Source organism: Mobula birostris, chromosome 8 (assembly GCF_030028105.1).
Source record: "Mobula birostris isolate sMobBir1 chromosome 8, sMobBir1.hap1, whole genome shotgun sequence".
Lineage (NCBI taxonomy): Eukaryota > Metazoa > Chordata > Chondrichthyes > Myliobatiformes > Myliobatidae > Mobula > Mobula birostris.
In genome coordinates this window covers 11,911,751-12,055,929 of record NC_092377.1, presented here as the reverse complement: position 1 = coordinate 12,055,929, position 144,179 = coordinate 11,911,751, and the positions used below count along the sequence as shown (strand labels likewise).

At 43.5% G+C, this 144,179-nt stretch overlaps 1 protein-coding gene across 1 annotated transcript; it reads right to left on the bottom strand.

The window, feature by feature from the left end:
* Positions 1-60,783: 60,783 nt before the first annotated feature.
* Positions 60,784-123,766, bottom strand: nmbr (neuromedin B receptor). The gene is made up of 3 exons (XM_072266851.1): positions 123,468-123,766; positions 94,746-95,094; positions 60,784-61,170 (listed from the first exon to the last, which is right to left on the bottom strand). The coding sequence occupies exons 1-3, from the start codon at positions 123,764-123,766 to the stop codon at positions 60,784-60,786; spliced, it is 1,035 nt and encodes a 344-aa protein (XP_072122952.1).
* Between the last annotated feature and the right edge of the window lie 20,413 nt (positions 123,767-144,179).

Here is a 144,179-nt window from a genome sequence, read left to right as displayed (position 1 = left end):
ATTTACTGATTTACCAAATGGCGTGAGGCAGTCAGCAAAATCTCAGTGGGCCAAACGATTTGTTTCCAAGCTGTAGGCCCCTCTAAATGAGAAAATGTTCCTATTTTAACTTTGCATTTCAAAAACAGATAGACTCAATGGCCACTATATTTGTTACCTCCTGTCCCTCATAAAGTGGCCAGTGAGTGTATATTCATAGTCTTCTGTTGCTACAGCCCATCTACTTAAAGATTCGACATGTTGTGCATTCAGAGATGCTCTTCTGCACACCACTGTTTTAACAGGTGGTTGTTTTAGTTACTGTCATCTTCCTGTCAGCTTGTACCAGTCTGGCTATTCTCCTCTGACCTCTCTCATTAGCAAGTTGTTTTTGCCCACAGAACTGATGCTCACTGGATAGCTTTTTTTAGTGTTTCTTCTTCTCTGTAAACTCGAGAGACTGTGGTGTGAAAATCCCAGGAGATCAGCAGTTTCAGAGACACTCAAACCACCCCATCTGGCACCAACAATCATTCACAGCTAAAGTCACTTGGATCAAATTCCTTCCCCATTCTGATGTATGGTCTAAACCACAAATGAACCACTTGACCATGTCTGTGTGTTTTTATGCATTGACTTCATGCATATTTGCATTAGTGAGTAGCTGTCCAGGTGTACCTAATAAAGTGGCCACTGAGTCCATGTTGTAAGCTTGCAGCTGTGTAAAACCAACCCTGTCACCCCACCCCCTGGGGAATTTCTCCTTCTCTTGTGACATTTTCTTTGGAGTTTTGTGACTTCTGCTCTGATGTAAGTTCCCATTTAAAATGCAAGCTACCAGTGAGTATCTGTGATACTTCACTGAGTGAGATGATGGAGCAGTACTGCTTGTGAAGCATCCTTCAACTCACCAAGGGTTACGACAAGCAAAATTTTGTAAATAGAAAAGGCTGCGAGAACACGTACCTACCAATTCCAAATCAGATTCAGGTTTTTAATCACTGACACACGGTACGTCATGAAATTTGTTTTATGGCTGTAGTACAGTGCAATACATTTAAGAAACAATTTACAGTAATAAGTAAATATATGATAAAAGAGCAGAATAGTGAAGTAGTGCTCATGGGCCATTCAGACACCTGATGGTGGAGGGGAAGAAGCTGTTCCTAATTGTGTTCCCTTGGGATAAAATCTATTAATTTATATATTTATTGAAATACAGTGCAGAATAAGCCCTTCTAGCCCTCGCTGCCCAGCAACCTCCAATTTAGCCGTAGCCTAATCACAGGGCAATTTATAATGTCCAACTAACTTACTATTCAAGGATATTTTCAACCTCTCATGCTACAATTGGAAGTTCCCACCTGCTTCAAAAAGGCATCAATTATACCAGTGCCCAAGAAGAGCAGTGTGAGCTGCTTTAATAATTATCATCCAGTCAAATTCACATCTATGCTGATGAAATGCTTTGAGAGGTTGGTCATGGCCAGAATCAACTCCTGCCTCAGCAAAGACCTGGATCCACTGCAAATTACCTATCAGCACAATAGGCAGACACTCTTCACATGACCTTAGATCACCTGGACAATACAAACATTTATGTCAGGATGCTGTTTGTTGACTATAGCTCAGTGTTCAGCAGCATCATTCCCACAGTTCCTGATTGATAAGCTACGGAACCTGGGCCTCTGTACCTCCCTCTGCAATTGGGTCCTCGACTTCCTAATCGGACGACCACAATCGGAGCATGGCGATGCCTGTGAGCTGCCTCCAACCTATTCTCAGACTGCATTGGTCATTGATGCAAAATGATGCATTTCACTGTCTGTTTTGATGTACAGTATATATGACAAGTAAAGCTAATCTTTATCTTTGTGGGTGGCAGGGTGGAGATATGTCTCTACCACAGGAGGTGTAAGGCACTCCTTCCCTCCGCTAGCCTGCAGGTAACTCTTCAGCGAGACGTAGTGCCTGCTTAGATCCCTGATCAGGGTCATATGAAGCCATGGGAGGAGGTGGTAGATGGTTGTATGAGCAACTGGGTCATATCACAAATCCAGGGTATGCGGCACTGATGCTAGGCAGACAATCTCTAAAGGTTATTGATAGTGGCTGGGGTCAACCATCTTGTAAAGACACTGCCCAGAAGAAGGTAATGGCAAATCACTTCTGGCGGAAAATTTGCCAAGAGCAATCAAGGATAGACCACGATCACCTACATCATACGACATGGCACATAATGAACTAATTGACTAAACAACCTACACTAGTACATGATTGAAAGGATTTGACTACACTGGAGAGGACGGACAGGAAATTCACCAGGTATATTGGTAAATTGGGTTATTATTGTCACATGTACTAAGATACGGTGAAGAACTGTTTGCATGCCACCCAGGCAGATCATTTCATAACAAGTGCATTGAGTTAGTACATAGGAAAACAAGTGTTCACATTACAGAGGAAGTGCACTGCAAGGGAGGCAATACAGCACAAGGTCTTAAATGAGGTCATAACACAGCCTCAAAACTGTTCTTTTTAGAACAGAAATGAGGAAGAATTTCTTTAGCCAGAGAGTGATGAATCTATGGAATTCATTGCCACAAGTGTCAGTGGGTATATTTAATCAGAGATTGATAGATTCTTAATTAGTCGGGGCATGAAGGGATACAGGGAGAAGGTAGGAGATAGGGGCTGAGAGGGAAAATGGATAGTCCATGGCAAAGCGGTGGAGCAAACTTGATGGGCCAAATAGCCCAATTCTTCTCCTATACTTTATTGTCTTATAACAAGGTAGATTGTGAAGTCCAGATTCCAGTTTTTTGCATCAGTGGATCACCTGGATACCTGTCCATGAGCCAAATGTGATGTGCTTTCAGGCTTTTGTACCTTCTGCACAAGTGCGTATGGGATGTCCAGAGATCTGGTGAATGGGCTTGTTTGCCCTGTCTGGGGCAGCTCACTTATCTTTGGGCTCCACCTATCACTCAGCTCTCACCTGTGGCTCCAAGTAGCTGTTTGCATGTGACAGCGGCCAACCCCAGTACAATGCTTTGACGGGCGGGTTAACCAAGCTGAGGGTGGCTGATGAGCCTCATACCCCAGTGACTTAGGGACAAGCCTGTCCGAGCATGTAAAGTCAGCTCTGGCAAACTGGGTGGATGAGATCAGCAGTGGGATCCAATGGTCAGGAAGGCAGTTCTGCAATGATTTTGTAAAGAGCATGGAAAGTCATCTACTTCAACCAAGGAAAACCCCAGATGTGATGACTACTCCTACCATTGGACCCAGACTTCCAAGATCAAGAATGTGGAACTGCCCCAATGGGTTGTCCACTTTAAAAACTCACTCACACAGGTGTCCTGCTATTGTTGGACACCACGGATAATTTTCCATGTTGATTGGTGCATTCATAAGACCATACGACATGGGAGAAGACTTAATTGGCCATTTGGCACATCGAGTCTTCTCCAACATTCCATCATGGCTCACTTATTGTCATTCTCAAACCCATTCTTCTGCCTACTCAATATAACCATTAACACCCTGACTAATCAGGAACCCATCAAACTCCACTGTAATTATACCCAATGACTTGGCCTCCATAGCTGTCTGTGGTCGTGAATTCCACAGATCAACCATCCTTTGGCTAAAGGGAAGTCTTCCTGTTCTGAGCCTGTGCCCTCTGGTCCTAGACTCTCCCAATACAGGTTTCCCCTGCCATCCGAAGGTAGAGCATTCCTATGAAATGGTTCGTAAGCCGAAATGTCGCAAAGCAAAGAAGCAATTACCATTTACTTATATGGGAAAATTTTATGAGCATTCGCAGACCCAAAAATAACCTACCAAATCATGCCAAATAACACATAAAACCTAAAATAATAGTAACATATAGTAAAAGCAGGAATGATATGATAAATACACAGCCTATATAAAGTAGAAATACTTTTCCACAATCATTGCCGGCACAGATCTCCATAGCAAAAACCTCACACAAGCGCCGTCGGCAGAAAATCTCACGCAAGTGCTGTTGGCAAGAACATGGCGCAAGCGCTCTCCAGTAACCTTTAAACTATGAAGCTGCCAAATCATACCAAATAATATGTAAAAATACACAGCCGATATAAAGTAGAAATAATGTATCTACAGTGTAGTATCACTTACTGGAATCGGGACAGCGCAGAGCACACTGATGATGGTGTGTTAGGCTGAGTCGTCGCAGGCTGGGTGGTGCAGTGGCCCCCACCCTTGGGGCCACCAACTGATACATTGCCGCGAAGCACACAGGGGTCCAGCAGTAGCTGGGACGCACCCAGCACATCTTTAAGAAAAAAGCCGAAATAAACATGCTAATAATTATGTGTGGGGCGGCACCTAATTAATTAGCAGGTTTATTTCGGCTTCTTTCTTAAAGATGTGCTGTGTGCCTCCCGGCTACTGCTGCATTCTCCGTGAAATGGTACGGTATCTGGGTGTTGGGGTGGTGGGACACTGGAGTGTCATCGTCGTCTGTTTCCATTAGAGAAGGCAGCTCATCTTCTCCTATGACTGCCCGCCTCAATGTCAAAGGTCGAGGTTCATCGTCTGTTGTGGTTGATGTGGAAGGCTTGCTTGACTGCTGAGCTTCACGCATTTTTCCATCATACAGTTCTTTGTAAGGACTCAAAGAATCTTGCTAATATCCCGTAAACCTATGTACCCTTTCAAAATTAAAGCCGTACTTTATCATTACTCATTTGGTTTCGATTGTTATCCTTTTTTCTTCCAATTGCATCAGCTCTTCATCTATCAGTTCTTGGTGATGGGATGCCAAAACCTCTTCAACATCATCTTCGCCAGCTTCCACAAGCCAAACTCACTTTGTCCTTGCTTCATTCACCACGATCAAAACGCTTAATTACGTCTAGTTTTACGCTAAGTGTAACACCCTTACGAGCTCTTTCAGGCTTTTCCGAGACCATAGAACTCATCTTGCAAATGACTGCTCACAGGCTCGTGTTAAAGCAATGCCATTCCGAATCCGGGGAGAGTGGCTGCTCGGGGCATGCGCTGCTTTTGATCGCACGATGATTTTTTTCGCGCGCTGAATTTTTTTCTTAACAGTGAAAACACCTTCTGAAAGCAAAAACAGGGTACTAATGTAGGTCTTCCATAACAGTGAGGTTTCATAAAGCGAACGTTGGAAAAGCGGGGGACACCTGTATGGGAAACTTCCTCTGCATGTCCACTCTATCTAGGTCTTCCAATATTTGATATGTTTAAAAGAGATTCTCCCCTGCTGGTTCATGATTCATGGTCATGGATAATTGTGGCAATTAACAATGGAAGTGTTTATAGATTTATACTTCCAACCATTTTTGCTCTGTGCAAACTTGAGTCAATTGATCTAAATGAGCATGTACAAGAAAATATTTATTTATTAATATTATTACTATTTGGATACTGTACATGAACATTGCAAAAATATTAATATTTACAGCCCATCTCAAAATGCCTTTGAGAAGATGGTGGTGGGTTGTCTTCTTGAGACATAGACATACACGTGGCACAGTAGCGTCACACTAATACTGCACAGCAATCCAGCCACTGTCTGTAAGGAGTTTATACGTTCCCTCTGTGACTGTGCATCTTTTCTCCAGATGCTTCCACATTCCATGGACGTACAGGATGGGAGGTTAATTTGTCACATGGGTGTAATTGGGTAGTGCGGGCTCGTTGGGCCAGAAGGACCTGGTAGCATGCTGTATCTCTAAATGAAGTACAGGTTGACCGTCACTAATCCGGCACCATTGGGACCTGAGGAGTGCCGGATTAGTGAAAGTGCCAAATTACAGAAGGATCACATTAAGCATAATCAGTGCCGGATTATCGAAGGAATGGGATTACAGGTAGTCGGATTAGTGAAGGTTGACTGTACCACTGTTGCGGGAGTGAGTTCCACGACTTAAACCCAAAGGACTAGCAAGTTATTTCCACATCTGGATGGTGAATCATAATCAGTATTGGTACTGGTTTTGGTTTACTATTGTCATAAGTACCCAGACATGGTTCATACAGATCAAATCATTACACAGTCTATTGAAGTAGAGTAAGGTAAAACAAAAACAATGTACAATAAAGTGTAGAAGCTACAGAGAAGTTGCAGCACACACAAAGTGCTGAAGGTACTCAGCAGATCATGCAGCATCCATGGAGACGAATAAAGAATCAGTCTTTTGTGCTGAGAACCTTTATCGGGACTGGAAAGGAAGGGAGCAGAAGCCAGAATGAGCAGGTGGAAAAGGGGAGGGAGTACAAACTGGCAGGTGATAGGTGAGATCGGGTGATAGGTGAGATCGGGTGATAGGGAATGATTAGGAGGGGAAGTTTGGTAGTTGGTGAGAGGGGATGAAGTGAGAAAGTGGGAAGTGATAAGTTGAAAAGGTATGAGGAAAAAGGAATCTGATAGGAGAGGAGAGTAGACCATGGAGGAAAGAAGAAGGGGGGAGGACCAGAGGGAGGTGATGGGTAAGTGAGGAGAAGAAAAGGGTTGATGAGGAGTTGGAATGGAAAGTGAAAATGAGCGGTACAGGAATTCAATAGGTCCATGGCCATGACAGGGAGATTGTGAGGTGAAGACTCCATTCTATCGTAGAAATGAGAGGCATTGATCGTATGGGTAGTCAGAGGCTTTTTCCCAGGGCTGAAATGGCTAGCACGAGAGGGCATAGTTTTAAGGTGCTTGGAAGTAGGTACAGAGGAGATGTCAGGGGTAAGATTTTTACGCAGAGAGTGGTGAGGGCGTGGAATGGGCTGCCGGCAGCGGTGGTGGAGGCGGAAACGATAGGGTCTTTTAAGAGACTCCTGGATGGGTACATGGGGCTCTGAAAAATAGAGGGCAATGGGTAAAGCCTAGGTAGCTCCAAGGTAAGGATATGTTTGGCACAGCTTTGTGGGCCTAAGGGCCTGAATTGTGCTGTAGGTTTTCTATGTTTCTATGTTTCTAAAGGGACTGTTTGATAGTCTGATAATAGTGAGGTAGAAGGCATTCCTCATCCTGGTGGTACATTCTTTCAGGCATTTGTATCTTTTGCCCAAAGGATTATTGTCCAGATGTCATCTTACAGAGCAACTCTTCATTTCCCCAAGAACTTGACAGCCTAAATTTCATGGATTATGGTGAAAAAGTTCAAACTACAGGAACTAATGGGTCAATTTAATGGCCGTATACATTTTTAACTAAGGAGCATTGGTGTTAGCCTTACATGTCAGAATATGACAGAATTCTCTCCCTTTACTTCCATTATTCATTTTAATATCTTTGAAATGGAGCCAGAACAACTTAAAGATTGATTTCAGTTCTTTATACACTCAGTGGCCACTTTATAAGATATATTGGTGGCACCCATTAGTCTCATGAGACCATGGATCTGTGCCCGGAAAGTCTTCCGTGTTGTGCCATCGCAGTGAGGCAACGCTGGGGTATCCTCTCCAGGGCAAGGTTGTATGAAAGACTGGCAGTTGCCCATGCAGTAAGTCTCCCTCTCCACAACACCGATGTTGTCCAAGGGAAGGGCAAGGGCCGATACAGCTTGGCACCAGTGTCATCGCAGGAGTTGCCAGAGTGAGGTTGAAAACAACGTCGGGCTGCCTTAGAGACTCCAGCTCCGGATTTGTCCTCAGGGTTTACTCCCGAAGCCTTTCCCATGAGTGGGTATGGCCGCAGGGCAGCGGAGGTTTGAAATCAGATAAGACAACAAGGTATATGGAAGGAGTAGAATTAGGCCATTTGGCCCATCAAGTCTGCTCTGCTATTTCATCATGGCTGATCCAATTTTCTTCTCAACCCCAATCTCCTGCCTTCTCTCTGTATCCTTCTATGCCCTGACCAGTCAAGAATCTATCAACCTCTGCCTCAACTATAGATAAAAATTTGGCCTCTACGGCTGCTGTGGCACTGAATTCCACAGATTCACCACTCTCTGGCTAAAGAAATCCCTCATCTCCATTCTAAATAGGATGTTCCTCTATTCTGAGGCTGTGTCTTCTGGTCTTAGACCCTCCCACCTTAGGAACCATCCTCTGCACATCCACTCTATCAAGGCCTTTCACCACTCGATAGGTTTCAATGAGGTCACCTCTTATTCTTCTGAATTCTAGTGAATACAGGCCCAGAGCCATCAAATACTCCTCATATGACAAGCTGTTCAAACCTGGAATTGTTTTCATGAACCCCTTTTAAACGGTCTCCAGTTTCAGCACATCCTTTCTAAGATAAGGTGCCCAAAACAGCACACAACACTCCAAGTGAGGCCTCACCAGTTCTTTATAAAGTCTCAACATTATGTCCTTGGCTTTTATATTCCAGTCCTGTTGAAATGAATGCTAACATCACGTTTCCCTTCCTCACCACAGATCCAACATGCAAATTAACCTTTAGGGAATCCTGCACAAGGACTTCCAAGTCTAATTGTGCCTCAGTTTTTTTGTATTTTCTCTTCATTTAGAAAATAGTTAACCCTTTCATTTCCTCTACCAAACTGCATGACCATACACTTCCTGACCCTGTATTCCATCTGCCATTTCTTTGCCCATCCTCCTAACCTGTCTAAGTCTTTCTATAGCCTCTCTACTTCCACAAGATTACCTGCCCGTCAACCTATCTTTATATCGTCTGAAAACCTTGCATTAAAGTCATCGATTCCATCATATAAATCATTGACATATAACGTAAAAAGAAGTGGTCCCAACCAACAGCCAACCTGAAAAGGCTCCCTTCGCTCCGATTCTTTGCCTCCTGCCAATCAGCCACTGCTTTATCCATGCTAGAATGTTTCCTGCAATATCATGGGCTCATAGCTCGTTGAGTAGCTTCATGTGTCGCATGTTGTCAAAGGCCTTCTGAAAATCCAAGCACACAATATCCGCTGATTCTCCTTTGTCTATGTTTGTTATTTCTTCAAAGAATTCCAACAGATTTGTCAGGCAAGAGTTTTCCTTGAGGAAACCATGCTGACTATGGCTTATCTTATCATGCGCCTCCAAGTATCCTGCGACCTCAACCTTAACAATCAACTCCAACATCTTCCCAACCAGAGATCAGCCTTTAGTTTTTCCTCTGCCCCTTTCCCTTTTTGAAGAGTGGAGTGGCATTTGCAATTTTCCAGTCTTCCGGAACCATTCCAGAATCAAGTGATTCTTGAAAGATTATTACTAATGCCTCCTCAATCTCTTCAGCCACATCTATTAGAACCCTGGGGTGTACACCATCTCGTCCAGCTGACCTATCTACCTTCAGACCTTTCAGCTTCCCAGGAACCTTCTCTCTAGTTATGGGAACTTCACACACATCGTGACCCCTATCACCTGGAGCTTCCACCATACTGACCATGTCTTCTACAGTAAAGGCTGTTGCAAAGTACTCATTCAGTTCATCCACCATTTTCTTGTACCCCGTTACTACCCGTCCAGCATCATTTCCAGGTGGACCGATATCCAGTCTTTAACATTGTACGTATCTGAAGAGATTTTTGGTATCCTCTTTAATATTATTGGCTAGCTTACTTTTGTATTCCATCTTTACTCTCCTAATGAGTTTTTTAGTTGTCTTCTGTTGGTTCTTAAAAGCTTTCCAATCCTCTAACTCCCCATTAATTTTTTGTCTATTATATGCCCTCCTCTCTCTTTGTTGGCTTTGACTTCTCTTGTCAGCCGTTGTTGTGTCATATTGCCTTTAGAATACTACTTCTTATGAGGTAACCTATATACCTACTTGTTAACGCAAATACCTGATCAGTCAAACATGTGGCAGCAACTCAGTGCATAAAAGCATCCAGAGAAGATCAGGAGGTTCAGTGATTATTCAGAGCAAACATCAGAATGGGAAAGAAATGTGATCTAAGTGACTTTGACCGTGGAATGATTGTTGGTGCCAGACAGAGTGGTTAGAGTATCTCAGAAACCACTGATTTCTTGGATTTTCACACACAACAATTTCTAGTGCAGGAGTTCTTAACCTGGGGTCCATGGACTCCTTACTTAATGCTATTGGTCCATGGCATAAAAATGCTGTGAACCCCTGTTCTAGAGTTCACAGAGAATAGCATCAAAAACAAAAACAAAAAATCCAGTGAGCAGCAATTCCTTGGTTAATGAAAGAGGTCAGAGGAGAATGGCTGGACTGGGTCAAGCTGACAGGAAGGCAACAGTAACTCAAATAGCAACACACAAAATTTTGGAGGAATTCAGCAGGTCAGGCAGCAGCTGTGAAAATGAATAGCAAACCATCTGCAGATGCTGGAAATCCAGAGTAACAATCAAATAACCATGTATTACAACAATGGTGTGGTGAAAAGCATCTCCAAACATGCAATTCAATTCAAGTTTAATTGTTGTTCAACCATACATGAATACCTGTGAACATAGTCAAACGAAACAGCCTTACTCCAGGGCCAAAGGTGCAAAACACAGCACCAACAGTCACACACTGTACAAAGTACCCACAGCAAAGTCCAGCTCTTTCAGTTTCTCTGTCAATGAACAACTCGCTGATGGTGTAGACCTGCTGTGCTTTAAGTTCTTTATGTCTAGCAGGAGCTTGCGATCTTAAAAAAGTACATTCAAAAAGAACAGTAGCACCCTTTGTTGACCCCGTAGAAGCCACTGCGATCAAACATGCCACTATCTTACCAGAACACGTCGAACCTTGGTGGATGGGCTACAACAGCAGAAGACCTCAAACCTGATAAAGTGGCCACTTACTGCATACACCCTACTGGTCACCCCACTATAGGAAGGATGTTGAGGCTTTGGAGATGGTGCAGAAGAGGTTTACCAGGATTCTGTCTTGTTTAGAGGGACTGTGCTATCACAAGAGGTTTGATAAACTTGGGTTGTTTTTTCTGGAGTGCCGGAGGCTGAGAGGAGATCTGATAGAGGGTTACAAGGTTATGAGAGGCGTAGACAGAGTGGACAAAGAGTATCTGTTTCGCAGAGTTGAAATGTTTAATACCAGAGGGCATGCATTGAAGGTGAGATGTGAGGGGTAAGTTTTTTTTTTACTCAGAAAGTCTTGAATGCCCGGAATGTGCTGCCTGGTGTGGTGGCAGAGGCAAATACATTGGAGGTTTTGTGTAGGTAGGAGGGATTCGTATTTGGGTGTTTTTTTGATTTGTTTTTAGCTGCTTCAGCATAACATTGTGGGCCGAAGGGCTGTAGTCTTCTATGTTCTATTTGAGTGTACATAGAATGACTGCTTCTATGTAAAGTAGTCAAAATTTAACTAAAATACAAATTATTTACAAGCTCCCAAAACATTAGATATCCCATAACATTACATGGCATCCTCTTACACCCTCGCTCCATAACAAGGGAGCAAGTGAACTTGTGGTAAACCATGTATATATGTTGTAACTGGGTTACCTGTCTGGACACACCCCTCTGCTGACTGCCCCTGTGGCTCCTCCCACACAGTCCTGTATAAAGGTGTTTGCCTTGCCCCTCCCCCTCAGTCCGGGGGCAGACACTCACTGTGGAGGTCGTATTGTACAGCGAATAAAAGCCTTTCAGTATTATACCCAACCTCAGTCTTTTGGAGTAATTGAAGGTGCTTCATGAACAGAATAGCTCAGAACTTAACACATTCAATATCTGTAAGTGCCTTGGTTACCTGACAAATTCTAACAAGTTCTTTATTCTATTTGTCTTTATGATGGTCGTTTCATCTGTGGGAGCGGTGAGACACTTTTCAATGTTTCTGCACATCTGGGGGTCTGCGCATTCATAGAAGAAACTGGAGGAGCTGAGGATGGCTCTGTTGCACTTGCTATCATCAATGGTTGCTACCACCGTGAGTGATCTTGCCTCAGCTTCCTGCTTCATTGAAGAGATTTTGATAACACTATTCACAGAATCAAATGGCCTGATATATTGTTGCTTGAACTAAGTAGTTGAATTTTACGATAGAGGGCGTTTAGCCTAACTCATCAAGATAGTCATAGTCATAGTCATACTTTACTGATCCCGAGGGAAATTGGGTTTCGTTACAGTTGCACCAACCAAGAATAGAGTATAGATATAGCAATATAAAACTATAAATAATTAAATAATGATATGTAAACTATGCCAGGAAATAAATCCAGGACCAGCCTATTGGCTCAGGGTGTCTGACCCTCCAAGGGAGGAGTTGTAAAGTTTGGTGGCCACAGGCAGGAATGACTTCCTATGACGCTCTGTGTTGCATCTCAGTGGAATGAGTCTATGGATGCCTACCTGAGCACCCTGTCTTATGATAATAAGTAGAGTAGGAAGGGTTTTTCTCTTTGGAGTGAAGGATGATAAAGGTGATTTGATAGAGATGTGCAAGATGATAGGAAGCATAGGTCAAGTGGACAGCTAGTGACTTCAAAGTTCAAGGAACCCTTTATTACCAAAGTATTTGTACTACATACAACCTTGAGATTTGTTTCCTTACAAGTAGCCACAAAACAAAGATACCCAATAGAACGCATTTTAAAAAACCCTCAAACACCTAATGTGCTAAAAAAGAACATATTGTGCAGTGACATGGTAGACAGTGGTTAGCACAATGCTTCGAAGTGCAGGCGACCCAGGTTCAATTCCCACCACTCTCTGTAAGGAGTCTGTACGTGACCGCGTGGGGTTCCTCCAGGTGCTTCAGTTGCCTCCCACGCTCCAAAGGTGTACTGATTGGTAGGTTAATTGGTCATTGTAAATTGTCCTGTGATTAGGCTAGGGTTAAATTGGGGATTGCTGGATGGCGCTGCTCGAAGGGCCCATTCCATGCTATATCTTAATAAACAAGTAAATACAGTGAAAAGTAAGCAACTAACGTTCAGTACTGAAGTTTATGAAAGTGAGCTCGCAGCTGCAGGTCCAAGAGCCCGCTAGTTGCAGGCCACAGCCTCAGTTCAACACCCGAATGAGTAAACCTTGCCAAACAACGAGCTGAACATCAGTCTCTCCCTTAACTTCGTCCCCAACATCCTAATATTTTCAATCTGGCCTAGCACTTAAATCGGCCAAACATCGGATCGTTCCTTGTTCTCTGATCCGTGCCCTTCCACTTGATACGCTCTCAGGCCTGAGCCCTGCTGCCTCGATTCAGCTTGTACCCAACTTTTCCAATCTGGCCCAGCACTTAAATCAGTCAAACATCGGCTTGTTCCTCGCCCTCAGGCCAGGGCCTTGCCATATTAACTTGCCTTGGCTCAGTTTGCATTGGTTCCGCCATTTCAAATTGCCTCCATGACTGCTCCAGTAATGGCAAGATATTGGGTCATTCCTTGCTCTTCCCACCACCTCCATTCATTCTGTGCGAGTCATGTCACAACCATCCTGCACTTTCAGAACTTCAGTTCACATCACGATAATGCCAGGCTGTACAGACATTTCAGAAGCTCAGGTCTGAAAGGAAGTTACAGGCTATTGATTGCAGTGACCCTTTCCCAGAAAGAACTGTGATAAATAGAATAGTGAGTAGTCTCGTTTGCTGCCAACAAGTCATCGCTGTGTTTCACCAGGACCATCTTAAACCAGAAGACTCCTCCACCCCCACCCCCAAGGTGGAACTGGTTAATATTAGGGCACATAATGTTAATGTGATTTGAGGAAAATATAGTGGAGGGTGTTGTCAGAGGTAAGTTTTTTTTAATAAGCACAGAACTGAGAATGTGGTGTACACCTACTAGGAGTGGCGGTGAAGGCATACACATTGGGGGCATTAAAGAACCTATATGTGAAATGGGACAATCAGGAATCAAACTCAGGTTGCTGACTTGAAGGTCCAGCACTCAACCACTGTACCCCCGAGGACTGTGGGGCAACCCAGTTGCAGAAACCACGATGCAGACAGGAGTTGATGTGCAGATTCAAAACCAAGTTTTACTTTCTTTTTGCCAAGGCAGGCAAAGAGCGGTCCAACTCAGAGGTACAGTAATCCAAACACAAGCTCAGTAATCCAAGATCTTGATACACAAATAAGATCCAGAAATGGCGGTCAGTAAGCAGACATCAAAAAAATACAGGACAGACTTTAAAATATGTATATATATCAGAGGCATTGGTTACCTTGAGGACTTTCTTTACTCTCCCATTTTAGCCAGTTTTCAGGATATAAATTGAATCTACATAAGAGTGAATTGTTTCCTTTAAATATTTGGTATCAATTAATACTAATCTTCCTCTTAAAATTGTAAGGAATCAATTTACTTATTTGGGTGTAACAATCACTAAGAATTAAAAATACCTGTTCAAAGAAAACTTTCTTACTTTATTGAACTATGTAAAAAAGATATTATTAAATTGGTCACCTCTTTCAATATTGTTGATCGGACGAATTAATTCTATTAAAATGAATATTCTACCTAAATTTATATATCTTTTTCAGGCTTTACCTGTTTTTATTCCTAAATCCTTTTTTGACTCTCTTGAATCTATTTTATCCTCCTATATATGGAAAAATAAATGTCCTTGTTTAAGTAAACTTCATCTTCAAAAACCTAAAAAGTCTGGAGGTTTAGCCTTACCTAATTTTAGGTTTTATTACTGGGCAGTTAATATATGATATCTTATGTTTTCGATATATTTTATTAATCGTGTAGACTGTCCGGTATGGGTTTCTTTAGAAGCTAATTCTGTGAATAAATTTTCTATTATTTCTCTTCTTGGATCCTCACTTCCTTTAGTTGTAAGTAAACTAACTGATAATTTAATAGTTAATCATACTCTGAGGATCTGGATGCAATTTAGAAAACATTTTGGTTTATTGAAATTTTCCCTTTCTAGTCCCATTTATTCTAATTTTTTTTAAACCCTCCATGATTGATTTAGTTTTGAAAGAATGGGATAGGTTGGGTATTAAATGTTTTTGGGATCTGTTTTTAGGAGGAAATCTTTTTTCATTTGAGCAATTGTCAGCTAAATATAGCCTACCCAAATCTCACTTTTTTAGATATCTACAAATTAGAGACTTTCTAAGATCTCAATTATGTATATTTCCTATAAACTTAGATAAGAATTTACTAGATGTAATTTTTAATCTGACACCTTTTTATAATGGTTCAATATCTAATATTTATGGTATGGATGTTACTGGAGACTAGGGATGTTCCTTTAGACAAAACTAAGAATCTCTGGGAATAAGACTTACAGACATCAATATCTGAGGAAACTTGGAATGAAATTTTTAAACTGGTTAATACGTCATCGCTATGTGCTCACCATTCCTTCATACAATTTAAGGTGGTACACAGGGTCCATATGACTAAAGATAATCTATCTCATTTTTATTTGGATATATCTCCCTACTGTGACAGATGCAATAATGGAGAAGCTTCATTAATTCATATGTTTTGGACTTGTCCATGTCTTGAAAAATATTGGAAGGAAGTTTTTCAAACTTTTTCTTTACTTTTCAAAGTCAATTTTAAGCCTAATCCTCTGACAGCCCTATTTGGTATTGTTGCTGGACAAGATATCAAGTTGAAGACATTAGACTTATATATTTTGGCCTTTAGCTCTCTTATAGCTAGGAGGGCGCTTTTGTTTAAATGGAAAGATGTTTCTCCTCCTACTCATGCTCAATGGTTATGCGACGTTATGTCATGCTTAGATTTAGAGAAGATTCGTTGTTCAATTTCTGAATCTCGTCAAGACTTTCAAACATTGTGGGGACCCTTTCTGAATTATTTTCAAAACTTACAAGGCCCTTAATTTGTTGTTTAAATTTAGATGTTGGCTATTATTAATTTTTATTATACGAGAAGGTATTTTACCTTTTTTTTTCCTTAGTAAACAGCTTCGGTCTTGGTAGGGGTTAGATTTTTTTTGAAACAAATTAGAATAATTCAATATAATTTTGAATAACCTACATGAATACAGGGTAATGAGATTGTTATTATGAATAGATATAATGTCTGGTAGTTGTTTTGTTCGACCTTTATATAAACTTCCTTGTACTCTGTATTCTTTTATGTAGAAACTAATGAAATAATATTGCAAAAAAGAAAGGAGGGAAGGATTAGATTGACCTTAGTAAGATAAAAGGTCTGCAGAAATATGGGCCGAAGGGCCTGTACTGTGCTGAGACGTTCTATGTTCTATATTTTAAACCAGACCCATTTGACTGTGTTTGGCCCACTTCCTTTTAAACCTATCCTTCCATATCAAAGTTCAAAGTTCAGAGTGAATTCTTTATTAAAGTACATATATATCACCATATACAGCCCTGAGATTCATTTTCTTGCAGGCATACTCAATAAACCCATGATGGAATAATAACCATAATAGAATTGATGAAAGACTGCACAGACTTGGGTGTTCAACCAGTGCACAGAAGACAACAAATTATGCAAAGACAAAAAGGAAGAATTAATAGATGAAGAGCCCTTGAAATTGAGTGAAGATGAGTGAAGTTATCCCCTTTGGTTCAAGAGCTGTCTAAATGTTTTTTAAATCTAATAATACCCACCTCTACCACATCTTCCAGCAGCTCATTCTATATGCCACCACCCTCTGTGTGAAAAACTTGCCCCCCAGTTCTCCTTCAAACCTTTGCCCTCTCACCTTAAACCCATGTCTTCTAGACCTTAAGGTATTGGACTATGCTGTTAGGGAGGGAGTTTTGACCCATCGACAGTGAAGGAGCAGTGATATATTTCTAAGTCAGGCGGTGTGTGGCTTGGAGAATACCTTCTAGTTGGTGGTGTTCCCCATGCATATGTTGCCCTTCCAGCTGGTAGAGGAGAGGGTTTGGAAGTTGCTCTCTAAGGAGTCTTGGGTGCTCTGCATCAGATGGTACAAACTGCAGCCACTCTGTGTCGGAGGTGGAGTGAGCGACTGGTTCTGGGCAGGATATTGAGGTTAAGAGAGCTGAAAGCTTCAAATTCCTGGGTGTGAGCATCACCAAAGGCCTGTTCTGGTACACTCATGTTGATGTCAGGAGCCTAAAGAAATTTGGCATGCTCTTGTCAACAATTACAATACTAACTGCAGCACCACAGACAGCATTCTGTCCGGATGCATGATGGCTCGGTATGGCAACTCTTCTGCACCTGACCACAATAAACTGCAGAGAGTTGTGGAGCCAGCATAATCAAAGACCCCACCCACGCCGGACGTTCTCTCTTCCCCTCCTCCCATTGAACAGAAGGAACAAAGGCCTGAAAGCATGTACCACCAGACCCAAACTCATCAAACTCTAGAACGGATCTCTTGCATAATAAAATGGACTCATGGCCTCGCAGTCTACCTCATTATGGGGTGGCATGGTGGCTTACGGGGTGCGACAACACCAGTGCCAAGCTGTATTGGCCCTAGTGACCTTCCCTTGGACAACATCAGTGTCATGGAGAGGGGAGACTTGCAGCATGGGCAACTGCCGGTCTTCCATACAACCTTGCCCAGGCCTGCGCCCTGGAAACTTTCCAAGGCGCAAACCCATGGTCTCATGAGACTAATGGATGCCTATATAAAAAAAATGGTAGCTTAGTGGTTAGCACAACTCTTTACAGTACCAGTGACCTGAATTCAATTCCCTCCGCTGTCCATAAGGAACTTGTGCGTTCTCCTGCGACTGCGCGGGTTTCCTCCAGGTGCTCCAGTTTCCTCCCGCAGTTGGTAGGTTAATTGCTCATTGTAAATTGTCCTGTGATTAGGCTAGGATTAAGCAGGGGGTTTGCTGGGTGGTACAGCTCAAAAGGCTGGAAGGACCTATTTCGTGGTGCAGCTCAATAAGTAAAGAAATATAAATAATGATCTTTCCCTTTATTATTTATCTGCAGTGAACTTAAATCAGTAGCTCTTACACTTCATTCTGCATTGTTATTCTTTTACCTTATTCTACCTCAATGCGCTGTGTAATGATCTGACCTGTATAAACAGTATGTAAGATGAGCTTTTCGCTGTATCTCGGTACATGTGACAATAATAAACCAATACCAATGCCAATGCCAATACCAAATCAGCTACTGTGCCCTGCATGGTGCTCAGCTTCTTGAGAGTTGTTGAAACTGCACTCACCCAGGCAAGTGGAGAGCAATCTGTCTCACTGCTGACTTGCCTCTGAATATAATGACGATTGAGTTTTTTTTTGGCCTGCTTATTTCTTCCTTCAGGCTAGGAAGCAGATGACGAACAATTCTCAGCTCAATCAGACACAATCCTCTTCCCAGCAGCACAGGTCCCGGGCTATGGTGACTGTGAGTTATACCTCAAATAGGCTCCAAACTGAAGTATAAAGAGTTCAAGAGCCAGCAAATTACTCTCGACATCCAGGCTTCTGAGCCTTTAAATTTTCATAAGAGATCTTAAATCGAGTAATTTTAGTGTGAAATGCAATTTTTTTAACCAGTTAACCTTTTCAAGAGGGCAGCTAATAGAGAGACTGCAAATGCTGGAATCTGGAGTAATGCACAAGCCGCTGGGCGAGCTCAGCAGGTCAGGTGGAGCATCGATGCAAGAAAATACACATCATTTGTAGAATGGAGAGAAAGGTACAAGGTCCCTTAAGAAAGCATGAGATTCTACAGATGCTGGAAATCCAGAGTTACACATATAAAGTGCAGGAGGAACAAGTCAGACAGGATCTATGGAGAGAAGTGAAGTGTTATTGCTGAGGCTGAAACCTTTCATCAGGAGTACAAGAGTTGGGACATTATGTTACGAATGTACAAATCATTGTTAAAGTCATATTTGAAAAAGGGTAGAAAAAGTCATTTTTTTTTAAGCACTGCTCGGGGAGAAGGGTCTGCACTGCGCAGGTGTGTGACGTAGCGCGCCAAGGTTTAAAAAGAGAATATATTCAACGGTTCTTGTTTCAGTCAAAGCAAGCAGCTGAGAAGGGAGTGAAGAACTCGGGGAGAAAACTCAGGTAGAAAAAGTTGTTTTTTTTTAAGCACTGCTCAGGAAGAAGGGTCTGCACTGCACAGGCGCGTGACATAGCGCGCCAAGGTTTAAAAACAGACCGCCATATACAACGACCATCTTCGGAGCGGACTGAGTCAGAGTGGGACGGCTTTGGCTCAACAGGCTTCGGCGAGAACAGGCAGAGGCCAGGGTAGGTTCCAGTAAGTTTTTTTATTCAGATTCTCTAGCGTAGAAAGAATGCCAGGCAGGATGTTGGAATGCTCCTCTTGCAGGATGTGGGAAGTCAGGGAGCCCTCCGGTGTCCCTGACAACGACACCTGCAAGAAGTGCATCCAGCTGCAGCTCCTGACAAACCGCGTTAGGGAACTGGAGCAGGAGCTGGATGATCTGCGGATCATTCGGGAGAATGAGGAGATTATAGATCGTAGCTACAGGGAGGTAGTTACGCCAAAGGAGCAGAGGACAGGAAATTGGGTCACTGTCAGGCGAGGGAAGAGGAAAGGGCAGGCAGAGCAGGGTTCCCCTGTGGCCATTCCCCTCAACAACAAGTATACCGCATTGGATACTGTTGGGGGGGATGACTTACCTGGGACAAGCTGCAGTAGCCGGATCTCTGGCACTGAGTCTGGCTCTGCAGTGCAGAAGGGAGGGTGGAAAAAGAGGAGAGCAGTAGTGATAGGGGACTCGATAGTTAGGGGTGCAGATAGGAGGTTCTGTGGTCGTGATAGAGAATCCAGGATGGTTTGTTGCCTCCTGGGTGCCAGGGTCAAGGATGTCTCTGATCGATTGCATGACATTCCGAAGTGGGAGGGTGATCAGCCAGATGTCGTGGTGCACATCGTTACCGATGACATAGCAAGGAAGAGTGAGGAGGTCCTGGAGAGTGAGTATAGAGAGCTTGGTAGGAAGTTGAAAAGCAGGACCTCCAGGGTGGTAATCTCAGGATTGCTACCTGTGTTACGTGCCAGTGAGGGTAGGAATAGGATGCTCTGGAGGATGAACAAGTGGCTGAGGAACTGGTGTAGGGGGCAGGGTTTCAGATTTCAGGATCATTGGGACCTCTTCTGGGGCAGGTGGGACCGGTACAAGAGAGACGGGTTACACTTGAACTACAGGGGGACCAATATCCTTTCAGGGAGGTTTGTTAGTGCTATTGGGGAGGCTTTAAACTAGATTTGCAGGGGGATGGGAACCAGAGTGCCAGAGCTGACAGTGTGGCTGGGGTGAAAATAAATGATGTTAAAAGTTCAAGCAAATCCGCTAATAGAAAGGTTGTGAGTGGTGGTAAAAATCTTCTGAGGTGTATATATTTCAATGCTAGGAGTATTGCGGGGAAGGCGGATGAGTTGAGGGCGTGGATTGACACGTGGAATTATGACGTTATAGCAATTAGTGAAACTTGGCTACAGGAGGGGCAGGACTGGCAGCTTAATATTCCAGGGTTCCGATATTTCAGATGTGATCGAGGCAGAGGAATGAAAGGTGGGGGAGTAGCATTGCTTGTTAGGGAAAATATTACAGCAGTGCTCAGGCAGGACAGATTAGAGGGCTTGTCTACTGAGTCCTTATGGGTGGAGCTGGGAAACAGGAAAGGTATGGCCACATTAGTGGGATTGTATTACAGACCACCCAATAGTCAACGAGACTTGGAAGAGCAAATCTGCAGAGAGATAGCAGGCAACTGCAGGAAACATAAAGTTGTGGTGGTAGGGGATTTTAATTTTCCATATATTGATTGGGACTCCCATACTGTTAGGGGTCTAGATGGTTTAGAGTTTGTAAAATGTGTTCAGGAAAGTTTTCTAAATCAATATGTAGAGGGACCAACTAGAGGGGTTGCAATATTGGATCTCCTGTTAGGAAACGAGTTAGGACAAGCGATGGAAGTCTGTGTAGGGGAGCACTTTGGTTCCAGTGATCATAACACCATTAGTTTCAACTTGATCATAGACAAGGATAGATCTGGTCCTAGGGTAGAGGTTCTGAACTGGAAGAAGGCCAAATTTGAAGAAATGAGAAAGGATCTAAAAAGCGTGGATTGGGACAAGTTGTTCTCTGGCAAAGGTGTGATCGGTAGGTGGGAAGCCTTCAAAGGAGAAATTTTGAGAGTGCAGAGTTTGTATGTTCCTGTCAGGATTAAAGGCAAAGTGAATAGGAATAAGGAACCTTGGTTCTCAAGAGATATTGCAACTCTGATAAAGAAGAAGAGGGATTTGTATGACATGTATAGGAAACAGGGAGTAAATAAAGTGCTTGAGGAGTATAAGAAGTGCAAGAAAATACTTAAGAAAGAAATCAGGAGGGCTAAAAGAAGACATGAGGTTGCCTTGGCAGTCAAAGTGAAGGATAATCCAAAGAGCTTTTACAGGTATATTAAGAGCAAAAGGATTGTAAGGGATAAAATTGGTCCTCTTGAAGATCAGAGTGGTCGGCTATTTGCGGAACCAAAGGAAATGGGGGAGATCTTAAATAGGTTTTTTGCGTCTGTATTTACTAAGGAAACTGACATGAAGTCTATGGAGTTAAGAGAAACAAGTAGTGAGATCATGGAAACTGTACAGATTGAAAAGGAGGAGGAAAATTAAAGTGGATAAATCCCCAGGACCTGACAGGGTGTTCCCTCGGACCTTGAAGGAGACTAGAGTTGAAATTGCAGGGGCCCTGGCAGAAATATTTCAAATGTTGCTGTCTACAGGTGAAGTGCCGGAGGATTGGAGTGTGGCTCCCGTTGTTTAAAAAAGGATCGAAAAGTAATCCGGGAAATTATAGGCTGGTAAATTTAACGTTGGTAGTAGGTAAGTTATTGGCGGGAGTACTAAGAGACAGAATCTACAAGCATTTGGATAGACAGGGACTTATTAGGGAGAGTCAACATGGCTTTGTGCATGGTAGGTCATGTTTGACCAATCTCTTGGAGTTTTTCGAGGAGGTTACCAGGAAAATGGATGAAGGGAAGGCAGTGGATATTGTCTACATGGACTTCAGTAAGGCCTTTGACAAGGTCCCGCATGGGAGGTTAGTTAGGAAAATTCGGTTGCTAGGTATACATGGAGAGGTGGTAAATTGGATTAGACATTGGCTCAATGGAAGAAGCCAAAGAGTGGTAGTATAGAATTGCTTCTCCGAGTGGAGGCCTGTGACTAGTGGTGTGCCACAGGGATCAGTGCTGGGTCCATTGTTATTTGTCATCTATATCAATGATCTGGATGATAATGTGGTAAATTGGATCAGCAAATTTGCTGATGATACAAAGATTGGAGGTGTAGTAGACAGTGAGGAAGGTTTTCAAAGCCTGCAGAGGGACTTGGACCAGCTGGAAAAATGGGCTGAAAAATGGCAGATGGAGATTAATACAGACAAGTGTGAGGTATTGCACGTTGGAAGGACAAACCAAGGTAGAACATACAGGGTTAATGGTAAGGCACTGAGGAGTGCAGTAGAACAGAGGGATCTGGGAATACAGATACAAAATTCCCTAAAAGTGGCGTCACAGGTAGATAGGGTCGTAAAGAGAGCTTTTGGTACATTGGCCTTTATTAATCAAAGTATTGAGTATAATAGCTGGAATGTTATGCTGAGGTCGTATAAGGCATTGGGGAGGCCGAATCTGGAGTATCGTGTTCAGTTTTGGTCACCAAATTACAGGAAGGATATAAATAAGGTTGAAAGAGTGCAGAGAAGGTTTACAAGGATGTTGCCGGGACTTGAGAAACTCAGTTACAGAGAAAGGTTGATTCCCAGGAGCGTAGAAAAATGAGGGGAGATTTGATAGAGGTATATAAAATTATGATGGGTATAGATAGAGTGAATGCAAGCAGGCTTTTTCCACTGAAGCAAGGGGAGAAAAAAAACCAGAGGACATGGGTTAAGGGTGAGGGGGGAAAAGTTTAAAGGGAACATTAGGTGGGGCTTCTTTACACAGAGAGTGGTGGGAGTATGGAATGAGCTGCCAGATGAGGTGGTAAATGCAGGTTCTTTTTTAACATTTAAGAATAAATTGGACAGGTACATGGATGGGAGGTGTATAGAAGGATATGGTCCATGTGCAGGTCAGTGGGACTAGGCAGAAAATGGTTTGGCACAGCCAAGAAGGGCCAAAAGGCCTGTTTCTGTGCTGTAGTTTTTCTATGGTTTTCTATGAAGCAATGCGTACAGTTCAGTATTCAACACCATACAACTCCAGGCTCGACAAGAAGCTCAGAGACCTCGACCTCCACCCTGCCTTGTGCAGCTGGATCCTGGACTTCCTGTCATATTGCCGGCAGGTGGTAAGAGTGGGCTCCCTCACCTCTGACCCTCAACACAGGTGCCCCAGGGCTGTGTCCTAAGCCCCCTCTTTTACTCTCTGTATACCCAATGACTGTGTCGCCACCCACAGCTCCAATCTACTAATTAAATTTGCTGACCATACTACATTGATTGGTTGAATCTCAAATAATAACGAGGTAGCCTACAAAGAAGAAGTCATCACCCCGACACAGTGGTGTCAAGAAAACAACCTCTCCCTCAATGTCGCAAAAGCAAAGGAGCTGGTTGTGGACGACAGGAGGAATGGAGGCAGGCTAATCCCTATTGACATCAATGGATCTGGGGTTGAGAGGGAGAACAGCTTTAAGTTCCTCAGCATACACTTCACTGAGGATCTCATGTGGTCTGTACATACCGGCTCTGTGGTGAAAAAAAGCACAATAGCACCTCTTTCACTTCAGACACTTGAAGAAGTTTAGTATGGGCCCCTAAATCCTAAGAACTTTCTATAGGGTCACAGTTGAGAGCATCCTGACTGGCTGCATTACTGCCTGGTATGGGAACTGTAGTTGCAGGTCTCTGCAGAGTGTGGTGTGGAGAGCCCAGCGCATCTGTAAATATGAACTTCCCACTATTCAGAACATTTACAAGGACAAGTGTGTAAAAAGGGCCCAAAGGATCATTGGGGACCCGAGTCACCCCAACCACAAACTGTTCCAGCTGCTACCATCCAGAAAGCTGTACCACAGCATAAAAGCCAGGACCAACAGGCTCCAGGACAGCTTCTTCCACCAGGCCATCAGACTGATTAATTCATGCTGACACAACTGTATTTCTATGCTATATTGACTGTCCTGTTGTACATACTATTTATTATAAATTACTATAAATTGCACATTGCACATTTAGAAGGAGACATAACGTAAAGATTTTTACTCCTCGTGCACCTGAAGGATGAAAGTAATAAAGTCAATTCAATTCAATTTCTGGTCACCCTGCAATACAAAGGATGTCATTAAGACCATAAGATATATAAACAGGATAAAAGCTATTCAGCCATTGAGTCTGCTCTGCCATTCCATAATGGTTGTTTATTATCCTTCTCAACTCCATTCTCCTGCCTTCTCCCTGTAATCTTTGGCGCCCTTTCTGAATGAAGGTAATTTTTGAGAACCTCCTCTGGACCCGCTTCAGTAAACTGGAAAGATTCTCCAGGATGTTACCAGGACTGGAGGACTTGGACTATTTTTTGGTTCTTGTTTCCTGATCCTCCAAAATATTCCGCATGGAATTTAAACTGGAGGTGGCGGAGGGTGGGCTTAAGAAGGAGATTTTTGAAGAAGAAAAGCTGCCTTAAGTTTAATTGGGTTTGATTGTGTGACTGATTGGGTTTGATTGTCCCACTGATTCTGGACAGCCCCCACACCCTCCATGGCACTCCACCCTCTTTATTCCCAATATCCTTTGCTCCCGCCACATTTGCAAACTTGTTCTTTGCTCTATGTTGACAAATACGGTACTGTGCAAAGGTTTTAGGCACCATAGCTAGATACATGTGCCTAAGGTGGTTGGGTGCGGATAGGTCTCTACCAAAGAAGGTGTAAGGCACTCATTCCCTCCCCTAGCTTGCAGGTCACTATTGGGTAATGTGTAGCACCTGCTTAGCACCACTTCCACGCCCCCCCCCGCCCCCACCCCGATCAGGGTCACGTGAAGCCATGGGAGCAGGCAGTGGATGGTCGTATGAGCAGCTGGTGCTCATCACAAGTCCTGGTTATGTGACCACTGACACCAGGCAGACAATCTCTGAGGAGATTTGATAATGGCTGGGGTCACCCCTCTTGTCAAGACACGGCCCAGAAGAAGGCAATGGCAAACCACTTCTGTGGAAAAATTTGCCAAGAACAATCATGGTCATGGATAGACCACTTTCGCCCACGTCTTATGACACGGCACATAATGAACGGTCAAAGACCTTTGCACAGTACTGTATATATAGACTGATTGTACCTATACGAAGTGTCACTGAGTGCAGGAGTACCTGTACATAAAGTGACTCTGACAGGAAATGATAGCGAGAAAGTGACTCTTGACAAGAGTGACTCTTCTAGGTACCAGCAGGACACACGCAAGCACAGTAGGACAGGAACAGTCAGTGTAGGGATGAGGTGTGGAGTATAAGTGTAAAGTGGCAGTGCATAAGGGGGGTATGAAGTGTGCTGAGGGGCTGTGGGCAAACGTCTATAGATGTGTGGTAGAAAGTGTGCTGACTGGCTGCATTATGGCCTGGTATGGGAACACTAATGCCCTTGAGCGGAAAATCCCACGAAAGGTAGCAGATTTGGCCTACTGTAGCATGAAACATTGCTGTAGAAAAGCAGCCTCCATCATCAAAGATCCTCACCACTCAGGCCATGCTCTTTTCTCGCTGCTGTCATCAGACTCACCACCAGGTTCCAAAACTCTGTTGTATTGTTAATTCATGTTTGCTATTTATTTATATCTGCATTTGCAGTTTCTTTACAGTTAACATTTCCTGATGTTTACAGTTACTGTTCTATAGATTTGCTAAGTATGTCTGCAGAAAAGAATCTCGGAGCTGTATGTGGCGACATGTATGTACTCTGATAATAAGTTTTACTTTGGACTTTGAACTTTGGAGATGAGTGGCTGATGTGGAAGTAGTGGTGGTGGGATCAGCCTGAAGGCTCGAATAGCCAGATCATAATTCCAGTGAGGCAAGAATGAGTATTGTTGCCTTTCTGAGGATTTGCGTTTTTGACTGATGTACAAACACAATCAATGCTTCCACAGAATCTCTCTAAAGAGTGGGAGACTGGTCAAGTTTATCAAGATCGTCAGTAATCCGCTAATGCAAAATCTCCAGTGAAGAACTTATCTCCGGCAATTGAAAGGTTATTAGTGATCTGTCATGGATGCTTGAACGTACTTTGATGGAGAGACTTCAGTAGCAATGAAGAATGGAAGTGCTTATATGTTCTTCCAGCCAAGGTACTAAGGAAATATAAAGTTACTGATATTTAATAAAGTGACGGAAATATTAAAAAAAGACCAGAAGGCCATGAAACATAGGAGCAAAATTAGGCCGTTCAGCCCATTGAATCTTCTTCACCATTCTATCATGACTGATTTATTATCCCTGTCAATGCTGTTCTCCTGCCTTTTCCCCATTACCTTCAACACCCTTACGAATCAAGAAACTATCAACCTCCACTTTAAAGTATACCCAATGACTTGGCCTCCACGGCAATTTCTGGTAATGAATTTCACAGACTCACCACCCTCTGGCTAAAGAAATTTCTTCCCATTTCTGTTCTGAAGGGATGTCCCTTTATTCTGAGGCTGTCCGCTCTGGTCCTCAGGAAAGGTGAAAGCGTGAAAGTATATACCACTAGCCTCAAGGGCAGCTTTTATTCTGTTGTTATCAGACTCTTGTATAATAAGATTAACTCTTGCCCTCACGATCTATATCAAAATGATCTTACACCTTATCATTTTCCTGCACCGCATTTCCTCTGTAGTTTTTACACTTTATTCCTGATTTCCGGCATCTGCAGTATCTCTTATGTTTACCAATACCAAGGCATTATCTCTGTTGGAGCTGACGGTAGAGTGGGGAAACAGGAATCGAGAGACAGGGAAAGCAACACAGGGGGAAATTAAGGAGCAGAGAAACAGAGATGGAGAGATGGGGAAATTAAGAGATAGATAAATGAAAAAATTCAATCAGTCCCAGATTACAAACGGTTCCATTCACAAACAGTTTTATTTATTTATTGAGATGCAGTGCAGAACAGGCCTTCTGGCCCTTTGAGCCACGATGCCCAGTAACCCTCTGATTTAACCTTAGCCTAATCACTGGACAATTATCCTAACAACTGGTACATATTTCGACCATGGTAGGAAACCGGCGTACCTTGAGGAAACCCAAAGCATCACAGGGAAAATTTACAAACAATGCAGGAATTGAACCCATGTCACTGGTACTGTAAAGTGTTGTGCTAAGCACTATGCTACCTTGCTGCCCTAGTCTGTTCAATTTTTATGTTTAAATCAAAACTAAACAGGAATAGCTGAGGGCGGGAGAGTGATAGAAAACAGAAAATCTTGAACCTCCAAGCAACACACACAAAATGCTGAAGGAATTCAGCAGGCCAGGCAGCATCATTGGAAAAAAAAGTACAGACGATGTTTCGGGAAGAGTCTCGGCCTGAGACGCCAACTGTACTTTTTTCCCATAGATGCTGCCTGGCCTGCTGAGTTCCTCCAGCATTTTGTGTGTGTTGCTTGGATTTCCAGCATCTGCAGATTTTCTCTTGTTAGTGAGCTTGAATCTCCATATCAGCAGGCACAAGGACAGCTTCTAAGTAGTGTTCACGGTTCAATGGCCATTCAGAAATCTGACGGCAGAGGGGAAGAAGCTGTTCCTGTGTCGCTAAGTATGTGTCTTCAGAACGGTAACTGAACCTCTTGACAATGTCCACATGCTTTTATGCATTGAGCTGAGGCCACATGATTGGCTGAGTAGATATTTGCATAAATAAGCAGGTGTACAGGTGTACCTAATAAAGTGGCTACTGAGGGTATATTAGTGTAAAAAGTGAAATCGTTTTCATATATATGGGTTTTATGGCCTGTTCAGAAATCCGATGGTGGAAGGGAAGAAGCTGTTCCTAAAGTGAGGTAGAACAAATTAAAGCAAGAACAATGCAGAATAATGTCAATGTCCCTTCTGTCGACAGAGGAAGGTTCTGCCAACGTGTCCCAGTGCAGATATTCACGGTACAGGCATGAAGCCCCACAAACAGCTGCTGTTCACATGGCGGCATTGTCCCTGACGGTGATTACAGTGCGTGACACTATATGTAAATAGAGCTTATTAAAATAGTCACATTTAAATCGATTAACAAGAATAAAATAGCAATGTGTTAATGAGATTTTAAAAATAATCAGAGGAGGAAGTTGCACTTTGAAGTTGAGCTTGCAGATATTTGTGACGATGGGTCTCAGCTCTATTAACCTCTCTAAAGTGCTGTTGTATCTTTAAATGCAAACTCAGTCATCACTTCTTTCACTCACCTGTACAAGATATGGGTTGCTATATTTAAGCTTGCAGAATAAGGCATTAATTAAAAGGATTACAGAGATCCAAGACAGAGCTGCAACTGTGCCCTTCAGAGTCCGATTTATTATCAACACAGGGGACTCTGTTGAAAATCTTGGGCAGCACACAGAAGATGCTGCAGGAACTCTGTGGGTCAGACTGAGAAACGAACATGAGGGCTGCAAGGAGCCAGAATGTGAAGGTGGGGGAAAGGGAAGGAGTACGAGCTGCCAGGTGATAGGTGAGCAATACACACACAAAATGCTGGAGGAACTCAGCAGGTCAGGCAGCAACTATGGAAAAGAGTACAGTCAATGTTTCGAGCCAAGACTCCTTCATCAGGACTGGAAAGGAAGGGGGGAAGACGTTAGAATAAAATGGTGGGGGGAGGGGAAGGAGGATAGCGAGAAGGTGATACTCGAAGCCAGCTGAGTAAGAAAGATAAAGGGCTGGAGGGGAAGGAATCAGACCAGATAAGGTAAGGAGGGTAGGTGGCTGGTGTAGAGGGGAGGGGGTGACGTGAAAAGCTGGGTGGTGATAGACGGAAAAGGTAAAGTGCTGAAGAAGAAGGAATCTGATCAGAGAGGAGAATGGGCCATGGGAGAAAGGGAAATGGATGGGCATCAGAGGGAGGTGACGGGCAGATGATGAGAAGAGGTAAGCAGGTAACCAGAATGGGGAATGGAAAAAGAGAGAAGGGGGAAGGGAACAAATAACCAGAAGTTTGGGAGCTTGATGTTAAATTTATGCTGTCAGGCTGGAGGCTACCCAGGGGCAATAGGAGATGTTTCTCCTCCAACCTGAGAGTGACCACATTGTAGCAGTAGATTAGATCCTGGACTGACATGTCGGAATGGGAATGTGAAGTAGATTTAACACGGTGGCACTGGGAAATCACGTCTGCCGTGGGATTGATTTATATGATGTGAAATGTGTTCTTTCAAAGCAGTAGCAGAGTGACAAAAACATTTACTGTAAATTACAAAAACACAAAATCAAGGTAGTTTTGTGTATGCTTCATGGCCCTTTCTCAAATCTGCTAGCTGAGGGGAGGATGCTGTTCATGAATCACTGAGTGTGGGTTGTCAGGCTACCGTACCTCCTCCGCAATGGTAATGCCGCACACACGCAGGCAACTTTACCCAGAGGCTCTGGAATGTCTTAGAACACACGTCAAACATTGTATAGCACAATACAGGCCCTTCAGCCCATGATGTTATACTGATCTTTTGGCCTAATCTAAGATCAATCTAACCCTGAAGAGTTTTAAAGTTGTTGTGAGTTATTTGTGGAGTGCAGTTAGTCAGATGGCACAATATTGCATGTTTTCTATCCCTCTAATATCAAAAAGAAATGAAAATCATGTTAAAATATACTCAGTGGCCACTTTGTTAGGTGCACCTGTGCTTCAGCCTGTTAATGCCAATATCAAATCAGCCAATCATGTGGCAGCAACTCAATGCATAAAAGCATGCAGACATGGTCAAGAGGCTCTGTTATTGATCAGATCAAATATCAGAATGGGAAAGAAATGTGATCTAAGTGACTTTGACCGTGGCATGGTTGCTGGTGTCAGAGAGGTAGTTTAAGTATCTCAGAAACTGCTTATCTTCTGGGTGTTTCATGTACAACAGTCTCTAGAGCAGGGCTTCCCAACAACTTATATACAATGGACCAATGCCAGTAAGCAAGGGGCTTGTGGATCCTAAGTGGGGAACCCCTGCTCTAGAGTTTACAGAGAAAAGTGCAAAAAATAGAAAACATCCAGTGAATGGCAGTTCTGTAGGCAAAAAACACCTTGTCAATGAGAGAGGCTGGAAGATAACGGCCAAGCTGGTTTAAGTTGATGGGAGGTTGACAGTACTTCGGATTACTATGTGTTACAACAGTGGTGTGCAGAAGGACATCTCTGAATGCACGTTGAACTTTGAACTGGATGGGCTACACCAGCAGAAGACTATGAGCATACAGTCAGTGACAACTTTGTTAGACCATAAGACCATAAGACAAAGGAGTAGAAGTCAGCCATTCAGCCCATCGAGTCTGCTCCACCATTTTATCATGAGCTGATCCATTCTCCCACTTAGTCCCACTCCCCCGCCTTCTCACCATAACCTTTGATGCCCTGGCTACTCAGATACCTATCAATCTCTGCCTTAAATACACCCAATGACTTGGCCTCCACTGCTGCCTGTGGCAACAAATTCCATAGATTCACCACCCTCTGGCTAAAAAAATGTCTTCGCATTTCTGTTCCGAATGGGCGCCCTTCAGTCCTTAAGTCATGTCCTCTCGTACTAGACTCCCCCATCATGGGAAACAACTTTGCCACATCCACTCTGTCCATGCCTTTCAACATTCGAAATGTTTCTATGAGGTCTCCCCTCGTTCTTCTAAACTCCAAGGAATACAGTCCAAGAGCGGACAAACGTTCCTCATATGTTAACCCTCTCATTCCCAAAATCATTCTAGTGCGTCTTCTCTGTACCCTCTCCAACGTCAGCACATCCTTTCTTAAATAAGGAGACCAAAACTGCTCACAGTACTCTAAGTGAGGTCTCACCAGAGCCTTATAGAGCCTCAACATCACATCCCTGCTCCTATACTCTATTCCTCTAGAAATGAATGCCAACATTGCATTCGCCTTCTTCACCACCGACTCAACCTGGAGGTTAACCTTAAGGGTATCCTGCATGAGGACTCCCAAGTCCCATTGCATCTCAGAACTTTGAATTCTCTCCCCACTTAAATAATAGTCTGCCCATTTATTTCTTCTGCCAAAGTGCATAACCATACACTTTCCAACATTGTATTTCATTTGCCACTTCTTTGCCCATTCTTCCATTCATAGGTACAAGATGCACTTGATGAAGAGACTGCTGAAGGTAACTAGTGTAATGAAAATCAGATATTGTAAGTCCAAATTCAAGCTGGTGGGGTTGTTAAGAGGGCATATGGTGTGGTGCTCCTTTATTAGTCAGGAGATTGATTTGAAGAGTTGCGCAGTAATGTTACAGCTCTATAAAACCCTGGTTAGACCTCAGTTGGAATATTGTTCTGTCTGGTTGCCTCATTATAGGAAAGATGTGGAAGATTTAGAGAGTGTGTAGAGGAGATTTACCAGGATGTTTCCCAGATTAGAGAACGTGTCTTATGAGTTTGAGTGAGCTGGAGCTTTTCTCTTTGGAGCAAAGGAGGATGAGACGTGACTTGATAGAGGTGTACAGCATGGTAAGAGGTATAGATAGGGTGGATGGCCGGTGGCTTTTTCCCACAGTAGAAATAGCTAATACTTAATTTTAAGATGATGAGAGTAAAGTATCGGGTTATGCCAGACATAAGATTTTTTACACACTGTAGTGGGTGTGCAGAAAATGCTACTCAGGGTAGTGTTAGGGGCAGATGCTTTGGGGACACTTAAGAAACTTTTAGATAACACATAGATGATAAAATAGGAGATATAGGAGGAAAGAATTAAATTGATCTTAGAGTAGGTTAATAGGTTTCCACAACATCATGCCGCCCCATCTGACACCGCATTGCTTTCATTTTCCGATGTTTCTTCAAAACAACAGCTGAACCTCATCATTATGTCTGCATACTATTATGCATGAGTTGCTGTCAAATAATTGGCTGATTAGAAATTTCTATTAATGAGCAGGTGTACAGGTGTACCTAATAAAATGGCCACTGAGTGGATATTCTGTGTTCAAAATGGAAGCAGAAAATGCCAGGAAAACCTCAGTAGGCCAGCCAGCATCTATGGAGAGAACTCTTAGATTAGATCGGAGATTCATGATTGGAATTGAGAAAGAGAGAAAACAGTTGAGGAAGATGATGTTGAGACCGTACCTGGAAGATCTGGACATCACAGAGTAGGAGGGTGTAGAAAACATTCCCAAAAATGTTACTGAGGTGGAGGGCTTGAGTTATAAGGAGAGACTGGATAGGCCGGTGCTGTGTTCTCTGGAGCTAAGGAGTCTGAGGGAGTCACCATCCAAGACATCTTCAAAAGTCAGTCCCTCAAAACGTGGCATCCTACAGAAACAGGCCATGCAGCCAGCCCTAATAACTTTCCTGCGATACGTTAATCCCAGAGAAGAATAAGGGGTCAAGAGATGAAATATTTAATAACCACACAATGTGTGGTGAATATTTGAACTAGCTATTACGAAAAATATATAAAGCTGACATTATCACTTATTTTGATTTGACTATGTTGCAGATCTTTATTTGAATATCAAGATACAGGGAGGTGATCATTCAGTCTAGAAAACTTGAGTCAAAGTTCAAAGTAAATTTATTATCAAAGCGTGAATATTCCACCACATACTGCCTTGAAATTCATTTTCTTCCGAGCATTTACAGGAAAATATGGAAATACAATAGAATTTCTGAAAAGCTCTAAACAATAAAGGCTGACAAACAATTAACATACAAGCGAAGACAAATCATGCAAGTAATTTTTTAAAAAATAAATTGTCCTGAGTTTTAGAGTTCTTGAAAATCCTTGAGTAGCAACTAACGGGTCCCTTTCGGAATGGCAGGCAGTGACCAGTGGGGTGCCGCAGGGCTCAGTGCTGGGACCGCAGCTGTTTACAATATATATTAATGATTTAGATGAGGGAATTAAAAGTAACATTAGCAAATTTGTCGATGACACAAAGCTGGGTGGCAGTGTGAAATGTGAGGAGGATGTTATGAGAATGCAGGGTGACTTGGACAGGCTGGGTGAGTGGGCAGGTGCATGGCAGATGCAGTTTAATGCGGATAAATGTGAGGCTATCCACTTTGGTGGTAAGAACAGGAAGGCAGATTATTATCTAAATGGAGTCAAGTTAGGAAAAGGGGAAGCACAACGAGACCTAGGTGTTCTTGTACGTCAGTCACTGAAAGCAAGCATGCAAGTACAGCAGGCAGTGAAGAAAGCTAATGGCATGCTGGCCTTCATAACAAGAGGAATTGAGTATAGGAGCAAAGAGGTCCTTCTGCAGCTCTACAGGGCCCTGGTGAGACCACACCTGGAGTACTGTGTGCAGTTCTGATCTCCAAATTTGAGGAAGGACATTCTTGCTATTGAGGGAGTGCAGTGTAGGTTCACAAGGTTAATTCCCGGGATGACGGGACTGTCATATGTCGAAAGATTGGAGTGAATGGGCTTGTATACTCTGGAATTTAGAAGGATGAGAGGGGATCTTATTGAAACATATAAGATTATTAAGGGATTGAACACGCTGGAGGCAGGAAGCAGGTTCCTGCTGATGGGTGAGTCCAGAACCAGAGGCCACAGTTTAAGAATAAGGGGTAGGCCATTTAGAACGGAGTTGAGGAAAAACTTTTTCACCCAGAGAGTGGTGGATGTATGGAATGCTCTGCCCCAGAAGGCTGTGGAGGCCAAGTCTCTGGATGCTTTCAAGAAAGAGATGGATAGAGCTCTTAAAGATAGCGGAATCAAAGGTTATGGGGATAAGGCAGGAACTGGATACTGATTGTGGATGATCAGCCACGATCACAATGATTGGCGGTGCTGGCTCGAAGGGCTGAATGGCCTACTCCTGCACCTATTGTCTATTGTCTATTGTCAATTGTCTATTGACTCTGTAGGTTGTGGAGTCAGTTCAGGGTCGCAGTGAGCGAGTAAGGAGTTTGTAGGTTCTGTCTGTGACCATGTGGGTTTCCTCTGGGTGCTCCGGTTTCCTCCCACGGTCCAAAGATGTAATAATTGATGGGTTAATTGGTAAATTGTCCCATGATTAAGCTAGGATTAAACTGGGGGAATTGCTGGGCAGTGCGGTTTTAAGGGTTGAAAGGGCCTATTTTGTGCTGTATCTCAATAATAAGTTATCCAGCACCAAGAACCCTCCCCATCCGAGACTTGACCCTCTTCTCATGACTTCCATGAGGGAGGAGCTTCACTCCAAGTGAGTAAAATCAGCTCCTTCCTCTCTCTCAGCAGCTATCTGAGTGGCCCATCATCTCATTAAAACCACATTGATATTCCATCTTTATGTATTATTTATTTATTTTGTAAGTTATTTTTAAATTAATTAACTTTGTAATTTTATGCCTCTGCCCTATACTGCTGCTCAACAAAAAAAAATCAGGGATGATAGATCTGATTCTGACCATTTTGATTTAACAGAGGTTTATTAAATCCTGAACACAAGAGATTCTACAGATGCTGAAAGTCCAGAGCAACACACACTAAATGCTGGAGGAACTCAGCAGGCCCAGCAGTATCAATGGAGAGGAATAAATAGTTTATGCTTTAGACCGAGACCTTTCATCGGCATCGGAAAGGAAGTGGGCAGAAGCCCAGAATAATAAGAAGAAGGAATACAATCTGGCAGGAGATAAGGGAAAGCAGGTGAGAGAGAAGGTGAGTAGGCGTGGGTAGGTGGTACAGAAATAAGAAGCTGGCAGGTGATAGGTGGAAGAAGCAAGGAGCTGAAGAAAAAGAATCTCAGAGTAGACATTGAGGTCGTGAGAGCGTGGGACGAGCTGCCAGAGTGAGTAGTGCATGCAAGCTCGACTTCAATGTTTAGGAGAAATTTGGAGAGGTTAGGGATGAGTCCTGATAAAGAGTCTCAGCTGGAAACGTCGACTGTACGCTTTTCCACAGATGCTGCCTAGCCTGCTGAGTTTCTCCAGCATTTTGTATGTGTTGCGTGGATATTCATACCATCAGGTTGGAGGCTACCTAGATGGAATATGAGATGTTGCTCCTCCAACATGAGAGTGGCCTCATTGTGGCTGTAGAGGAAGCCATAAACTTCCAGTAATTTCTCCCCTTTCCACTTCTCTCTTTTTCCCTTCACCATTCAGGCACACCTTCCCCCTCACCTTTTTATTTTTTTTGTTCTCCTCGCCCTAATATAGAACACAGAACATAGAAATCGACAGCACATTACAGGCCCTTCGGCCCACAATGTTGTGCCGACCATGTAACCTACTCTACAAACTGCCTAGAATTTCCCTACCGCGTAGCCCTCTATTTTTCTAAGCTCCATGTACCTTTCTAAGAGTATCTTAAAAGACCCTATTGTATCCACCTCTACCATTGTCACTGGCAGTGCATTCCACATACCTACCACTCTCTGTGTGAAATACTTACCTCTGACATCCCCCTTGTACCTACTGTACTTCTAAGCATCTTAAAACTATGCCCCCTCGAGTTAGCCATTTCAGACCTGCGAAAAAGTCTCTGACTATCCACACGATCAATGCCTCTCGTCATCTTATACAACTCCACCAGGTCACCTCTCATCCTTCGTTGCTCCAAGGAGAAAAGGCCAAGTTCTCTCAATCTATTCTCAGAAGGCATGCTCCACAATCCATGCAACATCCTTGTAAATCTCCTCTGCACTCTCTCTATAGTATCCACATTCTTCCTGCAGTGAGGTATCCAGAACTGAGCACAATACTCCAAGTGGGGTTTGACCAAGGTCTCATATAGCTGTAACATTACCTCACAGCTCTTGAACATAATGCCAACACACCACACGCCTTCTTAACAACACTGTCACCCTGCGCGGAAGCTTTGAGTATCCTATGGACATGGTCTCCAAGGTCCCTCTGATCCTCCTTACTCCTAAGAGTCGTACCATTAATATTATATTCTGTCTTCATACTTGACCTACCAAAATGAACTACTTCACACTTACCTATGTTGAGCTCCATCTGCCACTTCTCAGCCCAGTTCTGCATCCTATCAATGTCCTGCTGTAACCTCTGACAGTCCTCCAGACTATCCACAACACCCCCAACCTTTGTGTCATCAGCAAATTTACTAACCCATCCCTCCACTTCCTCATCCAGGTCATTTATAAAAATCACAAAGAGATGGGGTCCCAGCACAGATCCCTAAGGCACAGAACAGGTCACTGACCTCCATGCAGAACATGGCCTGTCTGCAGCCACATTTGCCTTCTTTGAACAAGCCAATTTTGGATCCACAAAGCAAGGTCCCCATGGGTCCAATGTCTACTTACTTGCTGCATGAGCCTTGCATGGGGAACCTTATCAAACGCCTTACTGAAATCCATATACACTACATCCACTGCTCTACCTTAATCAGTGTGTTTTGTTATATGCTCAATGAATTCAATTGGGCTCATAAGGCGTGGCCTGCCTTTAACAAAGCCCTTCTAACTATCCCGAATCAGATTCCGTCTCTCCAAATGCTCATAAATCCTACCTCTCGGGATCTTCCTATGAACTTCCTCTGATGCCTCTCCTCCTACTGGAGTCTACTGTCCCCTTCTATCAGATTCCTTCTTCTTCAGCCCTTTACCTCTTCCTCCTCAGGTGAGACTGACTGAGGAGGAGGATAATTAGGTGGGGAGTAGGGGTGAATGAAATAAGAAGCCTTTCACCTCTGAACTTTTTATTTCGTCCACCACTCCCTCACCTACTTATCCACCTCCTCAGTCCATCACCTGCCAGCTTGTACTCCTTCTCCTCCTCCCACTTTCTTGTTGTGGCTTCTGTCCCCTTCCTTTCCAATCCTGATGAAGGGTGTTGGCCCAAAATGTCATCTCTATTCCTCTGCCTGGATGTTGCCTGACCTGCTCATTTCCTCCGGCATTTTAAGTGTGTTATTAAATCCTGCATAGCTAAGGTATATAATCACAGTCTATTTTTTGAAGATGAAATCTGAAACAGAAGCGTATGTGTTTAAGGTGAGAAGGGACAGATTTAAAGGGGACCTGAGTGGCCATCTTTTTCACACAGAAGATGTGAGGTATGGGAACAACTGCCAGAAGAAGTGATAGTGTTGGGTATAATTGTAATATTTAAATGACATTTGGACAGCTACATGGATAGGAGAGTTTTAGAGGGTTACGGGACAAACATAGGCAAATGGGAATAGCTCAGAGAGGTATAGACAAGTTCAGTTATCATGTGTCTCAAAAAAGGCCAAATATCAAGCACTCATTTTTACACTAATCCCCCCCCCCCCCCCATTTTATTGGCCTACATTATCGAATATAGGAGACGTGATGTTATGTTAAAGTTGTTTAAGACTTTAGTGAGTCCTAATTTGAAGCAGTGTCTGCAGTTTTGGTTACCTACCTTCAGGAAAGATGTAAATCAGGTTGAAAGGCTAAGAAAAAAAAAATTCAAGGATGTCTCTGGATCTGGAGGACCTGAGTTACAAGGAAAGATCTAAAGGTTTACGACTTTATTCCTTAGAATTTAGAAGATTGAGAGGAGATTTGATAGAAGTATACAAAATTATGAGGGGTGTAGATAGGGTAAATACAAGCAGGCTTTTTCTACTGAGATTGGGTGAGACTACAACCAGAGGTTATGGGTTAAGGGTGAAAGGTGAAAAGTTTAAGCGGAACAAGAGGGGAAGCTTCTCCAGTCAGAGGGTTGTGAGAGTGTGGGATGAGCTGGCAGCACAAGTGGTGCATGCGAGCTCGATTTCAACATTTAAGAGAAGTTTGGATATGTTTGGGATAAGTCCTGATGAGGAATCTCAGCTGGAAAAGTTGACTATACTCTTTTCCATATGTGCTGCCTGGCCTACTGAATTCCTCCAGCATTTTGTATGTGTTGCTTGGATAAGTACATGAACGATCGAGGTATGGAGGGCTATGATCCTGGCGCAGATCGATAGGAGTAGGCAGTTCAAATGGTTTAGCACGGACTAGATGAACTGATGGGCCTGAAGGGGCTGTCCATTGGTGGGTCTTCAGTGGTCGTAGAGGCCGATCCAAGATCCACAGGATTCCCTTAACGGAGAATGCCTGTGCGTGACTTGGTTTAACGCAGGAAGGCTGATGCGTGGGCAGCCACCTCACGCTCCTTGTCAGATTGGGGTTGGATTCCAGTGGCATGGAATGCAAGGTGACTGGGAACTCTTCCCTGTTGCAGTCTACCTCAATTTTCACTGCCATTGTCATGTATCATCATCTTCTGCTAGCTCCACAGTTGAGGTCTTGGTTGGATCACTCTTCGTCTGGGACCTCTCTCTTGACTTACTGCCATGGGTGGCCCTAGCAGGTGCTAAGTGCCAGATGGCTAAACTCCAGACGGCATTGCCTTTGGGGTCTCAGGAACTCACAAGCCTTTCCACTATGACCAGGTGCTGATCCTCACCAATCGCCAATTAACACTCACATCTATTGGATGTGGGACGAAGCCAGACCTCCTGGTGGGGGAGGCCCACCCAGACACAGGGAGGATGTGCATACTCCCCACAGGTAGGGCCAGAGCTGGAGATTGAACTCACATCACAGGAACTGTGAGTCAGCAGCTCCATTAGCTGGGCCACTGTGCTGTCTGTCTACCTAGGCCTTTCTGTACATGAATAGATGGGGAAAGGAGTGATATGGATCGTGCAAAAAGAAGGGCCTGGGCCTGTGCTCACTGCAGATTCGAAGAATCCGGGGGATCTCATTGAAACCCATCAGAATTGAAAGGCCAAGATAGAGTAAACATGGACAGGATGTTTCCATTAGTGGGGGAGTCTATGACAAGAGGGCACAGCCTCAGAATAATGTCCCTTTAGAACAGAAATGAGGAGGAATTTCTTTAGCCAGAGGCTGGTGAATCTGAGAAATCCATTGCACAGTCAACCATGGAGGCCAAATCATTGGATATATTTAAAGCAGAGTTGATAGGTTTTTAATTAGTAAGCACATCAAAGGTTATGGGGAGAAGGAAAAGATCAAAACAAGCCCCTTTTCCCAGCCTCCCACCTACTTATCCATTCACACAACCCCAGAACAGGCTGCCTCCAGAGGTCTTGCCCCCAGACTCTCTGTCTTGCCTACTGTACATCAGGTCTCCATCCTTGAATCGTTGGCGTGCATTCGCAGACTCGCAAACACTGGGCCTCTGATTTCTAGACACTCTGACTTCAGTCTGCGACCTCTGGATTGAACCCCAAGGCTCGCTGATCACAGGACTTTAAACTCTGAACCTTGACCTTCAGTCTCACACGGGCCTCCAACTCTTAAAGACCATTATGGTATGTACTTTCACCACCGCCCCTTGTAGTGTGTTCCGGATACTTACCTCTATGTAAGAAAATTGCCCTGTATATCTCCTTTACCTATACTCCCTCACCTTAAGTGCAAGGGCAATGAGAGATGGGGAATTTTCATCTTCCTGTCAGCTTGATCCAGTCTGAACCTCTCTGATAACAAGGCACTTTGGCCAACAGAACTGCCACTCACTGGATTTTTTTTTGTTTTTCACACTGTTCTCTGGAAACTCTAGAAACTGTTGTGTGTGAAAATCCCTGGAGATCAGCAGTTTCTCAGATACTCAAACCACCCAGCCATCATAGCCTGGTGAAAATTACTTGGACCACACTTCTTCCCCATTCTGATGTTCGGTCTGAAAAATAGCTGAACCTCTGCACTATGCAACAGATGCAAAATGCTGGAGAAATTCAGCAGGCCAAGCAGTACCTATGGGAAAGAGTAAACGTTTTGGGACGAGACCCTTCTTTACAACTGGAAAGGAAGGGGAGAAGTTAGAGTAAGAAGGTGGGGGATAGGGGAGGAAGAAGTACAAGGTGGCAGGTGACAGGTGAAACAGGGAGAGGGGACGGGGTGAAGTAAAGAGCTGGGAAGTTGATTGGTGAAGGAGGTAAAAGGCTGGAGGGGAGGAATCTGATAGGAGCGGATAGAAGACAATGGGAAAAAGGAAAGGGGAAGGAGCATCAGACGGAGGTGATGGGCAGTTAATGAGATAAGGCATAAGAGATAAGATGAGAGAGGCAAACAGAAATGGAGAAGGAGGGGGGCAATTACTGGAAGTTTGAGAAATCAATGTTCATACCATCAGGTTGAAGGCTACCCAGACAGAATAAAAAGTGTTGCGCTTTCAATCTGAGTGTAGCCTTATCGTGGCCGTAGAGGAGGCCATGGACTGACATGTCAGAAAGGGAATGGGAAGTGGAATTAAAGGAGGAAGATCCCCCTTTTTCTGGTGGGCGGAGTATTGGTCTTCCAATCTACGTCGGGTCACACCGATACACAGAGACCACACCAGGAGCACTGGATACTGTAGGTGACCCAAACAGACTCGCAGGTGAAATGTCGCCTCACCTGGAAGGACTGTTTGGGGCCCTGAATGGTAGTCAGGGAGGAAGTGTAGGGACACGTGTAGTGCTTGTTCCACTTGCAAAGATAAATAGCAAGAGGGAGATTAGTAGGGAGGAACGAGTAGACAAGGACGTTGTTTAGAGAGTGATCCTCGCTGAAAGCAGAAAATGCGGGGAGAGAAAGATGTGTTTGGTGGTAGGATAAACCCCATGGCTTTATGCCTTTATGCATTGAGCTCCTGCAACATAATTGGCTGATTAGATAGTTGCATTAGTAAGCAGGTGTACAGTTGAACTCACTAGAGAGGCCACTAACTGTAAATAAAAGCCAGGAAGTTAGGTGACAACCTTATAGTTCGGGCATACCTGGAGAATTGCATGCATTTCTGGTTTCCCCATTACAGGAAGGATGTTGAGAATTTGGAGAGGGTGCAGAAGAGTTTTACGAGGGTATTGCCTGGATTTGAGGGCATGTACTATAAAGAAAAGTTAGATAAACTTTTTTTTCTCTGGAACGGCGAAAGTTGATAGTGGGTTATAAGACTATGAGAGGCATAGATTTAGTAGACAGAGTATCTTTTTTCCCAGGGCTGGAATGTCTAATACCAGAGGACATGCATTTAAGGTGATAGGGGGTAAATTCAAAGGAGATGTAAGGGGCAAGTTTTGAAACAGAGAGTGGTGCGTGCCTGGAATACCGCGATGGTAGAGGCAGATACGTTATGGACTTCTAAGAGGCATTTAGATAGGCACATGAATGTGACGAAAATGGAAGGATATGGACTTGCTGTAGGCAGAAGACTTTAGTTAGCCATTTGATTCCTAATTTAACTGCTTCAGCACAACATTGTGGGCTGAAGGGCCTGTTCTTGTTCTGTACTGTTCTACATTCTTTGTTCTGAATGCCATATTTCAAGATTGTTTTTAAACATGTGAATTTAGAGCTGAATATTCCAATTGTTTTAATGTATGGTGCTTTATAAAAATGTGCTTTATAAAGCATACAAATTAGCCAGAGAAAGTGGCTCACCTGAGGACTGGGAGAAATTCAGAGTTCAGCAGAGGAGGACAAAGGGCTTAATTAGGAAGGGGAAAAAAGATTATGAGAGAAAACTAGAAGGGAACATAAAAACGGACTGTAAAAGCTTTTATAGATATAGCTGCTAACAGTAGTAGTGAGGTCGGAGATGGTATTAAACAGGAAATTAGAAATGTGTGCAATAAAGGAACAGCAGTTATAATGGGTGACTTCGATCTACATGTAGATTGGGTGAACCAAATTGGTAAGGGTGCTGAGGAAGAGGATTTCTTGGAATGTATGCGGGATGGTTTTTTGAACCAACATGTCGAGGAACCCACTAGAGAGCAGGCTATTCTGGACTGGGTTTTGAGCAATGAGGAAGGGTTAATTAGCAATCTTGACGTGAGAGGCCCCTTGGGTAAGAGTGACCATAATACGGTGGAATTCTTCATTAAGATGGAGAGTGACATAGTTAATTCAGAAACAAAGGTTCTGAACTTAAAGAGGGGTAACTTTGAAGGTATGAGACGTGAATTAGCTAATATAGACTGGCAAATGACACTTAAAGGATTGACGGTGGATATGCAATGGCAAGCATTTAAAGGTTGCATGGATGAACTGCAACAAATGTTCATCCCTGTTTGGCAAAAGAATAAATCAAGGAAGGTAGTGCACCCGTGGCTGACAAGAGAAATTAGGGATAGTATCAATTCCAAAGAAGCAGCATACAAATTAGCCAGAGAAAGTGGCTCAGCTGAGGACTGGGAGAAATTCAGAGTTCAGCAGAGGAGGACAAAGGGCTTAATTAGGAAGGGGAAAAAAGATTATGAGAGAAAACTGGCAGGCAACATAAAAACAGACTGTAAAAGCTTTTATAGATATGTAAAAAGGAAAAGACTGGTAAAGACAAATGTAGGTCCCCTGCAGGCAGAAACAGGTGAGTTGATTATGGGGAGCAAGGACATGGCAGACCAATTGAATTATTACTTTGGTTCTGTCTTCACTAAGGAGGACATAAATAATCTTCCAGAAATAGTAGGGGACAGAGGGTCCGGTGAGATGGAGGAACTGAGCGAAATACATGTTAGTAGGGAAGTGGTGTTAGGTAAATTGAAGGGATTGAAGGCAGATAAATCCCCAGGGCCAGATGGTCTGCATCCCAGGGTGCTTAAGGAAGTAGCCCAAGAAATAGTGGATGCATTAGTGATAATTTTTCAAAACTCGTTAGATTCTGGACTAGTTCCTGAGGATTGGAGGATGGCTAATGTAACTCCACTTTTTAAAAAAGGAGGGAGAGAGAAACCGGGGAATTATAGACCGGTTAGCCTAACGTCGGTGGTGGGGAAACTGCTGGAGTCAGTTATCAAGGATGTGATAACAGCACATTTGGAAAGTGGTGAAATGATCGGACAAAGTCAGTATGGTTTTGTGAAAGGAAAATCATGTCTGACGAATCTCATAGAATTTTTTGAGGATGTAACTAGTAAAGTAGATAGGGGAGAACCAGTGGATGTGGTATATTTGGATTTTCAAAAGGCTTTTGACAAGGTACCACACAGGAGATTAGTGTGCAAACTTAAAGCACACGGTATTGGGGGTAAGGTATTGGTGTGGGTGGAGAGTTGGTTAGCAGACAGGAAGCAAAGAGTGGGAATAAACGGGACCTTTTCAGAATGGCAGGCGGTGACTAGTGGGGTACCGCAAGGCTCAGTGCTGGGACCCCAGTTGTTTACAATATATATTAATGACTTGGATGAGGGAATTAAATGCAGCATCTCCAAGTTTGCAGATGACACGAAGCTGGGTGGCAGTGTTAGCTGTGGGGAGGATGCTAAGAGGATGCAGGGTGACTTGGATAGGTTGGGTGAGTGGGCAAATTCATGGCAGATGCACTTTAATGTGGATAAATGTGAAGTTATCCACTTTGGTGGCAAAAATAGGAAAACAGATTATTATCTGAATGGTGGCTGATTAGGAAAAGGGGAGGTGCAACGAGACCTGGGTGTCATTATACACCAGTCATTGAAAGTGGGCATGCAGGTACAGCAGGCGGTGAAAAAGGCCAATGGTATGCTGGCATTTATAGCGAGAGGATTTGAGTACAGGAGCAGGGAGGTACTACTGCAGTTGTACAAGGCCTTGGTGAGACCGCACCTGGAGTATTGTGTGCAGTTTTGGTCCCCTAATCTGAGGAAAGACATCCTTGCCATAGAGAGAGTACAAAGAAGGTTCACCAGATTGATTCCTGGGATGGCAGGACTTTCATATGAAGAAAGAATGGATGAACTGGGTTTGTACTCGTTGGAATTTAGAAGATTGAGGGGGGATCTGATTGAAACGTATAAGATCCTAAAGGGATTGGACAGGCTAGATGCAGGAAGATTGTTCCCGATGTTGGGGAAGTCCAGAACGAGGGGCCACAGTTTGAGGATAGAGGGGAAGCCTTTTAGGACCAAGATTAGGAAAAACTTCTTCACACAGAGAGTGGTGAATCTGTGGAATTCTCTGCCACAGGAAACAGTTGAGGCCAGTTCATTGGCTATATTTAAGAGAGAGTTAGATATGGCCCTTGTGGCTACGGGGGTCAGTGGGTATGGAGGGAAGGCTGGGGCGGGGTTCTGAGTTGGATGATCAGCCATGATCATAATAAATGGCGGTGCAGGCTCGAAGGGCCGAATGGCCTACTCCTGCACCTATTTTCTATGTTTCTATGTTTCTATGTCAGCCAGGTCACAGTTCTCAGGATGGAGATGAGGCTTTGCATTTTAGTAAAATGTACAGAGAAAGGTTGATTGTGGAATCACACAAAATAAGCAGTTAGGCGACAGTGTGTAAAATAATTGAACAATTCATCTTTTATTTCAAATTGCCAGAGCTTTATGCAGTCGAACAGCTTCAGCGAATTTAATCAAGTACATGTTCACAGCAAAGCATAAATCCAAGCTGGAAGTGAATGGGTTCCACTGTCTCAGTGCAACAGGTCATCAGCAAGCGTATTGCAGACTGCAAACATTGGACACGGAGCTGTAAACACAGGCATAACAAGTGCTACTGAAGGAGAGTTTCCATTTATTGAACAGCACGGAGAGAAGTCAAGCAGGATATCATTGTAATAGTGAGTCAGTTGACTCGTATAGAAAGCCTATTAGGGTTTGAAAAAAGATCCTCCCTGGCCTTGTTTGGCACATCCGGCAGCAACCTTCCCATTTCTGTAGCACTTTGTCTGTTTTTTAACGAGGTCAAATTGCGAGCTCAATGCTCAGCCTAGCGAGGATGGAAAACTGCAAGGAGCTGATTGGATTTGAACCCAGGACCACTCACCCTGAAGTCTGGTGCAGATGCCACTACATTAAGATATACTAGGATAAGAGATCTCGTAAACATTGAGAGAATACTGAGGGATGAATCTCTAAGCGAGCAGCAAAAGATCACCACTGCAGACTTCTCAGGGAACTGTACTTAGCCTAATCTCGGATGGACACTATCATGACATGTTCACACAACCCTAGGATGTCACCAGCACTATCCCAATTGTGTTCCATAGACTGCTATGTGAAAGATCCCACACGCCCTCCCCAAAGTATCTCAAAGCATTGGGGAGATAACATCAATGTTGTCTTTGTAAAATCCTCCAACTCACGGGAAAGGTGATGAAACCAGTGCTCTTCTCCACTATTGTATCCTTAAGCACTAAAAGTCCTAATTGTGCTCAGTTACCTCCACAATACAGGTCACGTCGTTCACATTCCTGACCCCACATGCCTGAAGCAGGTACTCGGTTCCGAGTTCTACCAAGGAGATTAATAACCAAGTAGACAGAGGGAATGAGTGCTCAAAGCCTCTTGGAGAAATGCAACAAGCACATTGAGTCCCAAGAATCTCTGGTCCACATTCCAGGGAGAAACATACAAATTGGTGTAGGAACTTGGCAAGTCTGTGGAGGGAAATGGATAGACAATCTTACAGCCTAAGAACCTTCTCCTGGACTCTGATTTATGCTGTTACTCAAAGGATTATTCAGGATGAGGTTGAGAAACTTTGGTCAGGAGAAAGTGACAGAAAGAATGAACCATCTCACTAGCGTCAAGCACCTTCTGCAAAAGACACTGCAGAGTGCTAGAAACTCATTCTCCAACCAAGGGGGGGGCAGCCTGAGAGGGACATATCTGGCTCTTGAATTGTAGTTGCTGTTGTGAGCACTACAACACAGAAGCAGGTCCAATGGGCCACCTAGTTCATGCCAAACAGGTCTTCTACCTAGTCCCATCTACCTAGTCTCATGGCCATGATTGTTTTTGGTAAATTTTTCTACAGAAGTGGTTTGCCATGGCCTTCTTCTGAGCAGTGTCTTTACAAGACTGCTAACCCCAGCCATTATCAATACTCTTCAGAGACTGTCTGCCTGGTGTCAGTGGTCGCATAACCAGGACTTGTGAGAAGCACCAGCTGATCGTACAACCATCCACCACCTGTTCCCATGGCTTCATGTGACCACGACCAGGGGTGCTAAGCAGCCGCTGCACCTTGCCCAAGGGTGACCTGCCGGCTAGCGGAGGGAAGAAGTGCCTTACATTTCCTTTGGTAGAAATGTACCTCCACTCTGCACCCAATTTATAGAGTAGGTAGGTATATTACTGAAAGATAGGGAAATTAATTGCATTGAGCTCACCCAGAAAATGAGAAGAGGTCTATGCTATGCTTCCATTGATTCGTCAGGGTATTGCGTACAAGAGTCAGGAAGTCATGTTGGAATTAAGTAAAACTTTGGTTAGGCCGCACTTGGACAATTGTGAGCAGTTCTGGTCACCCTATCACAGAAATAGTGTGGGAGAAGAGGTTCACCAGGATGTTGCCTTAATTAGAAGGTATGGGCTGTAAGGAGCAATTCAACATACTTGTCTTGTCTTCTCCAGAGCATGTGGCCTCATATCCCATTGAGATTGGGACATGCCTGTCCTAGCATGTGAGGTCAACTCAAGTGGACTGGGCAGTTGAGATTAACAGTGAGATCCAATGGCCAGGAAGATGGTTGTGTAATGCTTTGCAGAGAGAGAATAGCCTGACAAGGCATAGAGGTAGTCATGCTCACCTACTGCAAACAAGAGAGTGCCCAGTTTGTGATGGCGTTTTCGTACCAGTGGACCTGGACTTCTGAAGTTGAGTTCGTGGAACTGTCCCAGAGCAATGGCTATCTCACTTTTAAAAAATCTCCTGTCATTGTTGGATATGATGGACAATGAAAAGAATGTCAGAGGCTGAGGGGAGAACTAACTGAATTTTGTCAAAAAACGAGACCCATAAATTGAGTAGACAATCAGAATCTTTTTTTTCCAAGGTAGAAATGCTAAACCTCTTCTCCAAACACTCCACATTTTTCCTGTGAGGGGGTGGCCAGAAATGCATTTAAGATGAGAGGGGGGAAAGTTTAAGGGAGATGTGTGAGGAAAGTATGTTTACACAGAGAGTGGTGGGAGCCAGAAACGGGCTGCCAGGGGTGGTGGTAGAAGTAGATGCAACAGTGGTGCTTAAGAGGCTGTTAGACAAACAGACGGATGTGTAGGGAATGGGGAGGATATGGATCATGTCCAGTCAAAGGAGATCTTGTATAATTTCAAATGTTCAATGTAAATTTATGATCAAAGTATGTATATGTCACCATATATTACTCTGACATTCTTGCAGGCATTCACAGTGGAAAAAAAGAAATACAATAGAATCAATGAAAGACTACGCACAAACACAGACTAACAGAGAACCAATCGGCAAAAGAAGACAAACTATGTAACTAGAAAAATTAATCAAATAAATGGGTAGATAGATAAATACATCGATAGTTAGGCAGATAAACAGACAGATATACACACAGACACATAGACCGATAGACAGATAAACAGATAGATAGACAGATAGATAAATAGACAGATAAATACTCAGAACATAAGTCACAGAGTCCTTGAAAGTGAGCCCTTAGGTCCTGGAATTCGTTCAGTGTTGAGCTGAGTGAATTTATCCACACTGGTTCAGGAGCCTAATGGTTGAAGGCTAATAGCAATTCCTGAGCCTGGCGGTGTGGGACCTAAGATTCCAGCACCTCCTTCCCAATAGCAGCAGCCAGAAGGAAGGATGACTTGGGTGGTGGTGGGTCCTTGATGATGGATGCTGCTTTCCTGTGGCTGCACGGCTTGTAGATGTGCTCAGTGATAGGGAGGACTTTTCTTGTGATGGACTTGACATCGTGCTTGTCGCAGACATTTTGGGCTGAAGGACCTTTTTCTGTATTGCGTTGCTCTATGATCTTGAAGAGCTCATAGACCGGTCCTGCCGTTATTTATTTTCAGTTCTTGTGTAAAAGGGCATGTTATCCCCACTGTGAATCAGGAGCCATTGGTATTGATTGAATCAAGTATGTTTCATTAACAGTAAATTGCTTTAATCAAAGAGCTTTAGTAAAGTATCAAGAGCTGATGTGTAACCACAGATGACAGACATCTAATCAATGCTGTACAGAGCTGGCTGCCTGCCTCCGAGTGCAAGGCAGCTGGAGGAGAAAGTGACAATGAAAAGGAGGAGGTAGAGCGTTGAGAGGATGTTCCCACTGTCCCAGAAACCACCTCGCTCACTCGTCCAAACTACTGCCAAAATAAAAACAGAAAACATAGAACATAGAACATGACTGCCCAGTACTTTTAACTGACTCCAAGATCAATCTAACCCTTCCCACCCACACAGACCTCCATTTTTCTTTCAGCCATGTGCTTATTTAAGAGTCTCTTAAATAGCCCAAGTGTACCAGTCTCAATAACTACCCCTGACAGCACGTTCCAAGCACTCACCACCCTCTGTGTAAAAAGAACTTACCTCTTGACATCTCCTCCTATAATTTCCTCCAATCATCTTAAAATTATACTCCTACATATTAGTCATTTTTTGCCCTGGGAACAAGGCTCTGGCTGCCCACTCAATCTATGCTTCTTAAGGATGGAAACACTTATGAAGGACAGGCTGCAGTTGACGAAAGAGAAACAGGGTTTAAGTCTCAGGCTCAAGGCTTCTTGGCCGAACTTGAAAGGGGAAAGTTGGTTGGCGGGAAGGGAAGGAGTAAGTCAAGGAGCTACATCACCCCAGGGTGCATGGGAAAGTACCATTCACAAGTCTTTGACTTCAGGAAGGGGGTGGTGGGGTAGGATGTGCACCCTACTGTTTACATCAGAAGTGCTAAGGACAAGGGTGTGGAGAGATTATAATTCTTGAGAGAAAATATCACCAATAGCCTGTCCTAGCCCAACTGTGCAGATACCTTGGTCAAGAAAGCTCACCAGCACCCCTACTACCTCAGGAGAATAAAGAAACACAAAATGCCCCCACCAACCCTCACCAATTTTTTTCAATGCACCCTGGAAAGCATCTATTCTGGATGTACCATGGCTTGCTATGGTGCCTGCTCTGCCCAAGACAACAAGAAGCCATGGACTTGGCTCAACACATCACCGAAACCAGCTTCCCTTCCATGGACTCTGTCTATACTTCTCACTGCCTCAGCAAAGCAGTCAAAATAATTCAGTACCTCCCTCACCCCGGCATTCTCTATCAGGCAGAAGATCGCCATTACTGTATTATTATGTGCCCCATCATATGACATAGGCAATCATGGCCTTTCCATGAGCGTCATTGTTCTTGACAAATTTTTCTACAGAAGTGGTTTGCCATTGCCTTCTACTGGGCAGTTTCTGGGTGTCTCCAGCTATTATCTATACATTTCTGCCTGCAAACAGTAGTCACATAACCAGAACTTGTGATATGCAACAGATGCTCATACGACCACCACCTGCTCCCATCTGAGGGATAAGCAGGAACCACATCTTGCCCAAGGGTGACGTGCAGGCGAGCAGGGGAAAGGAGTGCCTTACAGCTACTCTGGTAGAGACGTACGGCCACCCCTCCACCCAAGATGCAAAAGCTGGAAAGCACATAGCACCAGGCTGAAGAACATCTTCTGTTTTAAGACTATTGAATAGTCCTCTCATTGGATAAGATGGACCTTGATCTCATAATTTACTTCATTATTAACGGTAGTGTAGCAGTTTGCGCGACACTGTTACAGCTCCAGATGCTGGAGTTTGCAGTTCACTTCTGGAGTTTTTATATCCTCCCTGTGGAATGCATGTTTTTTTTTCCAGGTGCTCCAGTTTCCTCCCACAGTCCGAAGAGTGCAGGTTAGTAAGTGAATTGGTTATTGTAAATTGTTCTGTGATTATGCTGGTGTTAACTCGGGGATTGCTGGGAGGCACAGCTAAATGGGCTGGAAGGACCTATTCCATGCTGCATCTCTAATTTTTTAAAAGATAGTTAATTATGGACTTGCACTTTATTATTTGCCTGAGTTGCACTTTCTCTGTGGCTGTAAAATGATATTCTGCATTCTGTTTTCGTTTTGCCTTGAGTTACCTCAATGCACGGTGTAATGAAATGATCTGTATGGACGGCATGCAGAATTTTCCACTGTGCCTCGGCACATGTGACGATAATAAACCTATTTACCAACTCACTGTCTCAACTGATGAGCACACATGGGGAACACACCAATATCAACACCTTGGCAACCTTTGTTGCTCCTTTCAGGGGTTTATGTTCTTGTACTTTGAGGTCTCCTTGTTCGTTAGCACTCCTCAGGGCCCCACCATTCACTATATATTTCCTTCCCTCCATTAGTTTCCTAAATGCATCATTTTGCACTTGATTGTGTTAAACTCCAATAATTAAACATGTGCCATAAAAGATGGGATTTCCCAATGACCACCCATTTCAATATGACTTTCCATTCCAATTCACCTCTTTCTGCCAGGATGAGGCCACCCTCTGGTTGGAGGAACAACCTCTCATATTCTGTCTGGATAGCCTCCAATCTGATGGCACGGACATCGATTTCTCCAATGTTGGGTAATATCTCACACCCTTCCTCTTCTCTCCTTTTCCGTTCCCCATTCCGGTGCCCTTCTCACCCCTACTCTTCTCCTCATGTGCCCATCACCTTCCTCTGGTGCCCCTCACCCTTTCCTTTCTCCCATGGTCCACTCTCCTCTCCCATCAGATTCCTTATTTTAAGCCTGTTATCTTTTTTACATATCCCGTAACAGCTTCTTACTTCACCCCCTCCCACCCTACTAAATATGAGTGTATTTAAAGAGGAGCTTGAGAGGCTCTTGATTAGTTAGGGCATCAAAGGGAGAAGGCAGGAGAATGGGGTTGAGAGGGATAATAAATCAGCCTTGATAAAATGATGGAGCAGACTCGATGGGCTGAATGGTCTAATTCTGCTCTTATATCATCTCGTCTCCTGGATTCCCCCTCACCTGCTCTCACATATCACCTGTCAGCTTGAATTCTTCGCCCTCCGCCAACTTCCGATTCTGGTTTCTACCCGCTTCGTTTCCGGTCCCATTGAAGGGTCTAGGCCAACACATTCACTGTTCATTCCCCTCCTGAGGTGCTGCCTGACTCGCTGAGGTCCTCCAGCATTTTGTACACATTACTCAAAATTCCAGTGCCTGTTCCTTTGCTCACTTCCCCGGATGATTTAGATCCTGTTGAAAACTAGACAACCTTCTTCACAACCCACTACACTGCCGGATTTCAACCTGAAGTGGGACCCAAACCGACCATCACCTGGAAAGTGACCACGGAGCCACAGGCTTTCCAGTCGGTCTCACACGCAAGCTGCCCAATCCCATTCTGTCTCACTGTCTGAGTTCTTCTCAACACCAACAGACAGAAATGCTGAGGAAACTCAGCAAGTCTAGCAGCATCTGCAGAAAGAGAACCTGGAGAAAACATAGAACATAGGACATTACAACACAGTACTACTACTACTACGCCGACTCAGGCCTAGGGGGCCGGCGTCAGGCAAAGTACAGCATAGTACAGGCCCTCAACTCATGAAGTTGTGCTGCCCTTTTAGCCAACTCCTAGATCAATCTAACCCTTCCCTCCCACATATCTGTCTCCACTTTTCTATCATCCATGTGCTTATCTATGAGTTTCTTAAATGCCTCTAATGTATCTGCCTCTACTACCTACCCTGGTAGCATGGTCTGCATACCCAGTATTCTGTGAGTAAAACCCTACCTCTGACATTGTCCCTGTACTTTCCTTCCTTCACCTTAAATGTATGTCCCCTTGTACTAGCCACCTCCACCCCGGAAAAAGCCTCTGGCTGTCCACTCAATCTGTGCCTCTTACCATCTTGTACACCTCTATCAAGTCACTTCTCATCCCCTTTCACTCCAACGAGAAAAGCCCCAGCTCACTCAACCTATCTCCATAAGACATGCTCTCTAGTCCAGGTGGCATCCTGGTAAATCAGACCCTTAATGAAATTAAGAAGGGAAGTAGAAAGCTTGGAATGAACAGTGTGTAGGAGTGAAATCCAGGTGGTGGGTGGAGGAGGACTTCTGCTAAGTGGTTTCTCTTTCCACAGATGTCTCATCCCTAGCTAGGTTCCCCCAGCATTGCTGTCTTTCTCTCAGATTCCAGCAGCTGTTTGTCTTGCTTTCCCTTCAGACAGTGGCCTGAAGTTCACAGATAAGGAGCAATTTTCAAAGCAAGCACTTCAGATAAAAAGGCAGAGCGTCTGGTTCTGATGGTTGTGTGTTCGGACAAATCCGATGGAAAACCACGGACATCATTTGGAAGGGAGGTGATTGTGCTTGGAGTTTCATCAACCATATTGGTGTCATAATCATGGCCTCTTGCTGTTGAGTGCCCACCCAAATAAAGAGCAAACTGTGTGATTTGGGAGGCCTCCTCCTCAATCGTTTGCTGTAACTACACCCAGTGGTGTGGTACAGAGTTCGCTTTGTGTGGGTCAACTGAAGCAATGATTATTCGGAGCAAACTTGATGGACCAAATAGCCTAAGTCTGCTCCTACATTTGATGTCTTATTATACATCCATTTTAAGGTTAGCTAACCAATATACATGCTTGTATTTTTGCAATCACATTACCAACAATTTCTGCAAAAGATAACAGCTTGGTAGCGTAACATTATTTCAGCGCCAACAATCACCAATCGGGGTTCAATTCCCACCATTGTCTGTAGGAGTTTGTATGTTCTCTCCACAAGCGCGTGGGTTTCTTTTGGGCACTCTGGTTTCCTCTCGCATTCCAAAGATGTCCATTTAGGATCAGTGAGTTGTGGGCATGCTCTGTTGCCGGCGGAAGCATGTCGACACTTGTGAGTTGCTCCCAGCAAAATCCTCAGTGATTTGATTTAATGCAAATAATGTATTTCACCGTGTGTTTCAATGTACAAAATAAAGCCAACCATTCATCTTTCAATATCATCACCAAATTTCTAACAAGGGCAGATTTTTGTTACATGGCCCAGAGTCTGATCAGGGTTTCCGCTAAACTCCCAGAGCATCATTTGCGCATCGAGCATCCCCTGTGTCCGCGGTTTGTTTTAGATCTGGTTCACAACTCTTCTGGTTTTCCTTGCAGGGTCAAAACAGTTGCCTTTGTTGTTGAGTCAGAGAGGAGGTGCTTAGATGCTGGTTTTGTTCCAGGCTTTTCTACTGTGACCTGTCCCACAAGGGCTTGTGCACGCATCCCTTTTTAAGAAGCTTTACAGCAGGCACATGAAGAGGCAGGGAATGGAGAGACGTGGACCACGTATGAGCAGATGTACAGCAGTGTCACGATCGGAAGGGACATCATGGGCCGATGGGCCTGTTACTGTCCTGCACCATTTAATGTTCTATGTTCACAAAGGTCTCCAGAAGACCAGGTCAGGAGCGGGAAGGTTCATTCAATCTCTGTGGTCAGGGAGTCATAGAGATGACCTCTCTGTCTTTATTATCATTGCGGGGTGAGTACCAGGAGCAACCAAATAGATGCAGTTACCAGGGTTCTGGTGATAACTTGAAACTGATCTCGACATCCAAACTTTTGCAATGAGTGCAGATACTCCTGACAGTTGAATGGGGTTGGGTTGCTGAGCAAGCCAATATGACTGCTAAAGAAGGTAGTATTCCCATAACACATGCTTTCCGTAGAAGCCCGATGAAGAGGTGAAGCTATTCCATCCCATTGGTCCCATCTTGGCATCACTCCAACTGGATCACAGCTGACTTACATGCCCACGTCAAGCATAGCGTAGAAGGGTGTCACAGTAGCATAGAAATGCAGCACGGCAGTGTAGCGGTTAGCATAATGCTTCACAGCCATCAGAAGATTGGGTTCCAATTCCTGCCGCAGTCTGTAAGGAGGTTGTATGTTCTCCCGATGACCGCGTGGGTTTTTTCCAAGTCCTCTGGTTTTCCTCCCACATTCCATAAAGACATACAGGTTTGGATTATCAAGTTCACTGTACGCTTCAATGTGCATGTGACAAGTAAGGCTAATCTTTAATCATACCATAGTCTCTGTTCAACCACTGATTCAATCTTCACGGAAATGTGAAACAAAAATAAAAATCATGGCACACTTCCCAAAGCATGAATGGGTAAAGGCTGACAAACAGATTACCGTACGGAGTTAATCTATTCAAACTGAATGAGGTCTTAAGGGGTTTATCCACAGGAATTGAAATGATTTTGAAAGGAATTGAAGTGATATTTGTAATTTGCCACTCCTTTATGCTGAATGGCTGAAACACTCACTGAGATGGAGTTAATGAAGATAAATTGGTTTTGAATTCAATGCCAAGTTCCTGTTTAAACTGTGCAGGTGGAAACCTGGTTCATGAACAATATTGGCTTATTAGAATATCTCTTAAAATGGCTATTACATTTGGTTGTAAACCTTTGGAAGGTCACTTGTATACTGATAGTGAAGATAAATCATACTTTAAGACACAGGAGCAAAATTAATCCATTCAGCCCATTGAGTCTGCTCTGCCATTCTATCATGGCTGATTTATTATCCCTCTCAACCCCATTCTCTTGCCTTCTCCCTGTAGCCACTGATGCCCTGACTAGTCCTGAACCTCCACTTTAAATATACCCAATTATTTGATCTCCACAGCCATCTGTGGCAATGAATTCCACAGATTCACCAGTATCTGGCTAAAGAAATTCCTCTTCACCCTTGTTCTAAAGGGACCTCCTTCCATTCTGAGGCAGTGCCATGTGCCCATCCTTTCTCAGATCATCATTATGTGCTGTGCCATTGCATGATCAGGCTGATCATGGTCTCAATGACCATGATTGTTCTTGGCATATTTTTCTACACAAGTGGTTTGCCATTGCCTTCCTCTGGGCAACACTCTTCAGAAATTGTCTGCCTGGTGTCAGTGGTTGTTTAACCAGGACTTGTGATCTGCACCGGCTGCTCGTACGACCATCCACCACCTGTCCCCATGGCTTCATGTGACTATGATCAGGGGTGCTAAGCAGGTGCTATACCTTGCCCAAGGGTGGCTTGCAGGCTAGTGGAGGGGAGGAGTGCTTTACACCTCCTTTAGTAGAGACATATCTCTACACTGCCATCTTTTCTTAGATAAGGGGCCCAAAACTGCTCACAATACTCCATGCAGTCTGACTAAAAGCCCAGCATTATATCCTTGCTTTCTGGTCCGTGCAAAATAAATACCAACATTACATTTGCCTTCCTTACTGCTGAATCAACTGACAAGTTAACGTTCAGGGAATCCTGAACAAGAACTTCCGTCCCTTTGCACCTCCATTTTCTGAATTTACTCCCCATTTGGAAAAAGGCACATACTATTTTCCACTTTCCTAAAATGTATTCTATCTGCCTCTGGCCAGTGTTTGTTCTCCAGCTAACATCTCCAAAGAAAGATAATTTAATCACTTGCTTCTTCCTTCTTGTGTGAGCTTGTTGTGTGAACATAAGCTGCCATGTAATGTTGGCATTCATTTAAAAAAGACTAGAACATAATAATGAGGATGTACTGTTGTGGCTTGATCAGGTGTTAGACAGACCTTATTTAGAATATTGTCAGCAAGTCTGGGCTTTGTATCTAAGGAAAGATGTGCTGGCCCTGGAGAGGATTCCGAAGAGGTTCACAAGAATGAGAAGTTTAACATATGAGGAGCATTTTATATCTCTGGATCCATACTTGATGAAGCTCAGAAGGATATGGCAGGGGTATATCTTTGAAAACTACTGAATACTAAATGTTTTGGAGAGAGTATAAATGGAAATGTTTTCTTTTCAGATACATAAAGGTAAAAGGGAGATGAGAATAGATATTGGAACGATGGAAATTTATGCTGGAGAGGTAGTAATAGGGAACAAGGAAATGGCAGATGAACTAAGTAAGTATTTTACATCCATCTTCACTGTGGAAGACACAACCTGTATGCCAGAATTTCAATCTTTCAGAGTGCAGAAGTGAGCGTAATTGCTCTTACAAGGAAGAAGGTGCTTGGGAAGCTGAAAGATCTAAAGATAGATAAGTCATCTGGACAAGATGGTGTGCACCCTAGGGTTCCAAAAGAGGTAGCTAAAGAGATTGTGGAGGCATTAGAAATTACCTTTCAAAATCAATAGATTCCAGCATGATTGCAGGGGACTGGAAAATTACAGAGAACTCAAGAAGGGAGGAAAACAGAAGAAAGGAAATTATGGGCTAGCTAATCTGACCTCAGCGGTTGGGAAAATGTCGGAGTCGATTGTTAAGGATGTGGTTTCGGCGTAACTGGAGGCACATAATTAAATGGGCCAAAGTCAGCAGGGTTTCCTTGAGGGAAAGTTGTTGGAAATCTTTGAGGAAATAACAAGTAGGCTGGACAAGGGAGATGCAGTGGATGTTGTGTATTTGGATTTTCAGAAGGCCTTTGACAAGGTGCCACACATGAGGCTGCTTAGCAAGATAAAAGCCTGTTGTATTACAGGAAAGATACTAGCATGGACAGAGCATTGGCTGATCAGCAGGAGGCAAAGAGTGGGAATAAAGGGAGCCTTTTCTGGTTGACTGCCTGTGACTAGCGGTGTTCCGCAGGGGTTGGTTTTACGACTGCTTCTTTTCACATTATATGCAATGACTTGCATACCAGAATTGATGGCTTTCTGGCTAAATTTGTGCACAATATGAAGATAGGTGGAGGGGCAAAACAGAATGGCTGCAAAAGGACTTAGACAGATTAGCAGAACGGGCATAGAAGTGTCAGATGGAATACAGTGTCAGGAAGTTTATGGTCATGCGCTTTGGTAGAAGGAATGAAAACACAGACTATTTTCTAAGCAGACAGAAAATTCAAAAATCTGAGGTGCAAAGGGACTTGTGAGTCCTCATGCAGGATTTCCTAAAGGTTAACTTGCAGATTAAACTTGTGGTGAGGAAGGCATACGCAATGTTAGTATTCATTTCAAAAGGACTAGAATATAAAAGTAAGGATGTAATGTTGAGATCTTGTAATGCACTGGTGAGGCCTCACTTGGAGTATTGTGAGCAGTTTTGGGCCCCCTGTCTAAGAAAGATTGTGCTGAGGAGGTTCCAGAGGAGGTTCACGAAAACAATTCCGGGAATGAAAGGATTATCCTATGCGAAGTGTTTGATGGCTCTCCCTTCATGTGCCTTGCGCGTTACACATTTGGGCGATCATGGCTCTCCACATCGAACAATCCCTCGCAGCGTCAATGATATCTCGCACACTTAGATTTGTTAGTTCTTTCACAGAGTCCATATATTTTCTTCTTTGCCTTCCTCTCCGCGTTTTCCAGGCACACGGCCTTGTAACATAAGGCATTCTATTTCTCCCTTTCTGATGACATGGCCCAGGAATTTAAGTCTCCTCTCATTTAATGTTCTCATTAAAGATCTTTTTGTATGGGCACATTGGAGTACTGTCTCATTAGTTACCCTATCTCTATATGATATTTTCAGCATTCTTCTAAGAAACCACATTTCTGTTGCTTCTAAGTTTCTTTGGAGTTCTGGTGTTATAGTCCATGTTTCGGAAGCATACAGCAAGATTGACCAGATGTAACATTTTAGTAGCCTAAGCCTCGTTGTCATAGAAATGTGTCTGTTGGTAAAAATGGGTTTCATTTTTGGAAGTTGGTTTTGGCAATGGCAATTCTTCTTTTTATTTCTACTTTACTTCTAGCATCTCGTGATATAAAACTATCAAGGTAATTAAAGCTGGTCTTTTGTTCAATCTCTTGGTTACCGATGTACAATTGGCAGTTGGGAGTATCCTGCTGTTTTGATAATACCATACATTTCATTTTTTTACAGTTGATGGTTAGACCATAATCTGAACTTGTTTGTACTACTTTGTCTAGGAGGATTTGTAGGTCTTCTGCAGCACTTGCTATTAAGGGTGGTATCGTCTGCATATCTTATACTGTTGATGTTAACACCTCCAATTTTTATCCCATCTAGGTCTTCTACTTCTCTGAGAATCATTTCACTATAGATATTAAATAATTCCGGTGAGGCATCGCATCCCTGTCTAACTCCTCTTTGAATTTTAGTCCAACTGCTTATATCATCATCAATTTTTACCGCTGCCATTTGATTCCAATATAAATTTTGAAGCAGTTGTTGGTCCTTTTCGTCAATGTTTAGTTTAGCGAGAAGTTGAAATAATTTTTCATGTTGCACTTTGTCGAATGCTTTAGTGAAATCAATAAAACATAAAAAGACATCATTTTGATATTCAATTGCCCTTACTGAAAGCATTCGTATTTTGAAAATTGCGTTCCTAGTTCCTCTATCCTCAATTAACCCATATTGCAGTTTAGAAGCTTCAGATCTTAACTTGTTTTTAATTCGACTCAGAACAATTCTCAACAAAATCTTTATTATGTGACTCATAAGACTGATTGTTCTATAATTTTCGCTGTCAATAGTTCCAGGAATTTTTGGCAGAGTTATAAATACTGATTTCAAGAGATCATCAGGCAATACACCAGACTCATATATGCCATTAAATTTCAAAAAGATTATCTATGCCCAGATCTTCTAGGGCTTGTATCATTTCCACTGAAATTTCATCAGGTCCAGTGGCTTTACCATATTTCATGCTTTTCATTGCTTCAGTTATTTCTTCTTTGGTAATAGGTGGCTGAGAATTAGGGTGTTTAATATCTGGGGATTCCCTTCTATTATCTTCAAAAAGCTGCTCTATATACTGAATCCACCTCTCACATACTTTATGTGGATCTGATAGTATGGATCCATCTGCTGATCTTATGCATCCTGTAGAGGAGGTTTTCTTAATTCCAGTAATTTCTTTAATTATCTTGTGCATTTCTTTGCTGTTGTTAATATGGCCTTCTACTTCATTGCATTTTTGATTCAGCCATTCTTCCTTTGCAATATTGCACAATTATCTGGTCCGTCTGTCTAGCTCTCTGTATTGCCCTTCATTATTCTTCACTAACCTTCTTTGTTCCATCAGATCTAAAATTTCTTGGGTTATCCACCCCTTGTTGGTGTGTTGGATTTCTTGTACTGGGATTATCTCCTCTGCTGATTGCTGTATAGCATATTTAAATCTGTCCCAAAGAGGTGTTGTTTTGTTTTCGTTGACATGTTCTTCTACAGCTGTTTTGAGTTGTTGCTTAAGTATAATATCATTTTTAAGTTCTCCCAACATATACTTTTTTTTCTTTTTTCAATGTTTCAGTTTGTTTAATTTTGTTTGCTATTACTGGATGGTGATCTGAACCACAGTCTACTCCTGGGTGGGCTTTAGAATTTGTGATATTATTTCTAAAGCATTCATTGATGGTAATGAAATCTATTTGATTCCTTGTTCTATCTCCAGGGCTAATCCAAGTACACAATCCTCATGGATGGTTTTTTATACCAAGTACTGGGTCTGTACTTGCTGGAAATTATAAGAATGAGGGGTGGATCTTTTTGAAACCTATTGAATAGTGAAGGGCCTGGATAGAGTGGATGTGAAGAGGAAGTTTCCTATAGTGGGGGAGCCTTGGACCAGAGGGCACAGCCTCAGAGTAGGGAGACGTTTATTTAGAATGAAGATGAGGAAGAATTTCTTTAGCCAGGGAATAGTGAACCTGTGGGATTCATTGCCAAAGGTGTCTGTGGAGGCCAGGTCATTAGGTGCATTTAAGGCAGAGGTTGATAGGTTCTTCATTAATCAAGGTGTGAAAGGTCACAGAGAGAAGGCAGGAGAATGCACTCGAGATGAAAAATAGATCAGCCAAATGGCCTAATTTTTCTCCTATCTCTTATGGTGTTACGTTTTGGTAGTAGGAGAGAGCAGGATCTGAGGGTATAGCCTCAGAAGGGAGATGAGGAGGAATATCTTCAGGCAGAGGGGGATGAATCTGCGGAATTCATTGCCACATAGGACTTTGGAGGTCAAGTCATTGCGTGAATGCAAAGCAGAGTTTGGTATGTTTTTTACTGGTAAAGGGATTCAGGCATGTACGGAAAAGGCTGAACAATGAGGTCTGAAAATATTCAGCCACGATTGAAAGGCAGAGCAAACTCAGTGGGAAGAATGACCTAATTCTGCTCCTACCTCTTAAGGCCTTTTATTGAACTCCAGAGGTAATTCGGAAATAGCTCCTTGGAGAGTGCTGAGATCACAAGCAGGTGCTACTTAAATGCATCTACTTTACTGTAATGAAGCCATCCTTAAACCATCTCCCCTGGATGTGGAGAGCAGCGTGGCCTCGTGGTTTATGCTACTCCTAATTACTCCCAGTGGTTCTGGGTTCGGTCCCCATCCAACCCAACCCCACCCTCAATGCTTCAGTTTCCCCTCACGTCCCCAGGGGGCACTGGCAGGTTAATTAGCCACTGCAAATTACTATTTGGTGTGGCGTAATGGCACAGGGCTCAAGAGTGCTCGAGAGGGAGAATAGGTTTGTGACTTGTGTAAGAGAAGGGGAGCAACACACACAAAATGCTGGAGGAACTCAGCAAGTCAGGCAACATCTATGGAGGGGATTAAACTGTCGATGCTTTGGGACAACACTCAGCCATTCTCTTCTCACTTGCCCATCACCTCCCTCTTGTTCCCCTCCTCCTTCCCTTTCTCCCATAGTCCACTCTTCTTTCTTATTAGATTTCTTCTTCTTCAGCCATTTACTTCTTCCAACAATCACCTCCCAGCTTCGCACTTCATCCCCCTCCCACACCCACCCAACTTCCCCGTTACCTGTTCTCACTTGTCACTTTAGAGCTTATACTTATTCCCCTACCCCCACCTTCTTATTCCGGCTTCTTCCCTTCCTTTCCAATCCTTTCGAGGGTCTTGGCCCAAAATGTCAACTGCTTATTCCCCTCCATAGACACTGCCTGACCTGCTGAGCTCCTCCAGCATTTTGTGTATTGCTCAAGATCATCTCGTATTTTTGAGGGAAAGGAAACTCGCAGAGGCTCAACGGGCCAAATGGTCTCCTCCCAGCTTGCATGAGAAAAGGGAGAGGGGCATCTGCATTCTCTCCACTCGTCATTTTGGCTGCTGAGATTTGTGAGGCTTTTCCGATGAATGTGGATGTGTGCCAGGTGATGGAGGGAGACGCACGCTGCTTCACGCCATTGACTCCTGCTTGAGGCTGAGTCCGTTGGCGACAATGTTCCTGTTGCTGCTCCTGATGGATGTCATGCGCATGGCGGAGGTGCTCTGGAAGTAGCTGTTGGAGGCAGAGCGGTGGCGGTGCCCCCTGCAGCGCAGGTTGTTGTTGAAGTGCCTCCGGAAGGTCTCGCTCAGCAGGTAAAGGGCAAACGGATTGACGCAGGAGTTGCAGAAACTCATCACCCGGCCCAGCACGGTGACCACAAAGTGCCCGAGGGAAGTGTCGATCTGGCCATAATGGAAGGAGCGGTACATGTACAGCACGTGGTTGGGGAACCAGCACAGAGCAAACAGGCCAACGAATACCAGCACGATCTTGGCAAGACGCTTCCGTGTTTCCATCTGGAAGGCAAAGGAAAACAACAAAGTAGCAGAAGGTGATTCAGCCCTTTGCCTTCTTCTAGCCCTTATTTCCCTCTCACACGACCATCAACTCTCTCTTATCTGAAGCAACTTACTCATGTAACACGTTAGCACTCTCACCCCCTCAGGAAGAAGTGAAGAGATTAATTTGCGATATCCGTTCATCGAGCATCGCTGGGCAATAGCTGCCAAAGGGTTACAACTTAAATCGGTACATTTAAATCGGCAGCTTGGATTATTATTGGTACATGTACCAAGGTTCAGTGAAAAACATTGCATGCCATCCATACAAATCATCACATCACATCAGTGCATCAAAGTTCAAAGTATATTTATCTTCAAGGTACATTTATGCACCACATAATAAATAAATAAAGGCATCTGTTAGTCTTGCGAGACCATGGATCTGCGCCTGGAAAGTCTTCACTCTCCAGGACACAGGACTGGACAAGGTTGTATGGAAGGCCAGCAGTTGCCCATGCTGCAAGTCTCCCCTCTCCACAACACCGATGTTGTCTAAGGGAAGGGCATTAGGACCCATACAGCTTGGCACCGGTGTCGTCGCAGAGCAATGTGTGATTAAGTGCCTTGCTCAAGGACACAGCACGTTGCCTCGGCTGGGGCTCCGAACTCACGACCTTCAGGTTGCTAGTCCAATGTCTTAACCACTTGGCCACGTGCCCATATGCACCATATATTATCCTGCGATTCATGTCCTTGTCAGCATTCGCAGTAGAATGGCGATACAGAACAGAATCAATGAAAATCTACACATAACGGCTGACCACTGTTCAAAGGCGGGCAAACTGTGCTAATAACTAAATAGATAGATCGATTGATTGATAGATAAATAAATAATACTGAGCACATGAGCTGCAGAGTCCATAGGCTGTGCAATCAGTCCAGAGTTGAGATGTCTGAAGTTATCCACACTGGTTCAGAAACTGCTCCTGAACCTGGTGGTAAGGCTTCTGTGCCTCCTTCCCAGTGGCAACAGCTAGAAGAGAGCATGGACTGCATGGTGGGTCTGCTTTCTTGTGGTGTGGGACCTTAGTACAGTCTGTCATTGAGCAAACATACTCTTTCCCTGGCCACCCTTTTGTTTTTAATGCTTGTATGAAATGCCTTGATGTTTCCTTTAATCCTGCTCACTAAGGATATTTCATGTTCCTTTTAGGCCCCCTGGTTCTTTGTTTTAAATTCTTTCAGAATCAGAATCAAGCTTATTATCACTGCCGTATGCCATGAAATTTGTTTTGTGGCAGCAGTACAATACAAGACATAAAAATTACTATAAATTACAATTAAAAATAATAGATAAGTAATGCTGAAGAGGTTTATTATTGTTGCATGTACTGAGATACAGTGAAAAGTTTGCCTTGCATATCGTTCATACAGATCATATCATTACACAGTGCATTGAGGTAGAACAAGGCAAAACAATAACAATGCAGAATAAAATTTAAAAACTACAGAGAAAGTACCGGTAAACAATAAAGCACAAGAGCATATTGAGGTGGATTGTGAGGTCAAGAGTCCATCAGATATAGGAGAAGAATTAGGCCATTTGGCCCATTGAGTCTGCTCCACCATTTCATCATGGCTGATCCAATTTTCCTCTTAGCCCCAAACTCCTGCCAACTCCCCATATCCCTTCATGCTTGACCAATCAAAAATCTATCAACCTCTGCCTTAACTATACATAAAGACTTGGTCTCCACAGCCACTTGTGGCAAAGAATTCCAAAGATTCACCACTCAGATTCATTCAAGAGTCTGATAACAATGGGATAGAAGCTAAGATAATAGCCAAGTTGTTTGTGGTGAATTCTGGGAACCTGACATCGCCCTTATTTACACTCTTTCTGTAAGATCTCAGTCAGTGTGGTAAAGATTATTGAGACAGGTCTACACTACTGATGGACAGGTGCTGGGAGCAGCTCTGTTCTCTAAGCTGGTCCGAACATTCACAGCTTCTGGCTGCAGAGCTGCTGAATTAACCGAGTGCGCTGGAGTCGCTTATTGTGGGAAAGAATTATAGCGTAAAACACCAGAGACAGACAGTTCCACTCATCCAGCTGTGAAGCCACTGTCAGAATTAATTTAGAGTATCTTATCACTTGGTCATCTGGCTAAGGGACATAGGGTTGCATAAACAGCACTGAGAAATATCTTCTTGCTAAAGGAACAGTGCCAGGGTGATAAACCTCAGATGGCAAAAGCCTGTGAGTGCATTCTTGACTTCTGGCAGCAGGTATCCGGTGACTCAACGTTTGTGAAAATTTTCACGTAGGAAGGGAAAACTCAGCCAATTTATGCAGTCCAATTGTTCCCTCAATGTCAGCCAAGCAAAAGAACTGGTCATTGACTTTAAGAAAGGGGGTGATGCATACACCAATGGTGCAGAGGGCTTCAAGTTTGTCAAAGCCAACATCACCAACAGCCCATCCTAGTCCAACCATGTGGGTTCCACAACCAAGAAAGCTCACCAATGCCTCAGCTTCCCAGCAGGCTAAAGACATTTTGCATGTTCTATTTGAGCCTCAGCAAATTTTTATCAATGTAACATTGAAAGCATCTTATCTGGACACAGCTCAGCACATCATGGAAACCAGCCTCCCCTCTATGGACTCTGTCTCAACTTCTCACTACTTCAGTAAAGCAGCCAGCATAATCAACGATCTGCCCACTCGAGACGTTTTATCTTTGCCCCATCCCCTCCTGTTTGGCAGAAAATACAGAAGTCTGAAAGCACATATCACCAAGATCAAGGACAACTTTTACACTGCTGTAATAAGAATATTGAATTGTCCCCTTGTACAATAAAGCAGAACCTTAACCAGACATTCTACCTCGTTATTACTTTGTGTTTTACTGTCTACCTGCACTGCACTTTTTTTGTAACTGTAACACTTTATTCTGCATTTTCACTTATTCTCTTCTCACTGCTACAGGAGCCTATGCCACACACCGCCAGGTTCAAGAACAGTTATCACCCTCAACCATCAAGCTCGTGAACCAGTGTGGCTAACTTAAGTTATTTCAATTGGAATGATCACTGAACACACCTCAACACTGAACTGATCCCACAACCTATAGAATCACTTTCAAATATTCTACAACTCATGTTCTCCGCACTATTTATTTATTTATTTATTTATTATTACAGTGGATTCTGGTTAATCAGGACATATCGGGACTAGTATATTATGGTCCATTTAAGCAGCTGCCCCAATCAGTCGAGGTTTCATGGAAATAGTTAAAAAGGTTTAAAAAAGACAAACTATCATTTAACTGAGTTACAAATTATGTATTGAAATGAAATACAGAACAAATCAGAACACTATAAATGGTGTTTTAGTTTCTAATAGTTATCAACAAAGGAATTCTGAGGAAGCTTAAACGAGCATCGCTCCCCACTAACATCTTAACTACATTCTACAGGGGCGTGGTTGAGAGGGTGCTGACCTTTTGCATCACAACCTGGTACTCCAGCTGCAGTGCTGTCGACAAAAAAGCCTTGCAGAGGGTGGTTAAGGGAGCAGAGAAGGTTATTGGGGTCTCCCTACCTTCTGTCCAAGACCTCTTTCAGAGTCGATGCCTCCAGAAGACACGATACATCATTAAAGACCCCTCACACCCTCTCCATGAACTGTTTGTTCTTCTGCCATCAGGCAAACGTTACAGGAGCATCAAAACTAAAACCACGAGGCTACTAAACAGCTTCCTCCCACAGGCAGTCAGACTGCTAAATAGCTGCTCTACCTGACTCTGCTTTGGACACTTTTAACTTGCACTGGACACTTATAACTTGATTTTAACTGACATGTGGCTGTTGTGTTTTACTATTTATTGTTATGTTTATTATTTAGCGTTGCGTTTGTTATGTTATGATTGCACTGCTCCTGGGAAACGCTGTCTCATTCTGCCCTGCAGAGCTGATGTACGGTTAGAATGACAATAAAGTTTTTTGAATCTTGAATCTTGAATCTTGAATTCATCTCGTGGTAGTGTATGTTGTTGTGTTCTTTTGATTGACTGTAAATGAACAGAATCAGCACAGACACCTAGTGCAGATATGGACTGCCTTCATACACTGCTTTCAACAACTGCATCCTCCAAATCGTCAATCTCTTTGTAACATTTGAATCGATTGCTAATACCTTCAAATTCTTTATAGTTCCTAACTTGTTGAAGTAGTGAAATCATATAATTTTCACTGCCAACCATTTCTGGCGTCTGCAAGCTGAATGCTTGAAACCACGGTGAGAATTCAGAATTGCTTTACTACTTATTTCTCACCAACAATAATTGAGAAAAATCACTGCATTTTGAACAGATACATACAGTGTTATAAGTTTTCATATTTTATTGTTTTACAACATTGAATCACAGTGGATTCAATTTGCCTTTTTTGACACTGATCAACAGAAAAGATTCCTTTGCATCAAAGTGAAAACAAATTTCTACAAATTAGTCTAAACTTTTTACAATTATTAAACACAAAATAATTGATTGCATAATTAATCACCCCCTTCAAGTCAGTATTTAGTAGATACACCTTTGGTAGCATTTACAGACTTGTGTCTGTGTGGATAGGTCTCTATCAGCTTTGCATATCTCGACACTGCAATTTTTCCCTATTCTTCTTTACAAAACTGCTCATGCTCTGTCAGATTGCATGGGGATCATGAGTGAATAGTACTTTTCAAGTCCAGCCACAAATTCTCAATTTGATTGAGGTCTGGACTCTGATTTGGCCACTCCAGGACATTAACTTTGTTGTTTTTAAGCCCTTCCTGTGTAGCTTTATGCTTGGGGACATTGTATTGCTGGAAAACAAATCTTCTCCCAAGTCTCAGTTCTTTTTCAGACTGGATTAGGCTTTCCTCCAGGATTTCCCTGTGTTTAGCTACATTCATTTTACCCTCTACCTTCACAAGCCTTCCAGGGCCTGCTGCAGTGAAGCATCCCCACAGCATGATACAGTCACCATCACGCTTCATGGTAGGAATAGTGTGTTTTTGATGATGTGTTTAGTTTACACCAAACATAGCATTTAGACTGATGGCTAAAAAGCTCAATTTTGGTTTCATCAGACACAGAATCTTCTTCCTGCTGACTTAAAAGTCTCCCACATGCCTTTTGGCAAACGTGAGACAAGCCTTCATTTGGTTTTCTCTTTGCCACTCTCTCATAAGACTACGACTGGTGAAGCACCCGGGCAACAGTTGTTGTATGCGTAGTTTCTCCCATCTCAGCTACTGAAGCTTGTAACTCCTCCAGAGTTGTCATAGGTCTCTTGGTGGCCTCCCTCACTTGTCCCCTTCTTGCACGGTCACTCAGCTTTTGAGGACGGCCTGCTCTGGGCAGATTTACAGCTGTGCCATATTCTTTCCATTTCTTGATGAGTGGCATAACTGTACTTCAAGGGATATTCAGTGACTTGGAAATTTTCTTGTATCCATCTCCTGATTTGTGCTTTTCAATAACCATAAGACCATAAGACCATAAGACTGTAGATATAGGAGCAAAATTAGGCCATTCGGCCCATTGAGTCTGCTTCACTATTCCATCATGGCTAATCCCAGATCCTACTCAACCCTATACACCTGCCTTCTCACCATATCCTTTAATGCCCTGACCAATCAGGAAACGATCAACTTCTGCCTTAAATATACGCATGGACTTGGCCTCCACCACAGTCTGTCGCAGAGCATTCCACAGCTTTACTACTGTCTAGCTAAAAAAATTCCTCCTTACCTCTATTCTAAAAGGGTGTCCCCTCAATTTTGAGGCTATACCTTCTAGTCTGGATACCCCACCATGGGAAACATCCTCTCCACATCCACCCTATCTAGTCCTTTCAACATTCAGTAGGTTTCAATGAGATCCCTATGCATTCTTCTGAATTCCAACGAGTACAGGGCCAAACCTGCCAAATGCTCCTCATATGTTAACTCCTTCATTTCCAGTATCATCCTCTTGCACCTCCTCTGGACTCTCTCCAATGACAACACAAGTTTTCTGAGATAAAGGGCCCAACACTACTGACAATACTCCAAGTGTGGCCGGCCTAGTGTTTTATAAATCCTCAGCATTATCTCCTTGCTTTTATATTCTATTCCTCTTGAAATAAATGCCAACATTGCATTTGCCTTCTTTACCACAGACTCAGCCTGTAACTTACCCTTTTGGGTGTCTTGCATGAGGACTCCTAATTTCCTTTGCACCTCTGATGTTTGAACCTTCTCCCCATTAAGGTAATAGCCTGCACTATGTTTCCTATTACCAAAATGCATGATCATACATTTCCCAACACTACACCATCTGCCACTTTTTTGCCCTTTCTTCCAATCTGTCTACATCCTGCTGCAATCGCATTGCTTCCTCAGCTCTACTGACCTCTCCACCTATCTTTGTATCACTGCAAATTTTGCCAAAAAGCCATCAATTCCACCTCCTAAATCATTGACAAACAATGTGAAAGGCAGCGGTCTCAGTATTGACCCCTGCAGAACACCATTAGTCACTGGTAGCCAACCAGAAAAGGACCTTTTTATTCCCACTCACTGTCTCCTGCCCGTCAGCCATTCTGCTTTCCTGTAATGTCATATTATTTTATCTTGTTAAGCAGCCTCATGTTTGGCACCTAATCAAATGTCCTCTGAAAACCCAGGTATATCCTTGCCTTTGCCCACCCAGCTTGTTACTTCCTTGAAGAACTCTAACAGATTTGTCAGACAAGATTTCCCGTTACCATGCTGACTTCGCCTTATCTCATCATTGGTCTCCAGATAACTCGAAACCTCATCCTCATTAATAGACTCTATCCCTTTCCCAGCTGCTGAGGTGAGGCTAACTGACTTTAATTTCCCTTCTTTTGCCTTCCTCCCCTCTTAAAGAGTGGAATGACATTTGCAATCTTCCAGTCCTCCAAAACCATGCCAGAATCAAGTGATTTTTGAAAGATTGTGACTAATGCGTCCGTTATCTCTTCAGCAACCTCTCTCAGGACTCTGGGATGTAGTCCATCTAGCCCAAGTGACTCAATCACCTTATGACCTTTCAGTTTGCTCAGCACTTTTTACTTCGTAATAGCAATGACACTCACAGACCTGTGGCACACTGCTAGTGTCTTCCAGAGTGAAGATAGGTCCAATGTACCCATTGAATTCATCTGCCATTTCTTTGTCCCACATTAGTACCTCACCAGCATTATTTTCCAGTGGTGCAATATCAACTCTCACCTCCCTTTTACTGTTTATATAACTGAAAAACCTTTTGGTATCCTGTTTATGGTATCGGCTAGTCTGCCCTCATGTTTCATATTTTCCCTTATAGCTTTTTTAGTTGCCTTTTGTTGGATTTTAAAAGCTTCCCAATCATCCAACTTCCCACTCACTTTTGCCACCTTATATGCCCTTTCCTTGGCTTTTATGCACTTTGTCAGCCACAGTTGCCTAGCCCTGCAATTTGAGAACTTCTTCCTTCCTTCCTCTGTGAGACATATCCATCCTGCGCCTTGTGAACTATTCCCAGAAATTTCAGCCATCTCTGCTCTGCTGTCATCCCTACCAGTATCCTCCTCCAATCCAATCCACCTGGGTAAGCCTCTGTAATCTCCTTTATTTCTTTTCACAGAGTTAATTGGAGTGTTTTTTTTTGTCTTCATAGTGTGGTTTTTTGCCTGGATAGTGACTCACCAGCAGTTGGACCTTGCAGATACAAGTGTATTTTTACCACAATCAATTGAAACACCCTGACTGTATACGGTGATCTCCATTTCACTAATCATGTCTCTTCTAATATCAACTGGCTGCACCAGTGATGATTTAGTGTGTCATATTAAAGAGGATGAATATTTATGCAATCAATGATTTTGTTTTTTATATTTGTAATTAATTTAGATCATTTTGTAGAGATCTGCTTTCACTTTGCTTTCATTTTGCTTTCACAAATCCATGCTGACTTTGTCCGATGATTTCACCATTTTCCAAATGTGCTGTTATCACATCTTTGATAACTGACTCTAGCATTTTCCCCACCACCAATGTCAGACTTACCGGTCTGTATTTCCCCAGTTTCTCTCTCCCTCCTTTTTTAAAAAGTGGTATTACATTAGCCACCCTCCAATCCTCAGGAACTAGTCCAGAATGTAACGAGTTTTGAAAAATTATCACTAATGCATCTACTATTTCTTGGGCTACTTCCTTAAGCACTCTAGGATGCAGTCCATCTGGCCCTGGGGATTTATCTGCCTTCAATCCTTTCAATTTACCTAACACCACTTCCCTACTAACATGTATTTCCCTCAGTTCCTCCATTTCACTAGACCCTCTTTTTTGTTCTTTAAGAGTTGGCCTAAATAAGTGGCTGCCCTGATTAATCAATTGAGCAATTAACCAGAATGCACTATATTATTATTTGTTTTTCATATTTGCACAGTTTTTCTTCTTTTGCACATTGGTTGTTTGTCAGTCTTTGTGTGGCGGTTTTCATCAATTCCACCATATTTCTTTATTCTACTGTGAATGTCTGCAAAAAGTAAATTTCAGGGTAGTATATGGTGACAAATATGTACTTTGATACCAAACATTTCAAGCTCATCATTGAGCATTCTACGAGGAGCTTTGTTGCAGGGAAGCACCATCTATCACCAGGGATCCCCACCACCCAGGTTATGCTGTCTTCTCGCTGCTGCCATCATGAAGAAGGTACAGGAGTCTCAGGACTCACACCACCAGTTATCACCCCTGAACCTTCTGCTTCTTAAACCAGAGGGGATAACTTCATTCACCTTCACTTGCTCCATCATTGAAATGTTCTCACAACCTATTCACTCACTTTCAAAATATTCTTGATCTCATGTTCTCACTACTTACTGTTTATTTTTTTTTAATACTTTGTTCAAAGCTCAAGCTGGTAAAACTTGCAGTACAGGCATAGCCAAGCACACTCATTTCTCAGTTGCGAGGAACTTTTAGACTATTCTGGTGGTGTTTAGTATTGTGGCTTTCTGGAGATTTAAATAGATATTACTGTGTAGCCCTAATTGTTTAATGCTATTGTGTAGTGACTTTGGGTTGTAGATATTACTATTGGGACAATATATACCCTGTTCATGTTCCAAGGTCCTTCGATTTCCTCTTTTAATTCAGCATATTTCTGGTGGTTTTCAGTTATTGATATCTGTGTGTTGTGTATACTTGGAATGGATTTATTATTAAGTAAGTTGTTTTTGGCGTGTTTATCCTGTAATATTACATCCAGACTGTTAGTATGGATTGTCCTATCTGTAATAATGGATTGGTTGTAATATAATTTCAGGGATTCTGACTCTAAAACTGGATCATGCTTGAATTTATAGTAAGGTACAGTTTCCTTTATGAGTTTATATATTAAAGCAAGATTTTAGTGAATGATGTTTGCCACTTGATTGTGCCTGTGTGAGGAATCAAATTGAGTTAAACTGCTGCAGGATTCTGTAATGTGATGGATTTTTTCTGGTTTCTCTTTGCATTTTCTACATCTATCATCTTGAATTTGTTGGTCTTTTATTATGTACTTTTGATAATTCCTTGTGTTAAGCACCTGGTGCTGTATTGCTGCAATTATTACTATTATTGCAACATTTTTTCTCAGCTCGAGCTGCTAAAACCTGAGGTACGGCATAGCCAAGCACGCTCGGCTCTCAATTGCTAGGAACTACCGTACTTTTCTTGTGGTGTTTAGCATTGTAGCTTTCTGGAGATTTACATAGATATTACTGTTTAGCCCTAATTCTTTAATGCTATTGTGCAGTGCCTTTCAGACGATACCAGTTGTCGATATTACGATTGGGACAATGTATACCCTATTCATGTTCCATAGTCTTTCAATTTTCTATTTTAATTCAGCATATTTCTAGTGTTTTTCACTTATTGATTTCTGTATGTTATGTGTGGTTGGAATGGCTATTATTATAAGTAGAAGCATTTTTTTTTATTTTCTTTTTTGTATTTGTACAGCTTGTTGTCAATTACACAGTGGTTGTCCGCCTCTTAGTGCGGTCTCTCATCGATTCTGTTATGGTAATTATTCTATTATGGATTAATTGAGTATCCCTACAGGAAAATGAATCTTAGGGTTGTATATGGTGACATATATGTACTTTGATAATAAATTTACTTTAAACAGTGCAATTTACTTTGAACTTTGAATGACTCCCTGTTGACAGCTTGCTTGTTCTGAAGATGAACCCCCAACTCCACGCGACTCCTTCTGTCTACAGTTTGAGCGGGCTGCCAGAACAAGTTTATTTATTTATTAATAGTGATACAACACGGATTAGATATTTCCTGCCCTTCGAGCCATGCCACCTAGAAAACTCCCGATTTAATCCTAGCCTAATCACGGGGTAATTTACAATGACCTACTAACCTGCCAACCAGTACGTCTTTGGACTGTGGGAGGAAACTGGAGCACCCGGAGGAAACCCACACAGTCACGGGAAGAACATACTAACCTCTTACAGGCAGCAGTGGGAATTGAACCTGGGTCGCCTGTACCGTAAAGCTTTTGTGCTAACCACTGTGCTACCCTGCTACCCCAAATGTTCCAAGCAGACATGATAGCAATAAACAAGAGGTACTTAGTACAGGCAGGTATAGAGGAATATGGACAATATGCAAGAAAATGTTATTTGCTTAGTTTGGCATTATAGCTGGAACAGACATAGAGGACCAAAGACTTGTTCCATAAAAGCTGGATCATTGACTTCCTTAACTGAAGACCATAGTCAGTATGAATTAGATTAGATTAGATTGTGAGAACACGCATTCCTCTTTTATTGTCATTTAGTAATGCATGCATTAAGAAATGATACAATATTCCTCCGGTGTGATATCACAGAAACGCAGGACAGACCAAGACTGAAAAACTGACAAAAACCACATAATTATAACATATAGTTACAACAGTGCAACAATACCATAACTTGATAAAGAACAGGGCACAGGCACAGTAAAAAAGTTCAAAGTCTCTCGAAAGTCCCACATCTCATGCAGACGGGAGAAGGAAGAAAACTCTCCCTGCCATGCCCGACCACAGTCCGACTCTGAGTCGTCCGAAAACTTTGAGCCTCCGACCGGCCCTCCGACACCGAGTACCAAGCATTATCTCTGCTGAACGCTTCGACCCCAGCCTCGGTCGCCAGCAGTAGGCAAAGCCGGGGATTTTGGGGCCTTCCCTCCGGAGATTCTCGATCGCACAGTAGCAGCGGCAGCGAACCGGGCATTTCAGATGTTTCTCCAGATGTTCCTCTGTGCTTCTCACATCTGTCTCCATCAAATCAGAATTGTGCACGGCATCCTACTTACAAATACGATATCATTTCACCGGAGAGCTGCACGTGCTGCGTCGCAAAGCCATCTTCTCCTCCCACCTTTCCAACATCTCCTTCTCACAGGCAATCAACATCGGTGCACTCTAAGGATATGTACTCAGCACCCTGCTCTTTTCTTTCTACACTCATGACAGTGTGGCTAGGCACAGCTCAAACACCATTGATAAATTTCCTGTTGGCAGGAAATCTACTGTTGTTGTCAGTAGATTCTCAGATGGCAATGAGGAAGTGTACAGGAGTCAGATATTGGTAGGGTAGTGTCACAACAACTTGGCACTCAGTGTCAGCAACGCCGTGAAATTCTTTGCAGACTTCAGGAAGGGGAATATGAAGCAGTCCTCATCAAGGGGTCAGCGGTGGAATGGGTGTGCAGATTTGAGTTTCTGGGCAGCAACATCTCAGAGGACTATGCTGGGCACAACACATCGACAGAATCATGAAAATAAAACATGTCAGTGGCTCTACTTTGTTAGGAGCTTGAGGAGGTTTGGTCTTAAAATTTTCTACAGGTCTGCAGTGCATATCATTCTGACTGGTTGTATTTTCATCTGGTATGGATGCTCCAATCTGCAGGATCAAACAAAGTTGTTGACTCAGCCAGCTCCATCATGGTCACAACCTCCCCTGCCATCGAGGGCATTTCAAAAGGTAGTGCTTCAAGAAGGCAGCACTCATCGCAAAGGACCTCACCATTTGGAACATGCTCTCTTCTCGTCACTACCATCAGGGAGAAGGTACAGGAGCCTGAAGATTCATACTCAGTGATTCAGGGATAATTTCCTCCCCTCTCCCATCAGTGGGTCAGCACAGTGGCATAGTGGTTAGCACAATGCTTTACAGGGACCCGGGTTCAATTCCCACTGCTGCCTGTAAGGAGTTTGTATGTTCTCCCCGTGACCATGTGGGTTTCCTCCAGGTGCTCTGGTTTCTTCCCACAGTCCAAAGATATACCGGTTGGTAGGTTAATTAGTCATTGTAAATTGTCCTGTGATTAGATCTCTCACAACTACCTGGACTATACCTCGTCCCATCCTGCTACTTGAAAAAGCACCAACCCCTTCTCTCAATTCCTCCATCACCGCCACATCTGCTCTCAGGATGAGGCTTTTCATTCTAGAACAAAGGAGATGTCCTCCTTTTTCAAAGAAAAGGGCTTCCCTTCTTCCACCATCAACACTGCCCTCAACTGCATCTCTTCCATTTTATGCACATCTGCCCTATTACTCCACCCTCCCCCACCCTACCAGGCATAGGGTTCCTCTTGTCCTCACCTACCACCCCAAAAGCCTCTGCGTCCAGCACATAATCCTCTGAAACTTCTGCGACCTCCAACGGGATCCCACCACCAAACACATCTTTCCTTCCCCTGCCCACTTTCTGCTTTCCACAGGGATCGCTCCCTACGCGACTCCCTTGTCCATTCTTCCCTCCCCACTGATCTCCCTCCTTTGTAAGTGGAAGAAGTGCTACACCTGCCCTTACATCTCCTCCCTCACTACCATTCAGGGCCCTAAATAGTCCTTTCAGGTGATGCAACACTTCACCTGTGAGTCTGTCGGGGTCATATTCTGCAGTTGGTGCTCCTGCTCTAGCTTTTTGTATATTGGTGAGATCTGACATAGATTGGGAGACCGTTGCACTGAGCATCTACACTCCATCCACCAGAACAAGCGAGGTCTCCCAGTGGCCACCCATTTTGATTTGACTTCCCATTTCCATTCTGATATGTCCATCCATGGCCTCCTCAGCTGTCGGGATAAAGCCACATTTAGGTTGGAGGAACAACACCTTATATTCCATTTGGGTAGCCTCCAACCTGATGGCATGAACATAGATTTCTCAAACTTCGGGTAATGTCCTCCACCACCCCCCTTTCACCATTTTCCATCCCCTTGTCCCTCTCTCCTTGCCCGCCCATCACCTCCCTCTGATGCTCATCCCCCCTCTTTTTTCTTTTTTCCTTGACCTTCTGTTTCTCACCAATCAATTTCCCATCTCTTTGCTTCATCCCTCCCCCTCCAAGTTTCACCCATCGCCTGGCGTTTCTCTCTCCCCTCCCACCACCTTTCAAATCTACTCCTCGGCTTTTTTTCTCCAGTCCTGCCGAAGGGTTTCAGCTTAAAACGTCGACTGTACTTTTTTCCCATTGATGCTGCCTGGCCTGCTGAGCTCCTCCAGCATTTTGTGTGTGTTTTATTAAATCAGGGTTGCTGGGCGGGTGGCTTGAATGGCGAGAAAGGCTTAAACAAATCAATAAATTTCTGAACAGACAATGAACCCATGAACACTATCTAGACATTCCTTTTATGTTGCACTATTTATTTAATTCTGTAATTTTTAGTAATATTACATCTTTCCACTGCACAGAAAACAACAAAATAATCGCTATTTCAGTCAATGATAATAAACCCGACTTTGATTCTGAACTCTTACGTAAGTCAGATTTATATCTCTATTTTTTTTTCAAATTAGAGTAAAATTGCCAAGTTGCTGTGATGAGATTTAAGCTCAGGCCTCTAGATTATTATGTTAGATTGTAAAATGCTGCCTGACCCGCTGAGTTCCTTTGTGTTCATTCCTCCAGATTATTAACCCACTGTTCAGTATTGTAACTATGGTAACAGTACACTTTGGCCTAAGCAGAAATCAAGAAAATAACACTTACATTTCAACAAACTTTTGAAAGCCATTTTGCTTCACTATCTGACCACAAGAGGGAACTGAACAATACAATCTCTTAAAGGCTGTTAAAGTCATTTTCAGGATGCAATTGCAATCATGTATTGCCTGGTCTCCTAGGAATCATGAACATGATCAGTCTATAGTGGTGGTGGGAATCAGGAACTCGGCATAATCTGACCTTAGAAGCAAGGAAAGGTTGGACAAACATGGATTGATTCCTCTGGAGTGTCGGGGACTCAGGGGAGACCTGATGGAGCTTTATAAAATTATGAGAGTTATGGATAGGGGAGATAGAGTCTTTTTCCTGAAGTATAAATGTCAAACGCTGTAGGCCATACCTTTAAATTGAGAGAGGCAAAGATTAAAGGGACAACGCACAGTCCAACACAGGAAAAGCCCTCCCCACCATTGAGCACACGGTCAACAAGCACTGCCACGGGAAAGTAACATCCGTCATCAAACACCCCCACAACCAGACCTTGCTCTCTTCTCACTGCTGCCATCAGAAAGGGGGTACAGGAGCCTTAGGTCCCTCATCACTCGGCTCAGGGACAGTTATTACCCTTCAACCATCGGGCTCCTAAACCAGTGTGGGTAACTACACTCACCTCAACTCTGAACTGATTCCACAACCTATGGACTCACTTTCAAGGACTCTACTTCTCCTGTTCTCAGTAATATTTATTCATATATTTATTATTATTGTTATTTTTATGTATTTGCACAATTTGTCTACTTTTGCACGTTGGTTGGTTGTCAGCCTTTGTGTGTAGCATTTCATTGATTCTATTGCATTTCTTAGGTCTACTGTGAATACCTGAAAGAAAATGACTCTGAGTTTAGTATATGGTGACATTTATGTATTTTGATAATAAATTTACATTGAACTTTGAAGTTTCTTACACAAAGATTAGTAAGTGCCTAGAAGGTGCTGTCAGAATGCTGGTGGTAGAAGCAGGTTTGACAGTGGTGTTCAATCGACTTTCAGACAGGCTGATGAACATACGGGGAATGGAGAGATTTGAATCATTGTTCAGGCACATAAGTGCAGTTTAATTGACATCATGATCAGCTCAGATATTGTGGGCTGAAGCGCCAATTCTGCAGAAAATTAGATAACAGTGCTACTCCCTTCAATTTCTCCACATGTTTCAAATTCACCACCACTGGAAGCTTTGCTACATGCCTTTGTGTGCCCATAAGGCCGTAAGACATCGGAGAAGAATTAGGTCATTCATTCCATCTCGTCTGTTCCACTATTCCATCATGGCTGATTTATTATCCCTCTCAATCCCATTCTTCTGCCTTCTTACAATAACTTTTGATGCCCTGACTAATCAAGAACTTATCAACATCCTCTTTAAATATATTTAATATCTTGGCTTCCGCAGCCAAATGTAGCAATGAATTCTGCAGATTCACCATGTTCTGCCTAAAGAAATTTCTCCTCACCTCTGTTCTAAATGGACATCCCTCTAATCTGAGGCTGTGCCCTCTGATCCTAGAGTCGCCCACTATAGCAAACATCCTCCCCACATCTACTCTATCCAGACCCAGTGCAATGAGTTTCAATGAGATTCCCCCTTCATTCTTCTAAACTCCAGCGAGAACAGGCCCAGACCCACTAAGTGCTCCTCATACGTTAACTCTTTTATCCCAAGAATCATTTTAGTGAACCCTCTCCAATGTCAGCACATCTTTTCTTAAATAAGCTGTCCAAAATTGCTCACAGTACTCCAAATATAGTCTGACCAATGTCTTATAAAGCCTTAGCATTACATCCTTACGCTTATATTCCTTAGAACAGACAGTGCAGAGAGCAGTGGGCTCTGCCCATCACAGGCACTGCCCTTGGTAATATCTTCATGAGGGACGGCCTCAGAAGGGCAATATCTGTCATCAATCTTCCCACCATCCACCATCCAGCCATGCTGTCTCTCAGGGTACCATCAGGCAGGAGGTACAGAGGACTGAAGTCCCACAGCACCACATTCAAGAACAGCTACTTCCCTTCAACCATTCGGTTTTTGAACAAGCGTACAGAACCTTAAACACGACATCAGTACAGCAACACTGTGACCACTTTGAACTACAATCAACTTTTTAGTAAAAATTGGAGTTAATTTGTTTCTGTTTTTTGCCTTGTCATCACTGTTCACCTGACGCTATGTGTCTGTGATGCTGCTGAAAATATTTCTAGTCGTCGCAACTGACAATAAAATTGGCTTTGATGTAATTAAATCAGGTTAGCAAAAAGAAAAACAGAATACAGAATAATGTTTTGCAGTTGCAGAGGTAAACTAAGTAAAGTACAAGGGTTCATCGTGGCTATCCCTCGAGGTCGAGGATGATGGTTTTCATTCTGTTGATGGGCTCTCAGATGGCCTATGAGTCCAATCTTGGGGTTAGATTGACCTTGGAGTGGGTTAAAAAGTCAGCACCACATCAAAGAGCCCGTATTGTTCAGAGATGTTGTACTTTCAATGTTCTATCACACTGACACCAAGTCATTCAGTGTAAAGCAAGGCAGCCTAATCGCCTGGACGCTACTTCATATCATTGCCTTATAAAAAATGAAAGACTTGTACAGTACTTGTAGACCACTTTTCAGGATGGCCAAAGCAATGAAATTATAATGTAATTACGGTATCTCTGATGAAGAGGGATTGCTGTAAATGATAGAAAGGGAAAGTCAATTTCCAGGGAGCAAGATCCCAGGAGTGTAAAAAAGATTGGCATATACAAGCGAGACTGCAGAGGCTGGAAATTTTTCACAAAAAATTCCTGGAGAAACCCAACACAACTTCAGGATTGAAGGACATCCATTTAGAACTGAGATGCATAGAAATTACTTTAGTCGGAGGGTGGTAAATCTGTGGAATTTGTTGCCATGAGCAGCTGTGGAGGCCAAGTCATTGGGTGTATTTAAGGCAGAGATAGGTTCTTGATGAGCCAGGGCATCAAAGGGTATGGGGAGAAGGCAGGGGAGTGGGGATGACTGGAAGAATTGGATCAGCCCATGATTGAATGGCGGAGCAGACTCGATGGGCTGAATGGTCTACTTCTGCTCCTATATCTTATGGTCTTATGGCCAGGCAGCACCTATGGAACGTAACGTAGCAATTAGCACAATCGCTTTATAGCACCAGAAATCAACCTGTCTGGGTTTCCTCCGCGTGCTCCGGTTTCCTCCCACATTAAAACCACGCACAGGTTAGGGCTGGTGGGCAGTGGGCAGTGGGCATGCTATGTTGGCACTGGAACTGTGGCGACACTTGCTGCAGGCTGGCGGCCCCCAGCTCAATTCTCACTGATTTGACACAAACGACACATTTCACTGTACGTTTCAAAGTTTCAATGAACATGTGAGAAATAAAGCTGATCTTTAATGTGTAACACTCGATGTTTCAGGCTGAGACCCTTCATTAGGACTGGAATGGAAGGGAGCAGAAGACAGAAGCCAAGAGATCTGTTTTAGCAATTCCTTTTGAGAGGTAAATACATATTAGACCATGAGACCATAAGACATAGGAGCACACCATGTCCACTCCACCATTCCATTGTGGCTGATTTATTCTCAACCCCATTCTCCTGCCTTCTCCCAAAAACCTTTGTCATCTTCACTAATTTAGAACCTCTGCTTTAAACATATCCAATAACTTGGTCTCCAAAGCCACCCTGTACACAGATTAGCCACCCTCTGACTAAAGAAATATCTGCTCATCATTGTTTTAAATGTTATGATAGTCATGGGAGACTTTAACATGCAGGTAGATCATCCATGATTGAATGGTGGAGTAGACTCGATGGGCCAAATGGCCTAATTTTGTTCCTGTGTCTTATGGTTCTTCTATTCTGAGGCTGTGCCCTCAGGTCCTATCATAAACTGAGGGGTCATGGATCCCATGTTGGGAACCCCTGTCCTAGACTCTCTCACTATTGGAAACATCCTCTCCACATCCACTCTATCAATACCCTTTCAATATTCTATAGGTTTGATCCCCTTCATTCTTCTCAAATCCAGTGAGTCCCAGCCAATCTTAGTACAAAAAGCCTGCTTGTATTTACCCTATCTATACCCCTCATAATTTTGTATACCTCTATCAAATTCCCTTTCAATCTTCTGTGTTCTATGTACATACATCTACGGATGCTTCTGGACACATCTTCAGTGATGTTCCTGGAATCATCGGGTGTTTCGGGTCTTTCAACATCATACACCCTCCTCCAGGTGACCCAGCCGGGGCTGATCAGACCCCAGCTTGTGTCCAGATGGCTAGCTACTTATGACTCCATGGCTCCCCTCTTTTGAGCCACGGCCATCTTGGGAATAAAGTCCTAACCTATTCAATCTTTCCTTACAACTCAGGTCCTCCAGTCCTGGAAATATCCTTGTAAATTTTCTCTTATTTAGCTTGGTGACCAAAGCTGCACACAATACTCCAAACTGGGCCTCACCAATGTTTTATACAATTTCAACATAACATCCGATCATCCCAATACCTGAATTTATGAAGGCCAATGTACCAGTAGCTTTCGTTACAACCCTATCTACCTGTGATGCCACTTTTAATGAATTATGGACCTGTATTCTCAGATCCCTCTTCTACCACAGTGCCCTACTGCTCACTGTGCAACTCCTATGCTGTTTTGTCCTCCCATGTTGCTACAGTAAACTGTTACTGGCAGTGTCATAGATCATTTGCACTGGATGGTAGCAGGATGTTCAGTAGGTTAAAGGATTGGCGCACCATCTTCCATTTCTCAGCCCATTTTCAGCTGGTCCAGGTCCCGCTGCAAGCCGTGATATAGTTTTCCTCGCTGTCCACTATACACAGCGGTGTCATCCGCAAATTTGCTGATCCAGTTAACCACATTATCATCCAGATTGTTGATATAGATGAGAAACAGCAATAGATCCAGCACTGATCCCTGCGGCACCAGAAGTCACAGGCCTCCAGTCAGAGAGGCAACCATCTACTACCACTCTCTGGCTTCTCCCACAAAGCCAAAGTCTAATCCGATTTGCTACCTCTTAGGGGAGGAGCTCAGGAGGACGATGGCACCTAACGGCAACTCCTTTGCTTGCTTCTTCGGAAACAGCTCTATTTCTACCTTTAATATCTTTATTTTTTCCCTTTCAGGGTTCTTTTGAAGACCCTGACCTGGAGTTACAAGCAAGCTTCGGTTCTTTGCAGGAATGAGACCCGTTCTCGGGATCCATGACTGGCCGCTATTTGACATGCCAAGGGTTTGGCCTGAGAATCTCGATCATGTTCGGAAGCCTAAGACCTCGGGGCTCTGGAGACAGGCGGATCGAGGGTCGGTGTCACAGCCAGACACTCGTGTGTCGTCGGGGAGGCCGGAAAATCTTTTGCTGTGGGTCTGAAGACCTGAGGTTTTTGACATCTTCAGACACAGAGCTCGAAAAAAAGCGTCGAAACGGACTTTTAACATCATAAACCAGCGGGTTCTTGTTATGTCTTCCACCGGCTGTGAAAATGGAGGACACCTCCCCCTCCCTTGCCAGGGAGAGAGAGAACCTGTGCGTTGTCGAATTCGGATGAAATGCAATGCTTTTGGGTTAACTGCAAGGTCTGTGTCTTTGCTATTGCTTAGCACACGCTTGGGCTCGGTGATTGTACAGATGTGCGTTTAATTTTGCTGGTAGCGGGAGCTGGAGGGGACTTGGGGATTTTCATGTTCTTTGAGGCATTTCTCTGTTTTCGTGGATGTTTTGCAAAGAAAAGGTATTTCAAGGATGTATATTGTATACATTTCTCTGACATTAAGCTTGACCTTTGAACCTTTGAACCTTATTCAAAGCCGAGCAACTGAACCTTCTTGACCAACCTCCCAAGTAGTACCTTGTCAAATGCCTTGCTAAAGTCCACGCAGACAACATCCACTGCCTTGCCTTCATCAACTTTCCTTGTAACTACCTTGAAAAACACTATAAGACTGGTTAGACATGACCTACCAGGCACAAAGCCATTCTAACTATCCTTAAATCAGTTCATGCCAATGCAAATACTTTGCGTATATATCCAGTCCCTCAGAATACATTCCAATAACTTTCTATGACCGATGTCAGGCTCACAGGCCCATAATTCCTGGTTTAATTTTAGAGTTTCTTGAACAGTGAAACAACATTGACCATCCTCTGATCCTCAGGTACCTCATCTGTTGCTAAGGGTGATTTAAATATCTCTGCTAGAGCCCCAGCAATTTCTGGTTTTGAGCCTGGAGGTCCCGGTGTGGATGCTATGTAGCTTCCTCCCTGATTGGAGTGGGACAAACAGTCCATGAACAGGGTGGGTGGGATCCTTCATGATGTTACTTGCCCTTTTCCAACACCTTTCTGTGTAATTGTCCTTGATAGCAGTTAGGCTGATGAAGGTGATAAGAGGGGCAGTTTTGACTACCTGTTGTAAAGCCCCCTTGTCTACGGTGCAGCAGATTCCTCAGCACAGTGATGCGACAGGGTGGTCTCTGCAGCACATCCGGAGATAAGTCATAGTCATACTTTATTGATCCCGGGGGAAATTGGATTTTCATTACAGTTGCTCCATAAATAATAAATAGTAATAAAACCATAAATAGTTAAATAGTTATATGTAAATTATGCCAGGAAATAAATCCAGGACCAGCCTATTGGCTCAGGGTGTCTGACCCTCCAAGGGAGGAGTTGTAAAGTTTGATGGCCACAGGCAGGAATGACTTCCTATGACGCTCAGTGCTGCATCTCGGAGGAATGAGTCTTTGGCTGAATGTACTCCTGTGCCCACCCAGTACATTATGTAGTGGATGGGGGACATTGACCAAGATGGCATGCAACTTGGACAGCATCCACTTTTCAGACACCACCGTGAGAGAGTCCAGTTCCATCCCCACAACGTTACTGGCCTTACGAATGAGTTTGTTGATTCTGTTGGTGTCTGCTACCCTCAGCTTGCTGCCCCAGCACACAACAGCAAACGTGATAGCACTGGCCACCACAGACTCGTAGAACATCCTCAGCATCATCCAGCAGATGTTAAAGGACCTCTGTCTCCTCAGGAAATAGAGACGGCTCTGACCCTTCTTGTAGACAGCCTCAGTGGTCTTTGACCAGTCCAGTTGATTGTCAATTCGTATAAATGTATATAATCCAGCTCTTTTCAGCTTCCTCAGAAAGGAATTGGTGAGGCTTCTTGAAGGTGTGGAATATATTCTGGGACCATGAGAGAACCAGGGAAAACAGCCCCAGCCTATCCAGTCTCTTTTCAGAACTTAAGTCCTCCAGTATGAAGGATAATTCTACATTTTTAATTTTTAAATTTTATTTTGCAATACAGAGTGGGCTCTTCCATCCCTTTGACCCATGTCACCCCAGCAACCTCACAACCCCGAGTATCGCTAACCTAATCACAGAACAATTTACAATGGGCAACTAACCTACATAGAATACCTTTGGACTGTGGGAGGAAGCCAGAACACCCGGGGAAAACCCATGGATTCCATGGGAAGGACATACAGAGATTCCGTACAGAGGACACCGGAAATGAACTCCAAACTTTGACGCCCCGAGCTGGAAAACTGTCTGTCTAACCGCTATGCTACAGTGACTGCCGGAGCGGGGTGCTTGTTCCCACTTTCTACTGAGTTACCCTCACCAGGCAATGCTAAACCTATGCCGAATGAACTGGTTTGGAATATAGTACTCAAACCCAGACAGCAGCCCTGGCCCACGTCCACTGTGATTATATTGTACAAGTAAGGCCCATCCACCGCTCAGACAGAATTACAATTTCATTTGTTCATCCAGCTCTATGTCAGAGAAAATGCATTAAATATAAACAAGTCTGACAGGGGCCACACCTTAAAGATCAGGGTGATCTGAGCAACAGTGGAATAACCTGTTCTAGGGTATCAATGCTGTTGACATGTGGCTAATTTTAATCAGTCTCAATGAACTGTGACAAGTCTTGTTTCCAAGGCAACCTTGTGTATTTTTCCTTATTATGTTTTTTTCTTCACACTGCGGTAAAGCATTCTGACTTGTTGCATCACCATCCAGTATGGAAGCACCAATGCAGAGGATCAGAAAGGGCTGCAGAGGGCTGTAGACTCAGCCTGCTCTATCATCACCATCGAGAACACCTTCCAAAGGCGGCTCAAGAAGGCAGCATCCTTAATGAAGGACCCCACCATCCAGGACATGCCATCTTCTCATTACTACCCTCAAGGAGGAAGTACAGGAGCCTGAAGACACACACTCAGCATTTTAGGAACAACCTTAGAAGGGAGGAGAAGATGGCGGCGCGACGCAGCGCGCACGGCCACTCTGAAATGCTATCGTATTTGTGAAGTAGGTTCCGTGCACAATCCTGATTTGATGGAGACAGACATGAGAAGCACGGAGGAACATTTGGAGAAACTTCTGAAATGCACGCTTCGCTGCCGCTGCTACTGTGCGATCGAGAATCTCCGGAGGGGAAGGCCCCAAATCCTCGGCTTTGCCTATTGCCTGTTGCTGGGGCCAGGGTCGAAACGCTCAGCAGAGATGGTTCTCGGTGCTCAGTGTCGGAGGCTGGATAAGTTCGGATGGACTTGAGAGTCGGCTGTGGTCGGGTGCTTCCAGGGTGCTGCATCGGAAAATTTGCGGCACTGAAGGTTCATGGCAGGGAGAGTTTCTCTTTCTTCTACCGTCTGTGTGAGATGATGGGACTTTCAAGAGACTTTGAGACTTTTTTACTGTGCCCATGGTCCATTCTTCATCAAATTACAGTATTGCTTTGCACTGTTGTAACTATATGTTATAATTATGTGGCTTTTGTCAGTTTTTTTTAGTCTTGGTTTGTCTTGTGTTTCTGTGATATCATACTGGAGGAACATTATATCTTTTCTTAATGCATGCATTACTAAATGACAATAAAAGAGGACTGTGTGCCCTCATAATCTAATCTAATCTAACCTCTTCCCCTCAGCCAGCGGATTTCTGAATGCTCCATGAACTTATCAACACCACCTCACTGTTTTAATAAACAAATAATCAATGCCTCGGCTCCAAACATTAACTATTCATTCATTTCCACAGATGCTGCCTGACCTGCTGAGTTCCTCCAGCACTTTGGGTGTGCTGCTCTGGACTTCCAGCATCTGCAGAATCTCTTATGTTTGCCTCACTCTTTGGATCTCTTTTTAGAGTCATAAAGTCAGAGAGTCACTGAAACAGGCCCTTCAGCCCATCTAGTTATACTGAATTATTTAAACTGGCTAATCTCATCGACCTGCACTACTCCCTGTACTATTTATTTATATTTGTGTATACATACACACGTATATATATAATTCGGCGGGAGGAGAGAGAGCAGCGCGCTGCACGTGCACAGCCCTCCAGTGAAAATGATATCGTATCTGTTAAATAGGGGCCGTGGACAATACTGATTTGATGGAGACGGACGTGTAAACACAGAGGAACATCTGGAAAAATTTGTGAAACGCCATTTCACTGCTGCTGTTACTGCATGATCGGGAATCTTTTGGAGGGAAGGCCTCAAAATCCCCAGCTTTGCCTGCTGTTGGCGACCAAGATGGAGGTCGAATCATTCGGATAGAGATGGCACTCAGTACTCGGTGTCGGAGAGCTGATCAAAGCTCGAAGTTTTCGGATGACTCAGAGTCGGACCATGGTCGGGTATGGCAGGGAGAATTTTTCTTCCTTCTCCTGTCTGCATGAGATGTGAGACATTTAAGAGACTTTGAACTTTTTACTGTGCTCATGGACTGTTCTTCATCGTTATGGTATTGTTGCACTGTTGTAACTATATGTTATAATTATGTGGTTTTGTCAGATTTTCTCAGTCTTGGTCTGTCCTGTGTTTTGTGATATCACACCGGAGGAAATATTGTATCATTTCTTAATGCATGCATTACTAAATGACAATAAAAGAGGACTGTGTGTCTTCATAATCTAATATATATAATTCTTAATGAACCTGCAATTTATAGCAATTTAAATCTATTGCACTGTACTGCTGGTGCAAAAGAAAAATTTCACAACATTTGTCAGTGATGATAATCCTGATTCTGATTCTGTCTGTGTACTACTTACAAAGGCAAACCTCAGCAAAAAAAAAATCTGCATTTCTGGCTTATCTTTAATTTGATGTTGACCTGTTGCTCTACATTAAGTTGTGCACACCACCTCGCTAAAGCTATTGATTATTACAGCAGTGAAGCAGGCTACTCTCCCATCTAGACAGTTCTGCTGTTCTGGGTGTACAAAGAGCCTCCTCCCACCTCTTTCCACTCCCCTCAGTCAATGGTGAGGAAGGTGATTGCAGTGTTGGCATTCCTTTCGAGAGGACTAGAATATAAAAGCAAGGTTGTAATGCTGGGGCTTTATAAGGCACTATTTAGACCTCAGTTGTGAACAGTGTGCTGATATTGGAGAGGGTTCAGAGGAGGTTGATGAGAACGATTCCAGGAATGACAGGGTTATCATATAAGCAACAATTGAAGGTTCTGGGCTTGTACGTGCTGAGATTTAGAAGAATGAGAGGGGATCTCACTGAAAGTTATCGAACGTTGAAAGGTCTAGATAGCGTGGATGTGAAGAGGATGTTCCCTTTGGTTCGGGGTGGAGGTGCTCTAAAACCAGAGGGCACAGCTTCAAAACAGAGAGACATCCAGAAGGGTGATCAGGAATTTCTTTAGCCAGAGGGTGTTGAATCTGTGGAATTCATTCAGACAGGCAGCTGTGGATTCTAGGTGACTGGGTGCATTTGAGGTGGAGGTCGGTGGGTGCCTGATTTAGAAACATAAAAACATAGAAAACATAGAGCACAATACAGGCCTTTTGGCCCACAATGCTGTGCCGAACATGTACTCACTTGAGAAATTATCTAGGGTTACCCATATTACCCTTATTTTTCTAAGCTCCATTTACCTGTCCAAGAATCTCTTACAAGACCCTATTGTATTTGCCTTCACCGACATCGCCACCAGCCCATTCCACGCACTCACACTCTGCGTAAAAATCTTACCCCTGGCATCTCCTCTGTTCAACTTCCAAGCACCTTAAAACTGTGCCCTCTCCTGTTAGACATTTCAGCCCTGGGAAAAAGCCTCTGACGATCCACACGATCAATGCCTCTCATCATTTTATACACCGCTATCATGTCACCTCTCATCCTCCGTCACCCCAAGGAGATTAGGCCAAATTTGCTCAACCTATTCTCATAAGGCATGCTCCCCAATCCAGGGAACATCCATTTAAATCTCATCTGCACCTTTTCTGTAGTTTCAACATCCTTCCTGTAGTGAGGCGACCAGGATTGAGCACAGTACCCCAAGTGGGGTCTGACCAGGGTCCTTCCTGTATAGCTACAACATTACCTCTCGGCTCTTAAACTCAATCCCACGTTTGATGAAGGCCAATGCACCGTATGCCTTCTTAACCACACAGTTAACCTGCACAGCAGCTTTGAGTGTCCTATGGACTCGGACCCCATGACCCTTCTGATCCTCCACACTGCCAAGAGTCTTACCATTAATACTATATTCTGCCATCATACTTGACCTACCAAAATGAACCACTTCACACTTATCTGGGTTGAACTCCATCCGCCACTTCTCAGCCCAGATCGATATCCACTGTAATCTCTGACAGCTCTCCACACTATCCACAACACCCCCAACCTTTGTGTCATCAACAAATTTGCTAACCCATCCCTGCACTTCCTCATCCAGGACATTTATAAAAATCACAAAGAGTAGGGGTCCCAGAACAGATCCCTGAGGCACACCACTGGTCACCATGCAGAATATGACCCGTCTACAACCACTCTTTGCTTTCTGTGGGCAAGCCAGTTCTGGATCCACAAAGCAATGTCCCCTTGGATCCCATGCCTCCTTACTTTCTCAATAAGCCTTGCATGGGGTGCCTTATCAAATGCCTTGCTGAAATCCATATACACAACATCTACTGCTCTTCCTTCATCAATGTGTTTAGTCACATCCTCAAAAAATTCAATCAGGCTCATAAGGCACAACCTGCCTTTGACAAAGCCATGCTGACTATTCCTAATCATGTTATACCTCCCCAAATGTTCATAAATCCTGCCTCTCAGGATCTTCTCCATCAACTTACCAACCACTGAAGTAAGACTCACTGGTCTATAATTTCCTGGGCTATCTCTACTCCCTTTTTTGAATAAGGGAACAACATCTGCAACCCTCCAATCCTCCAGAACCCCTCCATCCCCATTGGTGATGCAAAGATCATTGCCAGAGGCTCAGCAATCTCCTCCCTCACCTCCCGCAGTAGCCTGGGGTATACCTCATCCAGTCCCGGAGACTTATCCAACTTGATGATTTCCAAAATTCCAGCACATCCTCTTTCTTAATGTCTATATGCTCAAGCTTTTCAGTCCGCTGTAAGTCATCGCTGCAATCACCAAGGTCCTTTTCCGTAGTGAATACTGAAGCAAAGTTTTCATTAAGTACCTCTGCTATCTCCTCCGGTTCCATACACACTTTTCCACTGTCACAGTTGATTGGTCCTATTCTCTCACATCTTATCCTGTTGCTCTTCACGTACTTGTAGAATGCCTTGGGGTTTCCCTTATTCCTGTTCGCCAAGGCCTTCTCTGGCTCTCCTAATTTCATTCTTAAACTCCTTCCTGCTAGCCTTATAATTATCTACATCTCTATCATTACCTAGTTTTCTGAACTTTTCGTAAGCTTTTCTTCTTGACTAGATTTTCAACAGCCTCTGTAGACTATGGTTCCTGTACCCTACCATCCTTTCCCTGTCTCATTGGAACATATCTATGCAGAACACCACGCAAATAATCTCTGAACATTTGCCACATTTCTGCCATACATTTCTGTGAGAACATCTGCTCCCAATTTATGCTTCCAAGTTCCTGCCTGATAGTTTCATATTTCCCCTTACTCCAATTAAACGTTTCCCTAACTTGTCTGTTCCTATCCCTCTCCAATGCTATGGCAAAGGAGATAGAATTGTGATCACTATCTCCAAAATGCTCTCCCACTGAGAGACCTGACACCTGACCAGGTTCATTTCCCAATACCAGATCAAGTACAGCCTCTCCTCTTGTAGGCTTATCTACATATTGTGTCAGGAAACTTTCCTGAACACACCTAACAAACTCCACCCCATCTAAACCCCTTACTCTCTGGAGATGCCAATCAATATCGGGGTAATTAAAATCTCCCGTCATGACAACTCTGTTATTATTGCACACCAATTTTTCAGGGTGTGAAAGGTTATGGGAGAAAGCAGGAGAATGGGGTTAAGAGGGAGACGCTTCAGTCATAGTGAAATGGCAGAGCAGATACGACGGCATGATTCTGCTCCGATGTTTTATGGTCTTATGGTCACTGTCAATGTCCTTGTTCTCCTTTAATTAAGATAGGGTTAACATAAATTCAGAAGAAAGGCCTGGTAATCTACTTCTGTACCTTGCCACGAAAACCCTATGGACAACCACGCTATCCAGAGGGTTGCCATGAGTCATTGGCGACTCAACGGCACTCAACGACGACAGTGTAAGTTCACCAATCTCATTGAAACATCCTTCAATGAGAATATGGGAAGACGGCAGGAGACTGGGGTTGAGAGGGAAATGAATCAGCCATGATGAAATTGCGGAGCGGACACCAAAAGACCATAAGAATAGGAGCAGAATTAGGCCATTCAGCCCATTGAGTCTGCTCTGCCATTCCATCATGGCTGATCCCAGATCCCTCTCACCCCATACGCCTGCCTTCCCACCATATCCTTTGAAGCCCTCACTGATCAGGAAACTATCAACGTCCACTTGAAGTAAGTGCACGGTCTTGGCCTCCACTGCAGTCTGTGGCAGAGCATTCCACAGATTCACTACGCTCTGGCTAAAAAAATTCCTTCTTACCTCTGTTCTAAAGGGCTACCCCTCAATTTTGAGACTGTGCACTCTAATTCCAGATACCCCCACCATAGGAAATATCCTCTCCACATCCACCCTATCTAGTCCTTTCAACATAATGGGTCAAATGGCCTAATTCTGTTCCTATGGTCTGATGCCTGTCCTAGCATGTGGTCAGCTCCAGCAACTGGGCGGATGAGATCAACAGTGAGGTCCAGCAGCCAGGCAGGTGGTTCTGCAACACTTGGTGAAGAGCAAAGGGTGTGACAAGGCACAGAGGATGTCATGGTCATCCACTGGAACCAAGAAAGACCCCAGTTTGTGGCGACTACTCGTACTATTGGACCCAGACTTCTGACATTGAAAGATAGGAACTTCCCCAATGGAATGGCTCCTCCACTTTAAAAACTCTCCCACACTGGTTTCCTGTCATTGTTGGATATGACGAACAACCAACATGTATGTATACATGTACAGTGCCTCCTTTGTTTGCAAATACTGCTTGCTGCTGAGTCAGGAATTAGTTTTAGAATAGTTTCATTACACCGTGACAGTAAATTGAACTTGAAATCCAAGTTCCTATATTTTTACATGTGTTTTGCCGGAGTAAACATGAAGAGGCTACAACTATTCTTGGCTTGGGTAAGGACCAGTAGACACAGATTGGAAATGATGGCTAGAAGATAGTGGAAAATGGGAAAATCAGAATTAAAAACACAATCAGGTTTAATATAGAAACATAGAAACATAGAAAACCTAGAGCACAGTACAGGCCTGTCGGCCCACAAAGCTGTGCCGAACGTGTCCTTACCTTAGAAATTACCTAGGCTTACCCATAGCCCTCTATTTTTCTAAGCTCCATCTACCTGTCCAGGAGTCTCATAGAAGACCCTATTGTTTCCGCCTCCACCACCGTCACCTGCAGCCCATTCCACGCACTCACCACTCTCTGCGTAAAAAACTAACCCCTGACATCTCCTCTGAACCTACTTCCAAGCACCTTAAATCTATGCCCTCTCGTGCTAGCCATTTCAGCCCTGGGAGAAAGCCTCTGACTATCCACACGATCAATGCCTCTCATCATCTTGAACGCCTCTATAAGGTCACCTCTCATCCTCTGTCACCCCAAAGAGAAAAGGCCAAGTTCACGCAACCTATTCTCATAAGGCCTGCTCCCCAATCCAGGCAACATCCTTGTAAATTTCCTCTGCACCCTTTTTGTGGTTTCCACATCCTTCCTGTAGTGAGGCAACCAGAACTGAGCACAGTACTCCAAGTGGGATCTGACCAGGGTCCTGTATAGCTGAAACATTACCTCTCGGCTTTTAAACTCAATCCCACAATTGATGAAGGGCAATGCACCGTATGCCTTCTTAACCACACAGTCAACCTGTGCAGCAGCTTTGAGTGTCCTAGGGACTTGGACCCCAAGATCCCTCTGATCCTCCACACTGCCAACAGTCTTACCATTAATACTATATTCTGCCATCATATTTGACCTACCAAAATGAACCACCTCACACTTGACTGGATTGAACCCCATCTGCCACTTCTCAGCCTAGTTTTGCATCCTATTAACGTCTCGCTGTAACCTCTAACAGCCCTCCACACTATCCACAGCACCCCCATGTCATGGTCCGGTCCGTGAAGTCCATGTTCCGGTTCATGGTCCAGTCCATGGTTCCTTGTTCCAGGGTTTCTGGTTTTCCCCAGTTTCTGTGGGCACATGATTCTCATTTTGGGGCTGAGACATAAATACCTCTGCAAACGAGGACTTCCCTGCTGGGCTGGACTGTCCTGTTCCCCTTCCTGTCTTTTTTCCCCTTGCTTGACTCTCTGCCTGGATATCTCACCTGCACCACTGTTGAATTCAATCGTCAATGCAGAGATGGAACTGTCTGTTGTTCTTCAGTGTTTGTCTCTTCTTGTCCTTGCCTCCATAGGGTAAGTCAGGCTGTTCAGCCATTGCCCTGCAGGGGGATCTGCCTTGACTTGTCCTTACCTCTGTGGGGTAAGCCAGGCTGTTCTGCCATTGCCTTGCAGGGGAATCTGTCTTGTCCTTGCCTCTGTGGGGTAAATTAGGCTGTTCTAATGTTACCCTGTGGGGGGAATTTCTCTTGTCTTGGCCTCTGGGGTAAGTCAGGCCATTCTGCCATTGCCCTGCAGGGGGACTTGTCTTGTCTTTGCCTCCATTGGGTAAGTCTGGCTGTTCTGTGTTACCCAATGGATGGTCCCGTCTCACCTTGGTGTGGAAATGAAGTTGAGTCCTGGCTTTTTGAAGGATAAGTCCTGGCTCCATGTTGATGTACAGTTCCCAGTCTGTCTCCAAGCTCCAGCCTCTAAGTTATCATCCTCTGCATTCCAAGCCTCAAGACCCCAAGCCTGTCTCCAAGCCTCAAGACCCCAAGCCTGTCTCCAAGCCTCAGGCCTCAAGACCCCATCCTCCAGTCCTGCAGTCATGTCATGTCCATGCCTGGTTCTGGGGCCTGAGCCTGAGGCAAGACCCAAGTTCTGTGTCCTTGTCCAGTCTCTGGCTTGGGGTCCAAGCCCAAGTCTGTGTTCTTGTCCCTGCTCCTTGTCTGTATCCTGTCATGTCCCTACTCTAGTCTAGTCCTGTTCCTTGTACTTCATTGTCTGTGTCTTGCATTTGGGTCTGTTCCCAATGCTCCCCTTGTGACACACCAACCTTTGTGTCATCAGCAAATTTACTAACCCATCTCTCCACTTCCTCATCCAGGTCATTTATAAAAATCACAAATAGTAGGGGTGCAAGAACAGATCCCTGAGGCACACCACTGGTCACCAATCCATGCAGAATATGACCCGTCTACAACCACTGTTTGCTATCTGTGGGCAAGCAGGTTCTGGATCCACATAGCAATGTCCCCTTGGATCCCATGCCTCCTTACTTTCTCAATAAGCCTTGCATGGGGTACCTTATCAAATGCCTTGCTGAAATCCATATACACTACATCTACTGCTCTACCTTCATCAGTGTGTTTGGTCACATTCTCAAAAAATTCAATTAGGCTCATCAGGTGCACCCAGCCTCTGACAAAGCCAAGCTGACTATTTCTAATCATATTATGCCTCTCCAAATGTTCACGAATCCTGCCTCTCAGGATCTTCTCCATCAACTTACTGTAGTAAGTCTACAATTCCTTGGGCTATCTCTACTCCCTTTCTTGAATAAAGGAACAACATCCACAATCCTCCAGAACCTCTCCCGTCCTCACCGATGATGCAAAGATCATCGCCAGAGGCTCAGCAATCTCCTCCCTCGCTTCCCACAGTAGCCTGGGGTATATCTCGTCTGGTCCTGGTGACTTATCCAACTCGATGCTTTCCAAAAGCTCCAGCACATCCTTTTCCTTAATATCCACATGCTCAAGCTTTTCAGTCCACTGCAAGTCATACCTACAATCGCCAAGATCCTTTTCCGTAGTGAATACTGAAGCAAAGTATTCATTAAGTACTCTGCTATCTCCTCCAGTTCCATACACACTTTTCCACTGTCACACTTGATTGGTCCTATTCTTTCACATCTTATCCTCTTGCTCTTCACATACTTGTAGAATGCCTTAATTTTCCTTAATCCTGTCTGCCAAGGCCTTCTCATAGCCCCTCCTGACTCTCCTAATTTCATTCTTAAACTCCTTCCTGCTAGCCTTATAATCTTCTAGATCTCTATCATTACCTAGATTTTTAAACCTTTCATAAGCTTTTCTTCTTGACTAGATTTACAACACCACGGCCTTTGTACACCAGAGTTCCTGTACTCTACCATCCTTTCCCTGTCTCACTGGAACGTACCTACGCAGAACATCACACAAATATCCCCTAAACATTTGCCACATTTCTTCCATACAATTCCCCGAGAAATTCTGTTTCCAAGTTCCTGCCTGATAGCCTCATATTTCCCTTTACTTCAATTAAATGTTTCCCTAACTTGTCTGTTCCTATCCCTCTCCAATGCTATGGTAAAGGAGATAGAATTGTGATCACTATCTCCAAAATGCTCTTCTACTGAGAGACCTGACACCTGACCAGGTTCATTTCCCAATACCAGATCAAGTACAGCCTCTCCTCTTGTAGGCATATCTACAAACCTTCCTGAACACACCTAACAAACTCCACCCCACCTAAACCCTTCACTCAAGGGAGATGCCAATCAATATTTGGGAAATTAAAATCTCCCACCACAACGCTGTTGTTATTACTCCTTTCCAGAATCGGTCTCCCTATCTGCTCCTCGATGTCCCTGTTACTGTTGGGTGGTCTATAAATAACAACCAGTAGAGTTATTGACCCCTTCCCACTCCTAACTTCCACCCACAGAGACTCCATAGACAACTTCTCCATGACTTCTTCCTTTTCTGTAGCCGTGACACTATCTCCAATCAACAGTGCCATGCCCCCACCTCTTTTGCCTCCCTCCCTGTCCTTTCTGAAACATCTAAAGCCTGGCACTTGAAGTAGACATTTCTGCCCCTGCTCCATCCAAGTCTCTGTAATGGCCACAACATCATAGATCCAAGTGCTGATCCACACTCTGAGCTCATCCACCTTGTTCATAATACTCCTTGCATTAAAATAGACACATCTCAAACCTACAGTCTGAGCACATCCCTTCTCTATCACCTGCCTATCCTCCCTCTCGCACTGTCTCCAAGCTTTCTCTATTTATGATTCAACCGCCCCTTCCTCCATCACTTCAGTTCGGTTCCCACCCCCCATCAATTCTCATTTAAACTCTTCCCAAAAGCCTTAGCAAACCTCCCCACCAGGATATTGGACCCCTGGGATTCAAGTGCGACTCATCCTTTTCGTACAGGTCACAGCTGCTCCAGAAGAGGTCCCAATGATCCTGAAATCTGAATCCCTGCCCACTGCTCCAATCCCTCAGCCATGCATTTATCCTCCACCTCATTCTATTCCTATACTCTGTCACGTGATACAGGCAGTAATTCTAAGATGACTACCTTTATAGTCTTACTTCTCAACTTCCTTCCTAACTCCCTGTAGTCTGCTTTCAGGAGCTCCTCCCTTTTCCTACCTATGTCATTGGTCCCAATATGTACCATGACCTCTGGCTGTTCTCCTTCCCACTTCAGGATATCGTGGACATGATCAGAAACATCCCGGACCCTGGCACCTGGAGGCAAACTACCATCCGTGTTTCTTTCCTGCGACCACGGATATAAGTCATAGAATTGTTCTGTGATTGGGTTTGTGACCATATTTGCGGACGATATGAAGATAGGTAAAGTGGCAAGTAGTGCTGAGGAAGCAGGGAGATGCACAAAAAAAATAGAAAAATAGAGGGCCTTGCAGTAGGGTAATTATAGGCATTTTCATGATCAGCAAAACATTGTGGGCCAAAGGGCCTGTATTATGCTGTAGATTTCTATGTTTCTATGTTCTATGATGCACAAGTCCCTTTGCACCAAGTACCAGCCTATTATGCAGCCAGTCAGGATGCTTTCAACAGTACATCTGTACAAGTTTGTTTGTGTTCAGTGACAAGCTGAACCCCCTCAACCTGTTAGGGAAGTAACAAGAGCTTACCTGTCGCTTGGCATGATCGCTGCTCTCCCCAGGCATGTTGTGTGCGCTCTTGATTAGGGTCTGGGCGATATGGATGTAGTAGATGCTGATGATGCTGAGGGGAATGAGATAGTAGACGAGGAATATGAGCACGGAGTGGATTTTTGGGTGCAGCTTGTTGGAGAGCGGGTAAGGCACGCAGGCGCTGAAACTCTTGTTAGTGCTATCGTGGTATTGCACCACCTGTGAATACACTGCCTCCGGGATGGCGAGGGCCACAGAGATCATCCATATGGTGACCGCCTTCAGACAGGTGTAAAGGACAGCGCTGGACTCCTGGATGTCCATTGGGTTCACAATCGCTTTGTACCTGTAGCAGAAAGAGTAGAATGCAGGTTGAATTCACCAACATCCCAGATGAAAACCCCTACAGCTTGTTCCTCCCATCAATGAGTTCACAGTGGGGTCAAGGGTTATAGAGCATTTTGGCTCATATCTACCAAAATGCCCATCTAGGCTAGACCAATTTCAGGTCTGTCAATAATCCTGTTAAAGATTATCTTTTGAAGATGAAACACAAGAGATTCTGCAGATACTGGAAATCTGGAGCGACACACACAAAATGACAGAGGAACTCAGCAGGTCAGGCAGCATCTGTGGAAGGGAATAAAAAGTCAACATTTTGGGATGTGACCTTAATTGGGACTGGAAAGGAAGGGGTAAGAAGCCAGAATAAGAAGGTGAGGGGAAGGAAAGGAGTACAAGCTGGCAGGTGATAGGTGAGGCCAGGTGGGAGGGGAGGGAGGAAGTAAGAAGCTGGGACGTGATAGGTGGAAGAGGTAAAGGGCTGAAGAAGGAATCTGATAGAAGACAGTGGACGTTGGCTTCTACCCCCTTCCTTTCCAGTCCTGATGAAGGGTTCTGGCAAGTAACGTTGACTGTTATTCCTCTCCACAGATGCTGCCTGACTTGTTGGTTACTCCAGCATTTTGTTTGTGTTGTTTTTAAAGATTTTCTTTATTTCTCACATGTACATTGAAACATCGAAATATCCAGTGAAGAGCCATTTATTCTTACAACCAACTCAGACCCAGAAATTGCTGGGGGCAGCCCACAAGTGCCACCATGTTTCCAGCACCAACGTAACATGCCTTCAACTTACCAATCCTAATCAATTGGAAAGTGGGAGCACCCAGAGGAAACCCACGTAGTCACTGGGAGAATATACAAACTCCTTACAGACAGCAGCGAGAATTGAGCCCCAAGTGGTGATCGCTGGCGCTGAAAGCATTGCGCTAACTTGCTGTGCTTCCGTGGTGCCCTGAACCTTGAGGCGTGAGGTTTCAGAGGTTGGAAGTTAGAAAAACACTAAAAAAGAAAAAGAATCTCGATAGATCAGGCAGCATTTGAGGAGGGAAATGGATGGTCAACCCAAAATGTCAACAGTCCACTTCCCTCTGTAGATGCTGCCTGACACACCAAGACCTCAAGCTTTTTGTGTGTTGCTCCTTCCAAACCCTTCCTATCCATATGCCTGTCCAGATAGTCATAGAGCACATTTGAAATCTATCAAATATTGAAAGGCCCTCACAACTACCCTGGCAAGCTATTCCTTAGCCAGAGGGTGTGGAGTTCATTGCCGCGGATGGCTGGGGAGGTCAAGTCATTAGGTATATTTAAAGCGGAGGTTGGTTAGTCAGGCATGGCCAGATGGTTAGGGCGTTGGGCTCAGGATCTGAAGGTCGTGGGTTTGAGTCTCGGCCAGGCAGCGTGTTGTGTCTTTGAGCAAGGCATTTAACCACACACTGCTCCAGCCCACACAGCTGAAAATGGGTACCGGCAAATGCTGGGGGTTAACCTCGCGATAGACTGGTGTCCTATCCAGGGGGTGGGGAGGAGTCTCGTACTCTGTCGCTTCACGCCATAGAAAATGGTATAAGCACCAGCCTGATGGCACACAAGTCTCGGGACAAACTTTAACGTCAGTGTGTCAAAGGTTATGCAGAAAAGGCAGGGGAATGGAGTTGAGAGGGATAATGAAGGAATGGTGGAGTAGACTTAATGAGTGGCCTAATTCTGCTCCTATGTTTATTGATCTTATAGTCTAGGTTCACCACACTATGGCTGAAGAATTCCTCCTCATCTCAGTTTTAAAAGGATACCGCTTTATTTTCAGAATGACCCTTCAGATCTTAGAACCTCCTAACAGAAACTCCTCTCCACATCCATGCTTGCCAGGCCTTTCTGTATTTGTAAGGTTTCAATAAGATCCCCCCTCATTTTCCTGCACTGCAGAGACATCACACACTCCTCATACTGCACGTTATGCCTTTCGTTTCAAGGATCATTCCACTATCATAACACCATCATTCTCATTATCCTTCATAGTTTTCCCAAGATACAGTGCCAAAAATTGTGAACAATATTTCAAATGCTGCCTGGCCAAAATCCCATAAATTATCAGCAGTACATCATCGCTTTTAGAAAGAAGATCTGTCACATGTGCATTGAAACGTCGAACATACAGTGAAATGGGTCATTTTCACCTCAACAACCAGCACAGTCTGAGGATTGTGCTGATCACGCAAGCGTCGCCATGCTTCTGACACCAATATCGCATGCCCACAACTCATTAATCCGAACTGGATGGCTTTGGAATGTGAGAGAAAGCCAGACCATCTAGAAGAAACCCACTTGAACACGGAGGGAACAAACAGACTCCTTGCGGACGGCGGTGGAATTGAACCCAGATCACTGGCACTGTGATAATATTATGTTAACTGCTACGCTGTATTCCTACTGCCACTTTTGAACAGTTTCCCAGACTAACCTGTTTCTTTGCGGAGCCAAATGGGAATAAGTCCAGGGAGGTGAAGTCTCTTCACTTTAAATTCTTAGAGAAAGCAAATGTGTTGCGGTTATTAATGCCACAAGAGTGATAGAGTTGAAGTAATTAAGCTTATCTCCAGACCATGTGCCAATACATGCTCATTTCAGTCATTTACATTTTAATTTGTCTTTGGCAGCGAGTCAAATCAGTCAGTCGAGCATCAGATGTAATCAGGTGAGTGAAGCAATGGCACACGGCGGATTGTTTCCAGCCAGGAACTTGAGTATTGGCTCTGACATTGGAGGTGGTTTATTATTGTCTCATATATGGAAATACATCGATACGCTTGTCCTGCAGACTGTTTGTACAGATCAAATCATTCCACAGTGCATTGAGGAAGAGCAAGGTAAAACAATAACAATGCAGAATAAAACCATAGGACACAGGAGCAGATTTAGGCCATTCGGCTCAATGAGCCGAATCGCCACTCCATCACCCTTTCAACGCCATTCTCCCCATGACATTTTACACCCCTACTAATCAAGAACTCATCAAACTCTGCTTTAAATATACCCAATGATGGCCTCTACAGCCACCTGCAGCAATGAATTCCGCAGGTTCACCACCATCTGGTTAAAGAAATTCCTCCTCATCTCTGTTTTAAAGGGATGTGCTTGTATTCCGAGGCTGTGCCTTCTGGTCCTAGACTCCCCCACTAAAGGAAACATCCTCTCAGTGTCCATTCTACATTGTAACAGGTCCAGAGGACGGGCAGTGTAGGTAACTGCTAAGGTGCAAGCTCAAAATGAGGTTGGTCCTGAGGTCAAGAGTTGATTTAAACGTACCGGGAAACCATTTGACAGAGACGTGTTGCGTAAAACTGTAGTGGAGTGTAGGGTTATTGGATGGACTGTGGTGTGACTGGGCAATGGGTAGCATAGTGGTCCAGCTGGCAGAGCCACTGCCTCAACTCCAGAGACCAAGGTTCAGCTCTGACCTTGAGTGCTGTCCGAGTGGGAGTTCACACCTTCCCCCGTGACTGTGTGGATTTTATAATCACCCCTCCATTTACTTTGCTTTCCTGCCGTGACAGGGCAGGGTGGCCCAGTAGCGTAGTGGTTAGCACAACGTCTTACAGTACCTACGACCCGGGTTCAATTCTGGCCACTGCTTGTGAGGAGTTTGTATATTCTCTGTGTGACTGTGTGGGTTTCCTCAGGGTGTTTCTGGTTTCAAGATTCCAGATTCAAGATTCAAAAAACTTTATTGTCATTCTAACCATACATCTGCTCTGCAGGGCAGAATGAGACAGTTTTTCTCAGGGGCAGTGCAATCATAACATAACAAACGCAACACTAAATAATAAACATAACAATAAATAGTAAAACACAACAGCCACATGTCAGTTAAAATCAAGTTAAAAGTGTCCAAAGCAGAGTCAGGTAGAGCAGCTATTTAGCAGTCTGACTGCCTGTGGGAGGAAGCTGTTTAGTAGCCTTGTGGTTTTAGTTTTGATGCTCCTGTAACGTTTGCCTGATGGCAGAAGAACAAACAGTTCATGGAGAGGGTGTGAGGGGTCTTTAATGATGTACCGTGTCTTCTGGAGGCATCGACTCTGAAAGAGGTCTTGGACAGGAGGTAGGGAGACCCCAATAACCTTCTCTGCTCCCCTAACCACCCTCTGCAAGGCTTTTTTGTCAACAGCACTGCAGCTGGAGTACCAGGTTGTGATGCAACTCTCAACCACGCCTCTGTAGAATGTAGTTAAGATGTTAGTGGGGAGTGATGCTTGTTTAAGCTTCCTCAGAAAGTGCAATCTCTGCTGGGCCTGTTTCACAATCCCAGTGGTGTTCCTGGACCAGGTGAGATTGTCTGAGATCTGCACCCCAAGGAACTTGATGTTTTCCACTCTCTCCACTGTGGAGCTGCTGATGCTGAGGGGTGTGTGCTCAGGCTGAGACCTGAGCACACACCCCTCAGTCCAAAGGCACACTGGTTGGTCAATTAATTGGTCATTAATTGTCCCATGATTAGGCTAGGGTGAAATCGAGGGTTACTGGACTGAGTGGCTCAAAGGGCCGGAAGGTCCTATTCCACGCTGTATGTCAATAAATTTTTTTAAAAGTTAAATAATAGATGTGTGAGTAGGTAGGGGGCTGTCAGAACCTCTTTGTAAAAGAACTGGGTCTGAGGTGAGGGCTTTTCATTGTACAGAGGGGTGTTGGAATCCGATTCAGGTTCACTTATTTATCACATGGACATCGAAACACATGGCAAAATGGGTTGTCTGCGTTAACAGCCAACACAAGCGAAGGACGTGCTGGGTTCAGCCCGCAAGTGTTGCCAACATAGAATACCCACCATGTTCAGCTTTATTGTAAGTAATACAATAAACTGTTTTGTGTACTGTGCAGGAGATTTAAAAAAAATCCTAAAAGGTAGAAATAAATAGTGCAAATGAGGAATAGTGAGGAAGTGTTCATGTGTTCATGAACCGATCTGAAATCTAATGGTGGAGGGGAGGAATATGTTCTGACAACATTGAATGTGCATCTTCAGACTCCTGTACCTCCTCCCTGATCGCAATTATGAGAAGAGGGCATGTCCTGGGTGGCGAGGGTCCTTACTGATGACGCCACCTTCTTGAGGCACCGCTTTTTGAAGATGCCCTCAGTGGCAGTGAGGATAGTTCAGGGAGGTTGTGCCTACAACCTGCTGCAATCTCGTTCAGTCCTCTGAATTGGAGCTTCCATATCAGAGTGCTCTCCACAGTGCATTTGCAGAAATCTGTCAGCTTCTTTGGAGGCATACGAGATCTCCTCATGCTCCTAATGAAGCAGAGCTGCCAATGTGCCACTTCCTGGACTCACGACTCCCTCCACGCGCACCGCCTGCACTCCCCTGCCCCCACCGGCTCGCCTCACTGAGCTCTTCCTGTGGTGGTATCTCCTCTTGGGTCCATTCTCCTGCAGGCATTTCTGTCACTGGAGAAGTTGGCCCAAGGATAGGTGGAGGTTCCTGGGATCCTTCCCCTTGTCTATGAGCTGTCCAGATGGCCTTCTGGCAGTTTTTAGAACACAAGTTCAGGGTTCTCTGAAAATAGAATTGCAAGTAGATAGGGTGGCAAAGATATCAGGGCAGAATGGCCTTCATCAGTCAGGCCACTGAGTATAGGAGATAGGAGGTTAAATTCCAGTTGCACAAGACACTGGTGAGGCTATATTGAGTCATAGAGGACTATAGCACAGAAACAGGCCCTTCAAGTCTGTGCTGAACTGTTATTTTGTCTAGTCCCATCAAACTGCACCTGGACCATAGTCCTCCATATCACTCCCACTGATGTACTTATCCAAACTTCTCTTAAATGTCGAAATCTAACCCATATCCATTCAGGTTAGCTCATCCCACACACTCTCACCACCCTCTGAAGTTCCCTTCAGGTTCCCCTTAAACATTTCAGCTTTCACTCTTAACCTAAGACTTCTAAAGTACTAGCATTTAAATTATTGTGTACAGTTTTATTTATGTAATTATCTCACTGTATTTGTTGGTTCATTTACAAACGTTTGTATTTTATTCAGAGAGAGCAGAGTAACAGGTCCTCCCAACACAATGGGCCTGTGAAGCCCAATTATGCCCCTGTGATCAATTATCCTACTAACCAGTAAGTCTTTGGCCTGTGGGAGGAAACTGGAGCATCTGGAGGAAACCCACGTGGTCACGGGGAGAATGCGCACACGGGGACAATGGCAGAAATGAACCCAGGTCACTGGTGCAGCAACAGCATTACACTAACCACCAGGTCACCGTGGCGCTTTTGTTACAAAAAAGTTGCTGTTAATCTGGATGAGTGGGCACGTGGCCAAGTGGTTAAAGCATTCCACTAGCGACTTGAAGGTCGTGAGTTCGAGCCCCAGCCAAGGGAACGTGTTGTGTCCTTGAGCAAGGCACTTAATCACACATTGCTCTGCGACGACACTGGTGCCAAGCTGTATGGGTCCTAATGCCCTTCCCTTGGACAACATTGGTGTTGTGGAGAGGGGAGACTTGCAGCATGGGCAACTGCTGGTCTTCCATACAACTTTGCCCAGGCCTGTGCCCTGGAGAGTGAAGACTTTCCAGGCACAGATCCATGGTCTCGCAGGACTAACGGATGCCTTTGTTAATCTGAATGAGCACAAAGGACAATTATGATGGTGCTGCCAAGACTCAAGGGCCTGAGTTGTGGAAAATGAGTAGGATGGAATTTTATTCACTGGAGCGTAAGAGACAGAGGGGTGGCCACATAGAGGTGTGTGAACTCTGTACTATCTTTTCCCAAGGTTGGGGAATCAAGAGATAGAGGGCATACTGTAGGTTTAAGGCAAGAAGGAAAAGATTTTATAGGATCCTGAAGGTCATCTTTTCTCATCCAGAGAGTGGTCAGTTTATATAATGAGCTGGCAGAGGAAGTACTTGAGCAAGTATATTAACAACATTTAAATGGTGTTTGTGGATTGGACTCTGAAGTTCATGTAATAATATGTTTCTGGTTGCTCCTTTTCTGTTGTTACTTTGTGCAGTTTTGACCGGGGTGGACTGGTCCTGCTGCCTGCGGTCAACGATCGACACAGTGCTAGATTGAACTGAACATTCCTGGACTGTTCTGATGACTTTGTAGTTTGATGTTTTATATACTGTGTTTCACTCTGCTTTGCTGCTTACGCGATTTGTTCTTTTATTTATGCGTGTTTGGGGTTTGATGTTTTCTTTCATCATATTCCATAGCTTTTTGTTTCATGGCAGTCTGTGGGAAGACAAATCTCAGGGTTGTATACTGCATGCATACTTTGATAATAAGTGTATCTTTGAATCTTGATTAATATTTGGACTGGTATATGGATAGGAAAGGTTAAGAGGAATACATGCCAAATGCGGACATATAGGATGAGCCTAGATGGGAATCTTGGTTGACATGGACCAGACGAACCAAAAGGCCAGTTTCTATACTGCATTATGCTATGACTCTCAGGATCGTCACCTTGACGTGGTGCAAAGGCTTGTGATTTCCGGAGATCCCGAGAGTGATGCCGTCTCGACATTAGCTCCTGGCAGGGTCACCCATGGCGGTAAGGGCAAGGGAGTGGTTCCAGACAAAGAGTGATCTCAGCAGTGGAGCTGGCGGAAGATGATGACATGTCATAATGACAGTGAAGGTGGAGAAAGGCTGTATCAGTGGACAGTCCCCAGTCATCTAGCATCCCATGCCACTGGACCCTGATTCTGATCTGACAAAGACCATGTGGTGGTTGCCCATGCATCAGCCTCCCCATGTTAAAGAAAGTCACGCATTCTCCAGTAAGGGGATCCATCCTAGCAACTCATATTAAGTCCTGTGGAGATCAGCAAGTGATGAAAGGGGAAGGATTATGAGGTCTGGACGCCCCTAGTCACGAGCCGGTGCATTGGACGGTGAGTGTTTGATTCAGTCACTGGGCTCCAGGACTGAGGCAGAAGGAGGATTTCAGCAACTGCACCCAGGACTGAGCAGTCTTATTTTGGATCTACTCTGCTTACCCCTCTCAGGAGAGGAGCTGGGAAAGACGCGCTAAAAATAGCCAGCCTCAAAACCTCCTGACTGGATTACTGCACCTGGAGGGATCACCATATGCAGTCAGAAACTGTGGAAGGAGAGAACGAGCAATCAAAAGATCAAACCACTAACCATAGCCACCACTTACTTTTGGCAACACTACAGCAGAATATGTGGATTCTGGATCAACCTCTACAGCCACCCCACGATGCACCAATAGACAACCCTTTGGGAGAACATCAAACTCTCCCAAAGGGATTTCACTACTGCTACAACTCTAAGACTCTGTAAAGGTACTTCCAACAGTTTTTGCTTTACTGGTGATCTTAGACAATTTAAATGATTCAGAAGTAATTTAAATAATTAAAGGAAAGAAGATTTAAACACATTTATGATTGAAATAATTACTTTTTTAAAAACTTTAAAGTAATATAAAGGAAAAAAAAACACTTGCTAATGATAGTAGCCTCATATAAATGAATGGGGTCATGTTACATTTGGCAGCCACACCTGGTCTAAAACTGAGGGGTCAAATGTGAAGTGCATGCTGCCCACTTAGCTCAGTGTTCGGTCTCTGCCCCTGGTCTCAAAAGTTTGTCCAGTGATCAAGCAGCCAAAGCAAGTCATCTTGTAGGAGTTTGTGAATAAAACATGTGCGAGTCATTTTACGTGCTTAACAAAAGCTGTAGCCCTTTACTTCCATTACGAACAAACCAAAATCAGTTGCCTTACTCTGTCATCATTACATCAAACACGATCTCTTAAAGTGAACTCAACAGCTCCATTACAGTGTTCGTGAAGTATGTAGATCAGTTTCTATTATGAACAATATGTGCCATCTGCACCCATTACATTACCCTTCCAGCTCTTGAACACAACCCACCCCATAATACTCGAGTGCAGATTTCAAAATCTAGCTGAAGGAGCATTCTGCCGCGGACTGACTGCTGAAATGTTAGCAAAAAGCTCGAGGTCATCAGTTTCTTTCAAAAGCAAGCCGGATAAATAATTTGAAAACATCTGAGTTTATTCATCAATGCCTGTTGTCTGAGTTGATTTATAAACTGCGGGTCATTAGTTAAAATTCAGTTTTCAAAGGATATTTTTCATGAGAAGCATAGAGCTGGAATCAGCATTCTTAACCTATAAATCCAATGATACCAGAGAAGTTTCCATTCAATCTCTGTCCAGAAACTCTTACAGTTAGTTTACCAAAGTCAAAGTCAAGTTCACCACCGTCTGCTCAAGTACATGTATGCACAGGTATAATTAAAACCTTACTTGCAACAGCATTGCATAGCATCAGGTAAGCAGCAGTCATCAACAAAACACAAATTATACACACTTCTGGCAAAAAGCAACATAATTGGTCCATTTTAGCACAGTGATCAAAGCTAAAATGTAGTGTTTAGGGTTTTGCCAGTTGGTTCTTGGATCTGATCGTGAGGGACATCAAGTTTCTGTAATCGCAGCCCAAGTTACAAATTGCGAGCTGCAAGATGGCTGAGATCTTTGTCGATGGGCGTTGTCTTCCTGAGGCTCCTGCTGTTGTAAGTACTACTGATGATGGAGAGGGAGATGCCTGTGATGTATTGGTCTGAGCCCACAACTCTCTGAAGCTTACTACGCTCCTGCATATTTGAATTGTCATATCATACCACAGAGTCATAGAGTCAGAATGTAATACGGCAGGGAAGCAGGCTTTTCAGCCCAACTAGTCTATACCATCCACAATCTCCACCCTGTAGCCCCAAATGACTGTGTTCATTACACAAACCTGCTAAACTCTCCCCTCCATATACCTATCCAAAGGTCTCTTAAATGTTGGCATTATACCTGCCTTGGCCACTTCCTTTGGCAGCTCTTTCCAGGTACTCACCGCCGTCTGTGTAAAGGAGTCATGTCTCAGGTGTCTTTTAAATCTCTCCCCACTTATCTTGTGTCTAGTTTTGGACTCTGCTGTCCTGAGGAAAAGACTGACCATCCACCTTATCCATACCCCTCATGATTTTATGAACTTCTATGACTCATCAGATCATAGAGCATTACAGCACAGAAACAGGCCCTTCAGCCCATCTAGTCCAAGCCGAACTATTATTCAGCCTAGTCCCGTCTAGACTATCACCCTCCATAACCCTCTCATCCATGTACCTAACCAGATTCTCTTAAATGTTGAAATTGAACATGCATCCACCACTTCTGCTGGCAGCTCATTCCACATTCTCACCACCCTCTGAGTAAGAATGTTTCCCCTCATGTTCCCTTTGAACAGTTCATCTTTCACCCTTAACTTATGTACCTTATTTCTCGTCTCACCCGACCTCAGTGGAAAAGGCCAGATTGTATTTGTCCTATTTTTACCTCTCATAATTTTGTATACCTCCGTCAAATCTCCTCTCATTTGCGTACGTTCTAGGGAATAAGGTCCCAGCCTATTCAACATTCCCTCACGTCCTGGCAAAATCCTTATAAATTTTATCTGTACCCTGTAGGTAGGTAACCAGAACTGCACACAAATGAGTTGCCCCTCATTCTCCTGCGTTCCAAGGAATAAAGATGGGCCAAACATTCCTTAGAACTCGGGCCCACTAGTCCAGGCAGTGTTCTTGTAAATTTCTTCCGCACCATCTCTCGTTTGGCCAGGATGCAACCAAACAGATACTTTCAACAGTACAGTACATCTGTAGGGGTTTGTTGGAGTGTCCTTTGACGTGCTGAACCTTCTTAACCTCCTGAGAAAGTAAAGATGCTGGTGTGCTTTCCTTAAGGTCACTGTCTGATGGTTTTGTGCATTACTTATTTTTTAGAGTTATAGATCAGTAGCAGGCTCCTCCGGCCCAACAAGCCTGCACTACCCAATCACTCCCCTGTGACCCACTAACCTACCAACCTGTATGTCTTTGGAATGTGGGCGGAAGCTGGAGAACCCAGAGGCAACTAAAGTGGTCATGGAAAGAACATGCAAACTCCTTATAGACAGCAGTGGGAATTGAATCCGGGTCACTGGCACTCTCATATCGTTACACTAACTGCTAACTACTGTCTGTCTCATTTATTGAGTTCATCTCATTAACAGAACAAAATCAACTCACTTTGATCTTTCTCTCTTCAGACTATGTAGATGGAATAAAGCTCCCAACCCTTTCCTTGAGATTCCAAGCAGTGGAAGATGCTTATTGACTTTCAATCATATAGTTGCACAAATAATCACCTGATGTAAACGTGGCCTGAGTCATCAATAGATATCAGTAATAATTTTGTGCTTTCTTTATATGGAGCACTGCCACAAGAAAGTCCAGCCCATGCTCTCTTCTCGCTACTACCATCATACAGGAGGCAAAGGAGACTTATGTCCCACACCACCAGGTTCAGGAACAGTTATTCCCTGCAGTCATTAGGCTCCTGGACTGGCGTAGATAACTTAGTCATAGAAAAGAACAGCACAGAAGCAGGCCCCTCGGTCTGTCTAGTCCATACTAAACCATTTAAACTGCCTCCTCACATCAGCCTTTACTGGGACAATAGCCCTCCATACCCCTTCCATCCATGTACCTATCCAAATTTCTCTTAAACATTGAAATCAAACTCACAAGGACCAGTTATGTGGAAGCTCATTCCACGCCCTCCCGACCCTCTGAGTGAAGAAGTTTCCCCTCATGTTCACCTTTCACCCTTAACCCATGACCTCTAGTCGTAGTCCCACCCAACCTCAATGGGAAAACTTCACTCAACAGTACTCTGAATTTTAGATGATACCTCCATGCTCAAGGAGTTTACAGTTCATGTTCTCAGTATTATTTACTTACTTATTTATTTGCAAAATTTGTTTTCTTTTACACGTTGGTTATTTGTCGGTTCTTGTTTCTCTTAGATACTATTGTATTTATTTTTCTGTAAGAGTCTGCAAGAAAATGAATTTCATGTGCAAACATATGAACTTTGATAAGAAATTTAACTTTTACTCTGTATTAGTTGGTTATTAAATAATAATTGAGCCCAGTAGCTAGACTATTATGAAATATGGTTGAAAAGGATATGATTCATTTGATTCCCAGCAAAATTTTATTATGAAAATTTAATTAAATCCAGTTAATTACTTAGTCTAAAAGTGTATTATGAGAAATCTGATATCCAAGATGTGGACAAAACTTGTAAAAGTCATTTGATTCATTAGTGTCCTTCAAGCAAACAACTCTATGTCTGACCAATACACCATTTCAGACTCAACAGTGACTTGGAAATATATCGCCAGTTCTCTACCGTTACTGTCAATATTCCCTCCAATATGTTTTACAGATGTGTGAACCAACCAGTGCTCTGAGCAGGGAATTTTTACATGGTTTGAAAATTGCGTGGCACTTCCAATGTTTAAATGTTAAGGTAATTCCAGCTCTGTGGCAACAAAGGCTATGTGCATGGGAGCATTTCAGTTAGGCCGTGGCCATGCACACACACAGCTTAGAGGGAATGGGGTCTAATTCCTGGAACTCCCTCCTGACCAGGAAGCAGAGCTGGGCTGAGAAGTGGCACATGCAGTTCAATCAGAAAAGTATGAAGAGATTGAATTTGGTGGCAGACTATAGGGTTAATGGCAGGATTCTTAACAACAGTGTGGAGAAACAAATATTTTCGGGCCTATCTCCATAAATATGTCAAGGTTGCCACAAGTTGGTAGAGTGGTTTAGAAGGTGGGTGGTGTGTTGGCTTTCATTAGTTGGAGGATTAAGTTCAAGAGCCATGAGGTAATGCTACGGCTCTAGAAAACTGTAGTCATGTCACACTTGGAACAGCATTGTGTTCATTTCTGGTCCCCTCATTTTACAAAAGATGTGGAAGCTTTAGAGAGTTCTGCATAGATTAGAGACCATATCTTATGAGGATAACCTCTCCCACTCCCACTCCCTCTCCCACAGTCTGGCATTCTGAGCATGTCTCACAGTTTCTCTATTAACAACATAACTCACAAGTACAGAAGCAAGAACTGTTTCAAACTGGTACTCTGACTGCTCCCATTAACATATTTGGTCTCACCCTGTCTGCAACGTTCCCTTTGTTCTACCCACCCCTCCCTCACCTCTTCTGTTATTGAAAATTAATTTGTTTTCCCACTTTCCCAGCTCTGACAGACTCTAGAGCTGAAACATTTACTGTTTCAGTGTCTCAGATGCTGTCTGACTTACGAAGTGTTTCCAGCATTTTCTGTTTTTATGTCTGCCCTGGGATGCCCCAGGAAGTCAGTAAGATGAAAGAGCTGATTGTGAACTTCAGGAAGGGTAAGATGAAGGAACACATACCAATCCTCACAGAGGGATCAGTAGTGGAGAGAGAGTAGTTTCAAGTTCCTGGGTGCCAAGATCTCTGAGGATCTAACCTGGTCCCAACATATCGATGCTGTTATAAAGGCAAGACAACAGCTATACCTCATTAGGAGTTTGAAGAGGTCTGGCATGTCAACAAATGCACTCAAAAACTTCTATAGATGTACTGTGGAGAGCATTCTGACAGGCTGCATCACTGTCTCGTATGGAGGGAGGAGGGTGGGCTACTGCACAGGATTGAAAGAAGCTGCAGAAGGTTGTAAATTTAGTCGGCTCCATCTTGGGTACTAGCCAACAAAGTACCCAGGACATCTTCGGGGAGTGGTGTCTCAGAAAGGCAGCGTCCATTATTAAGGACCTCCAGCACCCAGGGCATGCCCTTTTCTCACTGTTACCATCAGGTAGGAGGTACAGAAGCCTGAAGGCACACACTCAGTGATTCAGGAACAGCTTCTTCCCCTCTGCCATTCGATTCCTATATGGACATTGAACCCTTGGACACAACCTCATTTTTTTTGACTATACAGTATTTCTGTTTATTGCACTTCTTTATTCAATATAGGTATACTGTAATTGATTTGTTATTTATTATTATTTTAATTTTATTATTTTTTTTTCTCTTCTATATTATGTATTGCATTGAACTGCTGCTGCAAAGTTACCAAATTTTACGTCACATGCCGGTGATAATAAACCTGATTCTGATTCTACTCCTTTCCCTCCATCAGCTTCATATTTTGCTTCTGCCCTTTTCCTTTCCAGGCCTGATGAAGGGTTTTGATCTGAAACGTCAATGGTTAATGTCCCTCCAAAGATGCTGCCTCACTTGTTGAGTTCCTCCAGCACTTAGCCGGTGTTCTGCAGAATCTCTTTTGTCTTTGTCCGAGGAGTAATAGGATCACCTTTGTTATTGTAAACTCCAATTGATGTGGATCTAACTTCTTGTATCAGAATCAGGTTTATTATCACCGGCATTTGACGTGAAATTTTTTAACTTAGCAGCAGCAGTTCAATGCAATGCATAATCTAGCAGAGAAAAAATGATAAATGAAATAAAAAAAATAGTAAATAAATCAATTACAGTATACGTATATTGACTAGATTTTAAAAAACATGCAAAAAAACAGAAATACTATATATTAAAAAATGTGAGGTTGTGTCCAAGGGTTCAATGTCCATTTAGGAATCAGATGCCAGAGGGGAAGAAGCTGTTCCTGAATCGCTGAGTGTGTGCCTTCAGAATTCTGTACCTCCTACCTGATGGTAACAGTGAGGAAAGGGCATGCCCTGGGTGCTGGGAGTCTTTAGTAATGGACGCTGCCTTTCTGAGACACTGCTCCCTGAAGATGTCCTTGGTATTTTGTAGGCTAGTACCCAAGATGGAGCTGATTAGATTTACAACCCTTTGCAGCAGTCACTGGAATTTAGAAGAATGAAAGAGGATCTTATTGAAACCTACTGATTATTGAAAGCCCTAGATAGATTAGACATGCAGAGGAATCTTCCTAAGGTGGAGAAATCTAGGACCAGAGGGTACAGATTCAGAACAGATGAACAACCCTTTAGAATAAAGATAAGGAGGAATTTCTTTAGGCAGTGGGTGATGAATCTGTGGAACTCATTGTAACAGAGAGCTGTGCAAGCGAAGATGTTGGATATCTTTAAAGCAGAGGTTGATCATCACCATTATCATTATGTGCCATGTCGTATGATGTGGGAGATCATGGTCTTTGACCATGATTGTTCTTGGCAAACTTTTCTCCAGAAGTGGTTTGCCATTGCCGCCTTCTGGGCAGCCCTTTACAAAATGGGTGACCCCAGCCACTATCAATACTCTTCAGAGGTTGTCTGCCTGGCGTCAGTGGTCACATAAGCAGTACTTGTGATACGCACCAGCTGCTTATTCGACCATCCACCACCTGCTCCTATGGCTTCAAGTGACCCTGATCGAGGTCTAAGCAGATGCTACACCTTGCTCAAGGATGACCTGCAGGCTACCAGAAGAAAGGGGTGCCTTACACCACCTTTGGTGAAGGCGTATCTCCATGCCATCATCTGGCAGGTTGATAGGTTCTCGATTAGTAAGGGCCTCAAAGGTTATGGGAAGAAGGCAGGAGAATGGAGCTGAGAGGGAAAATACATCAGCCATGACTGAATGGCAGAGCAGTCTCTATGGGAAGAACGGCTTAATTCTGCTCCAATGTCTTATGGGCTTATGGAATGAAGATGTCTAATCTCCATTTCAAACATTCATTGAGCCTTTTTGAAGCACTGAAAGTACTTAGTGATATTGATTCAAATTCAGATTAACTTATTTATCACATGTGTGTCGAAACATAGTGAAATGTGTTATTTGTGTTAACAACCAGCACACCCAAGGATGGGCTGGGGGCAGACTGCAAGTGTAGCCACACTTATTGCCACAATGGTGGTCATCAGGACAATACTAAGCACAAGAGAATCCACAGATGCTCAAATGCAGAGCAACACACAAAATGCTGCAGGAATTCTGCAGGTCAGACAGCATCTATGCAGGGGAATAAACAAGTCAACATTTCAGCTCTTCCCCCTGATGCCACACTTCCTTCCCTTTCTTTCATGGTCCCCTCTTCTTTCTTATCAGGTTCCTTCTTCTTCAGCCTTTTCAGCTCTTCCACCTATCGCCGCCCAGCTTCTTACATCATCCCCCTCCTCGAACCACTCACCTTCCCTCTCCTCATCTTGGTCTCACCTATCACCTAGCTTGCATTCTTTCCCCTCCTCCTGCCCCTCCCTCCTCAATTTTTTATTCTGGCTTCATCTCGCTTCTCTTCCAGTCCTGATTAAGTTGTTTCAGCCCAAAATGTCAGCTATTTATTCATCTGCATAGATGATGCCTGACCTGTTGAGTTGCTCCAGCATTTTGCAAAATACTCTGGACTTAAAGCATCTGCAGAATTTTCTGTCAACTGTTCATTCTTCTCCATAAATACTGCTTGACCTCATGAGAGCAACAATCCTTTGGGCTCTAACTAATTAGGATTAAGTTATACAATTAAACAAAGGTTGGTGAATAATTCAGAACCATTAATTACATAAAATAAAGTTCTTTGCAACCAGTTATTTCATTGCTTTTGTTCAGGTAATGTCAGCAAATTAAACATATCGAGTCTATGTTGTGAGCACCCATTTAGCCTGTTTGAAGCATTGTGGATTCTTTATCATAATGTTGCCTCTAAATCAGGATGAAGCTGGACAGTGAAAAGGAAGTTACCAAATGATTCAGAATCATTCATTAATTAAATGAAGTACTTAAACATCCTGTTGGTGATTTCAAGAATTAGCCTAATTTATCAAGTCAGGAAGCCTCTTTCCTTCAATAAGGAGATCAGAAATCTACAAAGGAGCAGATTTTCCATTGGAGAAATACTTTGTTGTTTTTAAATTCCAATCCAAAAACACCATTTACCTTCTTAATTACTTGCTTATTAAGGGTCTCAGCCCAAAAAAATCAACTTTTTATTCCCTTCAAGGTTGCTGCCTGACCCGCTGAGTTCCTCCAGCATTTTGTACGTATTGCTCGAGATTTCTGGCATCTGTAGAATCCCTTGTATTTATAATTAGTTGCTAACATGTTTCATAGACAGGAGTATCATAAACTCCCATCCATAAACATCATAGACCATCCATAAACTCCTAGACAGGATCATTGAGACCTCCATGAGCTCCTTCTGCAACCTCCTCCTGTTTATCTGGTAATTTGCTTCCTGAAGTGTGTGACCTCTCACCATCCTACATTAAATTCCATTTTCCAAGCTTTTTGCCCACCAACTTGACCTGTTGTTGCAAACTCCTATAATCTTCAGTGCATTTTGGCCTCCCACTTATTTTCAGCTCAACTCAACAATCTGAAGTGGGAAGTCTGACTAATTCCTGCTGGCTCTGTCCCTGCTGGAGCATGAGACCAGATAATTGACAAATTACACTTAGTGACCACTTTATTAGCTTCATCCTGTTCCTAATTAAGTGGCTGCTGAGCATATGTTCCTCTGCTGCTGTAGCCCATCCTCTTCAAGGTTCAACATGTTCTTCTGCACCCCACTGTTGTTACGCATGGTTATTTGAGTTACTGTTGCCTTCCTGTGAGCCATTCTCCTCTGCCCTCTCTTATTAACAAGCTGTTTTTGCCCACAGAACAGCATGTCACTGGATGTTTCCGTTTGTTTTTCGCACCATTCTCTGTAAACTCTAGAGACTGTTCTGAAAATCCCAGATCAGTAGTTTCTGACATAGTCAAACCAGCCGCCTGGCACCAACGGTCAATCCACGGTAACACTTAGATCACATCTCTTCCCCATTCTGATGTTTGCTCTGAACCAGCAACTGAACCTTTTGACCATGTCTGCATACTTTTAAGCATTGAGTTGCTGCCACATGGTTGGCTGATTAGATATTTGCATTAATGAGCAGGTGCACAGGTGTACCAAAAAAAAAGTGGCCACTGAGTGACTATACTTTCATCATTATAACTCTGATTGGATGAGTGTATGTAGCAAAGAATGTGTGCACAGAAATACACACACACACACTCACTTTCACACATATGCACAGACTCTCACACTCACTTTCACACATACTCACACATTCACACCCACTCTCTCACACACTCACATGCACACTCACACACACATATACACATACACACACTCACACATGCACCCTCTTTCTGTCTCTCCTCTCCTTGTGTCTCACACACACTCACATGCAGTCACCGTCTCTCACTTTGGCTCACACACACACGCACAGACTCAAGATGGACAAATGTGTATTTAGAACAGCGATGAGGGTGAATGTCTTTACCCACAGGGTGATGAATCTGTGGACTTCATTGCCACAAGTGGCTGTGGAGGCCAGGCGATTGGGTGTATTTAGACAGAGGTTGATAGGTTCTTGATTAGTCAGGGTATGAAAGGTAATGGGGAAAAGATTATGTGTGTGCATTGTCCCCTTTTCTCAACCATGATTCCCCTCTCCCTGCCCCATTCCCACTCTCAGTCCCCAATGGAGAGAGCCTCAGCAGAATCAAGTTTATCATCACTCACATGTCATGAAATTTGTGTTTTTTTTGCAATTGTGCAGAAGTGTTAAGGCACTCTAGCTATAGACAGTATATGTGCCTAAGACTTGCACAGTCCTGCGCACCTTATTGTAACTTATAGTTTTTACTATTATGTACTGCAATGTACTGCTGCTGCAAAACAACAAATTTCAGTGCCAGTGATATTAAACCTGATTCTGACTCTGTATAAAGTTCTCACATGCCTATGCTGTGAGATAACAGATTCTGAAATATTTCTGGAAGTGGGCAGCAATCATTTATCCAAATTAGGATTCAGATTCACATTCGTTTATCACGAGTACATCAAAGCATACAGTGGAATGCATCATTTGCGTTAACATCCATTACCCCTCGGGACATGCTGGGGGCAGCCTGCAGGTGGCGCCACCCACTCTGGTGCTAACAGAGTAAACCCACAAAGCTCAGCAGCAAAAGAACAGCACGAGCAGCAAGAACAAGTTCAAACAAAACAACAACAGGAAAACAAGACCCTTTCCCTCCCACACATACTGACAGGACAGACCGCCACCGAGCTTTCAGACTCGCAGACATCAAGCCTCTGACTCTGAAATTTGAGACTTTCAAACAGTTCTCTGGTAATGAGTCCCAGCCGTTGCACAGGAAAGGGAGTCTTCCCTTAACAACGTTACTCAACGATTAGATGATTTTGGGTGTTTATTTCTCTGATAGAACAGCCAAGTTCTAATTACTGAGTGGGACAGGAAAGTTGTTATTTGTATGCGTTTATTATTGTCACGTGTACCCAGAAACAGTGAAAGCTAACTTTAAGGTTAATGTTTTGACCGCCATTAAGTTTCCCTATTGCATCTCCCTCTATCACCACCTGGCACCACGTTCCATGCACTCACTGCTCTCTGTGTAGATAACATCCTCCTGTACATCCCTCCATTCAGTTCAAAATTATGTCCTCTCAAATTAGCCATTTCCATCCTGGGAAAAAGTCTCTAGCTGTCCACACACTCTAGGCATCTGCTATGAAATCCCTTCTATAATTTTCCAAAAATCTTACATGCATCTTATCCAAAAGAGAAATCCAGGATGGCGTGTTGCTTCCCATGTGCTGGAGTCCAGAATGTCTTCGTGCAACTACAGAAGATCCTCAAGAAGGAGGGCTTAGCGGCCAAATGTCATGGTGCATATGGCATAGGTAGGAAGAGAGAAGAGGTCCTGCGCAGTGAGCATAGGGAGTTAGTTAAGAGGCTGAAGAACAGGACCTCCAAGGTTATAATCTCTGGATTACTCCCAGTGCCATGTGCTTGTCAGGGCAGGAATGGGATGATGGTACAGATGAATGAGTGGCTGAGGAAGTGACGTAGGGATTAAGGTTTCAGATTTCTTGATCATTGGGATCTCTTCTGGGTAAGGTATGATCTGTACAAAAAAAACAGTTCACATCTGAACTCGAGGGACTCCAATATCCAGGTTTTCTAGAGCTGTTGGGGAAGAATTAAACTAAGATAATGAAGGTGTTATATTTGGATGCACAGAATATACGGAATATGGTAGATGATCTTGTAGCAGGTATGTTGTTGTGATCATCACTGAGTCATTGCTGAATGAAGATCATAACTGGGAGCTAGACATCCAAGGATACACATTGCATCGAAAGGCCAGGCAGGTAGGCAGAGGGGGTGGGGTGACTCTGTTGGTAAACAATTAAATCAAATCTTTCGAGAGAGGTGACATAGGATCAGAAGACATAGAATCCTTGTGAGTAGAGCTAAGGAAATGCAAGAGTCAAAAGACCTTGATGGAAGTTATATACAAGCCCCAGAACAGCAGCCAGGATGCGGGGATATAAATTTCAATAGGAAATAGAAAAAGCATGTAATAAGGGCATTGCACACAAAATGCTGGAGGAACTCAACAGGTCAGGTGGTTTCTATGGAAATAAATAAATAGACTGCATTTCAGGCTGACACCCTTCTTCAGAACTGTGATAAGGGCAATGCTGTGATAGTCCCAGCAGATTTCAATTTGCAGCTGGATTGGGAAAACCAGATTGGTGCTGGATCCCAGGAGAGGATATGTGTGGAATGCCTGTAAGATGGCTTTTTAGAGGAGCTCATAGTTGAGCCAATTCTATAGGTAATTCTATATTGGGTGTTATGAAATGAACTAGGTTTGATTTGGGAGCTTAAGGTAAACGAACCCTCGGAAGGCAGTAATCACAATATGACTGAATTCACCCTACAGTTTGAGAGGGAGAAGCTAAAGTCAGGTGTATCACTATTAAAGTAGAATAAAGGGAATTACAGAGGCACAAGAGAGGAGCTGGCCAAAGTTGATTGGAAGGGGTCACTAGCAGAGATGATAGCAGACTGGCAATGGCTGGAGTTACTGGGGGCAATGTGGAAGATACGCAATAGATACAGTATACCCCAAAGAGCTATTCTAAAGGGAGGATGAGGCAACCATTGGTGAGCATTGAAATCAACAACAGCGTAAAAGTACAAGTGGGGGAATATAATATAGCAAAAATTAGTGGGAAGTTAGAGGATTGGGAAGCCAACAGAAAGAAACTCAAAAAAAGGAGATAAAAGGTGAAATATGAAGGTAAGCTTGTCAGAAATATCAAAGAGGATACCAAAGTTTTTTTCAGGTATAAGAGGTGAGGATGGATATTGGACAGATAGTAACGGGGGACAAAGCAACAGTGGAGAACTTAATAAGTATTTTGCATTAGTCTTCACTGTAGAAGACAATAACAGCAGTATGACAAAAAATCAGAGGACAGAAGTGAGTGCAGTTGCTATTACTAAGGAGAAGGTGTTTGTGAAACTGAAAGCTCTGAAGGTACATAAATTACTTGGACTATATGGACGACACCCCAGTTATCTGTAAGAGGTGGTTGAAGAGATTGTGGAGGCATTAGTAATTATCTTTCAAGAATCATTAGATTCTGAAATGGTTCCAGAGGACTGGAAAATTGCAAATGTCACTCCACTCTTCAAGAAGGGAGGGAGGCAGAAAAAGATCACATTATGGACCACTTAGCCTGACCTCAATGGCTGGGAAGTTGTCGGAAACCATTAGTAAGTAAGAGGTTTTGGGGTACTTGTAGACATATGATAAAGTACGCCAATGTCAGCATGGTTTCCTTAAGGTGAAATCTTGCATGACAATTCTTTTGGAATTATTGAGCAAACAGCAGTCAGGAGAGACAAAGGAGAGTAAGTGGACATTGATTACCTGGACTTTCAGGAGGTCATTGACAAGATGCCACACACAAGGCTGCTTAATTAGATAAAATCCAGACATCCCACCCTGCAAAAACTGATTTCAGGGAGGCAGCACCATCAATTTGCAGGAGACCCCCGGGAGAGCTGGGATGTCTGCAAAATAGTAGCTCCTTAGCAGCCAGCCAGCTAGTTTAAATAACGTTAGCTATGCTAGTAAACGAATGACACCTGTTAAACTCACCTGAACATGTCTTTTACATTTTAACCCACCATGGGCAATAGAAAAGTCACTGTTGCAAACAGTGCAGCGAGCAACACTGTCATTATTTTGACCCCAATTAAGCAGGGGTACACTTTGGTGTAGTTTGGGGTAATGTACGTTTTATATTTTCTTCTTTTTGGAACATTCTGCCATGACACGCTCTCTCTTGCTCTTGCTTCTTCTCTCACTCTCTCTCACTTTCTCTCTCACTTTCTCTCTCACGCTCTCGCTTGCTCTCGTGCTCTCTCTCGCTCGCGCGCTCTCTCGGTTTTCTCGAACTCGCTCGCTCTCAAGAAAATTGATTTCTGTGATATTGTATATAATTTGCGGGGCATCAGGGAGCAACTATTCATATGTGGGAGACTCCCGGAACTTCCGGGAGAGGTGGGATGTCTGTAAAATCTCATGGTAATAAAGGAAAGATGTTAGCATGGACAGAAGACTGGCTGACTGGCAGGAGACAAAGAAGGGATGAAGGGATAGTAAATCAACCATGATGGAATGGCTGAGCAGACTCAATGGAACAAATGGTCTAATTCTGCACCTATGTCTGATGTTCTTATGGGCTTATCATCTTGTACATTTCTATTAAGTCACCTTTCCTCCTCTTTTACTCCAAAGAGAAAAGCACTAGTTCGTCAACCTATCCTCATAGGACATGCTCTTTAATCCAGGCAGCATCCTGGTAATTCTCCTCTGCACCATCTCTAAAGCTGCTACATCCTAGTATCCATTAGTACCTTCATCTTTGTTCTTGCTAACATCTGACTCTTTTTTACAAATATGGACTCACCTTGAGGTTTTTTTTTAATAATCTGACTACAAGTTCCTAACAAAGGATTATGAGGAATGCTGAAAGCATTGTCTGTATCTTTCTTCCATCATCTGAGATATTTATATGTGTGCAGGGCCAATAACATTGTCAATGCTTCCTCTCATCCATCTCACAATCTCTATGACCTCCTACAGTCAGGCAAGAGATCCTGAAACATTGGGACAGGGACAATTAGAATGGGAAATAGCTTCTTCTCCCAGGCCATGAGCCTACTGAACTCCCTACCACTACCCAGCTCTCATCACGTATGAAGAATCAATAGCTCTATACTGTTTACTTTATAACCTGTGTCTTAATGCACCTTATGCTGGATGTCAATCGTCTGGAATATATTTTGTTATTTGTTAATTTATTTGTGATATTATCACCTTGTGTGTTGCATGGGAGTTACAATATATGTACTGTGTTGTAATCCTTAGTCTAGAGGAATATAGTTTCATTTGGCAGTATACATGTTTGCAAATTGAGTGACAATAAACTTGAATTTGAACTTAATTGCTTTGCAGAGCAGCACACACAGCTCAGCAGGTCAGGCAGCTTCTAACTGAATGGACAGTCGACAGTTCAGGCTGAGACCCTTCTTCAGCCTCCAAGAGGACCACAAAGTTGTCGGGGTTTTGAGGCTTGCATACCTCAATCATCCAGAGAGCTATGTTGGCTGGAGTCAGGGCTTTATGCTTTGGCTCTTGGTAGGGTCACCCATGCCAAACAGGTCAAAGGGTAGAGGACAGACTAAGGATGGTCCAGGTTCCAGGGATTCTGTTCGGGGCTAACAATCCTGACTGGTAAAGCAAAATTATTACAGAAACAGCAGTGAAGAATCTTTCTGCATCTGGGTGCAACGGTGTTCCTGAGCCTCCAGCTGGGACTTGCATAACTGACAGTAGTGAAAACCAAGAGGAAGTTACTGACGGAATGAAGGAAGCCCTGAACACTGCCAGAGATAGTGTTTTTCATTGCTGCCTTAAACACCGGCAGCATAACAGGCCGAATGATCCTCTTCGGAAGGAAGGGGGAAGATGCCAGAATAAAAAGGTGCAGGGAGGGCAAAGAGTCTATCTGGAAGGTGATAGGTGAAGCCAGATGGGTGGGAAAGATCAAAGGCTGGAGAAGAAGGAATCTGATAGGACTGCAGAGTGGGACAGAGGAGAAAGGGAAGAGGAGGGAACCCAGGGGGAAATAATAGGCAGGTGAAACAAAAGGTCAAAGAGGGGAATCGGGGGGGGGGGGGGTGGAATTTGTTTACCGGAAGAGAAATTGGTATTCATGCCATCAGGTTGGCGGGTATCCAAGCGGAATATAAGGATGATACTCTGAGGGTGGCATCATTTTGGCACGGCACATTGGAATGGGAATCAGAATTAAACTACTTGGCCACCGGGTAGTCCCACTTGTGGCGGATGGTGCAGAGGTCCTCCCCAATTTATGACGGGTCGAACCAATATAGAGGAAGCTGCATCGAGACCACTGGGCACAATACACGGTTCTAGCAGATTTGCAGGTGAAGTGTGGAGCACCTTATGCAACATTTTTTCCTGTCGTCTTTCACTTTCTACACCTAACATGCACACTTTTTAAGCAGCATTGAAGGTTCTTTAGTTTATTAGCTCTAGGACTCTGGGATTCTCTGGAGAATGTCTCTTCAATATCCTATTTGCAATAACTAGAATAATCTAACAAGCAGCCGGGCAGTTACTTTGCCCGTTGCAATCGACTGCACATCTACACGTTAATGTTTTGCTCTGCTCATCATCCTGCCATGATTACACACTTAAATAAACTTTCCTCTCTGAAATTAAAGATTAAATTAAGTAATCCACATCAGTGCACATCTGTTTAATTTCCACAACTGATGTTCATTATCAGAGAATCTTGTCTGACCCTTTTCTCGGAACATGGCCTCTTCTCATTACTACCATCAGCAGGAGGTACAGGTCCCTAAACACACACTCAATGATTTAGGAACAGCGTCCTCTTCACCATCAGATTTCTGAACCCATGATCACTAACTTGTTATCCCTATTTTGCATTATTTATTTATCTTTTGTTATTTATAGACTTGTGCGTCTCTACTGTATTGCTTGCACAAAACCTAGGACTGCAAGACCTAGCAGCAGAATCAGGCCACTCAGCCCATTAAGTCTGTACCACCATTCCATTCAGATTGATTTACACTCAGTGACACAAGGAAGTTTGCAGATACAGGAAATCCAAAGCAACACATACAAAATGCTGGAGGAGCTCAGCAAGTCAGGCAGCAGCTACGGAAGTTAATGAACAGTTGATATTTCAGGCTGGGACCCCATTTTTTTGTGACTTGCACTGAGTGGCCACTTCATGAGGTACATTCTGTCCATAATAAAGTGTCCACAGAGTGTATGTTCATGGTCTTCTGACACTGTAGACCATCCAGTTCAAGGTTTACTGTGTTACCTTCTTCACACCACTGTTGTAATGTGTGGTTGGTTGAGTTATTGTTGCTTACTGTATCAGGTTAAACCAGTCTGGTTGTTCTCCTTCAACCTCTCTCATTAACAAATCATTGTCACCTACAGAACTGCTGCTCACTGGATTTTTTTTTTTTTTTTTGCTTTTCACACCATTCTCTGTAAACTCTAGAAACTGTTGTATGAAAAATCCCAGGCGGTCAGAAGTATCTGAGATATGCACACCACCCAGTCTGGCACCATCAATCATTCCACAGTCAAAATCATTTCCATCACATTTCTTCCCCATTCTGATGTTTGAGCTGAACAACAACTGAACCTCTTGACCATGTCTGCATGCTTTTATGTGTTGAGTTGGTGTCGTGTGAGTGACTGATTAGATGGTTACAGAATGTGCAGGTGTACTGGTGTACCTAATAAACTGGCCACTGGGTATATTATTCCTCTCAATTCTATTCTCTTGCTTTCTCCCTGTAACCTTTGGCACCTTTTCTGATCCAGAATCTATCGACTTCCACTTTAAATACACCCAATGATTTGGCCTCCTCATCTCTGCTCTAAAGTGATGATCCTCTATTCTGGTCCTAGACGACACCCCACCACCACTATAGGAAACATCCTCTCCATATCCACTCTATCTAGGCCTTTCAATATTCAATAAGTTTTAGTGGGATACCTCAAACAAAAAATTTCATTTCATAGGTCAGTGATAATAGATCACTGGTTCTCTGTAATACATGTGTATTAGAAAAGGTCAAATACTCCCAACTAACTTCACTATTATGGGAAAAGTTAAAGCATTTGCCTTTCATGTTTATTAGCTCTGTTGTAAGCAGATCTAACAGATTCTTAGAGTTTCATATCCCTGAAGCAAACATCAGAGCAGGAAATATCAGAAAATCCTTTCTGTCGTCAATGCGGTTCGTACTGCAATTAAGCTGAGCAAATTTGTTATACCAATTATTCTGCTTTCAATTCTTGTAGCGTTATTGACATCACTTTATCCTTCAACAGATTGACCTTTAGCTTCCTTCTGCACTTTCAGTTTAAATATTAGCCCACCAGTGCTACTGCTTTCTGATACCGGAATGTGCGGGGGGGGGGGGGGGTGATTGATAAATTCGTGGCCTAAGGTAGAAGGAGTCAATTTCAGAAAACCTAGCACATGTATTTCCTACATTTACACACTTAGTCCAGCGGTCGTGCAGTATACGGATCTCTTCTTTGTTGAATTGGTCCACAACTGGGGGGGGGGGGCTGATTGATAAGTTCGTGGCCTAGGGTAGGAGGAAGTGAGTCATTAACCAGATTTCTGCATTATCACTCAAAGAGTTGAACTGCATGTGCATGTAATGACAGCATTTTGGACCTCCAGGTGGTCCACAGCAGGGGTGATTGATAAGTTCGTGGCCTAAAGTAGGAGGAGATGCTCTCATTACATGCATGTGCAGTTCAACTCTTTGAGTGATTATGCAGAAAGTTTGAAGTTAATAACTCATCTCCTCCTACCTTAGGCCACGAACTTGTCAATCACCCCTGCTGTGGACCACTTTCTGGAGGTCCAAGATGCCAACTTCTACAAAGGAGGAATCTGTATGCTCCACAACCACTGGACTAAATGTGTAAATGTAGGAAAAATAAATGCGCTAGGTTTTCTAAAACTGACTCCTTCTACCTTAGGCCACGAACTTATCAATCACCCCTCGTACGCTCAGTGTGAACTTTCTGATGCATCTTTGCTCACTCATTATATTTTCATTGTCTACTGCTATTCTACATCCTCTTCAAGGTTTGATGTGTTGTGTGTTCGGGGATGCTCTTCTGCACATCACTGTTGTAACACATCACCTTCCTGTCAACTTGAGCAGTCTGGTCATTGTCCTCCTACCTCTCTCATTAATAAGGTATATTGATGCACAGAACTGCCACACACTGGATGCTTATTTCTATTTGTTTCTCATACTATTCTCCATAAACTCTAAAGATTGTTGTGAAAATCCCAGGAGATCAGCAGTTTCTGAGAATCTCAAACTATCCCGTCTGGCACCAACAGTCAAAGTGACTTAGCTCATATTTCTTCCACATTCTGCTGTTTTGTCTGAACAACAACTTAACCTCTTGACCATGTCTGCATGCTTTTATACACTGAGTTGCTGTCACATGATTGGCTGATTCGATATTTGCATTAATGAGCAAGTGTATAGGTGTACCTAATAAAGTGACCACTGAGTTTATATACTAAGGAACCAACAGAGAGGCAAGCAATTCAATTAATTATGAGGCAGATGGATAGGTGATAAACAGACTAGACAAGTAGCTGAAAAAGTTTAGATGACTAAACCAGAAATTTTACAAGGGAGTTCGTTTATCTTACACATTTATTTGGAACTTTGCATGGAACGCACCGAGAGAGAGCTACTTGATGAGTTTGACTCTCCACTCAAAACCAACACAGAAAAAAATAGAAGGCAAGTAGAGGGTTGAGGGGAAAAGGTGAGGAAGACTAGAAAACTGATAGACAAGTGTAAGATTCTGACAAGAAAAACACTGAGAATTTCTTCTCCTGGTCTACCACCACCCTCTCTCCTCCGTTCATCCACAGATGCTGAGTTCTACCAATATGTTGCTACAGATCCCAGTGTCTGCAGTCTTACACACACACACACACACACACACACACACACACACAATGATGGAGGTCAGGTCAGGCAGCATCATGGAAATGAGCCAACAGCCAATATTTCTGACCAAGACCCTTCTTCAGAACTGGAAAGGAGGGGGGAAGTTGCCAGAAGGTCGGTGGTGGTAGGGGAAGGAGGATAGCTAGCCAGGAAGGACATACGGCTGTGGTAGCAAGTCTGGCTGAGTACATGCTCGGAAATTTGGAGGACAGCAGATATCACAGAGCAGGAGCAGTGAGAGATGGTCTCAAAAAATTCCCATTAAAAGAAAATTTAAACTTCTTCAGGAGTAGGCATCTCTTAAAGAGACTTTGCAGTGGAGCAGCAAACCATAAATAATACAAGCAATAAAGAAAGATAGACAGATAGATAGACAGATGGATAGATAGACAGATGGACAGATAGACAGACAGGTAGGCAGGCAGGCAGAGAGATTTTTCTAACTTAAGTTTTATTTTACTTAAATTATAATCATGTAGTCGAGGAGATCCTCCTACCTGTCGGCGCTGAGAGCAGTTAGGGTGAACACTGACACTCCCACTGAAGTGAGCTGGATAAGGGGAATGAGTTTACAAGCCATTGTGCCAAAGACCCATTCCTCGAAAAAATATCTGGCAGCATCCACGGGGACGCAGGTCACTAAGAGAAGCAGGTCGCCGACCGCCAAGCTGGAGATAAAGATGTTGGGGACACTTCTCATTGAGCTGTTGGACACAAAGACCTTAACTAGAGTGATGTTCCCCAGTAAGCCCACGGTGATGATCAGAAGGTAAATGGGTGGAATGATGCATCTCATAGCGAAAAAGTCCGTATCAGGGTAGGCGATCTCCTTGGTAAAGTTGTTCGAAGATGATTTTTCCAGAGGAAAGATAGTGGTGTTGGAAAACAGACCGCTGGCCATCCTAGTAGAGTCTCCTCAACTTCCCAAGAGAAATAAAATTTGCTCTCGTCAACAACGTCTGGAAACACCTGCCAAATGTACACTCTGTATTCAGTCAATGTGAGGGAGAGCCGCGATATCCGCAAGCCTTGAACACAACAGTCTCCGTACAATATAGAATGAGCCAGAAACAAAGCATCACATATGAATTGGTGGGGAATTAGTTGTAAAATATTAATTTAACAAAAACATCACATTTTACTTTTTAGTGGTATTCACTGACACGTTCAAAATCGAGAAGTCGATTCCCAGTCGGTTTAGGATTGATTGCAGAGCCTGTGAGGAGCTGTCCGATTCCTGTAGTGCTGAAGTATTTCTCTTTGCGTTTCCTTCTAGCAGTGGGTGGGAAGACAGCTGTTCCCGAGCCCCAGTCTGGGGACGTGAAGATGAGCAAAGATTTGTTTTCCGTTATTTTCTCGGAATATTTGAATCTTTATCTGTATTTCACCCCCACACTTCTCTTTCTCACGTCGGTTCCGCCTTCACTCGTCTTCTGTTGCACATTCACACTTTTTCTTTACTGTCTGCGGTATTCTTCTCCAACCTTTCCTTTGATCTTGCAAATGTCCGCAGCTTTTTCTTTATTCTGTCTACTATTCACTTTGAATTATGATCTTTTCTCTCACACACACACTCCTTCCTCTCTCTCTCTCTCTCTCTCTCTCTCTCTCACTCTCTCTCTCTCTTGCTCGCTCTCGCTCTCTCTCTCTTTCTCTCTCTATCTCTCTATCTCTCTCACTTTCTGGATGGTTTCTATTAATCACTTCGACAAAGAAGCAGGTTTACCGCATCTCTCATAACAGACAGTTCGTTTTCTCGAAGGGGTGACTTTATTCAAACAAATGCCACAGACCTCATGTGAAGTATGACGAAAGTTATTGCTGAATCCAATGAGAATAAACCCTTGGGCGCGCCTCTATCGGTAGAGAGAGACAGTAGCAGCTGCAGAACTCCAGTCGCCCACCTCAGATCTGAAAGTTGAAAATACTTCGATAAACGATAATGGAATTGCGCCCTATATAATTTTTGAAAATTTACCTAAAAATTATCTATACCCGAAAATGTGAGAGGATTATGAAAAATGAAATCAATCCATGTCCAATGTTGCCTTGCAGAGCTTTGGAAATGGTTTGTTTTATGTAGTTTGGCTTATTATTTATAATCAGTAGCTGGAAGAGTTGAAATCTTGTAGCTACTGAGCTACTCAAGAGTTTAGAGACTTTGAGATAGAGACATGAGTATGAAGAAAGTGGAGCAACCACAAGACATTTAGGATGTAAGAGCATACTTGGGCTATTTGCCTCATCGAATCTTCTCTGCTATTCCACCATAGCTGATTTATTTTCCTTTCCCTCTGAACTTTATCCTTCTTCTGCCCTGCAACCTTTGATGCCCTTACAATCAAGAATTTATCATCCTCTGTTTCAGCCAAACCCAATGACTTGGCTTCTACAGCCGTTTGTGGGCATGAATTCCACAGATTCACCACCCTCTGGATGAAGAAAATCTTCCTCATCTCTTATCTAAAGGGATTCCTTCTATTCAGAGGCTGTGCCCCAGTCCCAGACTCACCAACTAAAGGAAATAACCTTTCCATGTCCATTTTATCTAAGCTTTCAATATTCAATACGTTTCAATAAGATCCACTCTCACCAAATTTCCAGCGAGTAGATTTCCAGAGCCATCAAATGGTCTTCGTACGTTAACAGTTCTATTCCCAGGATCATTTTCATAATCCTCCTCTATGCCCTCTCCAATACACATTCTTTCTTGGATATGGGGCCCAAAAACTGGTCAAAATACTCCAAATATGGTCTGACCAATGCTATATAAAGCCTTAGAATTACATCCTTGTTTCTACATTTCAAGCCTCTCGAAATGAATTCTAACATTGCATTTGGCTTCCTTAACATCGACTCAACTTGCGAGTTGACCTGTAGGGATTCCTGCAAAAGGTCTCCCAAGATTCTTTACACCTCTGAGTTCTGAATTCAGTCCCTGTATAGAAAACCTGTGTCTTATATTCCCTCTACCAACATGCTTGATCATACACTTCTATACATTATATTCCATCTGCCATTCTTTGCCATCCTCCTAATCTTTCTGCGGATTCTGTTTCCTCACCACTGCCTGATCCCTCCACCTATCTTTGTACTGTCTGCAAACTTGGCAACAAAGCCATCAATTCCGTCATCCATAACATTAACATATAATGCGAAAGGAAACTATACCCACATCGACCCTGCAGGACACAACTAATTACCGGCGCCTACCAGAAAAGGCCCCCTTTATTCATATTTTTTGCCTCCTGCCAGTCAGCAAATCTTCTATCCATGTTAATATTCTTCCTGTAATACCATGGGCTTTTGTCTTTTTTAGCAGCATGATATGCGGCACTTTGCCAAAGGCCTTCTGAAAATCCAAATAGCTTGTCCCGCGCTGCACTGCTCTGTGTACTCTGATTGGTTTGTTTTTGAAAGAGTGGTAACCCTTCATAACCCACAATCTCGACGATAGGTAGCGAGTTGGGCGTGCTGAAGTTTCGGACAGCCTTTGTTGGCGCGAAGAGACACTGCGGTGGTTGTTCGTCTCCCGGTCACAGGAGGAATGAGATTTGATCTTCAAAAGAAGCTTCTCTGTTCTTGGTTCTCGAGTGATCGGAAACGCGCAAGACTCGAGCAAACCGCGCGTTTTATTTTTTTAACAGTTGTTTTAATGCGCAGTTAGAACTTCAATTGTGCTTTATTGATTCCGAGGAAGTGCATTCACAATGTTAAATGGGAAAATGTATAATGAAATGTATCTAGAACAATTAGGTCAGTGTAATTGGATTGTTTGCAAACGTCCTTTGTTTACTGGGATTGGGGGTCTATGGGCTGTGTGAGGTATTTGGAACGAGACTCCATTATGGTGAGCACACCGTTGAGAATATATTGGAATCTACGTTCCACACAATCAGAGATGCCTTCACCCAGCACAACCTCAGACAAAGCGATCGAACAGCACTTCAAGCTGTCTCAATGAAAGCTCAGCCAATACGGTGAAGTCCGCGAAATTACTGAGGGATTTCAAGCGGGAAATATCCTTTCTTATGTATTCCATTTCAAGGCAATATTGTTAACACCCTCAGAAGCTGTAAACCATACAGTGATTGTAACAATGGCAACGGATTCATCTTCACCACCTGGAAATGGACATTTCTGTCTCTCTCTCTCTCTCTCTCTCTCTCGCTCTCCCTCTCTGTCAATTACGGATATTGAATAGATTTTTAAGAAACGTGCAAAAACATAAATACTGTATATTAAAAAAAGTGAGGTAGTGTCCAAAGCTTCAATGTTCATTTAGGAATCGGATGGCAGAGGGGAAGAAGCTGTTCCTGAATCGCTGGGTGTGTGTATCTCCTACCTGATGGTAACAGTGAGGAAAGGGCATGCCCTGGTGCTGGAGGTCCTTAATAATGGACGCTGCCTTTCTGAGACACCGCTCCCTGAAGATGACCTGGGTGCTTTGTAGGCTAATGCCCAAGATGGAGCCGACTAGATTTACAACCTTCTGCAGCTTCTTTCGGTCCTGTGGAGTAGCCCCTCCATACCAGACAGTGATGCATCCTGTCAGAATGCTCTCCATGGTACAACAATAGATGTTTTTGAGTGTATTTGTTGACATGCCAAATCTCTTCAACCTCCTAATAAAGTATAGCTGCTGTTTTGTCTTCTCTGTGACTACATTGATATGTTGGGACCAGGTTATATCCTCAGAGATCTTGACACCCAGGAACTTGAAGCTGCTCACTCTCTCCACTTCTGACCCCTCTAAGAGGATTGGTATGTGTTCCTTCGTCTTAACTTTCCTGAAGTTCACAATCAGCTCTTTCGTCTTACTGACGTTGTGCCAGGTTGTTGCTTGGCACCATTCCACTAGTTGGCATATCTCACTCCTGTATGCCCCCTCATCACCACATGAAATTTCTACCAACACGATTCAGTGGTGCCTGCATCATACTTGCCAATCTGCTGCACGTTCATCTACCTTATTTTGTACACTGCCCTCATTCGGATACAACACCTTCAGTCCTGTGTCCACCATTTTTGATTTTTTGCACCATTCTCAACCTTTTTAATTCCTAACTTTGTCTGAAGTCTTACTAACATCTGCCTCCACTAACTGTTCTGGAACTGTTGTTTAATAAAACAGTATATAAAAGAAAATTCCAGTTGTGCTGCAAGGAAGCCTAAATGTATGGGAGCATTTCAGTATGCTGTGTGGCTATGTATCTGCACAGCTTAGAGGGAAATGAGTTCACGAGAATTATCCTGGGAATGAAAGGGTTAACATTTGATGGCTCTGGGCCTGTACTCACTGGAGTTTAGAAGAATGAGGGGGATTTCATAGCAATCTACCAAATTTTGTAAGGCCGAGATAAAGTGGACATGGAGAGGAATGTTTCCTATAGTGGGGGAGTCTAGGACCAGAGTAATACAGGCTCAGAATAGAAGCACATCCCTTCAGAACGGGAACAATGAGAAATTTCTTTAGTCAGAGGGTGGTGAATCTGCAGAATTTATTGCCACAGATGTCTGTGGAGGTCAAATCTTTGGGTATATTCAAAGTGGAGGTTGATGGGTTCCTGATTAATAAGGGCATCAAAGGTTACGGGAGAAGGCAGGAAAATGGAGTTGAGAGGGAAAGTAAATCCGCCATGATGGACCAAATGGCTCAATGTTATTCCTATGGTCTTACAATGCACCAGTCACAGTTGCAAATGTCAGAACAGCCTTCTGGAGAGTAAGCTCCTGGAAAGCACTTGGCCCGGATGGTGCCCCTGGCGGCGTACTTACATTCTGTGTAGATCAGCTGGCAGGGGTATTTTGCAGGCATTTTTAACCTCGTTGTTTCAATTTGAAGTTCTAACCTGCTTTAAAAAGAAACACAACCACCCTAGTTCCTATGAAAAGTAAGGCAATATACATTAATAACTACTCCTCTGTGGGTCTGACATCCACCATCATGAAGTTCTTCCAGAGACTGGTCATGGCAAACATTAACTCCAGTCTTCCAGATAATTTCCATCCATTACAATTCACCTGTGCTGAAACAGGTCTATGGTAGACACCATCTCCCTGGTTTATATTCATCTCTGAATCACCTGGACAGTAAAGGTACCCATTTTAATCTATAGTTTATTGACTACAGTTCCACTGCTGTATTATAATTCCAAGCAAACCCATCTCCAATCTCCTTGACCTATGAGTCAGCACCTTCCTCTGCAACTGGATCCTTGACCTCTTGAGCAACAGACAGCCATCAGTAAGGAGTGGCAACAACATCTCCACCATAATTATCCTCAGCATTAGTTTCCAACAGCCTCTACTCTACTCCCTGTTCACACATGACTGTGTAGCCAGAGAAACTCTAGCTTTCTACAAATGTGCAGATGACATCACCATAGTGGGCCGTATCTCAAATAACAATGAGCTGGAGGACAGGATGGAGATAGGGAGCTTAGTGACATGGTGTCATGGCAACAACCACAATGTCAACAAAACAAAAGAGCTGGTCATTGACGTCAGGAAGTGGGGTAGTGCACATACTCCTGCCTTCATCAACAGTGCTGAGGTCAATTGTGTTCATAGCCTGTCCTTATTCAACCATGTAGTCACCACAGACAAGAAGCTCACCAGCACCTCTACCTCCTTAGTAGGATACAACTTTTGACATGTTCCCTTTGACCCTTACCAATTTTCAGAGATACATCATAGAAAACAATCTGTCTGGATCCATCATGGCCAGGTACAGCAACTGCTCAGCACATTACCGTAAAAATAACTGCAGAGAGTTATGGACCCCCTCAGCATTTCACAGAAAGCCTCCCTTCTGCAGACTCCATCTACACTTTGTACTGCCTCAGTAAAGCAGCAAGCACAGTCAAATTTATCTCCCATCCTCAACATTCTCGCGTCTTGTCTCTTCCACTAGGTGGAAGATACAAAAGCCTGAAAGCACGTACCACCGGGCTGAAAAACAGTTTCTGTCCCACTGCTACGAGACTATTGAATGGTACCCTAGTGCGTTAAGATGGACCCTTGACTTCACCAATGACCTCATCATAGGTTAAGCATCTTGTCTGCCTGCTTTTCACTTTTTCTGTAATTTTAGCATTTTATTCTGCTTTCTGTGAATGTCTTCCCTCATACTACCTCAATGCATTGATTTGATAAAATGCTTTGCATGAATGGCATGCAAAGAAGTGTTTCACTGTACATCCCAGTACATGCGACAATAATAAACCAACTTACCAATTTACTTCAGTGCAGACCATACATGTTATTTCATTTGACATTTCCAGTATGAGATAGAGTATGGCTATTTAGCTCATTGAGACTATGCAGGCTCTCAGACGACACTCACAAGCCCCATTTCCCCTCCTTTTTATTTCCCTGTAACAACAACTTCTCCTCTTCATCTCCCTCTTTTCATCTACTCCTTCCCTTCTTCCTCCTCTTTGCTCCTCTTCCTTCTCCTCCATCTTTTCCTCTTCCTGCCTTTTTTACTTCTTCCTCCAACTCCCCCTTCTTTTCCTCCTCCCCTCCCTCTTCTTCTCTTCCTTCTCTTTCTCCTCCCTTCTTTCTTCCTCCTCCTCATCCCTCTTCTCTTCCTCTCCTCCTTCTTTTCCACTTCCCTTTCTTCTTCCTCCATTCTTATTTTCCTCCTACAAATATTCCTCCTCCACCTCCCTCTTCTCTTCCTCCTCTTGTTCTTTTCCACTTCCTTCTCTTCTTTCTCCTCTTCCCCTTCTCTTCCTCCTATTGTTTCTTCATCTTCTTCTTCCCCTTCACTTTCTCCTCATCCTTCCTCTTCCTCCACCTCTTCTTCTCTCCTCTCTTCCTTCTGTTCCTCCTCCATCCTCTTCTTCTATTCTTCTTTCTTACCCACATCTTCATACCATTCTTTCCTCCCACTCCTCTTCTCTCTCTTTCCCCTCTCCCACCTCCTCTCCTGTATCCTCTCAGACTCTCACATTGAGGAACCACCTGCCTTTAATAAGGAGTCTCATTGTGTGGCATTGGAGATCGTCGGTGCCAAATGGTCACAACAAGTTCATTTTCCTCCAATTTTCTCACACATTCCAGAGCACCTGTGCCCTTACAAGTACATTATTTGGTCCACTTCTTCTTCCTGTTGAACAGTCACTAAGGATTGAGAATAACTTGCTCCCAGTCAGTTTTTGAGGTTTCTAGAGTGGGTTAATATCACATTGACTCCAGTCATTTCCCTTTGTGGCCTTGTTCAAACTAATTGTGTAGAGATCATAAAAGAAGCACAGTAGAAACCCTTCTCTCAGTCTGATCGTTCACTTATTTCAGTCAGAGCTCAATCACTACATTATTGCAGGGACCAGAAACAGTCAGGTTTATTATCACTGACTTACATGACATGAAAATTGTTGTTTTGCAGCAGCAGTACAGTGCAAAGACATAAAATTACAATAAATTACAAAATAAACATATAGTTCTGAAAAAGGAACAATGAGTCAGTGTTCATGGGTTCATAGACTGTTCAGTAATAAAATATAGAACATAGAGCACAACAGGCTCTTCAGCCCCCATTTTGTGCTGATCTTTAACCTACTCTAAGGTTGATCTAAACCCCCCCCCCGCCATTACCCCCGCTCTCTGGAGAAAGTTTCTGGCATTCCACTGGATCTATGCCTCCTATCATCTTGTGTCAAGTCACTTTTAATCATCCTTTCCTCCAAATTGATGGTAGAGAGAAAGACACTGTTCCTGAATCATTGAGTGCGGGACTTGAGGTTTCCTGTACCTCCTCTGTGATGGTAGTGATAAGGAGAGGGCACATTTCAGATGGTGAGTGTCCTCAGTGATGGAATCCTAGTTATAAATATCTTGGAAACAATAAGATCTTGATTCAGGGAATGCCTGAACAGTATAATTTTTCTGCTTCAGCAGAACCAACAATCCCATAGGGTCTCCTGCATATCACAGAGAAAACTATTCTTCACACTACCTCAGAGCTTATGGGTAGCGGGGTGAAGATTTGTCTCTGCCAACGGTGGTGCAAGACACTCCTTCCCTCCGCTAGCCTGTAAGTCACCCTTGAAGCATGGGACCAGGTGGTGGATGGTTGTATGATCAACTGATGCATATCACAAGTCCTGGTTATGCAACCACTGATGCCAGGCAAACAATTCCTGGGAGTATTGATAATGGTTGGGGTCACCCATCTTGTAAAAACACTGCCCAGAAAAGGCAGTGGCAAACCACTTCGGTAGAAAACTTTGCAAAGAACAATCATGATCATGGAAAGACCACTGCACATAATGACACAGCACATGATGAATGAATCTCAGAGCTAGTTTTAATGTGAATACATGTTTGTCATTTCTTTAATAGATGAAAACAGATGTTAATTCTCAATAGTCTCTTGAGTTTGTACCATCTCATTGCCTGAATAACCTGCGTAAACACTCAGCAAAGTTCAAAGTAAATACGGTTTTAAATCATCATCTTCCTAACAGGATGTATCACAGTTTGGTATGGTGACTGCTCTGCCCGAGACAGGAGGAAACTGCTGAGATTTGTGGACAGAGGTCAGCACATCATGGAGCTGAGCCTCCCCTCTGCGGACTCTGTCAACACTTCTCACTGCCTCAGTAAAGCAGCCAGTACAATCGAAGACCCCATGCACGCAGTTCATTCTCCTTCTCTTCCCCCTCCCTCCCACATCGGGTCAAGGACACAAAAGCCTGAAACCAGGCTCAAGGACAACTTCTATCCCACTGTGATAAGACCATTGAATGGTTCCCTCGTACAATAAGATAAACTCTTGATCTCACAATCTACCTTGTTATGAAGTTGCAACTTAATATCTGCTGGCACTGCACTTTCTCTGCAATTGGAACACCTTATTCTGTATTCTGTTATTGCTTGTCCTTGAACTACTTCAAAGCAATTATGATACAAAATGATCTGTATGGATGGTATACAGGACAAGTTTTTCACTGTAACAAGCGCAAAATACTGGAAGAACCCAACCGGTCAGGAGTAGACAGTCAATGTAGCATCTCTAGGAAGAGGTACAGTCGACGTTTCGGGCCGAGACCCTTTGTCCTGACGAAGGGTCTCAGCCCGAAACGTCAACTGTACCTCTTCCTAGAGATACTGCATTCACCAGCAACTTTTACGTGTGTTGCTTGAATTTCCAGCACCTGCAGAATTCCTCATGTTTGTGTAGACAGCCAATGTGTTGGGCCAAGACTCATCATCAGGACTGGCAAGGTAGGGGTAAGAAGCCAGAATAAGAAACTAGGGGGGAGGGGAAGGAATACAAGCTAGAAGGTAAGAACTGAGAGCAGGTGACAGGAAAGGTAGGTTGGTGGGAGGAAGGGGATGAAGTGGGAAGCTGGGAGGTGATATGTGGAAGACACAAGGGGCTGAAGAAGAAGGAATCTGATTGGAGAGGAGAGTGAACCATGAGAGAAAGTTTTTCACTGTGCCTTGATACATGTGACAATAATGAACTAATTTACCAATTTATCAATCACAAACAAGAGAAAATCTGAAGAATTTTGTGTGTTTTACCTATTTATCAATTACATTTAATTATATAATCCGTAGCAGAAGTATATTAACTTCAGCTTTTCACTGTCCATTTCTATGATTAACTGTATTTATAAGTTTAGATGTAGGATAAAGTTTTCATGCTGCTGGACTGAGTGATTTCTCACTGGTAATCATGCAGTGAATGATTGGTAGATCTAACCTGTCAAGTATAAAATTGTTGTTGCTATGGGGGATATTCAGGAAGGACATGATACTTCAAATTCAGGTCCTATTTTCCATCACAGGTAAATCCAAAGTAAACCTGGGCACTTTCCAGCATAGAGTTAAGGCCGTAGGTGATCATGCCTTTACACATGATTGAGCACATCTACACATAGCGTTGTCGCAGGAAAGCATCATCCATCGTCAGGGACTCCCACCCACCAGGCAGGGTATGCCCTCTTCTCACTGCTGTCATCAGATTCAGGAACAGTTATTACCCTTCACCCATCACCCATCAGGCTCTTGAACCATACGGGATAACTTCACTTTCCCCATCATTGAAGTGTTCCCACAACCTATGGACTCACTTTCATGAACTCTTCATCTCATGTTCTCGATATTTATTCCTTATTTATTTATTATTATTATTATTCCTTTCTTTTTGTATTTGCATATTTCATTGTCTTTTGCATACAGGTTCAACACTCAAGATGGTGAGGTCTTTCATTGATCATATTGTGGATTTATTGAGTATCCAGGGTAGCATGTGATGATGTAAATGTACTTTGATAATAAATTTACATTGAACTTTGAACTATGAAGCAGTGAGCTGTCTGTATAGAGTTTGTATGTTCTTCCCATGACTGCATGAATTTGCTCTGGATACTTTGGTTTCCTCCCACATTGCAAAGACATACAGGTTAGTAAGTTAATTGTTCACATGGGTGTAACTGGGAGCCACAGGCTCATTCGATCAGGGCGATCAGTTACTGCACTGCATCTCTAAATTAAATTTTAAAACAAAATAAATTAAGGTCTTCAAGGGAGATTTGTGCCATCAGCGTTTATTATGCAATCTGAATAATACATGGCCATCCCAGGGGGCAATGTGGGCTGCTGGATGTCTCATGAGAGTTGGAGTCATATGCAGGTCACTTTGGGTAAGGACGGCAAGGTTCCTGTCCAAAACAAGCATAGTTAACTAAATGGGTGTTTACAGTTATCCAGCAATTTCATGGTTCAGCCAGGGCTTCTGCTTGGGGAAGGCTGAATGATTTTGTGCAACTGTCTTAACCATGGTGGATTCATTCAGATCCACAGATGAGTCCTTGAACACAACCCACTCCACCAACTTGAAGCAATCCCATAGCTGCATCTCTGCCTTCCGTGTTGTCCTAATCTCTGCAGCTTTTGGTCTTTAGCCACTGCCAGTATGCAGGTCAGAGTAGAACAGCAAAGTATTAGATTTCCTCAAGTGCAGTTTGGACATGGAATAGTAGGCATTCTTTATCTTCATTTAACAGTGATCTGGTGTGCTGGGACCTCTGGTGCTAAAGGTTATATTCTGATGATAATTGGGCAGGGTTTTCTTCAAACAAGCCTGCTCAAGTCCCCGACTATGATTTGAAAAGCATCAGGATGGACTGTTCCTTGTTTGGAGATGGCAAAATGCAGAACCTCAAGAGCTTGATTATAGTTGGCCACTGGTGGTCTGTAAACTCCAGTGAAGATCATGAATGTGAACTCCCAGCTCTGCATCCTGTCAATGTCCCATCATAACCTATGACAATTGTCAACACAATCCAACCTTTGTGCCATCTGCAGAATTATTAACCAACCCTTCCCTGTCCTCGTCTCCTTTAAGTCATTCATAAAAATCACAAAGCCTCTGGGCACAGACTGGATGGGCTGAAGGGTCTGTTTCTGTTCTGTAGTGCTCTATAATGTTATGACTCTATGATACTAAAATCAATGCAAGTACAGTTACTGTGCAAAATTCTTAGGCACATATATACAGTATAGCTAGGGTGCCTAAGACTTTTCCACAGTACTGTATTTGTCAACATGAAGCTGAGAGTGAGTTTGTAAATCTGGCAGGAGCAAAGGTTGGGAATGTTGCGGGTGGATCACTGCAGGAGAGATGTGGAACAGGTGACAGAGGAATGCCAGGGGTATGGGGGGAGAGCACAAGTGCAGACACACCCAGCCCTGAGACCAGGCAAAGTCACTTGATTCCAAACAATTGGTTTAGTGAACATTACTGAATTTTCTCTGGTGCTTTCCACTCCCTTCCTTCCCCCTTTGTCTTTTCCCAACCATGATTCCCCTCTCCCTGTCCCCTTCCTACTCTCAGTTCACAATAGAGACTCATTTCTGAACCAGGTTTATCATCACTCATTTACAGAGCCTATGCAAAGTATTTATGTCCCCTTTGGAAGTTTTCATGTTTTATAGTTTTACAACATTGAATCACAGTGGATTTAATTTGGCCAACACGAGGAAATCTGCAGATGCTGGAATTTCAAGCAACATACATAAAAGTTGCTGGTGAACGCAGCAGGCCAGGCAGCATCTCTAGGAAGAGGTACAGTCGATGTTTCGGGCCGAGACCCTTCATCAGGACTAACTGAAAGAAGAGCTAGTAAGAGATTTGAAAGTGGAAGGGGGAGGGGGAGATCCAAAATGATAGGAGAAGACAGGAGGGGGAGGAATGGAGCCAAGAGCTGGACAGGTGATTGGCAAAAGGGATATGAGAGGATCATGGGACAGGAGGCCTAGGGAGAGAGAAAAGGGGGAATGGGGGAAACCCAGAGGATGGGCAAGGGGTATAGCGAGAGGGACAGAGGGAGAAAAAGGAGAGAGAGAAAAAGAATGTGTATATATAAATAGATAAATAACGGATGGGGTACGAGGGGGAGGTGGGGCATTAGCAGAAGTTAGAGAAGTCAATGTTCATGCCATCAGGTTGAAGGCTCTCAGAATGAGGTTTTTCATTCCAGGACGAAAGAGATATGTTCCTTTTTTAAAGAAAGGGGCTTCCCTTCCTCCATCATCAACTCTGCTCTCAAATGCATCTGCCCCATTTCACGTACATCTGCTCTCACCCCATCCTCCCGCCACCCCACTAGGAACAGGGTTCCCCTGGTCCTCACCTACCACCCCACCAGCCTCCGGGTCCAACATATAATTCTCCGTAATTTCCGCCACCTCCAACGGGATCCCACCACTAAGCACATCTTTCCCTCCCCCCCTTGCTTTCCGCAGGGATCACTCCCTACGCGACTCCCTTGTCCATTCATCCCCCCCCCAATCCCTCCCCACCAATCTCCCTCCTGGCACTTATCCTTGTAAGTGGACCAAGTGCTACACATGCCCTTACACTTCCTCCCTTACCACCATTCAGGGCCCCAGACAGTCCTTCCAGGTGAGGCGACACTTCACCTGTGAATCAGCTGGGGTGATATACTGCATCCGGTGTTCCCGATGTGACCTTCTATATATTGGCGAGACCCGACGCAGACTGGGAGATCATTTCGCTGAACACCTAAGCTCTGTCCGCCAGAGAAAGCAAGATCTCCCAGTGGCCACACGTTTTAATTCCACGTCCCATTCCCATTCTGATATGTCTATCCACGGCCTCCTCTACTGTAAAAATGAAGCCACACTCAGGTTGGAGGAACAACACCTTATATTCCGTCTGGGTAGCCTCCAACCTGATGGCATGAGCATTGATTTCTTTAACTTCCGCTAACGCCCCACCTCCCCCTCATACCCCATCTGTTACTTATTTATTTATATACACACATTCTTTTTCTCTCTCTCCTTTTTCTCCCTCTGTCCCTCTCACCATATCCCTTGCCCATCCTCTGGGTTCCCCCTCTCCGCCTTTTCCTTCTCCCTGGGCCTCCTGTCCCATGATCCTCTCGTATCCCTTTTGCCTATCACCTGTCCAGCTCTTGGCTCCATCCCTCCCCCTCCTGTCTTCTCCTATCATTTCGGATCTCCCCCTCTCCCTCCCACTTTCAAATCTCTTATTAGCTCTTCTTTCAGTTAGTCTTGACGAAGGGTCTTGGCCCGAAACGTCGTCTGTACCTCTTCCTAGAGATGCTGCCTGGCCTGCTGCGTTCACCAGCAACGTTGATGTGTGTGGATTGAATTTGGCTTTTTTTGGACACTGATCAATAGAAAAAGACCCTTTTGTGTTAAAGTGAAAACAGACCTGTACAAAATTATCTGAATTAATTAGAAATGTAAAACACAAAATAATTGATTGCATAAGTATTCACTCCCCTCAAGTCAGTATTTGGTAGAAACATCCTTGGCAGCAATTACAACCTTGACTCTGTGTAGATAGGTCTCTATCAGTTTTGCACATTTGGACACTGCAATTTTTCCCTGTTCTTCTTTACAAAACTACTCAAGCTCTGTCAGGTTGCATGGGGGCCATGAATGAACAGCCCTTTTCAAGTCCACCCACAAATTCTCAATTGGATTGAGGTCTGGACTGACTCGGTAACTCCAGAACTTTGGTGTTCTTAAGCCACTCTTGTGTAACTTTGGCTTTATGCTTGGGGTCAGTGTCTTGCCGGAAAACAAGAAGATTGGAAAACAAATCTTCTCCCAAGTCGCAGTTCTCATGTAGACTGCATCAGGTTTTCCTCCAAAATGTCCCTGTATTTTGCTGCATTCATTTTACCATATACCTTCACAAACCTTCACAGGACCCAGCTGCAGTGAAGCACCCCCACAGCATGATGTAGCCACCAGCATGCTTCACTGTAGGGATGGTGTGTTATTGATGATGTGCAATGTTTGGCTTAATGCCAAACATAGACCTTAGTTGGATGAATTTAGTCGGAAAAGCTGAATTTTGATTTCGTCAGACCATAGATCCTTCTTCCAGCTGACAGTCTCCCAGATGACTTCTGGTAAACTCTAGCCAAGATTTCATGTGAGTTTTTTTCAACAGTGCCTTTCCCTTTGCCAATTTCCCATAAAGCTGTGACTGGTGAAGCACCCAGGCAACAGTTGTATGTGCAGTCCCTCCCATTCAGCCACTGAAGCTTGTAACTCCTCTAGAGTTGTCACAGGTCTCCTGGTGGCCTCCCTCTCTAGTCCCCTTCCTGTATGGTCACTCAAATTTTTGAGCATGGCCTGTTCTAGGCAGAGTTACAGCTGTGTCATATTCTTTCCATTTCCTGATGATTGACTTAACTACTCCAAGGAATATTCAGTGTCTTGCAAATTTTCTTGTATCCATCTCCTGACTTGTGCTTTTCAATAACCTGTTTGCAGAGTTGGAGTATTCTGTAATTTTTGCCAGGATGCTGACTCACCAGCAGTTGGACCTTCCAGATACAGGTGCATTTTTTCCTACAACCAGTTGAAACACCTCGTTCAGTTGCCTCCAAAAAACAGATTTCCATTTAACTAACTACGTGACTTCTAAAACCAATTCGCTGCAGTGATGATTTGGTATGTCATATTACTTATGCAACAAATTATTTTGTGTTTTATATTTGTAATTAATTTAGATCACTTTGTAGAGATCTGTTTCATTTTGACACAAAAGAGTCTTTCTCTGTTGATCAGTGTCAAAAAAGCCAAATTAAATCCACTGTGAAACAATGCTGTAAAATAATAAAATATGCAAACTTCCAAGGGGGTGAATACTTTTTATAGGCACTGTGTGTCAGCAGTCCAGTGCAATACATAAACTTACTGTGCAAAAGCCTTAGTCACCGTATCTATATACAATATATGTGCCTAAAGCTTTTGCACAGTACTGTGTTTATTTTGTCATCAAAGGAATACCCTCCATTTTGTTAAAATTCCTGGGAAGAATGCAAATGAGTGCATGAAAGTTTTACCAGGATGTTGTCTGGACTTGGGGCCCCGAGTTGTATGGAGAGATTGTGTGGACTGTGCTTTATTTCCTGGAGTGTAGGAGATTGAGGGGTGACCTGATAGAGGTAGAGGATCATGAGGGGCATAGACAGGGCAAAAACATGTGGTCTGTCTCTCAGGGACAGGCTGGTAAAAACGAGAAGGAACAGGTTTAGGATTAGAGCCGAGAGATTTAAAAGGGACATCAGGGGCAGATTTTTCATGCAAAGGATGGTGCATATTTGGAATGATCTGCTCGATATAGTGAGCAAAGCAGGCACATTAGAATGAGAGGGGATCTCATTGAAACCTACTGAATGTTGAAAGGCCTCAACAGAGTGGATGTGGAGAAGAAGTTTCCTATGCTGGGGAAGTCTAGAACCTGAAGACACAGCTTCATGATAGAGGAACGTGCATTTAGATGAGGAGGAATTTCCTTAGCCACAGGCGGCTGTGGAGGCCAAGTCATTGTGCATATTTAAGGCTGAGGTTGATAGATTCTTGATTAGTCAGGGCATGCAGGGTTACAGGGAGAAGGCAGGAGAATGGGGCTAATAGGGAAATGGATCAGTCGTGATGAACTGGTGGAGCAGACTTGATGGGCTATATGGCCTAATTCTGTTCCTACGTCCTTTTAGCAACATTTAAAAGTCATCAGGATAGGAGCGGTTTTCAGGGCTATGGGCCAAATTCAGGCAGATGGGACTTGTGTGCTTGGGAGAGGTTAGTGTGGTGCCGGTGATCAGGGTTTGATTCCTGCCACTGTCTGTAAAGAGTTTGTACCCTTTCCCTCTGACTGCATGGGCTTCCTCCCGACGTTATGGTTCTCTCTTACATTCCAAAGATTACACCTTTGGGTTAGTGAGTTGTCAGTATGCTATGTTAGCTGCAGAAGCCTGGTGACACTTGTAGTCTGCCCCCAACACATCTTCAGACCGTATTGGTCAATGATACACATGGTGTACATGTGATAAATAAAGCTAATCTTTTTTTTAATTCTTTAAGTCCCACCCAGGGAGTTGGGGTACAACTCTACGCCTGCTTATTAATGCAAATATCTGATCAGCCATTCAAATGGCAGCAACTTAATCCATAAAACATGCAGACATCGTCAAGAGATTCAGTTGTTATTCAGACCAAATATAGAATGGGTAAGAAATGTGATCTGTGACCTTGACAGTGGAATGATTGTTGGTGCCAGATGGGGTGGTTTGAGTATCCCAGAAACTGCTGACCTCCAGGAATTTTCATGCACATCTCTAGAATTTACAAAGATTGGTGTGAAAAACAAAAAAAAAAACATTCAGTGATCGGCAATTTGGTGGGTGAAAATGCCTTGTTAATGAGAGACATCAGAGGAGAATGGCCAGACCGGTTCAAGCTGGCAGAAAGGTGCATAACCACGTATTACAACAGTGGTGTGCAGAAGGGCATCTTTCAATGCACAACATATGAAACCTTGAAGTGGACAGGCTACAACATCAGAAGAACACGAACATACACTCAGAGGCAACTCTATTTGGTACAGGAGGTAACTATTAAAGGGGCCAATGAGTTTAACTTCAAGTAAGTGTTCATCATATTTCTGTAGGGGAATCTGAATGCAGGAAGGCGCATTAATTATCCTCACAAGAAACAGAATGAGAAACCTTACCTTTATGGTTTCTTATAGACTGAATCTGAGTCCTGAGGCTTTAATATATACTCCTCAGTACCAGAAAGAAGCTTATGGTCTCAAGATGATATTTAGGGCGAAAGTCAATATATTGGTTCATATATTAAAGGACAAGTTGTGCAAGGGAGTTACAAAGGACTATAGTTATGATATGGTAACTGAGTAGGCAAATCTAGTAGGGTCTGGAAAATATACATAGGACACTATAAATCAAAATATTGAATACAAGAGTTGGGATATTATGTAGAAGTTGAAAGGATGTTGGTGAGACCAAATTTGGAGTATTGCGTGCATTTCTGGTCAACTATGTTGGAAAGCACCTTTTTTTAATGCCTTTTATAAGATGAATTAATGTAAGCCAGATGGTGCATTTTAATCATTTGTATTTTTCAACAAACTCATGTATTTTTCACAGTATGAGGTGGGTAGTCCCCACTTACTGGCAGAAATCTGTATGACAGCTAAACTAATGGTTTATCACCTTTCTCATTTTTCATTGGCTAAGTATTAGCAGATTGTCCATGTGATGTAATTGTGCAGACATTGACTGGTTTAGTTTATCTGAGGAATTTCTCTTATCTCAATTCTAAAAGTGAGTGATGGATTGTTCAGAGGAGCCATGTTTTATCTTCAGCTGCTGACTGCTTTTCATTCATCTAAGAGTCTCGGCTCTTTATTTAATTTGCTCGTTATTTGTTTGTACTTTAAAATAAACAATCATTAAAAATTTAAGACGGCCTACCATTCTTGACCCCTGGAAGAATCCTAGGGATCAGAAATTAAACAGAGATCCAATACCTACCTACAGAAAATGTACCAATAAGATTGAAAGTGTGCAGTGAATGTTTACCGGGTATTGGGGGGACTCGGGCATCTGAGCTCTAGGGAATGTTTGAATAGGCTGAAACTTTATTCCCTGGAGCACAGGAGAATGAGCGGAGATTTGATAGAGGTATAGAAAATTATGAGGCAAATAGGCAAGTAGATTGGGTGAGACTAGAAATAGTGTTTAAGGGTGAAAGGTGAAATATTTAAGGGAAACCTGAGGCAAACTTCTTCAGTCAGAGGGTGGTGTGAATGTGGAGTGAGCTGCCAGTGGAAGTGGTGGATGCGGGTTCAATTACAACATCTAAGAGAAGTTTGAATAAGTACATGGACGGAAAGGGTATGGAGAGATATGGTCCAGGTGTGAGTTGATGGGACTAAGCAGAATAGCAATTCAGCATGGACTAAAGGGCCTGTTTTTGTGCTGCAATCCTCTATGACTCTATGACTCTATAAAACAGTGCAGCATAGTACAAGCCCTTCGGCCCGTAATGTCATGACGACCAATATAAACATACTCCTACATGGCCTTTACCCTCCATTTTCTTATATCCATGTACCTATTCAAGAGTCTTTTAAATGTCCCTATTGTATTGTCCTCCATCACCAACCCTGGTAGTGTGCTCCACATACTGACCACTTTCTTTATAAAAAAAACCTGTCTCTGAAATCTCCCCTTAACTTTCGTCCAATCACTTCATTCTGACGTCCTCTGGTACTGGTCATTGCTACCCTGGGAAAAGGGCACCGGTTGTCCATTTTGTGATGTTGTCCAATTGGCACAGAAAATGTAAAAGAAACGTGTTACTTAAAGAGCAAATCATAAACGCAAGATATTCAGCAGATGCGGAAAATCCAGAACAACACACCCAGAATGTTAGAGGAACATTCTAGGCAGCATCAACGGTGGGAAATAAACAGTCAACATTTTGGGGACAAAACCCTTGTCCTGATGAAGGATCTCAGCCCAGAATATAGACTGTTTATTCCCCTAGAGAGATGCTGCCTGACGACCAGCTGAGTTCCTCCAGCACTTTATATGTGTTCATCTAAACAAAGCACAAAGTTCAAAGTAAATTTTATTATTGAAGTACATATAAAATACTGAGATTCATTTTCCTGCAGGCATACTCATCAAATCTATAGAATTGTAACTGTAACAGGATCAGTGAAAGATCACAGTGCAGAACACAACAAACTGACCGAATGCAAATATAAATAAACAGCAATAAATCATAAGAACATGAGATAATGAGATAAAGAGTCCTTAAAGTGAAATCATTGGTTGTAGGAACATTTCAGTGATGGAGCATGCGAGTGTAGTTATCCCCCTTTTATTCAAGTGTCAGATGGTTGAGGGGTAGTAACCGTTCTTGAACAACGCTGTTATACATTCTACCTGATGGCAGCAGCAAAGAAGGAAGCATGGCCTTGGTGGTGAGGATCTCTGATGATGGATGTTGCTTTCCTGTGACTGTGTTTCATATAGTTGTGCTCAATGGTTGGGAAGGCTTTGCCCGTGATATACTAGGCTGAATCCACTACCTTTTGTAGGATTTTCTGTTCAAAGACATTGGTGTTTCCATATCAGTCCATGATGCAGCTAGTCGTCTTCTTCTTCTTCTTCTTCTTGTTTTACTGCAGTTGGCACCCAGCTTAATTGTGCATTATCGCCACCTTCTGTTCCAGAGTGTGTGATAGACTTGCATTCCAAATTCCTTCACCCAATCACACACACACACATACCCTAACCTACATTTTATCCTCCCATCTTTGGCCATCCTAGTACCCTATTCCTGCTTATTCATCATACCCTATAAAAAACCCCTGTGCCCCTTAAGAAAGCTAAAAATACCCTGACCTGTGCTCTCTCACCCATACCCAGCAACCCTTTTAATGTGAATTCCTACACCCCCAATTCACTTAGATTAATTCTCATCATCTCTCTCTGTATCCCATACTTCCTGCAACTCAGAACTACATGTTCTACTGACTCCTCTTCCTGACATTCCTCACACAATCCTGTCTGGTGTTTCCCTATCATTTTCAATGTTTTGTTTAACGTACAGTGCCCCAGCCTTAACCTAGTCCACACAGTTAGTCACTGTACTCACCTCTACGCATCAATAGAAGTTTGTCAAAGTTTTAGATGTCATGCCATATATCTGCAGACTCCTTAGGAAGTTGAGGCACTGATGTGCTTTCATTGCAATTACACTTTTACACTTACGTGCTGGGTCTACGACAGGTCCTCTAACCCCCCCCCCCAGGAATTTAAAGTTGCTAACCCTCTCCATCTCTCATCCTTTGACAAGGACTG

What these genes read in the sequence shown, in the direction of transcription:
- nmbr (XM_072266851.1), bottom strand. Translation starts at nt 123,766, where the DNA reads ATGAGATGCATCATTCCACCCATTTACCTTCTGATCATCACCGTGGGC. An exon ending in ACTGCTCTCAGCGCCGACAG is followed by an intron (nt 95,095 to 123,467) that starts GTAGGAGGATCT and finishes TTTCTGCTACAG; the next exon opens with GTACAAAGCGATTGTGAACC. An exon ending in GCGATCATGCCAAGCGACAG is followed by an intron (nt 61,171 to 94,745) that starts GTAAGCTCTTGT and finishes TTTGCCTTCCAG; the next exon opens with ATGGAAACACGGAAGCGTCT.